The 122,126-nt window shown below is 37.1% G+C and overlaps 3 protein-coding genes and 2 long non-coding RNA genes across 22 annotated transcripts in view; 1 reads left to right on the forward strand and 4 right to left on the reverse strand.

The window, feature by feature from the left end:
- tcf3a (transcription factor 3a) overlaps positions 1-5,992 on the reverse strand; it is an 83,752-nt gene extending 77,760 nt beyond the window's left edge. For 5 of the 6 annotated variants that reach the window (XR_015477530.1, XM_087238780.1, NM_131094.2 and 2 more), the window contains 1 exon segment: positions 5,684-5,992. The gene's annotated coding sequence lies outside the window, so the exon portion shown is untranslated. 6 annotated transcript variants of the gene reach the window in all.
- A 21,880-nt stretch (positions 5,993-27,872) lies between these two features.
- Positions 27,873-34,912, reverse strand: LOC147846591 (uncharacterized). 2 transcript variants are annotated; one of them, XR_015479234.1, is made up of 3 exons: positions 32,129-34,912; positions 30,550-31,444; positions 27,873-30,116 (listed from the first exon to the last, which is right to left on the reverse strand). It is a non-coding gene; the product is annotated as an uncharacterized LOC147846591 (long non-coding RNA). The 2 variants fall into 2 exon arrangements; XR_015479235.1 differs by having other exon boundaries at positions 28,810-30,123; positions 30,941-31,444.
- A 10,530-nt stretch (positions 34,913-45,442) lies between these two features.
- map2k2b (mitogen-activated protein kinase kinase 2b) lies at positions 45,443-73,872 on the reverse strand. The gene is made up of 11 exons (NM_001128281.1): positions 73,412-73,872; positions 67,908-68,118; positions 65,278-65,424; positions 64,944-65,021; positions 62,049-62,100; positions 61,619-61,743; positions 57,489-57,702; positions 52,469-52,521; positions 49,079-49,140; positions 47,691-47,736; positions 45,443-46,417 (listed from the first exon to the last, which is right to left on the reverse strand). Exons 1-11 carry the CDS (start codon positions 73,498-73,500, stop codon positions 46,307-46,309), a joined length of 1,188 nt encoding a protein of 395 aa, NP_001121753.1. The 5' UTR covers positions 73,501-73,872; the 3' UTR covers positions 45,443-46,306.
- Positions 70,982-74,196, forward strand: LOC147837303 (uncharacterized). Its single transcript, XR_015479216.1, has 2 exons — positions 70,982-71,775; positions 72,816-74,196. It is a non-coding gene; the product is annotated as an uncharacterized LOC147837303 (long non-coding RNA).
- Positions 74,197-77,754: 3,558 nt separating this feature from the next.
- Positions 77,755-115,393, reverse strand: pias4b (protein inhibitor of activated STAT, 4b). 12 transcript variants are annotated; one of them, NM_001242942.2, is given in 11 exon segments: positions 77,755-78,131; positions 78,215-78,351; positions 78,923-79,083; positions 82,318-82,391; positions 82,617-82,722; positions 83,178-83,303; positions 94,943-95,033; positions 100,709-100,738; positions 105,957-106,041; positions 108,192-108,516; positions 115,298-115,393. In NM_001242942.2, coding segments are annotated over 10 exon segments (1,338 nt in total). In that variant the 5' UTR covers positions 108,514-108,516; positions 115,298-115,393; the 3' UTR covers positions 77,755-77,925.
- Positions 115,394-122,126: the final 6,733 nt, after the last annotated feature.

Genomic DNA, 122,126 nt, shown 5'->3' on the forward strand with positions numbered 1-122,126 from the left:
AATAATAGACCTACACATAATATTATTGTTGTTGTTTTACTATATGTTTGAGAAATAACAATAATATTAGACTAATCATATTAACCTTTATTTTACATCTAAAGAATCGTGGGAAAATCGTGATTTTTATTTATTTATTGCCTAAAAAATGATTCTCATTTTAGCCAGAATTGTGCAGATCTACTATCTAAGCAATATCACATACCATTGCAACATGCGAGTAAATCAGCACTGCTGTGATTCATGCCATAGTAAATCCAAGCAGTGATGATACACAACATTATAGCTGTGTTATGAGCATGATATTACATTTATACAACAGTTTGACAGCATCAGTGAGTAAATAAAAACAAACTACGTAGTGTCTCAAAAACCCTTTTGTGTGAGGAAGTCAAGAAACTACTTTCTTCTGGCACAAATTCGTGGATCTAACATATGGATTATAAAATCTAGCACATTTATTACTGGCCAAATAGCCATTGCTAATTTAAAAAGCCACTTAGTAATTAGAAGTTGACATTACATTGGTCAACAATATAAAGCATCTAACTAAAAAGAGTCAGAATAAACCAAGATTGTGTATAGCATAAATTTTATAAAAGTGTAAAACTTAACACTGGAGACAAATCTGTTTGATCTGGAGCAAATAATAGATGGGTGTAGCCAAGTATTGCTTAAGATATATCTAGAAATAATCATATTTCACATTTAGTTACTATACAGATTAACCCTATTAATCAAATCCAGCATTTCTACGATTCTGCCAATCACATTTTCAAGTTCAGGAGAGAAGCAAAGGCAGCCACACAAGTCTTTACCTTGTTTTACAAATGACGTTCAGCAACATGGACACCTTATTTATAAGGTATAATTCACCCAAAAATGTCATTTCTGTCTTCAGGTATTCGCCTCCGCAAAATCACACCTGGCATGAGCTGACCGTAAGCTGTTACCACAGAGAGTGCGGGCGCACGCCTATGAATAGAGTCTGCTTTAGAGAACAGAATCTGCATAGACTGTGAATAACAGGTAATAAAGTTGTGAATAGCATTCAGTTTGTGGCACAGAGCGATCGCCGCGCTGGAAGTATGAGATGCACTTAGCAATGAAAATGAAACCGAAAGCGCGCACATAATTTAAACAATCATAATGCATTTTAAAGTAATGATTACGACAAGCATGTAATGTTTTTCTTTTATAGCGCACACAGAGTGTTGTGCATGAGAATAAATGCTTAAAGGGCCATGAAACCCCCTCGTTTCAGCAGGGTGTTTTCACACCTCTTCTTTGGAAAAAGTCAGAAAAGTGGGGGTGTCCAGCTCTGTTTAGGGGGGAGTGTCGGAGAAACTAAAGTGGGAGGGTGTGGGAGTGTCTATTTGGGCACGCGCGAGTTTCAGTCAAAATACACAGGAGAAAGGGATGGTGTTTAACCTACATGGACATCTGTAGTCGAATTATTTGCCAAATTATTAAATGTCGGACTTTAACTGCAGTTCGGCTCTTTCATTCAGGGAATTCATTCATGCCCCTCGCGACAAATGAGATATTTGATTCGAGGATCTGCTCTAAGCGTGTATTTTTCATGCAATGTTTGATACCGCACGGCGAATGACGGAAAAAAAACTCCGCATTTCCCGGAAACTTAGATGCACACAGCAGGTAGCGTCCGAAAGCCGCGTGTGTTATTCCGGTCACAAAATGCGGTGCTAACATGTTTGCACTCAATGCAATAGTTAACTTATTTGATACGAACAAACTGAATATACAAAGAGCACTGGTCGCTCACTTACCAAATCTGTAGAGACAGGACAATCACCAGCAACTAGAGCCGCGTCTTTATGAAGAGAAGACTACATCCGGAATCCGGATTTCAGCGTTTGCAGATGAGAACAGCTCTCAGGTAAACAATAATCCCCCTTAGACACGTAAATTATTGTTGTCGAGCGTCGCGTACACTGTAATCCACACGTGATCCAGATACGCTCTCACAGAGAGAAAATGAAAACGAAACTTAATGGCAGCAAACTGTAAAAGCAACACTTCACGCTTGTTTTGCCAACACAACGTGGCGTCTCTGTGGTGTAAAGACGGTGACACTAATGAATATTAATGAAGTTGCACAATAGAGCGCGCTGATTGGTTTGAACCAAGCCTAACTCATGCATTAATGCATCACACTGTAAGACGTAATAAGGCACACTCTGGCACAGACGCCCAGTCTGCACGCTGGAATACAACGCTATTATGTCATGACCGTGACGCAGCTTCAAAAATTCGTTTCAAACAGGAAGTACGAATTTGCTTGAAATAACGCAAAAACAACCAATTTACACTTTTTTGTGAAATATAGGTGTCCTAATAGTGTTTTTAGCAGTGTGGGACACATATACCACTGTCAACAGCTCAAAAAATGTGTTTTGGTGTTTCGTGACCCTTTAACAGGGTCAGTATAACTACTCCAGCCTATATAATGTTAAATTTAATGCAAGAGGGAATCTGATAATGACAAATGTCCGATTGTACCAGAAGAAAAAAAAAAAGTCTAATATTGTTGTCAATGACAGATTGAAAGCACTTCTCGAGAATAATAATTTAACATCAGAAATATTAATAGTTGTATTCTGATGTCTTTACTGTGCATTAATAATAACCAGGACAAATGTAAAGTCTGTTCAAGGCCACCATTCAAAGTCTATTCAAAATTTAGCATTTTAACCAACAGTAGACCTATACATAATATTATTGTTGTTGTTTTACCATATGCGTGAGAAATAACAATAATAATAGCCTACTCATTTTAACCTTTATTTTACATCTATGGAATAGCGAGAAAATTGTGATTTTTATTTAAAGCCAAAAAAATTTTGATTCTCATTTTAGCCAGAATCGTGCAGCTTTAATGCAGATATGCAGCAGATTCCAGAATAAGTGTCTGTGAGAAGGTTGCTCTCGGTAGGGAAAGCACCGAACTTTAAGTCTTATCTTTGAAACAAGTACAACACATTTTCAAATAGACAATATCCTCATGAATAAGCTGCAAATTTGGAACATAAATACATTATAGGATAAAAACAGCCTCAAAAATGCAATGTGTTGTATTATTAATAGTGGAAGATCACACAGATTCCAGCCAATCACAATCGAGAACCAAAAGGAACTGGTGTGCGACTAAACAAACACTCAAATATACACATGCATAATAATAAAACATAGTTTAATTGCTACTACATATTTTTAATTCCTGATAAATGTTGACTAAAGTACAGTTGCAATCAGAATTATTAGCCCCCTTTTGAATTTTTATTTTGTTTTTAAATATTTCCCAAATGATGTTTAACAGAGTCAGGAAATGTTCACAGTATGTCTAATAATATTTTTCCTTCTAGAGAAACTCTTATTTCGGCTAGAATAAAAGCTGATAGTCTACAGAACAAACCATCATTATACAATAACTTGCCTAATTACCCTAGTCTGCCTAGTTAAACTGCATTAACCTAGTTAAGCCCTTAAATGTCACTTTAGGCTGTATAGAAGTGTCCTAAAATATATCTAGTAAAATATTATTTACTCTCATCATGGCAAAGATAAAATAAACTAGTTATTATAGATGAGTTATTAAAACTATCATGTTTAGAAATGTGTTGAAAAAAAAAATCTTCTCTCCGTTAAACAGAAATTGGGGAAAATAATAAAAGTAGGGGGGGGGTAATAATAGTGGGATTTAGCAATTCTGATTGCAACTGTATATCAGGACTGCAACCATATATATTAACACTTGGATATGGTGTGTGAATGACATCCTTTTTATTAGAAAACACCTTTATTTTGCATTAAAAATGCAAATGTCATGTCACCAAAACTTGCCAGCTAAAGCGACATGCCTCAATCTGACACTTTTCCTCTTAATTCATGAACGAACTCATTACACATCAGCACCACATCACAGTCACAAAGAAAGTGAGAAGCTTCATCCAAGAATACATTTGTCATCGTCACTTTGCTAATAACACCTCCACTGAATTCATAATCAGCGCCTCCATTGACAATCAACAGGTAGATGCCTGTGCAACATTAAATAGCATAATATACTGCGGTTTAAAGTCACAGGAGGACATTGAAGGGTGCATATTTTTAGGTCAGAGATGTAAAAGATAAAAGTCTGTAAAAAAAAAAAAAAAAAAAACTTAGTAATTGGTGTATCATTTGGAAATGTTATTTCAAATTTCACACAACTCTTCTGGATCTGACTATATGGTAACATTTCTCCAATGTAAAGGCTGAATATATCTTCAGTCTCACACGATCCTTCAGAAATCATTCATAATTTGATGACGTGATGACCAAGAACAAATGCTATGATTTTAACAGTTGTGCTGCATATATTAGTGTGAAGTATTAAAATATTTTAGTTTTATGCTAAATAAAAGTAGAAAAGATCAGCATGTTCCAAACATTTTAGTGACATTATAAATGTGTTTTTTTTTACCAATATAATTCTTAGAATCACAGTTTAAGGTTAAAAAAAAAACTTAGTGACTGTAAACTTGTCAAAAGTGATGCATCACATAGAAATACACCAACAATGATTATTGCATCACCATTTTTGAAAAATACAGTTAACATGAATATTAGTAAGAATGCTCTAATATTTCAAAACCAAGCAATATTACATAATTTGTAATTATAATAAATGTTTTGAGCATGCTGCATGTGTACATAGTTTAGTGACATCCATGTAACATAGCAGCCATGGGAATGTTGTTTTGGACACCCAGCATGACATTAGCATTGATTTGTTTACATATAACATCATGATATGCCTCAAGAAACTCAACTCAACACCTCATGGCCATCAATAACACCGTGGTTCTTCTAGTTCCAGTGTCACAACACGTGCATGCCTGCAGCGTTACACATCCAGCATCCCAAATATTCCACAATAAAGTCTGTGCATTGAGTGTGATCAGCAACAGGCCGAACCACATGAAGACTTCAGGCCACGTTCACCCTACATGGAGAACAAGACCCCCCTCACCCCCCACCCAAAGCCTCAACACAAAGAAACACACGCTCCTCGACAGACAAACTTTGAAAACTACACGAGAACAAGCAGAACTAACACTCAATAAGAGGGAACACATCGCATGTAGACACCAACTTGAGTATTCCAGACAGGAAAAGGTGGGAAAGCCATTCCCAAAAGAGTAACAAGTAAAGTTATTTCCACCAAAGAAAACTCAAATAAGGAGCCAGAACACAGGGCGGACTGCAAACACATGGAGATTCAGTAAACAATCAAAGTAGAACACTTCAGATTAACTTATATTTAAATCAGAATGTGAACTTTAATGCGTTATAACTACCAAAACCTCTAATAATCACACGAAAGAGGTTGTATATGCGGTATAAAGTTATAAACACACAATTATTGTGGTGAAAACAGGCTATAAAGCGGATTTTAAACTTGACACTGTTGCCAGTATTGAACAAAGAAGCCGTTTCCTCTGGACTAGAACCCACACACACACACACACACACACACACACATACTGAAGCTCATAGACAAAACACTTCACACACATTGGGTATGCATCAAAAGTTGGTTAATTACACCACAACCATTGAAGACAACAATAAAGCACGTTTCCACGTGTAAAACCGAATAAACGTGGTAAATACTCACTGTTTCTCGCGTCACGCGCGCGGCATCCAGCGGGAGAGAAACGCGCTTCAGCCTGAGAGGAAAAACAGAAAAGTTGGGGGACAAAATTTCCCCCCTCCGTGTCTCAGGTCCCGCTAAATCACGGTGCAAAATGCGTCCTATTTCCCGGCAGACGCGAACAGTCCGCGTAGACAAGTGTTACGATGTAATAGTGCTCAAATGTAACTCTGTTTAAAGTTCTATTCTAATTATTTTGGGCGCTACAAATGTAACATCTCATCTTCAGAGGAGACATTTTAGCACCGTCCACATTGTCAGCCCCAACAGTGTAATCCTCCGCGCGGAGGGGAGACGTTAGAGCGGTGTCCGATTTCAAACGCCCAGAAAACTAGTACTGCGTTAATCGCGCGATTACTTTGATATTTAATCCACAACCAACACAATTAAAACGCCAAAAATCAGCGACGACAGTATATGTAACTTTATCCTGATATTTCCCGATTGTGCTTTAAATCACGCAGTACTAGACTCGCGCGCGGAATGACACGACGCACTGTTGAAGAGCGATGGACTGAGAAAAAGTGCGAGATGGCACGATAGACCCACTGAGTGGACCAATAGCGATCGGGGAAAGTTTGATTGACGTATTCAGTGGCCAATCGAAGCTCGTGTTAACACGAAAGCCAAGCCTCTCTTCCATGCACACCCTAGCCAGGTTTTAAAAGAATGGCAACAGGAAGCCATGGAATACTGTTGTGTTTTGTTGTTTGGTAAATGCTAATGTTTACCGCTAACCGCTCAAACTAACTTGAAATGAATTCGACTCGAAACATAACATTGTTATTATTACAGTTAGACTAATTTAAAGTCAAACAGATTATATCACAAAAACAAAAGTGCGGTGTACGCAAGGTGTTTAGATGTGGTCTTTATAAAGAGCAGAATGGGGTCAAACATGTGGCAATAACTCAAAACAATGCCATTACTGAGTATAATTACCTGACATCACTGTTACTACCACAGTGCTTTGAGTTTGTATATGTTTAGATGAATTAATTCAATGAGGTATACTAAAACTACGAGCGTCAACTTTTTGTATTACTCTATTTTTATTTTTGCAACACTATAGTACTATATTTTCCCAGAGATGGGTTGCGGCTGGAAGGGAATCCACTGCGTAAAAACTTGCTGGATAAATTGGCGGTTCATTCTGCTGTGGCGACCCCGGATTAATAAAGGGACTAAGCCGACAAGAAAATGAATGAATGTATAGTACTATATATAGTAGAACTTATTATATATATATATATATATGTGTGTGTGTGTGTGTGAGTTCATATTTGCTTTGCAAAATACATTTTTGCATACTATGAATATGAATATATTTGTGTAAATAAATGCATGACTACTGTATAAAATATATTTCTTTATATGTATAAATATATATGAAGAGTTCAGATGCAAAAACCTCTAAGTGCTGTCTGAAATTTTCATAGAAAATTACTATTTTTCCCAGACTCCTGTTTATGTTGAGTTATTTCATTTTAAAGACCTTTAAAATAGCGTATTCTTTGCCATAAACTTGAAACGACTGTTTCTACATACAGGAGCCTGATAAAAATGCTAATTTTTAATGACAATTTCAAATGGCTTTTAGGGGTTTTTGCATCTGAACTCTTATTTACAGGAGCTCAACTGCGCATTTACTGATGGGTATGTGTCTTCAACTTTTGCACTTATACTTGCAACTTTTTTATATACATATACACATAAATATACACAGTACACATGTATATATTATGCAAATTCAAAATATTTTCTTGGATGCAATTTATCATTTGACATCGCTAATATATATAGTAATTCTTTTTACATTTTAAACATAGGCAATACAGTGGCGCAGTAGGTAGTGCTGTCGCCTCACAGCAAGAAGGTCGCTGGTTCGAGCCTCGGCTGGGTCAGTTGGCGTTTCTGTGTGGAGTTTGTATGTTCTCCCTGTGTTTGCGTGGGTTTTGTCCGGGTGCTCTGGTTTCTCCTACAGGCCAAAGCCATGTGATACAGGTGAATTGGGTAGGCTAAATTGGCCGTATGAGTGTGTGTGTGGATGTTTCCCAAAGATGGGTTGCAGCTGGAAGGGCATCCGATGCATAAAAACATGTTGGATAAGTTGGCGGTTGATTCAGCTGTGGTGACCCCGGATTAATAAAGAGACTAAGCCAAACAGAAAATAAATGAATGAATGAATTTTAAACACAACAGTCTTAAGTAATTTCCAATCACTAATTTATTTTCTATTCGCCGTGATGACAACAATATTTTAGTAGCAAAAAAAAACAAACTATCATATTATTGACCTTAAAAGTTATCTCAAAATAAAACAATAAGAACAGTTTTAATTAAGCCAGACAAAAATAAATAAGACTTTCTATAGTAAAAAATAATATGAGATACTCTGGAAAATCTGCCAATACTGCTATATTAAACAGCATTTTAGGAAAACAATTCAAATATATATTCTAGCAGTGAAAACCAATCTGATAACATGTGACACATTTGCGAAAGCAATAAGCTTGTTTCTTTTTCCACCTCGGCTCTGTTAAAACAGCGAGCTGGTGTAAAGGCAGCGTTAGCACTTCCTAAATCTATCTTAGATTTGCAGAGCAACACCTTGGATGATCTAAAAGTAAAAGAGCTATAATCAGAAGTGCAGCGGAGCAAATGGCTTCAGCTGGAGGTGTGAAAGGGACTTTGAGGGCCACTAAACTGGAGGAAGCTCCAACATTTGGTGTTGCGGTGGGAAAACAGAAGCCGTGTGGGCCCAGTGTGCCTCTAAGCCCTTTAACTGGTGTTTTTTGAGGTCACTGCGGTGCAGAAACCACACCAGGGGGAATTAATATGAACAAACAGCAACCTGATGATTCATTTGTGTAATATAGTGAAACACTGGCATTTTCTGATGAGAACGAGTCCAGGTAAACACTGACATTAAAGGCAACACATCATTGACCCTGTTTACTTGCTTTCATGCTGTTTTTTTTTAAATAATAAAACACACATGAGAATTTATCATTAACAACAACAAAAAATATCCCTACTTCCCTACTTTTTAAATTTTCGTTAAGGATTCACAACTACAATTACAGATGCAGAAAATCTGAAGAATTATAAAATGATTGATGAGCATAGGCACATACAAAACTGATCAAAGACAATGAATAAATAAATAAATGCACAAATATATAAATAAAAAACATCAACACGTCATCCAAACTTATATGCACAATAATATCAGGTTAAAAAAAAAAAAATGAATAAAAAAAATAATAATAATAACACAGTCATCCAAAAATAATATTAGGTGTAAAAAAAATAAACAAAAAATAAATAAAAAAACAACACCACAGTCATCCAAACGAATATGCATAATAATTTCAGGTATAAAAATAAATAAATAAATGAATAAATAAATAAATAAACAAAAACAACACAGTCATCTAACGATAATATCAGGTGTAAAAATAAATAAGTTAATAAATAAATAAATAAACAACAACACAGTCATCTAACGATAATATCAGGTGTAAAAATAAATAAATAAATAAATAAACAACAACACAGTCATCTAACGATAATATCAGGTGTAAAAATAAATAAATAAATAAATGAATAACTGAAAAGTTTTTAAAAACACCAACACAGTCTTCCAAATGAATATGCACAATAATATCAGGTGTAAAAATAATAAATAAATAAATAAACAACAACATAGTCATCCAACGATAATATGTGTAAAAAATAAATAAATAAATGAATAAATAAATAAAAATATCAACACAGTCATCCAATGATAATATCGGGTGTAAAATAATAAACAAAAAATAAATAAAATAAACAACAACACGGTCATCCAAATGAATATGCACAATAATATCAGGTGTAAAAAAAATAAATAAATGAATAAATAAATAAACAAAAACAACAACACAGTCATCCAATGATAATATCAGGTGTCAAAAATAAATAAATTAATAAATGAATAAATAAATAACAACACAGCCATCCAATGATAATATCAGGTGTAAAATAAATAAATAAATAATAAATAAAAAAATAATTACATATATATGTATATCGCCTCACAGCAAGAAGGTCACTGGTTCAAGCCTCGGCTCAGTTGGCGTTTCTGTGTGGAGTTTGCATGTTCTCCCTGCATTCGCGTGGGTTTCCTCCGATGCTCTGGTTTCCCACACAGTCCAAACACATGCGGTACAGGTGAATTGGGTAGGCTAAATTGTCCGTAGTGTATGAGTGTGTGTGTGAATGGATGTTTCCCAGAGATGAGTTCTCAATTTATACCGAGTGGAAATGAAAGTGACATTTCTGAATGAGCAATATATTCAGACTTTAAGAAGAATTCACTTTAATAAATAATCAAGAAGAAGGAATCCGAGGTTTCTAGAAGTCACCAGAAGTTCCTTGCATTGTGTGTTGGATTTTCTCCAGTTTAATCAAATGAAAAATGCCTTTAATCCACAAGGATGTAGGCGATTATACTTTATCACACAATTTAATATCTTTTTTCATGCTTGTATTGTTTTGTTTTTAAGAAATATACACTTGTGCAACATAATACTGGTTTTGTGCTATATTTAAAGTCCAATCAAATGGATAAAATCAAGTTTCTCCCCTACAGAATTCTTTTCTCGCTGAATATCTGGATTTGCTCAGAAATATGTCACGTTAAGGAAGCAGAAAGGGTTGTGAATGCTCCACATTGACAGCCTAATGCCAGATAATGGTGCAAATGGCTGAAGATTACATTACAGGAGAAAAGCAGCAAGATCAAGCCTCATTCTAAACATTAAGGTCAGATCTCTCTCTCTCTCTCTATTTAGTGCATTAAGAGTAAAGGAGACTCGTCCGGTCTGATGAGGAGCTTTAGCTGTATTTGTGGACCAGACAACAGCATCATGTCAGTAGAGCACTAATCCACTGAAAAACACACACACATACACACGTGTTAGACAGGTTAACCCTGCAGCAATAGAGAATTTAACCCCGCGTGAAGCTTTACAGAATTATTTATAGATTGTTGACCAGACAATACACAGTTTGATTCAGTGAAGCCAATGTAAATAAAAAAACAATGGTATGTTGGATGCATACAAATATACAGCCTCTTTAATTCATTTACTCATTGTCCTTTGGTTTAGTCTCTATTTCAGAAGTTGCCAGTGACCTTTTTATACCAGGTTGGACCCACTTTTGCCTTCAGAACTGCTTTAATCCTTCATGGCAGAAATTCAACAAGGCACTTGAAATATTCCTCAAAGATTTTGCTCCATATTGTCATGATAGCATCACGCAGTTGCTGCAGATTTGTCGGCTGCACATCCATGATGCCAATCTCCTGTTCCACCACATCCCAAAGCTGCTCTATTGGATTGAGCTCTGGTGACTGTGGAGGCCATTTGAGTACAGTGAACTCATCGTCATGTTCAAGAAACCAGTCTGAGATGATTGAGCTTTATGACATGGTGTGTTATCCTGCTGGAAGTAGCCATCAGAAGATAAGTACACTGTGTCCAAGGGATGGACATGGTCAGCAGCAATACTCAGGTAGGCTGTGGCATTGATACTCAATTGGTACTAATGGACCCAAAGAAAATCTCCCCCACACCATTACACCACCACCAGCCTGAACCGCTGATACAAGGCAGGATGATCCATGCTTTCATGTTGTTGACGCCAAATTCTGCCCTGAGCATCTGAATGTGTCAGAGAAATGGAGACTCATCAGATTCTCCAACCTTCTATTGTCCAGTTTTGGTGAGTCTGTGTGAATTGTAGCCTCAGTTTCCTGTTCTTAGCTGACAGGAGCGGCACCCGGTGTGGTCTTCTGCTGCTGTAGCCCATCCGCCTCAAGGTTGGACGTGTTGTGTGTTCAGAGATGCTCTTCTGCAGAGCTCGGTTGTAGCGAGTGCTTATTTGAGTTACTGTTGCCTTTTTATCAGCTGGAACCAGTCTGGCCATTCTCCTCTGACCTCTGGCATCAACAAGGCATTTGCGCCCACAGAACTGCCGCTCACTGGAGATTTCCTCTTTGTCGGAGCATTCTCTGTAAACCCTAGAGATGGTTGTGCAAGAAAATCCCAGTAGATCAGCAGTTTCTGAAATACTCAGAGCAGCCCGTCTGGCACCATGCCACGGTCAAAGTCTCTTAAATCCCCTTTCTTTTTTTCTGTCTTTTTTTCAGCGCTACCCACTGCTCCACCACTTCGCCCCTTTTCGAGAATATTTCAGTTAATTTTATGCACTTGGCAGTGTCCGATTACAGAGATATTTTTTGCTTCCCCTGAACTTTTTGGCCCCACCATTTGTGCAATCCATCTCTGACAGTTAGCTTGTGTTGCACTCACTGTTTGTTTGACATTCTTGCCGGATCTTGATAACATCCGCAAAACATTAGATTGGGTTGGATTGGGCCCATCTCAAAACCAGCCAGCTGTCGTCGATCGGGTTAAATGCTTAACATTTATTATTATTATTATTACTATTATCAGCATCACTATAATATTCACATCTCGCAAGAGATAAAAGCTGCCTACATGTAAAAACAATACAAATAAAAAAATAAAAACCCACGTTTAAAGAATGATCCGCCCTTCTGGCATTTGCCAGAATTGCAAGATTGCCAATCTGCCCTAAAGGCAGTGCTAAATGGACAGCAATAATATTTCAATAAAATAAAACAAAATGTGGACGTCTCCATCCTGGTTAAAAGTGTTCACCCCCCTGCTCTTAAAGGTGCAGTGGGTGATATTCCACAATGCTAACAGCTTAGCATAAATCTCTGATTCACAGTCCCTCCCCTGCCGTCTACAGCCACGCCTCCTAAAACACAAGCACAGCAAAAGAGCCTCTCTCATGTGTCAAAAGCCACTAGTGCTTGTCCGGCGGCGTGCAAGCCAAACTGACATGCTATTTCAGAGTGAATATTTAGAGTTGCATAGTAAACGATATAGGGCGAGACTAGGCGGAATATCGATATTTACTTGTGTTTAGTTGTTAAACTAATTAAAATCTACATCATAGATGCTGTAAAAGGACCTTATGGAACTGAAAATAGTCTTATCAATCTTTCACTAGAAGATTTTAGTGGCTGAACAACACTTCTGTGAAGATGTAACCCGTTTGTGACAACAACATCTAACGCTACATCAGCTCTGCGTGAAGCTAAAACAGTTTAAAGCAGAACATAACCTGTCTAAGAGAAATCCTTCAGACATGGTGTCATCCTTTCTCCAGCGTGCAAAGGTAACTCCAATATTGATTCAGGTTTTTAAAAAGTTTTGATTTAGCAGGTTTTTACCGATCGCGCGCGCTTGTGCTCTCTCTCGTGAACGCGCGGCGGTCGGCGGAGCTGCGTACAAACGGCTGTGTAGTTGTTCAAATCTGCATTTGCTGACAGACAGACTGGGCTACATATCGGAATTATGAGAGATGTCGATACATATAAACACATTTAGATCATTTACTGTAATCATTACTATTAGACTGTGAAGAGACTTTCAAAAAGCACAACAACACATGCTTCTGAAGACAATCACCTGCTGCACCTTTAACGTTTTGCATTTTCTTCTGGAGCATCAGTGATTTGTTAAAATAATACATTCATTTATTAATTTTCTTTTCGGCTTAGTCCCTTTATTAATCTGGGGTCGCCACAGCGGAATGAACCGCCAACTTATCCAGCACGATTTTATGCAGCAGATGCCCTGCAACCCATCACTGGGAAACATCCATTCGCACCCATACACTACAGACAATTTAAGGCTGATTTATACTTCTGTGTCAAACGCCGGCGTATGCTACGGCGCTGACGCATAGCCCTTCTCCGTGGCCGTCGCTGACGTGCACCTCTCAAAAAATGTAACTACACGTCGCAACGACGCATAGCGTAAGCTCTGTGATTGGTCGGCTTGGTAGCGCTAACGAGTCTGGGCGGGACCGAGATAGTTAAAGTTGCTGCACGTCCGCCGGTTCCTGCCTCAAAATGAGCGAGTTTGAGCCACTTGTACATCCAGGAAGTGTTCAGCAAAAGCAAAACAACAACGGAGAAACTCGACAAAGAGGAACATTTACACCTCACTGCCAACTAGCGTTTCGGAAGTGTTAATGCAGACCAACAGAGACAGCGCGCAGAAGTATAAATGCACAGCTACGCGCATTGCATGCACCTAGGTTACGCCGGTCACCTGACGCAGAAGTATAAACCAGGCTTAAGCCTACCCAATTCACCTGTACCACATGTGTTTGGACTGTGGGGGAAACCGGAGAAAACCCATGCAAACACAGGGAAAACATGCAAACACAGAAATGCCAACTGACCCAGCTGAGGCTCGAACTAGCGATCTTCTTGCTGTGAGGTGACAGCACTACCTACTGCGCCAACGCATCGCTTTTTAAATGATACAGAACTATAACACTGCTATTTTGCCCATGTGACAATTCCAGAGGTTTAAGAGTATTTTCCTAAATAAAATTTGGTGAATTCTTTCACATCGGACACACCGAGAGCAAAGATAAATGACGTGCTGTGCAAACATTCGTCCAGATTTAACATGCACAGTCTATCTGCAGGTCTGTGAAGTGTGTGTAGCGTCTGCAGCTCTTCACTCTCCTGAATGCAGGACAGCTGCGTCTGGCATCAAGAGCTCTGAGCTCCGCGTTTGGAGAGCGGCGCGCAGGATTAACTAACTCAAAGCATCCGCCAATACTAGCGAAACCATGGCAACCTGCACACACACACACACCAGGGTCAAAACACACAGTCTATCATAAATCTACAGACAGATGCACAGGACATCAATGCACTGATGAATGCACATATATGACTGTATTCCATAAGAAGAGCCTGCTATTGATGCATGACACAATTCAGTTACATTCAGTCTGCAGCCTCATGCATGAGGAGTACATGAACTGCAAAATATACTACAGTAATGTACACTGCTTATGAAGCATACTATAGGTGAAGTTTATCATGCTGTATGTATTATAGTATTTATTACAACTCTTATTTAATAACTGCTCCATCATACTGTTGTATTATCTGTAATAAATATTGTAGTATACTTTGGGTTTTACTGCAGTAAACTGTGATGTATTGTAGCCTAATATACCCTATACTTGCAGAAAACTACAGTATAGAGTCATTTGTTTATAATTGGCGCATTACCATAGCAACTAAAGAATCACCACAACAGATTAATTCAAGTACAATAGTTTTGTGTTACCATGGCAACTATAGAATCATTGCAACAGATTAATTCCAGCCTTTACTATAGTTTTTGTGTTACCATGGCAACTATACTGTACAATCACCACAACAGATTAATTCCAGCACTATACTGTAATTTTTGTGTTACTATAGCAACTATAGAATGATTGCAACAGATTAATTCCAGCCCTTTATTGCAGTTTTTGTGTTACCATAGCAACTATACTGTACAATCACGACAACATATTAATTTCAGCCCTTTACTGTAGATTTTGTGTTACCATAGCAACTATACAATACAATCACCACAACAGATTAATTCCAGCACTATACTGTACTTTTTGTGTTACCATGGCAACTATACGGTACAATCACCACAACAGATTAATTCCAGTACTTTACTGTAGTTTTTGTGTTACCATGGCAACTACACTGTACAATCACCACAACAGATTAATTCCAGCCCTATACTGTAGTTTTTGTGTTACCATGGCAACTATACAATACAATCACCACAACAGATTAATTCCAGCACTATACTGTACTTTTTGTGTTACCATGGCAACTATACGGTACAATCACCACAACAGATTAATTCCAGTACTTTACTGTAGTTTTTGTGTTACCATGGCAACTACACTGTACAATCACCACAACAGATTAATTCAGCACTATACTGTAATTTTTGTGTTACTATAGCAACTATAGAATGATTGCAACAGATTAATTCCAGCCCTTTACTGTAGTTTTTGTGTTACCATGGCAACTATACTGTACAATCACAACAGATTAATTCCAGCACTATAATGTAGTTTTTTTTGTTACTATAGCAACTATAGAATGATTGCAACAGATTAATTCCAGCCCTTTACTGTAGTTTTTGTGTTACCATGGCAAGTACACTGTTCAATCACCACCACAGATTAATTTCAGCCTTTTACTGTAATTTTGTGTTACCATGGCAACTATACTGTACAATCACCACAACAGATTAATTCCAGCACTATACTGTAATTTTTGTGTTACTATAGCAACTATAGAATGATTGCAACAGATTAATTCCAGCCCTTTACTGTAGTTTTTGTGTTACCATGGCAACTATACTGTACAATCACAACAGATTAATTCCAGCACTATAATGTAGTTTTTTTTGTTACTATAGCAACTATAGAATGATTGCAACAGATTAATTCCAGCCCTTTACTGTAGTTTTTGTGTTACCATGGCAACTATACTGTATAATCACAACAGATTAATTCCAGCCCTTTACTGTACTTTTTGTGTTACCATGGCAACTATACTGTACAATCACCACAACAGATTAATTCCAGCACTATACTGTACTTTGTGTTACCATGGCAACTACAAAATCACAACAGATTATTCTACTGAAAATTTTACTAAAATCACTTTACTATAGTATGGCTCAAAAACACTGCAGTATTTACTTTATGTTACTGTAGTATTAGTTCATGTGGGGGGAAATGATTTGTAAGGCATCTCTGTAGAAAACAGCATTTGTATGAGAATACATGAGATGCGCTAAACCATAGTCCCATAACCAAATCCCAGTACACGCTTGCAGCCAGTCAGCAGTAAAGATCAGGGGCCTTATGAATCAACCATGCGCATGCACAAAAACTTTGCGTACGCCAGATTTATTAGAGGACATTGTCAATGGTCGAATCTGAAGGGAACGCGTTTTTTAGGGATCACAGTGATTTTCTGGCCCACGATGATGGCTTATTAGCCGTTTCAGATTTCCAAGAGCTATCCGCCTGGAGCTCTGTGCTAAGTTGGGTCCAAATTTGGAAAGAGAGACAGCGAGGAGGCTCCAAGATGGCAGGGTGCGCGATTGGTGGCTTCTTGGTGAGTGATGTATATAAAGATATTATTCCAGCTAAGTTTATTTTAATGAGCATAATTATTTAATTGAAAATCAGGAGACTGTGGTTATGCATTAAAGATGTGGCTTTTAACCCCCCTCAACAACCCACAAACTGACCAAGAGCGCAGATACAATAATGCCCATTCTTGCACTCGGTCAGGTGTAGAGCGGGCGATTGGGCAGCTGAAATGCCGGCGGCGCTGCCTTGATAAGTGTGGAGGAGTGCTGCTATACCACCCTAACAAAGTGTTCTAGAGATCTGCGTGGGACTACATTTTGAATCTCGCTCCCGCCAGGTTTTAGCCCGAACCCGACCGCTCCCGCTTATATTCAGCATTTGTTGTCCTGCTGCCCGACCCGCCCAGTTGTCTACTGTTTTTTCTGCCCCGTTTTCAATCACTCGTTTTTTAAAATGCCTTATAAGCTTGTTTAATCCCACCCCTTTTCGCAGCCCCGCAACTCTACATCAGACGCAACTCTAATGTGACCACAGCTTCAGTTGTTTACTGAAGACTCACTCTGAACGAACTACTTGAATCAGTGAGTTGTTTACTAGAGATTCACTCTGAATGAACTACTTGAATCAGTGAGTTGTTTACTGAAGACTCACTCTGAATGAACTACTTGAATCAGTGAGCTGTTTACTGGAGATTCACTCTGAATGAATCCCATGAATCATTGAGTTGTTTACTAGAGATTCACTCTGAATGAACTACTTGAATCAGTGAGTTGTTTACTGAAGACTCACTCTGAATGAACTACTTGAATCAGTGAGCTGTTTACTGGAGATTCACTCTGAATGAATCCCATGAATCAGTGAGTTGTTTACTAGAGATTCACTCTGAATGAACTACTTGAATCAGTGAGTTGTTTACTGAAGACTCACTCTGAATGAACTACTTGAATCAGTGAGCTGTTTACTGGAGATTCACTCTGAATGAATCCCATGAATCAGTGAGTTGTTTACTAGAGATTCACTCGGAATGAATCACATTAATCAGTGAGTTGTTTACTGGATTGAGACTCACTCTAAAGAAATCACATGAATCAAGAAGTTGTTTATTGGAGACTTGTTCTAAACAAATCACACGAATCAGTGAGTTGTTTCCTAACAGATGATTCACTCTCAGTGAATCATTTGAATCAGTGACTTGTCAACTGAAGACTCACTCTCAGTGGATCAATTGAATCACCGAGTTGTTTGCAGGACACTCAGTCTTAACAAATAATTTGATTCAGTTAGTTCTTTACTGAAGACTCACTGAATGAATCAGTGAGTTGTTTACTGGAGACTCCCTTTAAACAAATAATCTGAATCAGTGAGTTGATCTGAATGAATAACATGAATCAGTGAATAGTTGAATGGAGATTCAATATGGATGAATCACATAAATCAGTCAGGTGCTGACTAGAGACTCACTCTGAATGAATCACATGAATCAGTGAGTTGTTAACTGGAGATTCACTTGAGTCATTGAGTTGTTTACTGGAGATTCACTCTGAATGAATCACACACATCAGTTTACTGGAGACGCCCTTTAAACAAATAATCTGAATCAGAGAGTTGTTAAATGGAGACTCAATCTGAACGAATAACATGAATCAGTGAATAGTTGAATGGAGATTCAATGTGAATGTGAGTTGTTTACTGGAGACTCACTCATAATGGATGATTTGAATCAGTGAGTTATTTACAGAAGACTCACTCTCAATATATCATTTGAATCATCGAGTTGTTTGCAGGACACTCACTCTTAACAAATAATTTGATTCAGTGAGTTGTTTACTGGAGACTCACTGTCAATGAATCACTTGAGTCAGTTAGTTCTTTACTGAAGACTCACTGAATGAATCAGTGAGTTGTTTACTGGAGACTCTCTTTAAACAAATAATCTGAATCAGTGAGTTGATCTGAACGAATAACATGAATCAGTGAGTTGTTAACTGGAGATTCACTTGAGTCATTGAGTTGTTTACTGGAGATTTACTCTGAATAAATCACACACATCAGTGAGTTGTTTACAGGAGACTCCCTTTAAACAAATAATCTGAATCAGTGAGTTGTTGAATGGAGACTCAATCAGAACGAATCACATGAATTAGTGAATAGTTGAATAGAGATTCAATCTGAATGAATCACACAAATCAGTGAGTTGTTTACTGGAGACTCACTCATAATGGATGATTTGAATCAGTGAGCTATTTACAGAAGACTCACTCTCAATATATCATTTGAATCATTGAGTTGTTTGCCGGAGACTCACTCTCAATGAATCATCTGAATCAGTGAATCATTGAATTGATTGGATAAGTAAGTTTAGATAAAATGCTCAGACACAGTATAGTGAGATACTTAAACTCTTTACTTCAGTACAGCAGTGAAATATAAGCAGCGCAGGTAAGTCGTGGAGTGGGTCAGGTGTGTGTAGATCAGACAGTGTGAGAGTGTTGTGGCATGATTCTGCACCTGTTTCTAGAGAATGTCGCGTCTCTGGGCTCGTGGTTTATGTTTCTCGAGAAAAACCGAGGGGAGGACAGCAGCGTTTACACACACATGCATAACACACACATGCACTGAGACCACCGTGCAAACAACTTCAAAGGGGCTTTTTCTTGCTCTAGTTCACACACACACACAAACTACTTCCTTTGACACTTGCAGATATTTCTCAAGACATGGCATGCAGACTCGTCCTGCGGCGGCTCGAGAGGGATTTTTCTGGTACAAATTAAATGACTTTTTTTTTTTTTTTTTGCATTTCCTGAAGAAATCGTCTGCTACTTCATGTAATGTAATGAAAGTGATTAATTTTTAAATGTTCAATTTAAGAAAAAAAGATTTTATTTAACATTTATTTTAAGAAAAAAAAAAATGCAGCAAAAATATTTCCCCTAAAATGCACAGAAAACTAAAATTACTGGAGTGTTTTTGACAGAAAGCTCGGTTTTAGTCTTTCAGCTTAAACAATGCTGCTTCGTAAGGCTGTGAAATTTACCAGGTTTTCCTTTGTGAAAACTATTTCTACACCTCCCTCTGAACGAATCGTCTGAATCAGTGAGTTGTTTACTGGAGACTCACACTGAATGAATCACTTGAATCAGTGAGTTGCTTATAGTGACTTACTCTGAATGAATCACTTGAATCAGTGAGTTGTTTACTAGTGATTCAATATGAACAAATCATTTTTATCAGTAAGTTGTTTATTGGGGACTCACTCTGAACAAAACACATGAATAAATGAGTTGTTTACTAAAGACTCCCTTTGAACAAATCATCTGAATCAGTGAGTTGTTTACTAAAGAATCACTCTAAACAAATCATCTGAATCAGTGAGTTGTTTACTGGAGACTCACACTGAATGAATCACTTGAATCAGTTAGTTGCTTACTGGTGATTCACTCTGAACAAATCATCTGAATCAGTGAGTTGTTTACTAGTGATTCAATATGAACAAATCATTTTTATCAGTAAGTTGCTTATTGGGGACTCACTCTGAACAAAACACATGAATAAATGAGTTGTTTACTAAAGACTCACTTTGAACAAATCATCTGAATCAGTGAGTTGTTTACTGGAGACTCGCTCTAAACAAATAATCTGAATCAGTGAGTTGTTTACTAAAGAATCACTCAAATCATCTGAATAAGTGAGTTGTTTACTAAAAAATCACTCTGAGCAAATCTTCTTAATCAGCGAGTTGTTTACTGGAGACTCACTTTGAATGAATCACTTGAATCAGTGAGTTGTTTACCGGAGACTCACTCTGAATGAATCACTTGAATCAATGAGTTGTTTACTAACGATTCACTCTGAACAAATCATCTGAATCAGTGAATTGTTTACTGGTGATTCACTCTGAATAACTGGAATCAGTGTGTTGTTTACGGGAGACTCACTCTGAACAAATCATCTGAATCAGTGAGTTATTTACTGCAGACTCACTATGAACAAATCATCTGAATCAGTGAGTTGTTTACTGGTGATTCACTCTGAACAAACCCTCTGTATTAGTTAGTTGTTTACTGGAAACTCCCTTTGAATGAATCACTTGAATCAATGAGTTGTTTAATAGAGAGTCATTCTAAAAAATATCTGAATTAGTGAGTTGTGTACTGCAGACTCACTATGAACAAATCATCTGAATCAGTGAGTTGTTTACTGGTGATTCACTGTTGAACAAATCATCTGAATCAGTGAGTTGTTTACTGGTGATTCAATATGAACAAATCATCTGAGTTGTTTATTGAGCATTCACTCTGGACAAAACACATGAATAAATGAGTTGTTTACTAAAGACTCACTTTGAACAAATCATCTGAATCAGTGAGTTGTTTACTGGAGACTCGCTCCAAACAAATGATCTGAATCAGTGAGTTGTTTACTAGAGATTAACTCTGAACAAATCATCTGAATCAGTGAGTTGTTAACTGCAGATTCACTGAACATATAATCTGCAGCATTTGTGAGCCGTCCTGTAAGCCGGGGTTCCCTTGATCTGCGTTTTTGGGGAGACCCGGTGTGTCTGAACACCCACGCACAGGTTACAGTGCATGCAACACACACTTCCTGAAACACACACACACACATGCAAATTAGCTTACTGCTGCTACTGTGCAAAACTGTGGTCACGACGGCGCTGATGAACAGAGGAAGTGTGTGTGTGAGAGCAGAGGTTTATCAGCTCCACTTAAGCACTGTGATGATGCTTTAAAGCTGAGCTATTCTGCCTCTTTATACAAGACACATAACAAATCTCTGCTGTCTCTCGAGTGTAGATATGAAGTTTGTGCTCAAAATAGCACACAGATAGTGTTCTCTAACTCTCTGAAACTGACCCTTTTAGGTTTTGATCCTAATTGTGGTGTTTTGGTGACTGTTGCTTTAAATGCAAATGAGATTGTGCTCTTTTTCAGAAGAGGGCGGAGCTACAAATGCTAATTTGTGATTTCTCAAATTCTCCTGTCAGCGGTTAAAACAAAAATTGGGGCTAAAATCATGCAGTCTGAACTGGGCATTAGGGAATAAGCTCATTTCACAACTCGCATGGAGTTAAAAAGCTGATCTCAGGGTCTGGTGGAGAACTATTAGCTTAGCTTAGCATAAACCATTGAATCGGATTAGACAATCTTGCTCAAAAATGACAAAAGATTCTGGATAATTTTCCTATTTAAAGTTTGAGTCTTTTTTGTTTGAGTAATGATAAGAAAATGATCAAAAATATTTTTTTCACAAAATTATCTTGATGCTAATGGTCTCATCCAATTCAATGCTTTTTGCTAAGCTAAATATGCTAAATCGGCTGAATGGATTCAAAACTTTCAATGGTTGTACACTGTAAATATGAGTTAATGGACAGTTTGTGTATTTTGTGATTCACAGGTGTTTATTTGTGGTTGTGAATTGCATTATGGGATGTTGACATCTGCTCTGTCGACTTCTGGGGTCTGTATTTCGTAGCTCGCATAAATGATCTAAGATGATTTGGCAGATCCTGGATCTGTTCATCTTGATAACTGATCTCTGGCTATTTTGGTTCTTCAAACAAGTTTGCGAATCAGATTAAAATGTCTGAATGAACTGATCTGAGATCGCTGCGTGTGTTGTGAAGGACAGATCTATCGATTCTCGAAATCATGATCAGCAATGCAGCGATTGGCTGACGGCACAGCAGCGTAATGACATCATCTGATTAATATTCAATTATCCATGTGAGCACAATTACATCAAATTAGCAGTAAACGGTTTGTTAAGTATGACACGCAATAATTTTCCACATTTGTTGTGAGCTGCAGGCTTTACTCCTTCATGTTTCAAGAGTATTCATCATGTATTTCAATGCATATCAGTGTATTTAGTTCTACATTTAGAGCAGATTTTCTTTATTATAGGAGCCATTTTTTAAATCGGTGTACAGAATAACTGTATGTTTACAAAAGCATTTTGATATTGGTAAAGGCGTCTGCAACTTTTATGAAGCATCAAATCACCGGCATATTAACTGTCAAAACATGTTCATGACTGCATAAATGTATTATTGCTTTTAAAAAGTCACATATTCTGCATTATCATACACAAATTGTACTAAAGCGATCTAAAAAGTTCATATCAATAAGTTTTCTCTTTGCACCACCAGGTGGCAGTCTTTGTACTTTCATTTCGAGAGTGCAGATTGCATAATTTTTATTAATATATAACTTTATTTATTTTATTAACAACTATAACTTTGTAGAGGTTTAAAAAAATACTATTTTCCCAAGTGTATATAACTACTACTACTTTAAGAAAATATCAGAATTCAGTACATACTTTCAGTATTATCTTTGCTTGAACTGAGCCGATCTAATCCTGTTTATATGAATTGAACCTGCTCCTGACCAGGTTTGAGCCAGCAGAACTGTTGCTATGACAACAACTCTCAGATCAGCTTTGAAGAACGAAATGACCCTGGATCATTTCAAGTTTAACAATGTGATTTTTGTTGACAATTTAGTAGCTTGCAATAATATCATGTATTAGAAACAATAAATAGAGAATTAAGTCTGTAAAACAGCAGAAAATGTGCTGCAGTTTATTACAAGGTGTTTATAGTGTAACATACAACGCCAACCCAGACAATACAGCACCGCAAACTATTACACAGGACAATAAATGTCACTTTTTCCAAATTTTTAAGGTTAAACATTGTTGGAGGAAGGATTAAACTAATATAATGCAATTAAAAGCAGAAAGAAATGGGGCAAAATAAAAACATGCATCACAGAATACAGAAAACTGCTCATTGAGCGGCGCCTTTCACAGCGTACAGCTTTACATGTTTATATTTCCTCCTAATATAGATATTCTGACATCACTGATGCTCATAAATCATGACTCAAACACGTTTTTACGGTCAGGACTGGGTTTCGCCACTGTTACTGGCACCTGCCACAAAACTGTGGGTGAAAACACTAATGAAACCACGAGGGCTTTGACACAAGCAGAGACCCTCGCAATGCATGCCAATCTGCAAACATTTCTCAGAAATCATGATGGAGTAAACTAATGGAAGGTTTATATGTTGTTCACGTGCATGTGGGTCAAAAAAGAGACGTCTCTTTATGGTGTCTGAATCAAATTAAGTGTTAAAAAGTAATTTAATTTAAATCGAATACATGTTAAATGTTTACTCAACATGTGTGTTGAATTTTAAAATTGATTTGCAATCATTTCAACATGGTTTTCAGAGCTTTAAAGGGATAGTTCATCCAAAAATGAAAAATTCTGTCCTCATTTATTCTCCCTTTACTTGTTTCAAACCTTTAGGAGTTCCTTTCTTCTGTTAAACACACAAGAAGATATTTTGAAGAAAGCTAAAAACCTGTAACCATTGACTTACATAGCATTTGCTTTTCCCGCTATGGAAGTCAATGTTTATATATTTTCAGCATTCTTCAAATTATCCTTTGCATTCTTTATTATCTTTTGTGTTCCAGAAGAAAGAAACCCATAAATGTTTAAAACGAGTTGAGCAAGAGTAAACGGTAAGAACATTTTCATTTTTTGATGAACTATCCCTTTAAGACCTGTAAGCCCCTCCCCCTTCTATTAGCCAACTCTCCTCTGATTGGTCAGCTGGCCAAGTCTGTTTTAATGTCTCTTTTCATCTTTGAAATGAAGCGCCTGTTTCAGTGTGTTTGAATGTCATGGCAGGCAGCGGTTATGCAAATGAGCGTTTTTGATTATGTTAATGTCCATCTGTAAAAATAAATATTATATTATACATTATAATTATATCATCATGTAATAATATAATGACTTGTTAAGCTAATTCAGACTCAACTCTTTCTTTTGAGAGGCGATATTTTTATTTATCATGCATTTTTTTAAGAAAGGTGGGCATGAAACAGAAGTTAACAGTGTGCTTTATTGCGCTATCATGACGTATGACCTGAAATGAGAAAAATAATGTAGGACAGTGCATGATTTTGTTACTTGGGAACCAATTGGATTGTTAAAAGATGGGCGCTGCTAACAAAATCATGGAAACTTGACAAATGGATTAATTCAGACCAGAAACCAGACACACACTGATAGCTCCGCCCTAAAGGACTGATAGCCCCACCCTAAAAAAGGGATAGCTTCGGCCCAAATGACTGATAGCCCAAGCCTAAAGAACTGATAACCCCACCCTCAAAGAGTGATAGCTCCACCCTAAAGGACTGATGGGTCCACCCTAAAGGACTGATAGCCCCAACCTAAAAGAGTGATAGCTCCACACTAAAGGACTGATAGCTCCACCCTAAAGGACTGATAGCCCCAACCTAAAAGAGTGATAGCTCCACCCTAAAGAACTGATAACCCCACCCACAAAGAGTGATAGCTCAACCCTAAAGGACTGATAGCCCCACTCTAAAGGACTGATAGCCCTGTCCTAAAGAAGTGATAGCTCCACCCTAAAGGAACAATAGCCCCAGCATAAAAGAGTGATAGCTCCATCCAAAACACGATAGATCCGCCCTGAAGGAGTGATAGCTTCACCCTAAAGGACTCATAGCTCTGGTCTAAAAGACTGATAGATCCACCCTAATGTACTGAAAGCTCCAGCCAAAAAAAAAAAAAACTATAGTCTCACCATAAAGGACTGATAACTCCACCCAAAAGAGTGATTGCTCCACCCTAAAGAACTGATAGCTCCACCCTTAAAGACTGATAGCTCCACCCTAAAGGAGTGATAGCACCACCCTAAAGGAGTGATAGCTCCACCCTAAAGGAGTAATAGCGCTGGACTAGCGGACTGATAGCTCCGCCCTAAAGGACTGATACCCCCACCCTAAAGAAATGATACCTCCACCCTAAAGAAGTGATAGTTTCACCATAAAGGACTGATAGCCCTGCCCTAAAGGAGTGATAGCCCTGCCCTAAAGGACTGATAGCTCCACCCTCAAGGACTGATAGATCCACCCTAAAGGAGTGATAGCCCCACCCTAAAGGAGTAATAGCGCTGGACTAGCGGACTGATAGCTCCGCCCTTAAGGACTGATACCCCCACCCTAAAGAAGTGATAGCTCCACCCTAAAGGACTGATAGCTCCCCCCTAAAGGACTGATAGCCCTGCCCTAAAGGACTGATAGCTCCACCCTCAAGGACTGAAAGCTCCACCCCAAAGGAGTGATAGCCCCACCCTAAAGGAGTAATAGCGCTGGTTTAGCGGACTGATAGCTCCGCCCTTAAGGACTGAAACCCCCACCCTAAAGAAATGATACCTCCACCCTCAAGGACTGATAGCCCTGCCCTAAAGGACTGATAGCTCCACCCTCAAGGACTGATACCCCCACCCCAAAAGAAATGATACCTCCACCCTAAAGAAGTGATAGTTTCACAATAAAGGACTGATAGCCCTGCCCTTAAGGACTGATAGCTCCACCCTCAAGGACTGATAGCTCCACCCTAAAGGAGTGGTAGCCCCACCCTAGAGGAGTGATAGCCCCACCCTAAACGACTGATAGCCCCACCCTAAAGAAGTGATAGCTCCACCCTAAAGGAGTAATAGCGCTGGACTAGCGGACTGATAGCTCCGCCCTAAAGAAATGATACCTCCCCCTTAGGAAGTGATAGCTCCACCCTAAAGGACTGATAGCCCTGCAATAAAGGACTAATAGCTCCACCCTCAAGGACTGATAAACCCACCCTAAAGAAATGATACCTCCACCCTAAAAAAAGTGATAGCTCCACCCTCAAGGACTGATAGCCCTGCCCTAAAGGACAGATAGCTCCACTCTCAAGGACTGATACCCCCACCCTAAAGAAATGATACCTCCACCCTAAAGAAATGATACCTCCACCCTAAAGAAGTGATAGCTCCACCCTCAAGGACTGATAGCTCCACCCTAAATGACTGATAGCCCTGCCCTAAAGAACTGATAGCTCCACCCTAAAGAAGTGATAGCTCCACCCTCAAGGACTGATAGCTCCACCCTAAAGGACTGATAGCCCTGCCCTAAAGAACTGATAGCTCCACCCTCAAGGACTGATAGCTCCACCCTAAAGGACTGATAGCCCTGCCCTAAAGAACTGATAGCTCCCCCCTAAAGGACTGATAGCCCCACCCTTAATGACTAATAGCCCCACCCTAAACGACTGATAGCCCCACCATGAAGGAGTGATAGCTTCACCCTAAAGGAGTAATAGCGCTGGACTAGCGGACTGATAGCTCCGCCCAAAAGGACTGATACCCCCAACCTAAAGAAATTATAGCTCCACCCTAAATTACTGATAGCCTTGCCCTAAAGGACTGATAGCTCCACCCTCAAGGACTGATAGCGCCACCCAAAAAAAACCGATAGCCCCACCATAAAGGAGTTATAGCCCCATGCTAAATAACTATTAGATCCGCCCTAAAGGAGTGATAGCTCCGCTCTGAAAAAAGATATGCTGCCACGTTAAAAACCACAACTAAAAGTCCTGCTCTTTTTCAAAATGTAAAATAAGCGATCATATAAAACTATAATCCATTAATATACTTAATTTAAACTAAAAGCAAGTAATTCCTGAAAATAGACAGGAAAAATCAGGACTTTCACAATCATTTGAACTGATTTAAAACTGATGATGGACAATTTTAGTGCCTCAGAAAAGATTGTGCAGACCTGAAAGAAACCCTGCTCTGCATGTAAACTCACACATTTCTTCCATTCATCCGGCACGCAGCAGAAGAATGCAGGAGCAGATGAGAAGTGTTCGTCAGGGGAGCTCTAAACAACATCTCCGGCTGCATATGTGAATCATGCCCTGCCAAAATGCTAATATGACATGCTCTGGCTTTTGCAACACATATGCTGCAGTTTTTAGGCTTTTGCCAAGACACCTAAAGCCGCTCGCTGAGGGTCAGATGGCAGAAGCCCCTGCAAAACAAACACACGACACACAAATAAGGCCTCCGGGGAACATCATTTATCATTATTTATTAAGTGATGCGTCTACGCGGCTTCATAAAAAATGAATGCAGAAGGTCTGAGCCAGATTCACCCTCCAACATTTGACACACAAACCTAGTTTTTGTATTTTGAATGAAGTTTTATAACATCGTGGTTTAATAGGAAAGTCCAACGCTCTGAATGTGACATCATCATATTTGCATGCTACCTCCTGATTGGCTTTTATTGTGGATTTGCATATGATGGAAGATGGTTTTCCTCATAAAAAGCACATTTATTTACAGGGTTTTAATCTTGTATTTTATTATGTTTTTGTTGTTTTTGCAATTTTATTGTCAATTTTCTGGCTTTTATTTTCAGAATTCTGCCAATTTCCCTCAGAATAATTTTTTCCTTTTTGCAATTTTGAGTTTTTTCCTTGGCAATCCTGTAACTAAACATCTTATAAATCTCTCCTGTCTTCAGAATTCAGCTTTTACATGTCAGAATTCAGACATTTTCCATTTGGAGTTTTATAATGTGGTCAATAGGAAAGTCCAGCGCTCTATATATTACGTGACATCATCATATTTGCATGCTGACTCCTGATTGGCTTTTATTGTGCATTTGCATATTGAATCTGATGGAAGATGGTTTTCCTCATAAAGTTCTCATTTAATTTTTGCAATTTTATTTTTCTGACTTTTGTTTTCAGAATTCCTTTATTACATCTCCGAATTTGGACAATTTCCCTCAGAATTTCACTTTTCCATCTTGCAATTTTGACTTTTCTACCTTGCAATCTCATTTTAAACCTTATAAACCTCTTTTGTCCTCAGAATTCAGTTTTTACATCTCAGAATTCTGACATTTTCCATTTTAGACTGGAGTTTTGTATCATTGTGGTTAATAGGACAGTCCAGCACTCTGCATTTGAAATCATTATATTTGCATGCTGACTCCTGATTGGCTTTAAGTTTGCATTTGCATGTAAATTCTCAAGGTTTTCCTCATAAAAACACATTTATTCGCACGTTTTTAATCTTGTATTTTTTATGTTTTTGCAATTTTATTTTATATTTTCTGACTTTTGTTTTCAGAATTCTGCCAATTTCCCTCAGAATTATTTTTTTCCTTTTTGCAATTTTGAGTTTTTTCCTTGGCAATCCTGTAACTAAACATCTTATAAATCTCTCCTGTCTTCAGAATTCAGCTTTTACATGTCAGAATTCAGACATTTTCCATTTGGAGTTTTATAATGTGGTCAATAGGAAAGTCCAGCGCTCTATATATTACGTGACATCATCATATTTGCATGCTGACTCCTGATTGGCTTTTATTGTGCATTTGCATATTGAATCTGATGGAAGATGGTTTTCCTCATAAAGTTCTCATTTAATTTTTGCAATTTTATTTTTCTGACTTTTGTTTTCAGAATTCCTTTATTACATCTCCGAATTTGGACAATTTCCCTCAGAATTTCACTTTTCCATCTTGCAATTTTGACTTTTCCACCTTGCAATCTCATTTTAAACCTTATAAACCTCTTTTGTCCTCAGAATTCAGTTTTTACATCTCAGAATTCTGACATTTTCCATTTTAGACTGGAGTTTTGTATCATTGTGGTTAATAGGACAGTCCAGCACTCTGCATTTGAAATCATTATATTTGCATGCTGACTCCTGATTGGCTTTAAGTTTGCATTTGCATGTAAATTCTCAAGGTTTTCCTCATAAAAACACATTTATTCGCACGTTTTTAATCTTGTATTTTTTATGTTTTTGCAATTTTATTTTATATTTTCTGGCTTTTGTTTTCAGAATTCTGCCAATTTCCCTCAGAATTATTTTTTTCCTTTTTGCAATTTTGAGTTTTTTCCTTTGGCAATCCTGTAACTAAAGATCTTATAAATCTCTCCTGTCCTCAGAATTCAGCTTTTACATGTCAGAATTTGAACATTTTCCATTTGGAGTTTTATAATGGGGTCAATAGGAAAGTCCAGCGCTCTATATATTATATGTGACATCATCATATTTGCATGCTGACTCCTGATTGGCTTTTATTGTGCATTTGCATATTGAATCTGATGGAAGATGGTTTTCCTCATGAAAAGCAGATTTACTTTCATGTTTTTAATTTTGTAATCTTTACGTTTTTTTTTGTTTTTCAATTTTATTTTTATTTTCTTGACTTTTTTTTAGAATTCAGACGATTTTCCTCAGAATTCAGTTTTTTTATATCTTGCAATTTTGACTTTTCTTCCTTGCAATCCCATTTTTACACCTTATAAATCTCTTTGGTCCTCAGAATTCAATTAGACTGGAGTTTTGTATTATTGTGGTTAATAAGACAGTCCAATCTTCTGCATTTGACATCATCATATTTGCATGCTGAGTCCTGATTGGCTTTAGGTTTGCATTTGCATATACATTCTCAAGGTTTTCCTCATAAAAAGCACATTTATTTGCATGTTTTGAATTTTAAATTCTTATGTTTTTATGTTTTTGCAATTTTATTTTGACTTTTGTTTTCAGAATTCTGCCAATTTCTCTCAGAATTATTATTTTTTAAATCTTGCAATTTTGACTTTTCCTTTTTGTAATCCTATTTTTACACCTTATACATCTGTTTTTACCTCAATACTTTATTACATCTCAGAATTCAGATAATTTCCCTCAGAATTTCATTTTAGACCTTATAAATTTCTTTTGTCCTCAACATTTCTTTATTAAATTTCCAAATTCTGACAGTTTCCATTTTAGTTAGGAGTTTTATAACATAAAAGTCCTATGTTCTATAAATGACATCATCATATTTGCATACTGACTCCTGATTGACTGTTATTGTGCATTTGCATATTGAATCTGATGGAAGATGGTTTTCCTCATAAAGAGCACATTCATTTTCATGTTTTTAATCTTGTATTCTTCATGTTTTTGTTGTTTTTGCAATTTTATTTTTATTTTTCTGACTTTTGCTTTCAGAATTCGGACAATTTATAATTATTTAGAATAATTTTTTTTTCATCTGGCAATTCTGACTTTTTTTCTCTTGCAATCCCATTTGTACACCCTATAAATCCCGTTTTGTCCTCAGAATTCAGTTTTTACATCTCAAAATTTGGACATTTTCCTTTTCAGACAGGAGCTTAATATCGTTGTAGTTAATAAAACAGTCCAACGCTCTGAATTTGACATCATATTTGCATGGTGACTCCTGATTGGCTTTCATTGTTCATTTGCATATTCATTTTGATGGTTTTTGTTTTATATGACTTTTGTTTTCAGATTTCTGCCAATTTCCCTCAGAATTATTTTTTTCCTTCTTGCAATTTTGACTTTTCCCCCTTGTAATCCCAATTTTACACCTTATAAATCTGTTTTTGTCCTCGAAATTCCTTTAATAGATCTCAGAATTCGGGAGAGATTGGAAGATGGTTTTTACTTCAAAGTTCTCATGTTGCTTTTTTTTCCTCACTTTTGTTTTCAGAATTCCTTTAATACATCTCAGAATTCAGACAATTTCCCTCATTCAATTTTGACATTTTATAATTTCATATTTTCTCCTCAGAATTTAGTTTTAGACTTTTTTGTTTCAGCATTTCTTTTTCTACATCTCAAAACTCTGTAATATTCCCCCTCAATAATTCAGTTTTGTCAGAATAGTGAGATATAAAGTCAGTGTCTTCAGTAGATTGATCATGTTTCTGTTGTTTACACTATTACGCCCCAAGTCTAGGGGAAACGAAAAGGGCATAATAAACGAAGAACAAACAAATGTGTTGGGGTGGTGGATTTCCCAAACTAAACAAAACTTAAAGCAAAATATTTCCCCTCGGTCGACAACCAAACTCACACACTCAATTGAGAGTATATATAAAGATATTTATTATAGAAAAATAGGGTTTGTATATACGAGCATTTCGTCAGGGTGACCACAGGCCAAAATAACAAACAAAAGAATCTATAAAATAAATCCACTAAATTACCTATTACTATTTAAAGAAACATACAAGAATCTTACCTGACTCCCTAATATAAACAAAGTCAAAAGTAGTCAAATAAATAGGCAGGTCACCCCTACACGCTCAAACTCTCAAATATTCAAGCATAGGATGGTCATCAATACAAAAGTGATAATTGTTGGTCGTCGGCCGAAGGGGTGAGGGAAACCCAGGAGCTCCACTCCAAACACAGCACGCAGCAGAAATGAGCTCTCCGATTCCTGCCGGAAGCTCCCTTTTATACAGGCCTCGTAGACCAGCAGCCAATCAGAGCAGGGAATCACGCCGGCGTGGGAGCCTATAAGACATCAGAAAAACAGCAAGGAGGCGGGACAAAAGAAAAAGGAGTACAATCCGCAATAATAAAAATAAATAAATAAACTTCAGTCGTAACAACACTCTTAAATCCTGCATTTCCGCCAGTAAAGTCCATCTAATTCAGATGCTTTGGTTTGTTCAGTGTATTCCATCATCATCCGCCTTTACTCAGACAACAAAATATATTCTTAAATCTCACAATTCACTTTTTACATCTCGCATCTGATTTCATTCTTATATTAAATCTTTTTTTTTTATTTGCAATTTTGACTTTTTTCAGAGTTCAATTTCCACATGCCAGTTTTATGCCTGTTCATTCTATTTGTCTCCTTGTAATTCTGACTCTTTTTCTCAGAATTCAATTACAATTCGATACAAGTTCATTTCACATCTCAAAATTCAGATTTGCCCCTCAAAATTCAGTTTTTACATCTCGTAACTCTGTTTTGTTTCCTCATCTTATCATTTTTGTCTCTCAGAATTCAGTTCTTTTTTTACAGTTGACATTTTTGGTCAGAATTTATTTTTCTCCATCCCATAATTCAGATTTTACCCCTCAGAATTCAATTACATTTCAATACAAGTTCATTTTCACATCTAAAAAATTCAGACTTCTCTCCCTCAGAATTTAGTTTTTACATTTCACAACTGACTTTTTACTCTTGTAATTCCATTTTTACAGCTTATAATTCTCTTTTCTTCCTCATAATTCAGTTTTTACATCTCAAAAATTCTGAATTGTTTCTTTAACTTATATAATTCTATATTTGTCTCCTCTTTATTTAGGTTTTACCTCATGTTTTTGCCAGAATTTTTTGTCTTGCAATTCTGACTCTTTTTTTTTCTCTTCTCAGAATTCAGACTTTTTCCTCTCAGAATTAATTTTTACATCTCTCAATTAACTATTTTCTCAATTATAATTCTCTTTTTTTTTTGCTTAAAATCTCAGGAATTTAGTTTTTCCTCCCAATTTCCCTTTTTTCTCGTTCTGTAATAGCATTTTTACATCTTATAATTCTCTTTTTACCCCACATCTCATTATTGGAATTATGATTTTTCTTGTCTGGTTTGTTTGGTTGTTTTTTGTGCCAGAATTTCTTTTTCTACATCTCAGAATTCTGTAATATTCCTCCTCAATAATTCAGTTTTGTCAGAGTAGTGAGATATAAAGTCAGTGTCTTCAGTAGATTGATCATGTTTCTGTTTTTCACACTCTTAAATCCTGCATTTCCGTCAGTAAAGTCCATCTAATTCTTTGGTTTGTTTATTTTTACAGCTTATAATTCTCTTTTCTTCCTCAGAATTCAGTTTTGACATCTCAGGAATTCTGATTTGTTTCCTCAGCTAATATAATTCTATATTTGTCTCCTATTTAGGTTTTACCTAATTATTTTTGCCAGAATTCCCTTTTTTGTCTAGCAATTCTGACTCTTTTTCTCAGAATTCAGACTTTTCCTCCTCCAAATTAATTTTTATATCTCTCTATTGACTTTTTTCTCTCTTTAAACTCTCTTTTTTGCTCAAATTCTCAATTTATTTCAATATTTACCTTTTTCTCTTTCTGTAAATCCATTTTAACATTTTATAATTCTCTTATAATCCTCCCCCCACCTTTATATTTAGTGAGATATATACTGAGACTTGATATAGTGAGATATAAAGTCAGTGTCTTCAGTAGATTGATCATGTTTCTGTTGTTTACACTCTTAAATCCTGCATCTCGGTCAGTAAAGTCCATCTAATTCAGATGCTTTGGTGTGTTCAGTGTATTCCAGCATCATCCGCCTTTACTCAGACAACAAAAAGCGACTTTATCATCGCGCTCTGAATTCACACTGTCTCCCAAAACATGTGTGTGTGTGTGTGTGTCTCCTCGTTCTCTTTTCATCAGCCCATCCCCCGCTCTTGCAGATTAGAATTCATTAGCAATCAAAGAGCCTCTGTGGAACTCCTGCTCTTAATTACCCACTCATTTGCATTTTTGCATATTAATGACTGCAGAGTTTGCCGTCTGACTGCGGCAGCGAGCGAGGGCTTAAAGTCACCCTGTGTGCTTTTTTTTATTTTGTATTCTCACACGACGACTGCAGGGCGAAACACACAGAATCGGTGGAAAGCAGATGCGACCCTGAACGCAGGTCAGCGTCCAATCACAGAGCGGGTCAGAAACAGTCACGCTTTCAGCCACAGACGCCAGAAAACGTGAGAAAAGAGAGTCATGACTCATGCACGACTCTGTGTTTGTCTCGATTTACACTGCTCAAGTCACAATTATGAGCCGGAATTAAAGACTACATGCGAAATGTTGGACAAATGAGGTATGCTGATTTATTCATACACAAGGATTGACATGAGATACAGTTGAACCCCCCAATTTCTGTTTAACAGAGAGACACTTTTCTAAACATGATAGTTTTAATAACTGATTTGTTTTATCTTTGCCAGGATGACGACACATAATATTGTATTAGTTAATTATTAAGATACTAGTGTTCAGCTTAAAGTGGAATTTAAAGGCTTCACTAGGTTCAAATGAGCGTAATTAAGTCATTGTATAACAGTGGTTTGTCTTGTAGACAATCCAAAACAAAGATTGCTGAAGGGGGCTAATAATATTGACCTTAAAATGGCTTTAAAACAATTAAGAACTGCTTTTATTCAAGCCGAAATAAACCAAGTAAGACTTTATCCAGAAGAACAAATATTATAGGAAATACTGTGAAACACTCCTGAATCTGTTCAACATCATTCGGGAAAAAACTCACAGGTCACTTGAACTGTTTGTCGATATTCTTAACCCTCCCAGTGCAATCCAGATCTGTGTCCAGATCTGATTTACATTCCAGGTCTGTTTACGCTAGTTATTTTTTCAGTGGTTACTTCAATCATTAATTTTTCTTCAGCTTAGTCCCTTATTTATCTGGGGTCGCCACAGCGGAATGAACCAACAACAATTCCAGAATATGTTTTACACAGCGGATCCCCTTCCAGCTGCAACCCAGTACTGGGAAACACCCAATGCACACTTATTCACACACACATTCATACACCGCAGCCAATTTAGTTCATCAAAAGAGCAGCCAGAGGAAACCCATGCCAACACAGAAACGCCAACTGACCTAGCTGGGACGCGAACCAGCGACCTTCTTGTTGTGAGGCCACAGTGCTAACCACTGAGCCACCGTGCAGGAATCATTTTATTAGCATTTTCTCATTATTATAACTGTGATTTTTAGAATTATTCAATGATTCATTTTCCTTCAGCTTAGTCCCTTTATTCATCAGGGATTGTCGCAGCGGAATGAACCGCCAACTATTCCAGCATACAGTTAAAGTCAGAACTATTCGCCCCCCTGTTTATTTCCCCCCAATTTCTGTTTAACTGGAGACGATTTTTCCAACACATTTCTAATCATAATAGTGTTAATAATTAATCTCTAATAACTGATTTATTTTCTCTTTGTCATGATGACAGTAAATAATATTAGACTAGATATTCTTCAAGACACTTCTATACAGCTTAAAGTGACATGTAAAGGCTTCACTAGGGTAATTAGGGTAAAGTTAGGGTAATTAGGCAAGTCATTGTATAACAGTGGTTTGTTCTGGAGACAATCCAAAACTAATATTGCTGAAGGGGCGAATAATATTGACTATAAAATGGGTTTAAAAGATCTGCTTTTATTCTAGCCGAAATAAAACAAACAAAAGACTTTCTCCAGAAGAACAAATATTAGAGGAAATACTGTGAACAATTCCTGAATCTGTTCAACATCATTTGGAAATATTTAAAAAAGAAGAAAAATAAAAAGGGGGGCGAATAATTCAGACTTTAACTGTATGTTTTACACAGAGGATGGCCTTCCAGCTGCAACCCAGTGCAGGGATACACCCATACACACTTATTCACACACACACACACACACACGCACGCACACACACACACACACACACGCACGCACGCACGCACGCACGCACGCACGCACGCACGCACGCACGCACGCACACACACACACACACACACACACACACACACACACACACACACACACACGCACACACACACACATGCGCGCACACACACACACACACACACACACACACACACACACACACACACACACACACACACACACACACACACACACACACACACACACACACACTACGGCCAATTTAATATTGTATCATCTTGTAGTTCTCATGTTTTTCCTCAGTTTTTTTTATTTGTTTTCGCAATTTTATCTTTTTCATTTGACATTTTCCTCCGGAATTCAATTTTGTTTTTTGCTTCACGATTCACTTTCTCTCTAGTCATTCTATTGTTAAAAAATCCTGTCTTTCCATTTCTGAATTCTGACAATTTCCTTCGGGATTTCTTTTTTTCATCTGAATCTGATGGAAGCTGTTTTTTCCCCCCATAAAAAGCTAAACTAAATTATTTGAGGTTTTTAACCTTCCAGTCTGGATGTTTTTCTTTTTTTGTCTCTCAGAATTCAGTTTTCAGATCTCAAAATTCTGATGTTTTGCTTTTCAGAATACCTGATAATCACTTGTTTATCAGGGGTCGCCACAGCGGAATGAACCTCCAACTATTCCAGCATACGTTTAACACAGCAGATGCCCTTCCAGCTGCAACCCAGTACTAGGAAACACCCATGGACACTCATTCACACACACACACACACACTACTGCCAATTTAGTTCATCAATTCCCCTATAGCGCATGTGTTTGGACTGTGGGTTAAACTGGACCACCGGAGGAAACCCACGCCAACACGGGGAGAACATGCAAACTCCACACAGAAATGACAACTGGCTCAGGGGAGACTCGAACCAGCGACCTTCTTGCTGTGAAGCCACAGTGCTAATCACTAAGCCAACATTTCTACTACAACTCCTCCTCCTACTACTAATAATACTACAATTAATGCTGCTACTAATACTACTAATACTTCTAATAATAATACTAATACTATCCTCCTACTTCTACCACAACTACTACTACTAATAACAATACTAATACTCCTTCTCCTCCTACTACTAATAATACTTATACTACTCTTCTTCCTCCTCCTCCTCCTACTACTACTAATAATACTTCTACTCCTCCCCTCCTACTAATACTACTTTTCACCTCCATTTTAGTAGCCATTTCTCATTAATTAGTGAATGTTATACTCATTTTGTTTCTTTAAAAAAAATGTATCTGAAATTTTAAAAGACAAAATTAAATAAATGTAACGATTTACATCGTTTATACTACACTATTTTCACATTCCAGGACTGTTTTGACATTTCCATATCGCATCTTATATTGCATTTTAGCAGCAATTCCTCATTATCATGACTGTGATTTTTAGAAAAAAATATTCATTCATTCATTTTCCTTCAGCTTAGTCCCTTATTTATCGGTGGTCACCCCAGTGGAATGAACCACCAACTATTCCAGCATATGTTTTACGCAGCGGATGCCCTTCTAGCCACAAGCCATTCCTGGGAAACATTCATACACACATACTATGGCTAATTTAGTTGATCAGTTCCCCTATAGCGCATGTGTTTGGACTGTGGGGGGAAACCGGAGCACCCGGAGGAAACCCACGCCAACACAGGGAGAACATGCAAACTCCACACAGAAATGTCTACTGGCTCAGGACTTGAACCAGCAACCGTCTTACCCTATTTTTAAAATTTTAAAGTATTAAAAAAAATAGTATGAGTGGTCACACTATACAATAACGCTTAATTAATTACAATAAATGAACGACTTTATAATATTTTTGCATTAATCTTTAGAAATAGAAATATTTAAACACTTTGTACATTTAAATTCAAACAAATTATTGCCAAAAAACAAAATGGTAAGCAAAATGTTTTATATATTTTTTACGTTTCTCTTGATTTTTTCAGTTTATTTAAGTTTAATTTAACGTGTTTCCCCAGCATATTAATTTGTGTGCAGTCTTTTTTGTACTGTGTCTGTGATCTGGAGTTATTTTGTTAGATAAGTTGATCCGTTTTGTTACAGACTAATCTAATGTATTATATTATATATTACTGTAAAGCTTTCTGTCGATATGAATGTAAAAGATTTGTGAAAGAGATCTGTGAGGGGTGAACTCATGATCTGCAATTTACATATATATGCGTCTGTACCGCCCCCTGATGGACAAAACGGATCCTGCATCTCTCTTTGTGTTTTGTTTTTTTTAAACATTATTAAGAGTGCAAAAACACAGCAAACACAAAACAGAACATACAGCATATGATAAAGACAGAACATTTACACAGCAAAAGAAATGGGGGAAAAAGATTGTGCATAAACAGTGCTGACAATCAGAATAATGTTGGTAATATTAAACCACATGGTGAAAATGCTGGCTTCCACACAACTCCTTCATGTTGTCCCAACACAAATCCATCAAGTTAACTTAATAGTTTTTACAACTTCAAGTGGATTGAACAAACAAATTAAACTGTCCCCAAAAAATTAAATCTCAAGAATTGTGTTGATTCGGCTCGTTTTATATTAGCAGTTTGAACAAACGGCAAAACATTTTTAAGAGTAGTTCTTAGCATTCCTACTCATAATACTACTACTACCACTACTCCTTCCCCTCCTCCTACTGCTAATAATAATACTCCTCATCCTCCTCCTAATATTACTACTACTAATAATACTAATATTACTGCTACTAATACTACTAATACTTTTAATAATAATAATAATACTAATACTACTACTATTAATACTTCTTCTACTACTACTACTACTACTACTACTGTTAATACTGTTACTAATACTACTAATACTTCTAATAATATAACTAATACTACTCCTCCTACTTCTACTACTAATAATACTTCTCCAACTATACTAATAATACTTACTACTCCTCCTATAACTAATAATACTTTTACTCCTCCTCCTCCTAATGATAATACTAATACTACTACTATTAATACTGCTACTACTACTATAACTACTTCTAATAATAATACTAATCCTCCTCCTCCTCCTAATAATAATACTACTACTAATAATCCTACTCCTCCTACACTGCAAAAAATGTGTTTCTTGCTTAATTTTTTGTCGTGTTTCTAGTCCAAATATCTACACATTCTTAAATGAAGAAGCATTTTCTAGACAAGCACAACATATTGTCTTGTTTTAAGAAATAATCTGCCAAAATGAAGTGAGATTTTCCTTAAATCAAGCAAAATAGGATTATTTTGCTTACCCCATTGGCAGATTATTTTGCTGGATTTAAAGAAAATCTCACTTCATTTTGGCAGATTATTTCTTAAAACGAGACAATATGTTGTGCTTGTCTAGAAAATGCTTCTTCATTTAAGAATGTGTAGATATTTGGACTAGAAACAAGACAAAAAATCTAAGTAAGAAAAGCATTTTTGCAGTGTACTACTACTCTTACTACTACTACTACTACTGTTAATACAGCTACTAATATTACTACTTCTACTAATATTAATACTCATCCTACTAATAATAATAGTAATACTACTCCTCCTACTAATAATAATACTACTACTACTACTCCTCTTACTACTACTAATAATACTACTTATCCTCCTCCTACTACTACTACTAATACTACTACTACTATTAATACTTCTACTACTACTACTACTACTGTTAATGCTGCTACTAATACTATGACTTCTAATATTAATACTACTCCTCCTACTAATAATATTAATACTACTCCTCCTACTAATAATAATATTAATACTACTCCTCCTACTCCTACTACTAATACTACTATTAATACTTCTACTACTACTGTTAATACTGCTACTAATACTACGACTTCTAATATTAATACTACTCCTCCTACTAATAATAATATTAATACTACTCCTCCTACAACTAATAATACTCCTCCTCCTCCTCCTACTAATACTACTATTAATACTTCTACTACTACTGTTAATACTGCTACTAATACTACGACTTCTAATATTAATACTACTCCTCCTACTAATAATAATATTAATACTACTCCTCCTACAACTAATAATACTCCTCCTCCTCCTACTACTAATACTACTATTAATACTTCTACTACTACTGTTAATACTGCTACTAATACTACTACTTCTAATATTAATACTACTCCTCCTCCTCCTACTACTAATGATACTACTATTAATACTTCTTCTAATACCACTTCTACTAATATTAATACTAATACTCCTCCTACTCCTACTAATACTCCTCCTCCTCCTCCTCCTAATACTACTACTATTAATACTTCTTTTAATACTACTACTGTTAATACTGCTACTAATACTACTACTTCTACTATTAATACTAATACTCCCCCTACTCCAACTAATACTACTACTCCTCCTTCTCCTACTACTAATAATACTACTATTAATACTTCTAATACTACTACTGTTAATACTGCTACTAATACTACTACTTCTACTAATATTAATACTAATACTCCTCCTTCTCCTACTACTAATAATACTACTACTATTAATACTTCTTTTAATACTACTACTGTTAATGCTGCTACTAATACTACTACTTCTACTAATATTAATACTAATACTCCTCCTACTACTACTAATACTACTACTCCTCTTTCTCCTACTACCAATAATACAACTAATATGTCTACTACTACTACTGTTAATACTGCTACTAATACTACTACTTCTACAAATAATAATACTCCTCCTACTACTAATAATAGTAATACTACTCCTCCTAATACTACCCCTCCTCCTACTACTACTGCTAATAATAATACGAATACTACTACTATTAATACTTCTACTACTACTGTTAATACTGCTACTAATACTACTTCTAATAATAATACTACTCATCCTACTACTAATACTACTTCTCCTCCTACCACCACTAATACTGCTATTAATACTAATACTACTCCTACTAATAAAATACTACCAATACTACTACTAATAATATTACTAATTCTGAGGTTGCTGATGATGAAAGTGATATGAATCTTTCACTCTTACCCTCAGAAGATCTGATGATGATCAGGAAAATATTCATCTCTTCCTATAAAAGATGTGAAAACAAATACTGTGTAGACATGCTCGTAACTTCTGAGATGAACAAATGAATAAAACTACTTACATGCAGGATACTGGACAGGCCTGCAGGGCATATTGCAGAATAATCCTTATTGCAGACGTGTGACAATTTCACATTTATCTTACCTAATGATTATTTATCTGAATTTGGACAATCAGATGCGGTCAAACTATTTTTAGCCCCGGCCCCCATGGCTGTATCCTTTCTAGCAACAATCAGTGAGAAGCATCTTGAGGGGGGAGGGGCATGTCAGACACTAGAGAGCATTTTATTGGTTAGAAAAAAAAAGTTTTAATGTTAAAAAAAAAAATAGACAAAATATGAATATAAATAATGATAATATAGAAATATTATGTTCTTAGCTGACAGGAGCGGCACCCGGTGTGCTCTTCTGCTGCTGTAGCCCATCCGCCTCAAGGTTGGACGTGTTGTGTGTTCAGAGATGCTCTTCTGCAGAGCTCGGTTGTAGCGAGTGCTTATTTGAGTTACTGTTGCCTTTCTATCAGCTGGAACCAGTCTGGCCATTCTCCTCTGACCTCTGGCATCAAATCACGATTAATCACATCCAAAATAAAAGTTTGTTTTGACGTGTGTGTACTGTGTATATTTATCATGCATTTATAAATAGACACATGCATGCATATATCTGAGAAAATGTTTATATTTAGATATAGAATATATATGTACTGTACACACATATGCATTGTCCAAACAAAATTTCATTTTGGATGTGATTAATCTCCTTAGCACTAGAAATAATGCTCAGAACCTGCCAGAACTATTTTCTATGATAAACTAAGTGCGTTTATCTGAAAATAATGTAAAAAAGACAGAAAAAGCAGCCAGCAGAAGCGGTTCACCCCTCTACAATCACTTTATTGAGTCATAAAGCAACATCTGTCTGCAGGCCACGCTTGTGAACATACAGAAATAATCCAAACAGTGACGGTGTTGATTTCCTGATAAGTAGAATAGCTCCGTTACACATTAAAGTGCACACACAAGTTTTCTTCTTAAGAATTCTTGCATTTTCCATTATGAAAATCTAAACTTTATGAAGTCAAGCTACATTTATTTGACAACCACAATGACCGAATCAAAATTAAGCAAATGTATGCTGAAAGCGAGTGCAAATTTACACTGCCTGACAAAAGTCTTGTGGTGGACCCCAGCTGTAAGAGCAACGCATAACTTGACTTCTAGTTGATCATCAGGAAAAGTGTCAGAAGGGGGATTTTTCCCATGAACCATCTGTTGATCTGCATCCCAATCATCACCAATACTGCAGAAGACCTACTGGAACCAGCATGGACCAAAAATTCTCATAAAAATCAGTCAAGTTTGGTGAAGAAGAAATCATGGTTTGGTGTTTCATTCAGTATGGAGAGATCTGCAGAGTGGATGATCAACATCAACAGTCTGAGGTATCAAGACATTTGTGCTGCCCATTACATTACAAACCACAGCAGAGGGACAGTTCTCCAGCAGGATAGCGCTCCTTCTCATACTTCAGCCAAGCAGAGAAGGTCAAGCTGTTTCAGGATTGGCCAGCCCAGTCACCAGACATAAACATTATTAAGCATGAAGAAAGAGGCATTGAAGATGAACACAGATACTCTTGATGAACTCTGGGAGTCCTGCTGAACGCTTTCTTCTTCATTCCAGATGACTTTATTAATTAGTGACGTGAGTCATGTCAGAGATGTATGGATGCAGTCCTCCAAGCTCATGATGGAGTCAGACACAATATTCACTCTGTCTCCACTGCAGCAGGACTTTATATTCTATACTGGACATTATTTCTGTTCAGTGATGAGACTTTAGTCTAAGCCAGGGGTGTCAAACTTACAGCCGGGTTTAATCCAGCCCACGAGATGATTCTGTAAAGTATAAAAATGAGCTGCGATATTTCAATAAAAAAAACTGCTGTTCCAATTCTGTCCACTCGATGGCGCAATTGCAAACTGCTAATTTCTTACAATCCAGAAGCGTAAATCAGCATCAGTTTGACAGCCGTCTCAGACTACATCTATGCCGTCAATCCACACTGAGGTGTTCTCACTGACTATATTTGGAAACGTTACTATTTCTTGTTTGGTCAGTTTAGTGGATAATTCTTACGAGTTAAGTCATATGAAAATGCACAATATAAAAAGAAGGCGCGGCACTCAACCACACTCCTAAACCCAACCGTCATTCGTGGATAAGCAAACAGTACTAAATTATACGAATTACATAGTATATGAATTCATATGATAATTCTATGCTGATGATACCCAGCTATACCTCTCTTTTCACCCTGATGATCCCTCGGTTACAGCTCGCATCCCAGCCTGCCTGTCGGACATTTCACACATGATGAGAGATCATCATCTTCAGCTCGCGAAAACGGAAATGCTTGAAGTTTCTGCCAACCCGACTCTACATCATAACTTTTCAATCCAGATGGATGGGGCAACCATTACTGCATCCAAAACTGTGAAAAGCCTTGGAGTAAGGATTGATGACCAACTAAACTTCTCTGACCACATTTCTAGAACTGCTTGATCGTGCAGATTCGCACTCTATAACATCAGAAAGGTCCGACCCTTCCTATCTGAACATGCAGCTCAACTCCTTGTTCAAGCTCTTGTTCTCTCCAGACTGGATTACTGCAACTCTCTACTAGCCGGGCTTCCAGCTAACTCTATCAAGCCTCTTCAGCTGCTTCAGAACGCAGCAGCACGAGTGGTCTTTAATGAACCTAAAAGAGCACATGTCACTCCGCTGCTCATCCGTTTGCACTGGCTGCCAGTTGCTGCTCGCATCAAATTCAGAGCTCTGATGTTTGCCTACAAAGTGACTTCTGGCTTTGCTCCTTCTTATCTGCTCTCACTTCTGCAGATGTATGTGTCCTCCAGAAACTTGCGTTCTGTGAATGAACGTCGCCTCGTGGTTCCATCCCAAAGAGGGAAGAAATCACTTTCCCGAACTCTCGCATTCAATCTGCCCAGTTGGTGGAATGAACTCCCTAACTGCATCAGAACGGCAGAGTCACTCGCTGTCTTCAAGAAACCACTAAAAACTCAACTATTTAGTCTCCACTTCCCTTCCTAATCTGCAATTGCCTCTCTGGCTCCACCGCTAACTGTATTACAGAAAAAAAAAACTCTTACATTACTAATGTTTTGCTTCTTACACTTTACACACCTGAAACTTGCCTACAGCACTTCTTCATTGTTGCTCTTATAGTTGTGTAAATTGCTTCCTTGTCCTCATTTGTAAGTCGCTCTGGATAAAAGCGTCTGCTAAATGACTAAATGTAAATGTAAATATGAATCAGCCACTAAATCAAAAAATTACAAACTGCCATGAGATCCTGTTGTCCTTAGGTTAATCACATTAAAACAAAGAAAACAATCTGAAGTTGTTGTTTTTAAGTTATTTACAGTTGAAGTCAGAATTATTAGCCCCCTGAGTTATTTGCGCCCGTTTAGTTTTTTCACCAATTTCAGTTTAATGATGGGAAGTTTGTTTCAGCACATTTCTAATCATAATAGTTTTAAAAACTTATTTCTAATAACAGATTTATTTTCTCTTTGCCATGATGACAGTAAATAATATTAGACTAGATATACTTTAAGACACTTCTTAAAGTGACATTTAAAGGATTAACTTGGTTAGTTAGGGTAACTAGGCAGGTTAGGATAATTAGGCAAGTTATTGTATAACGATGGATTGTTCTGTCGACTATCGAAAAAAAAAATAGCTAAAAGGGGCTAATAATATTGTCCCAAAAATTAAAAAAATAATAATAATAACTGCTTTTATTCTAGCCGAAATACAACAAATAAGACTTTCTCCAGAAGAAAAAATATTATCAGACATCCTGTGAAAATTTCCTTGCTCTGTTAAAAATCATTTGGGAAATATTTCAAAAAATAAAATAAAATCAAAAGGGGGCGAATAATTCTGACTTCAACTGTATACTATGATTTCACCGGTCCGGCTCACTTGGGTATAGATTTTCCTCCATGTGGCCCATGAGCTAAAATGAGTTTGACACTCCAGGTCTAAGCAGAGTCAGACCTTACTGTCCTACTGAAATCACTCAAAATCAAGGCATGATCATATTATATTGTGGACAAATAAGCTTTTGCCTTTCATATAAGACACTTCTGACACCAAATGATCAACTAGAAGTCAAGATATTATTTGCTGTTCCTAAAACCTGGACAGTCGACATGACTTTTGTCTCATAGTGTTTCTATTTAATGTGCTCTGAGAAAAAGAAACTCTGTCAATTATATTGATATTTTTGACACCACTGACAGATTTATTTCTCATTTAAAGCATAAAAATCACTTAATTTGTCTTCTTTTGTTAATCATCGTCACTCATTTTGCTTCTCACATAAATGCATCTTGACTTAATAAAGTTTAGATGTTTATACTGGAAACACCAAGTCAGAAATGCACTTTTTATTTCCAAATGAAGAACTGAAGTGTGTCTGGATGTGCACATGGGTGAATCTGATATATTTCTGCAGTTATTAATGCATAACTGAAGCTCATGAGAGAAAATGAAGGATAATTAGCTTCATAAAGCAAGTCCATTTTAGGAGCAGGGTGTGTTTGCATAACTACACTTTGATGAGCCCAATTCTTTTACACTTTATTGATTCATTTGTCTCGGTACATTTTTGCAGCGCTAGTTTTATGAATCACAGTACAAATATTACTGTAATTGTGGTACTAAAATAAGACTATAAAAATAACAATTATTAATTAAAGCAGTACAACAATGACTAATTGATTGTTTCTCCTCATTACAATGAGACAAATATCCTAAAGCATCATGATAGAAAACACACTCATGACATATGAGTGCATTTCATGATATTCACCCATGTGTGTGTGTGTGTGGAGTGGCAGAAGTGTAAAATAAGCAGCTCTGCATGTGCTCCATCAGATCAGCTGTAAACATTTGTGTTCTGCAGGGGAAACGTGACGCTCAGGTATGTGTGTGTGTGTGTTAGTCGTTCAGTTGGTCATATGTATGTGTGTGTGTCATTCAGCTGTTCATATGTATGTGTCATTCAAATGTTCATATATATATATATATATTTATATATATGTGTGTGTGTGTGTGTGTGTGTGTGTGTGTGTGTGTGTGTGTCATTCAGTTGTTTGTGTGGGTGTGCTGGGCTGATTGAGACCCATTGTTTTACACAACCATCCAGCAAAGTCCATCTCCTCCACTTCGGCGCGTTTGATAAATGTGTGATTCTGTAAATAAAAAACAGATCAGAAATGTGTAAGTCATGATGTCATTAATACACGCATAAATATGATGCTCTAATGCCCATAAACTGACATATTAACTAATAATTGGCGTCTTATAGCTTATAACACTGGGACTAATCTCTGGCTTATGATCTGGGACACAGGTGTGTACTGTCTTTAATTACAAATATATATAAATGAATATATAAAATGATGCATTAAGTTACATTAGGGTCCCAAAAAAGAATAGAATGAAATAGAATTTAACTGAGCTCATTTTAATGTATAACTCACGGTTGCTAAAAAAAACAGACCACACACATATACACATACACACAGTGCTCAGCATAAAGGAGTTCACGTCTCACAGGTCTCTCTATTAAATTAATATTTTCTCTAGGATGTTTACTGTAGTATTTTGTACATATACATTATAAAAAATTAGTACACCTAAATTTATATGTTAGGGAAACGTGTTGAATTATATTTTAATGAACAGGACAAATAAAACATATCAAATTTAGTTAAAGATTTGTAGTTTTCAATACCTTGCTTTAGTTTAAATGCATTTTTTTAAATTCTTAAGGATGTTAGGCGACCAAACTTTAAATGCATCAAAAATTATTTGCCATTTTTACAGAGAAATTATCATTTTTTAAAAGTGGGTGTGCTCATTTATACAGAGCACTGTATGTACACACACACACACACACACACACACACACACACACACACACACACACACACACACACACACACACACACACACACACACACACACACACACACACACACACACACACACACGTGTGTGCAATTAATGTAAATTAATAAACAAGATAACAATCAAAGTGATTTCCTCCCCTATGTTCACTCAATGAGAAGTTGCTGATATGAAATAAAAAACCTTTTTAGTTATAATCATTTATTCGTTTTCTTTTCGGCATAGTCTCATTATTAATTAGGGGTCGCCACAGAGGAATGAACCGACATATGTTTTACCCACACAAACAGTGAGAACATGCAAACTCCACACAGAAATAGCAACTGACCCAGCCGAGGCTCGAACCAGCCTTTTTAGTTATAATAATATAGTAAAATATTATGACTGTATTATTCAAAATGATTTGGGTTCAACAAAACCTTAAATTATAAGATTTTTACAGATTTTAGAAATACAGTGTGCGGGTTCTTTAAAATAATCCAATAACAATAATAAAAAAAAAAATCAAGTAATTGCCAACATAAAAATAGAAAATGTATGAAAACAACCTACCATCAGCATCTTCAGGTCCGCTCTGTCTGCAGGGTTTTTAATAAGACTAAAAAGAAAAAAATAAGAAAAGCAAAAATAAAATTTATTAAGTACACACAATTTCATTACATACAGTTGAAGTCAGAATTATTAGCCCCTAATTTTTTTTTTCCTTTTTAAATATTTCCCAAATGATGTTTAACAGAGCAATGACATTTTTACAGTGTGTCTGATAATATTTTTTCTTCTGGAGAAAGTCTTATTTGATTTATTTCGGCTAGAATAAAAGCAGCTTTTAATTTTTTAAACACCATTTTAAGGTCAATATTATTAGCCCCTTTAAGCTATATTTTTTTCCGACTGTCTACAGAACAAACTCTCGTAATACAGTAACTTGCCTAATTACCCTAACCTGCCTGTTAACCTAATTACCCTAGTGAGGCCTTTAAGGCTGTACTCACACTAGGTACAGTTGCCTCGAACTGGGCCAAAGCACGCTTGTCCCCCCTCCCGTCTCCCCCGACGGCCCGCACTCACACCACAATCGGGCCTGGGCACGCTTACGTCATTGCTGCTGCGCTGTTCAGTGAGAAGCGCTCTCACACTCAGCAGCACAGTGGAGATTTCTCTAGTTATATCGTTTCAGTTGTTTGATATGCAGTAACATGCAGTCAAATATTTCACCAAACAGTCCTTTGGGATGCGGTGACACGCAGTCAGATTTTAGATTTCGCCGAACAGATCCGCCACTTTTGGCGCTCATAAACAATCATAAAGCCCTCGTGCTGCAGGAGTTAGGAGGTCTGCTGAAGGTGCAGCTGTCGTGCAGTGAGGGGTTTGCGTCTTTAACAAACTACGTCAGTTTGCGTTCACTGAACAGTAAGAATGATTAATAAAGCCATATGAAACAGTCCCTTAAAGTCACGTCTCGCTTTCAGTTTTGGGCTTTGGAGTGTTTTGCACTCACACTACAAGCGTACCGCGCCAAAGCCCAAGTGAACCGCGGTCAGGCACACCTCTTCCAACCGGGCCAGGGCCGGCCAAGTGAACCGTGCTTGAGCCCAATTCAGCGCACTCACACTTCTCAAACGATCCAGGAAACGGGCCTGGGCATGGTACCGATGGCATAGTGTGAGTACGCCCTAAATGTCACTTTAAGCTGTATAGAAGTGTCTTGAAAAATATCTAGTCTAATATAATTTACTGTCATCATGGCAAAGAGAAAATAAATCAGCTATTAGAGATGAGTTATTAACACTGTTATGTGCAGAAATGTGCTGAAAAAATCTTCTCTTAAACAGAAATTGTATTAGCCCGCCTTGTTTATTTTTAATAAAAAATAAACAGGGGGGGGTAATTATTCTGACTTCAACTCTATATAAACACAGAACATACACTGTGTAACTCACCAGTTGGTCACAAAGTCCTGGAAATCAGGAGTGAAGACGCCGTGAGGCAGTTTAGGAGGAGGCTGATGGAGAAGAAGTGCATAATAAAAATCTTTATTTACACTCATACATCATAACAGAGTACATACAGGAATCAGAGAGGGAAAATCTATACCTTTTAAGACTCTTTCCATACATTTTAAAAACTTATTGCCATTTTGAAATTCAACTGTTAACATTGAAGACATTTTAACCAAGCAGCAACATCCCGCTTTCCCTCGTGAAGCTTAAACGGAAGTAACTGAAACTGCAATTCATGGAAATTGCGTTAGTCCTGGCTCCATAGTAGAGCAGATTTCTATTGAGCCCACTGTTAAATTGGCCAACTTTACAGCAGAAAAAAGTGTTTACAGCCTGGAACAAAGAACGATTTTGGTGCATATAGCTAATATTACCCTTTTTGACTACTGTGAGGGGGATGAACTTTTTATAACTCATCCGTTTTCTTTATATTAGGTTATATTAAGTCTGCATAATTAAGGGCGTGGCCACTTGAGTGACAGCTAGGTCTCGCTGATCGCTGTGACTTCACCTCAGCTGATTCCGGCTGATTAGCTGCTGAACTTATACATTGTTTTTGTTTTATGTGTCTTTACACTGTTAAGTGTCCTTTGGAATTATTTCCTACAATTATCAGATGAAGGCAAGGCAGTGGCGCAGTAGGTAGTGCTGTCGCCTCACAGTAAGAAGGTTGCTGGTTCGAACCTCGGCTCAGTTGGCGTTTCTGTGTGGAGTTTGCATGTTCTCCCTGCCTTCGCATGGGTTTCCTCCGGGTGCTTCGTTTTCCCCCACAGTCCAAACACATGCGGTACAGGTGAATTGGGCAGGCTAAATTGTCCGTAGTGTATGAGTGTGTGTGTGAATGTTTGTGTGGATGTTTCCCAGAGATGGGTTGCAGCTGGAAGGGCATCCGCTGTGTAAAAACTTGCTGGATAAGTTGGTAGTTCATTCCGCTGTGGCGACCCCGGATTAATAAAGGAACTAAGCCAACAAGAAAATGAATGAATTATCAGATGATATGGCATGCTGTGTGCTCTTAATTGTGCTCACAAACCATTCACGTGGCCTCCATTTCCCAGGTGAGTGCAATTCTAAAGATTTTACCGTATTTTTTACAGTCTATGATTTTAACGTATAGTATATTTACTAAATACTGATTTTAAGAAACTAATCCTAAACTAAAACATTAATCACATACTGAATACAAATGTTGATCCAGCAGGGGGCGCCAGTAACAGCAGGAACAACAGTTTTGCCTTTATTACAGCAGTAAACAAAGCAGCATTATGTCAAATATAGCAGGATTTTATCGATTTCATAAACTCCACACAGCATCTCGATATCTGCAGATTAAATTCAGAGCATACAAGTAACACTGTATGAACAGAATTTTATTTCAGAAGCTCCGTCTTTATTCGATCTATGATATTAACGTTTTCATGTACAAGAATTATTCAAATGAAGGTAACATGCTAGATCAATGCAGAAGATATTCCACAGTTCAATTGACAGGTTCATTGCTATTACACTCGTCAGTGCTCAAATTCCCAGTTCATACAAGTAGAGCGCAATGCTCAATTAGATTGAATTATACAATGATCGACAGCGCCAATGGCGTAGTTGTTAGTGTCGACATATGCACTCTGATGCTCACGGCGACCCTAGTTCAAGTCCTGCCTCAAGGTCCTATTCCAATCCTTCCCCTCTCACTGCTCCCCATGTTTTTCTGTCAACAATCTCTACTGTCCTATCAATTAAAGGTGACAAACCCCATGAATATAATTATTAAAAAAAATATACAGGGTATATGCAGGAATCCTAAAAGTAATTTCAATACCTTTTTAAGACTTTTTAAAGACCTTCTTCAGAATATTTTAAGACCTCATCGCCACTCTAAGTTCTAATCAGTAGTAAACCTTTAACTAATAGTTGTTAATAAACAGTTGTAGTTAAATAAATGAATGGAGCCCTCAGATAAGCTCGGAAGAAACAAAGCTTGAAAGATTAAATTACGCAGTTGTTTTCAGCGACAGGCTTCAGCCACTGTTTAAACTCGTCTTTCTCCAACCAGGAGTACGCAAACTTACATTTTCCCATTTTGCTGTCTGTTTTGCTCTATGGTTTCTCTACATGTAGAGAGCGTCACATCACCTTCTTGCGTTTGTCGCAAATTATGTGACATCACCCGTATGGAGGAGTTTGGCTGTATGCGCCCTGGCCCATCCAAACACGTGGATTAGATTAGATTAGATTCAACTTTATTGTCATTACACATGTACAAGTACAATGCAACGAAATGCAGTTTAGGTCTAACCAGCAGTGCAATAGCAGCAAGTGCAGGATACAGGAATAAGTAATAAAGTGCAGTTATAGAAAACTATGGTGATATTTACAGATGGATGTACTATCAACATTATTTACAGGTTGGATAAGCTATGAGCAGATTTACAATATATGAATATATGTGCAGGTTGCTATTAATAATCAGTAGTGTGCAGATAGATAAACATGATTACAAGTGTATGTGTTACAATATATTGAATATATTGTACATATATTGTACATATATTGTAATATATGGATCGAGTGTGCCGTTGTTAATATTAGGAGGACAATAAATATATTTATGTTTTATTGGAGTCAAACACTCTGAACAACACTTGAAGAAAATTTAAGACATCGAAAAAACATGATTAAGGCATTTTAATACCCTTTAAAGGACTTAATTTTCTCATAATTGATTTATCAATTTAATATATTTTAAGAGACTGCGGGCACCCTATTATATAACGATTTATCCCATGCAACAAAAACTTTTTCCTCTTTAACAGGTTATAAGAGATGCATAAGAAATCCTTTTATTGTTGTTCTGTAACTTTGTAATATCTCTACTGTATGAATGATTTCATTTTATTGTATTGGTGTGGGCATATGTGACTTTGTAATTTCATTTGTGTGTATTCATTATTCACTTTTACCTGTAGGTTAGCATTTGTTGTAATGCAAGTGTTTTGTTATTGTCTAGTTATACTTATTATTAATCATATTATTATTATTTAGGTTGTCTCATTCTGCACATTATGGCTTTTTTCCTGTTTGATTCCAGTGTTTTGTATTGTTCTGCAAAAAATAAAAAATAAATAAAGAATAAGAAAGAGATTATACTAAATTTAATACCTTGTAAAACAGCATTACACTCATCTAAACCCTGCGGACACCCTGTTCCTGGATATATTTATGCGTCTAAATTAATACTATTCTGAATCTGTTAGATTTGACACAAATGTCAAGTATCTTTATTCAAATTTATTTACTCTGAAACTTAAATATCAGTGAAAATAAGAGTCTCACCTCATTGACTATATAATCCAGCAGCTCAAATATAGCCATGACCGGCCCATGACCTGGAGGAGAAAAGCACATTCATTAAGTCACAATTAACGGTTTACCGATAATTAAAATACTACACTGAACAACATCATCTTTCTGCTTTGTTGGCACTGAAACAAACTAAATATAACAGCAGTCTGAGATTACATCTCGACATCAGCTGAAATGTAATACAATATTACACAATTACTATTCATTTCTTATGATTTACACTAAAAAGCTGCAATAATAATAATCATAATGTATCTTTTATTTAGCTTCAATCTATGTGGCAAAAACAATTGAGAATATTACAAATAGTATAAATGCCATTCAAATAAACAAAATATTTACATAAAAATGTTTACTTTAATACATTTTATAATTCTAAATGTATTTTTCTAGCAGAACTATAGTGAATTATTCTTTAAGTGAAGTGCACTTCCTTAAAGTCTTCTACAAATGTTAAAAGCACACATTATTCAATAGTATAGGCATGGGCTGGTATAAGATTCTGACAGTATGATAACCTTGGATAAAAATATCACAGTTTCACGGTATCGTGATTACTGCTCCAAAATAAGTTCTTTTTAGGGTGCTCTCTCACCTGTAGATCCATTGTTTTGTTTCGAAACAGGGATTAAAATTGTTACAATGTTGCTCTTTGTTCTTGGTGTGGATCGCTTTCACACGGCAGTTTCTTAACGGACCAAAATAGCTAAAACAAGTTCCGTGCAAGTAAATTCTCCTCACATTGGTCAGTTTCAGGGTTTAATTTGCAGAGTCCCGCTCAGCGGTCATGCGTCCTTATTTTTATTTATGACAATGAGCAATACTACGGAAGCGTAGAGCTGCGACCCAGGTAAAAAAAATCTGAGATTTATCACGTTTGTACAATATAATTTTCACGTTTTTACAATATAATATCACGTTCTTACAATATAATATCACGTTCTTACAATATAATATCACGTTTGTACAATATAATATCACGTTCTTACAATATAATATCACGTTTGTACAATATAATATCACGTTCTTACAATATAATATCATGTTTGTACAATATAATATCACGTTCTTACAATATACTTTTCACGTTATTACAATATAATATCATGTTTGTACAATATAATTATCATGTTATTACGTGAAAACTTTATTGCTTAGGCTACGTTTACCTGGTGCAATCAGAGCGTGAGAAAATGTCTCGTTTTACAGAATTAAGTTCTATTTTATGCTTGGATTGAGATATGGGGAAATTTTGAAGCTACTGATTGTGATTACTAGACCCAGTAATAAAACAGTTAGTGACGTTATGATCCATACTCCATCGCAAGAATCTTTGCATGTCTGCCATTGTGACATTTTCTGTTCCCAGATCGGAGAGAATCCGGGAAGGTGTCCCAAGCCTCTTTTCAACTTTTGCTATGAAATAACCAGCAATGATTTTGGAATCACTGTTTGTTGAAAAGGCATGAAGCCAAATCATAGCTCTCGAAAACCCATCAATGGCTCCATTTATACAGATTCCAAAGGGGTTCAGTTTATCGTAGGAGTCGACGTGGTATAGCGGCAATCAATGCCAATATAAATCGAGCGCAGCGGTGATGTTTGCGCGCAAGGAGAAGTGAACCGTGAGCAGATTACAGGGCTACACGCGAGAAAACTACAGCTCGCGAGCGCACGGGGGATCTTCACGCGCGCGCTCAACTGATCCAGCGCGAGAAAAAAAGTCCCCCGCGCGCACATCATCATCTGTGCGCACGTATGGCGGCAAATAACGTGTTAATTATATTGTACAAACGTGATATTATATTGTAAGAACGTGATATTATATTGTAAGAACGTGAAAAGTATATTGTACAAACGGGATAAAGCTCAGATTTTTTTTTTACCTGGGTGGCAGCTCTACGCTTCCGTACAATACGACAATATATAAGTGAAAAGCTTTAATTTTGAATGGTGACACCCACAGACATCGTCACCGAATACTAATCAGAGGTAAAACTTTCTCATACATAGTCTTGGCTAGAATTCTGTATTATATTCTTAACATTATAGAGAGAGAAATAACAGATAAACTAAGACTGCAGTTCGGTCAATTTTCTTAAATGATAAACAGCACTCGGTATCTGTAATATTTTCAGCATGCTTTCACATTTGAGTTCTTTCACACACTCGTTTCAATCGAGCTGAGACCACTTCATTCAGGCGATATCGCACTAATTGTTTTTGCGTGGGTCCGAACGCGATTGCTGGATTCACATAGAATATGACAAATGAACCGCACTAACTGGAGAAAGCCGCTAGGTTCTGAAACAAAAGTCTAGGTGAGAAAGCACCCTTAAATGTCTGAGTAAAAAAACAACAACTTTTCCCCCATTGAACACTATAGAATTTATTATAAAAACATTTAAAATGTTTTGGATCAATAGCTTTTGATGTGGAGGTTCCTTTTCTGCTGGATGTACTGTTGCCCTAAAAACGAAATTAAATAGTTGTGAAGAACATGCAAAAAATAAATAAATAAATAATAATAATAATAATTAGGAACGGTATAACAGAAAACTGGTGCTTTTAAAACCTTGACTTTCCCAAACCGCGGTATACCTTGACTTAACTACTGTGAAGTATGTGCAAATAAACACTACATACTTTGTAAGGTCTTGTAAGGTGTAACTTTCAGTTCAGTAAAGTCCTTAGAATTCTCTTTATGCATACTTTAAATTATGCCCCTTTGTAAAAAAAAAAAAAAAAGATATAGTTTAAATTACTGCACAGATAATGTTCTCTAACTCTCTGAAACTGACCCTTTTAGGCTTTGATCCTAATTGTTGTGTTTTGGTGACTAGGAATGCAACGATTAACCGATTTCACTATTAACCGTGGTTTAACTTATCACGGTTAATTAACCATAAAGACTTCTCAACACCGCGTTTCTGCACTCAACAAAACTACTACAACTAAACAAAGTTATGCCAACTGTGTGCTAGTTTAAAGTTCAGAGCTTGTGGGCAAGATTAATATGCACCCACACTGGATTAAAGGCTGATTTTAACTATGGCTGAGGCTATTAAAAAGGGCTGTTGTACGTGTAAGTTCATTATTTCCAATGGAAGTGCGCGACTTGCTCGTGCATGTGGCAGTGATGTGCACATGGTGCCCAAGCAACAGGGGACTCACTCTTTCCAGGTGCACCTAGTTCTAAGAACTGGACTGATCAATTTCATACTTCATGCTCCTCTATCCCAAAGAGAAAAAAACATACAAAATAAAAATACCAAACAAGTTCATAATATAGTTGATCACAAGTGCCTTTCAGACAGATTTAGCAGCCTTTGACTAGATTTGTTCTATTTAAAAGGGAAATACTTTGCTAATATGTAGCTTAGATTTACATTAGCCAAATGCTATTTTATTATTCTTATTGATTTTTTTATTTATTCTTATTTTTATTTATTTGTTCCTATTTTTATTTATTTATTTATCTATTTATTTATTCATTAATTTATTCATTAATGTTTAACTTATTTTTAAGTGCACAGAGAGAAATGGACTCTTGTTTGTTTTTTATTATTATTTTGTGCTGTTTTAATTGGTTACTGAGCAGCAATAAATAACACTTTAAAATATATAGTTTCATGTGATGTTCTAAACTAGTAGGGGTGTCAAAATGAATTGTTTCTTTGGTGCACCGCGATGCAGACGCGTACAATTCGGTAATAATCATATGCGGTTATTATGTACTGACGTCATTTATCTCCTATGCTGTCTGTCGCGAGGGAGGTGAGCGCGAGTATTTACAACACTCAGCCAACTCAGGGCCGGTCCATGGCATAGGCACCATGGGCAAATGCTAGGGGCGCTGTATATCCAGGAGGGCGCCAGAAAGGAGCGCGGTTCAGTTGGTTTTGTTTTCGATATTCTTGACACACATTCAGTTACAGACGGCAATAACTCAAAAACCTCTCACCCTAAAAAGATCTTAAGTGTGTTTCCTACAGAAAGACTAAGCTGGTTATGTTTCACAGCTGTCTTTCTTTTTTTTCGCTCCACACTACGAGCACTGCTCCGTTTAAGCCCTCGCAATATGTGTTTAGCTGAAAGGAGCTCTCAGTAAGGGACCGTCGGAAAAGTGCTTATTTTTTTCGTTTTTTTGCTCCGCTCTTCACGAGCTCTCCCTGTTGCGAGGGCTTAAGTGCGTGCGTGTGTGTGTATGTTTGTTTCTTTGGTGCTGTCTATGTTTGTGTTTGAATGAGAGACAGTGTGGTGCTGTGTCTCTGTGTGTTTATACAGACAGCTTGTTATAGCCTCTCCTCTAAAATATAACACTGTATATGGAAAGCATCGTCGATGCACCGTGATGCACCGAAATATCGAATTGAACCGAATCGAAGGCATGATAATCGTAACCGAACCGTGAGACCAGTATAGGTTAACACCTCTATAAACTAGTAGCTTTTTAAAATTAATTAATGAATAATAACCAGAAAACCGTGATTATTCCTCAGACTATAACCAAAATCAATAATCGTTGCATCCCTATTGGTGACTGTGACTTTAAATTCAAATAAAACTGTGCTCTTTTCAGAAGTGGGCGGAGCTACAAATGCCTGTGCATCAGCTTAGTGTCAGATGTAAAAGAGTGTTGTCAGTGCTGGTCAGGTGTGCATGTGTGTGCTTGATGCTTCTGTCAGTCTCCTGTCGCTGTTCATCTGAAACTCCACATCTATAATCCTCTTAGTCTATGCTGACATTATTCTTCAGCAGCTCAAACACTCTAATGGCTAATGTACAGACGGCTGCTTCTCACTCAGGGCTGCTGTTTATGTTAAAGAGGGAGAGTTGATGGGCACTAGTGGGCGGTGCTTTCCATCTCTGATGACATGTACAAAGGGAGAATGTCAATCAAAGTGTTTGTACATAATGGATTGCCTTAAAATAAACGTCCTCAAAGCCCTGAAATGATGTTCTGCCATCTATAAAGCATGCTTCTCACCGCTGATGGGTCTGCCAGGTGGTCTGGGTCGAGGAGACGTGCTGTGTGTTTCTGCCTCTCCAACATCCATCAGTGCCCTGCCGAAGATGCCCTCCAGCTCCTTGGCGTCAGGTGGAGGAATAGGGTATCGGCCGATGGCGAGCTCCACCAGAGAGAGACCCATACTCCACACGTCTGACTGAACTGAGTAATGTGTGCCCTGCAACCGCTCCGGCTGGACACACACACATGCAACTGTTTAGATACCTAAATATATACATACACAAACATATATACACATGCATATACAGTGAATAATTTTGGGCAAGACTGCATAAACAGTTAAAGTCAGAATTATTAGCCAGCCTGTTTATTTTTTTTTTCCCCTTTCCTGTTTACGAAGAGAAGATTTTTTTCAACACATTTCTATCATAATAGTTTTATTAACTCATCTCTAATAACTGATTTATTTTTTCTTTGTCATGATGTCAGTAAATAATATTAGACTAGACTAGACAAGACACTTCTATACAGCTTAAAGTGACATTTAAAGGCTTCACTAGGTTAATTAGGTTAACTAGGCAGGTTAGGATAATTAGGCAAGTTATTGTATAACGATGGTTTGTTCTGTAGACTATCGAAAATAAAATTAGCCTAAAGGGGCTAAAAATTGACCTTAAAATGGTGTTTAAAAATTTTTAAACTGCTTTTATTCTAGTCGAAATACAACAAATAAGACTTTCTCCAGAAGAAAACATATTATCAGACACACTGTGAACATTTCCTGAATCTGTTAAACATCATTTGGGAAATATTTAAAAAAAAGAGAAAAAAATTCAAAGGGGGGCTAATAATTCTGACATCAACTGCGTGTGTGTGTGTGTGTGTGTGTGTGTATATATATATATATATATATATATATATATATATATATATATATATATATATATTAGGGATGTAACGGTATTGTAAATACCGTCATACCGCAATATTAATTTTTTTCGATATTACCGTAGTCGCATGACTCGGTAAAACTATAGGTCTTCTGAGAAAATTTGCTCAGGCGAATAAAGCGAACGGGAGGTAGCTGAAACTACATTTCCCATCAGCCCATGCTTGACCATCATCCCTTGCGGTCTGTTGTCGCTACAGATCCAGTAATGCGGAAATGGAGTGTGCTGCTAGAAGCGGGGATGAAAAAGAGCTGAAAAACTCTAAAGCGGGTGTTGTCGCCGAGCGTACTGAATAGTGGTGTTGTCGCGCGCGTACTGAATAGCGGTGTTGTCAGCACACTGTTCAGATTGATGCAGACATGAGATCTCTATCTCACTCATGGTTTGTCTTCTCAAGTGGGGGAAAGACAATGCACAACGTTACCCACTGCTGTCAACCTGGGCCAAGTCATATCTCTCTTGTCCCAGAAACCTCAGTCCCAAATGAGAGGGGTTTATTTTCTGTTGCAGGGGACATTGTAAATGCCCAGAGATACCAGCTTTTACCAGATTATATTTATATGATAATTTTCCTTTAAACCCATCTCTATCTAAGTGAGTGAGTGATTAAATGTTGAATGTGATGAGTTTTCAACAATACTAAATTGAAACTTTATTTTTTTTACATGGTTTAATATTTTTTTGTTATTAAAATTGAAGTTCCTGTTTTAAAGCTTACAGATAGATGGCTAATTTGTATGTCATTGACACTTTTGGCACTTTTTTGGAGTATTTTCATAAGTTTTGTTTTTTCCTGTAAATCAGTGGTTCTCAAACTATGGTACGTGTACCACTAGTGGTACGCGGGCTTCCTTCCAGTGGTACACGGTGGAATGAAATATGTCATGTACATGCTACATATAATTCAAAATTTATAAAAAATTATGTATATAATATGCCATATATTATATATAGGCTATATTTCTGAGGCAATCTGCCAGGTTTTTTAACTGTGCAGAGTTGTAGCTGCTTTACTGGGCCTACTACACTACTGTATTTCAATACTGCTCATTTTGGTGGTACTTGGAGAGACTATTTTTTTCGAAGGTGGTACTTGATGAAAAAAGTTTGAGAACCACTGCTGTAAATGATTCAATAAATACCGTACCGTGACATTCATACCGAGGTATTACCGTACCGTGAAATTCTGATACTGTTACATCCCTAATATATATATATATATATATATATATATATATATATATATATATATATATATATATATATATATATATACATATATATATATATACATACATATATACAGGGCTTAACTTAACTTTTTTGACCACCAGCCACTGTGGCTAGTAGTTTTAAAACATTACTAGCCAATCGCCATTTTCACTAGCCACAATTTTATTGTTGGGAAAATATATTTTATACACATAAATATGACTTTAACATGCTAAAATTACTTGATTTAGAGTTTGTGTTATCTCTACATGCCTCCTCATTCATTTCACTTTTTTGTGCTTGCTCAATAATCATGAGCAGATGGGTCAGGGTTTCATATATTACAATTAGTTTTCATAATTTTCAGAGCCCAAAATTATGGATTTACCCAATTTATCTCTGACCACACCATACATAAACAGTTCATAGTTTCTTAGCCAAAAAATTTAAATGTGTGAAAACATGATAAATATAGCTGAATACTAAACTTTTTATTTAACAACACATATGCACAGTCATGTGTCCTGGCTAAAGGTCCCAGATCACCAGTTAACTACACATAAATGGGGAGTTATTCTCCTATTAAAGCAATGTTATAGTAAAAAAAAGATAATTAAACCATATTAATGCAAAAGAAAGCAGGTAAAAAAACATACGGTGTGATAATGAAAGGATGATCACACACACTTGGTTAATGATAGACCCATAAATGATCTTTTCAAAGAATGGTTAAACCGAAAGCAACTGGCGCTGCTTACAATAAGTCAACTCTGGAACTCTGGAAAGCAGCAGGACTGTGGGTGCATGTTTCTCCCTGTTTGTTCAGTCTATTTGAAAGAGAATCGATCGCATCAGTTGTGTTTCTAGACAGTTGCTTCACAAAAGGAAACGGGAGCGCGCACGCGTTATAAACAGTCGCGCGCATCACCTCAGCTGTTAGTGCGAGTGATTATCCTCTCATTCGATATTCACCTGCTTTGCTCGTGTGAAGCTGTGAACGCAATTTTTTTGTCAGTCGTGTTGCTTCTCGATCGCCTGTGCATGCATATTGGACCATCATTATTGTCGAGCACTGGTTTTAAGAATTATTATCTGTGGAAATTATTTTCAACCAGCCAAAGTTGCTAGTGGGAGTGTCTGTCTTACCCGCCACCGCAGAAATCTACCCACATTTAGCGGGTGTTAATGTAAAGCCCTGTGTATATATATATATATATATATGAAGAGTTGGTTGCAAAACACAATAAACACCATTTTTTGACATTTAGATTTTATTATTGGAAATCACTGTTCAGATGTACCTTAATCTATGTGTGAATTGCTGCCATTAATAACATTTAAGAATGTACATTTTAGGCCGAGTACAAAATGTATTTTTTCACAAAATGCGATATCCGCCAGACCAGTTTCTTTACAAAGTGCGATATAACAGTTACAGAACGTTCAGGATGCTGCGCGAGTTCAGCTTTCCCTGGGATAAGAGTTGCGCCGGTGAAGAGCTCCGAGTTTGCTCATTGAATTAGCGATAGAAGATGAAGCCTTCAACTTTACAAAAATTGTATAAAAACGCTACAAAAGTGGACCAGAATAAAGACGTCAGTGTCTGTCAGCAATACGCAAATGCAGCAGGGAACAAGTCTCTACTGGCTCAGTGGTTAGCAATTTCACCTCACAACAAGAAGGTTGCTGGTTCGAGTCCCGGCTGGGTCAGTTGGCATTTTTGTGTGGAGTTTGCATGTTCTCCCTGTGTTGGTGTAGGTTTCCTCCGGGTGCTCCTGTGTACTCCACAGTCTAAACAAATGCGCTATAGGGGAATTGATGAACTAAAATTGTCTGTAGTGTATGAGTTTGTGTGTGTGTGTGTGTGTATCCGCTGCATAAAACATATGCTGGAATAGTTGGTGGTTCATTCCGCTGTGGCGACCCCCTGATGAATAAAGGGACTAAGCTGAAGGAAAATGAATAAATGAGTTATGATGCACGTACCGACATGTATGAGCGTGTTCCTACAAAAGAGTTGGCCATGGAGTCGATCAGCTGCCCGCTCACACCGAAGTCACACAGCTTGATCTCCCCGCGACAGTTTACCAGAATATTTGAGGGTTTCACATCTGAGAACAACAGGACAGCAGTGTCTTTATTATTATTACTCATCCAGATTCATTTCACACTCTTTAAGAGATTCTACACTACTTTGGAGGAAACTGTAACACCTTTCACTATTCTCTGATGAATGGGAAGCTGCACTTAATTGAAATACAATCTTTTATAACATTTTAAGTGTCTTTACTGTCACTATTAAACAATTTAAAGCATCCTTGCTGATTTCTTTCTTTTGAATGGTGGTGCATTTTATTTGAAACCGATAAAATAAATCTAATTACAAACTTATGCACTGTAATATGCATTTATTTACCTCTGTGAATAATCTGGTGCTTTTCTCGAAGGTAAGCGAGACCTCTTAAAACCTGTGGGACAAAACCAAAAAGAATTGAAATAAATAAACATCCGCTTGTTGATCCAAACCGGTTCCAAACATTCAGACTGCTCACTTTCCCCATAACAAATACTTCTCATTTACATACATAATGCGGGGGAACAGCAGCAAAACTAATGTTAAGCATGTCCTTTACTCTCTCATAGAACACAATAATGCAACTTTGAGAGGAACTACTTGCATATCTCCTTTAAATAGAGCTTATTTGACTTATGAAGAAACATTAGAGATGCCACAATACTTTGCAGATCAACTCCAAATTATTGGTACTTTGTGATTATGATTTAACACCTGTATTATTATCATCATCATATTGCATTAGTATTGGTTCAGCAAACAGGATACATAAATATAAACAACATAAGCTGGATAATTCATTATTTAAATGGATGTTTTCTTCAACCATTTTCATGAGCTTCTGTTACCATCACTGTTTGTTGTACAGGGTCTATACGGGCATCAGAGAGTGGCATTCAATACCTTTTAAGACCTTTTTTTAAGACTCTTTCCATATATTTTAAGTCCCCGTTGCCTCTTTAGGTTTCATCCGGTAACATTGGCCCCATTTTAAATTCCAGTATAAGAAACTAATTCTAAACTAAAACATTATTCAAGTACGAAATAAAATTCAACACTCAACAGATCGTTCCATTGCAACAGCAGCGCCCAGAAACAGCCCTGTGTTTTGTAGTTAAAGCGATTGGCTGTCCATTGGATCTTATTGCTGTCGCGATGGCAAGCAGCTGCTTTGTTTAGTTATTTATTTAAAAAATGTGCATTACAGCTGAGATACAACCTGAAAGACGACAATACAACACTTACTATCACAACCATCAACACTTTTAATAGTTTATTTTACAGACTAAGGGCCCTATCATACACCCGGCGCAATGTGGCGCAAGGCGCGACGCAAGTGTTGTTTGCTAGTTTCAGCTTGGCGCAAGAGTTGTTTTGATGTTTTGCGCCACGCTGTTTAAATAGCAAATGCATTTGCGCTCATATGTGCACCCATAGGCGTTCTGGTCTAAAAAGGAAGGCGTATAGCTGGCGCGTTGCTATTTTGAGAAACTATAATTGATTTTTCAATAGATCAAAACAAAGCCTTCATTAGAGCAATTTGATCGCAGTCCTGCTGTGGACCGCTAGCTAAACTTTATACAGCTTAAATTACAAATAATTATTAAACACTATTTAAGCTGTTGTTACAGTAAAATAAAACCTAGTGTACTTATTGTATTCAAATGAATGACACTGCTTTGTTTAAAGTACATGCACATCTCTGTATAGCAATAGCGTTCATCTGCGTGTCTTGCTCCCCCTTTTGCTACCCTTTCTCTTGTTTGGTACCCTTTCAAAAGGTTGCCCAAAAAGTGGTACAGTATGACTTGCTAATTGGTACTTTTTGACAGTGGAAACAGCCTTAAAAGCATACCGAACCGTACTGTACCATAACATACCTTGTAGCACTTTTTAATGGCCTTACTTTGCTCTAAATTGATTTAACAACTTTTAATATATCTTAAAGGGCCATGAAACCCCCTTGTTTCAGCAGGGTGTTTTCACACCTCTACTTTGGAAAAAGTCAGAAAAGTGGGCGTGTCCAGCTCTGTTTAGGGGGGAGTGTCGGAGGAACTAAAGTGGGAGGGTGTGGGAGTGTCTATTTGGGCTCGCGCGAGTTTCAGTCAAAATACACCCAGGAGAAAGTGATGGTGTTTAACCTACATGGACATCTGTAGTCGAATTATTTGCCAAATTATTAAATGTTGGACTTTAACTGCAGTTTGGCTCTGTCATTCAGGGAATTCATTCATGCCCCTCGCGACAAACGAGATTTGTGATTCGAGGAACTGCTGTAAGCGTGTATTTTTCATGCAATGTTTGATACTGCACGGCGAATGAGAGAAAAAAACCTCCCGAAAAAAATTTCCCAGAAACTTAGATGCACACAGCAGGTAGCGTCAGAAAGCCGCGTGTGTTATTCCGGTCACTAAATGCGGTGAAAATCCTACACGAGGTTAAAGTTTGGTTGTAGTCCTAACATGTTACGGTGCAATATTTAACTTAGTTCGATACGAACAAACTGAATAAACAAAGAGCACTGGTCGCTCACTTACCAAATCTGTAGAGACAGGACAATCAGCAGCAACTAGAGCCGCGTCTTTATTAAGAGGAGACTACAAGCGAATCCGGATCTCAGCGTTTGCAGATGAGAACAGCTCTCAGGTAAACAATAATCCTCCTTAGACACGTAAGTTATTGTTGTCGAGCGTCGCGTACACTGTTAATCCACACGTGACTCCAGCTGAGCTCTCACAGAGAGAAAATTAAAACAAAACTTCACTGCAGCAAACTATAAAAGCAACACTTCACGCTTGTTTTGCCAACACAACGTGGCGTCTCTGCCGTCTAAACACTGTGACAGTAATGAATATTAATGAAGTTGCACAATAGAGCGCGCTGATTGGTTTGAACCAAGCCTTACTCATGCATTAATGCAGCACACTGTAAGACGTAATAAGACACACTCTGGCACAGACGCCCAGTCTGCACGCTGGAATACACGCTATTATGTCATGACCGTGACGCAGCTTCAAAAATTCGTTTCAAACCGGAAGTACGAATTTACTTAAAATAACGCAAAAACAACCAATTTACACTTTTTCGTGAAATATAGGTGTCCTAATAGTGTTTTTAGCAGTGTGGGACACATATACCACTGTCAACAGCTCAACACATGTGTTTTGGTGTTTCGTGACCCTTTAAGACTCTGCAGACTTTTATAGTTCTTTATATTATCGGAGTAAAGACACTCACAGCTATGCTGACTTTTCCCAAAATCTCCTCTGGGATTCTGCGAGCCTCTTTCAGGACCTGATCCAACGATCCGCCGTCCTGCCGACAGGAAACAGTGATAGATTAAAGTCAATAACCACAAACAAACCTTTTAGACCCACAGAATATAAAAAATGACTTAAATAGGCTTTTCATTCAATTTTCAGCTAATGCAGGGATTATTAGACGGATGAGTCAAAGAAAACCTATTTATTGATAAAAATATGTAGCACTTTATTTGAAGATGATGTTCATGAGAACTATTTTTCAATATTGTGCATCCCTATAACAAACTAACAATAAAAAAAGAACGTACCATGTTCTCCATACAGATACTAATCTCGCCATCGCTGTAAAATGCGCCGTAAAAACCCACGATGTATGGTGAATTACACTCATGCAAGACCTGCAGCTCTCTGATGATCTGATGCCTGATGGCCGGCTTGATCTCCAGGTGAATTAACTACAGCAAACAGCAGACAGGTAAGCAGACAGAGAGACATTTTCAGTTAAGTATATTAGCTGCCCTGGCTACTTCATGGCAAAAACTTATCAACATTTTCATAAACAACACGTGTATATAATAAAAAAGGTTTAGTACAAAAAAGAACATCAACCTTACATGATACAAAAAAAAAGATTCAAATTAGAAATTTTTATGACACGCAGGGCTCGAAGTTAACCTCTTTGCTTGGTAGCACCGGTGCTCCTAACTTTAAAAATGTAGGCGCATCAGCCAAAATTGAGTAGCACCCACCAATTATGAGCACCGTTACTAGAAGTTTTATACAAACACATTTATTGCATTTAAAATCAACACTAATCAAACTAACAAGCAAAAAAATATATATGCATGCGTGAGGAAAATATGTCTCAACGAAATCCCGTTATCACAAGAAAATAGATTTTTATAACAGAACTGAGTGACTAAAGCATACACGGAGCGCTCACCGGTCCTGCACACACTGCTGGACATGAATGAATCTGTTAATGGTATAACTGTGCTGTTCTCTGAAATTGCACTGATGCTTTTGACATATACTGTACCTTATTATATGCATACGTCATATTATTAGCAATACCGGTCTTCATGAGTAGTGATGTTAGTTTACTCAGTGTAAGTTCGTTTGTGATGGTGTATGTGGTGTTAAATTTGACATATAGCTGCCTCTTGCACTGCGGACAGCATCTGGCGATTATATGAAGGATTAAACTGAAGCTCTAGTGCTAGATGTGGCAAACAGTTACCTGCAAACTCCATCCCACAGACTTTTCATAGCGGACTTGAAGCCAGTGGAAGTCTTTTATCCACTCTTGGAATAGTGTAGATGGTGGATTAACATTCAGCACATGATCACTAGTAAGCTGTCATTATTTGTAACTTTAGATGTCATGCTTTCTAAAACAAAATCTGTCAGTGTTATCTTCATTCTCATCTTCAGCGCTTCACATTTTCGCGGTAGGAGCTCTCTCTGTCATCTGAAGCCAGAAGGCATTGACTGAGTGATTGACAGCTGATATTTCAGTGCTAGAGCAGTGGTGGGCCAATAAGAAGAGCGTGAAGGCGGGGCAAGCATTACGGACTTGGCTTTGTTTACTACAGCAAGTTGACATGACAACTGTTTTAAACTATTCCTGAGCGCTGCGTTTCAAGTGCAGACAAAGAGCTTAGAGACATATTCTGTGTGAATGCCTCCCGAATCCGCGCATGAGGTGAACATTTTGCAATAAAAACTGGTCGCACACATGCTCCCAAATATATTTTGAGGTCGCATAAATAAAATTTCAAAATGGTCGCAATTTCGAGCCCTGACACATTTTTGCATCAGATTCAGATTGCATCAGGACAGGGTTTATTCCTGCTTGACATTATACACAGCCCTACTGTGCTGTTGTGCAAATAACAAAGTAACGTTAAGCAGAATCAAAACAGCTACATTGTCAGAGCAAAAAATAAACACACTTAGAAAAGAAAAGGACCACATTGAATGTAAATATGATTTCCACATGGATTTTGCCTACCCAAATTTAAAAGCTTCCCAAATCCACATGCAGAGGTGTAAATGCAAAAATTTGGTATTTTAAAGAAACCCCTTTGGATTTTCATAAAACACTGTTGAAAGTGTTAAAAATATCTGTATCTGTTGTCTGTGTTATAATAAACACCTAAAAAAAGAGGCGCTTTTTGTATTTTTTTATAAACTCTAATTTGAAAGTGTACCGTTTAGGTTGTGTGTGGTCGAGCGTGCTGTAATTAATGTTGGTGGTTCCTGCACATGTCTGTAATCATAGGAAAAAAGAAAAATGTCTCCACCATAATCTGTGCAAAAGTTATTGTATTGCAACTGATGAGAGGTGCTGTACAAGCCACAGGGAGCGATCATTGTTTTCATATTTCACTATTCTTTTGTTTGATCAAACATAATTCACAGTGTTTGGACTACGTCAGACATATAAAAGGACTACTTATGCACATCACCTCAAAAACAGAGGAGAATAGCCCTGAAGCGCACAGCATAAGGTAAGAGATGACAGCTGTCTGTGCTATCTGGGGCTGCTTATTGATCATAAATGTATTGTGTTCACTTCTGCGCCATGGAAACATCGAGATTCATTCGGCAACTGATTGATATGTGAATATAATTCAGTAAAAAGAATGCTAGAACCATATGAGCACCGGCAAGAGCTTTCATTTGAGCTATAACTTGTACATGTGTCATATATGAACCATATGAAAATGAACCAATGTTCAATAGCCAGCTCGGGTATCCAAAATACTGTGTATTTAAGTGTAAATAACTTATAGTATAATAAAATATAGATTCTAGACTTTCAAACGAAACCACTTTTTGGTGCAATGCTAGCCCTTTAATATATATATATGTATAAATATATATAAATAATAGTGCATTTTTTTGGAACATATAAAAAGCACAGTCATCTCACCTTCCGGGCCATGACGAGACCTGAAGGTTTGTGGCACACTTTATTCACCACTCCTCCGTTTCCAGCTCCCAGTTCACAGATATGCTGGAAATCATCGTCCTTCAGCTCTCCCAGATTGGCTTTCTGCGTGAGGAAAGCTTCCAGACGCTTCTTCTGCTGCTCGTCCAAATCCAGCTCATCCAGCTTCTTCTGCAGGGCTTCAAGATTCGCTCTGGCGTTCGAGAGAAAAACACATTAAAATGACATGCAACATTTATTACAGAAAAGCTCATTGATTTAGAGATTAGGGCTGCACAATATATCGTTTCAGTATCGATAGTTGAGTTTATACGTTTCTATTATATTTGAGCAAAAGACAGAGTGGGGGAAATAAGTATTGAACACGTTAGCGTTTTTCTCAGAAAACACTTCTAAAGGTGCCATGAGCTAAGTTTCCATCCAAAAGATGCAAATTAAATGTATGCGCAAAACAGGAATATCGCATAAAAGACATGGGCTGCGTCCGAAACCGCCTACTACTCAGTAGGTACTGCATTTGAATTTAAACGTACAACTCGGCCGTTAGAAAAGTTCATTCTATACAGTATGAATGTGAAAAGTATGAATGGAATTCAGACGTACTACATCTGCCATTTTGTCATGGTCACGTGACCTACCTGCGTCAGTTGCGTCGCTTTACTTCCATTCATGAATTCGCTCGCGGGGCATCATGGGATAGCGCAGCGTGCATGGGATGCGCACTCCGGAATCTCGCCGGAAGAAGTAAGTCATCCGGGTACTTCTCGCATACTGATTTTCGAATTCTATGAATTCGGACACACTACTCGGCTCGCATACTGATTTTGGCATACTATATAGTATGGAAGTATGCGGTTTCGGACGCAGCCATGCAAATACAGCAGCGTTTCCATCCAGTGAGTCAAGGAGAACTTCCTGATTTACTGGCCAAATATCAACAGTAAAAATGGAATTTGCAGCAGTAGGAGAAGCTGCGTGAATCTTTTCCTTATTTAATAAATGACTTGCACCTCAGAAGTAGTGGTGGGCAAAGCGAGGCTTTGCGAAACACTGAAACAGTCGAAGCAAATGTGTCGAAGCTTCGAAACGTTTCGAAACCCCACTCTACAGTGACACCTAGTGGTCATTTCATTTGTATGGCACTGAAACAGTTTCAGTAAAGAACAGTTGAGCATATTGAAGTATGAAACCCCACTTTGTAGCCTTGTACCTACAAGTGGTTTAGTCGAGCAGTTGAAGTTCGTGACCACCATGCGGGGATAATGGGTTCGAATCCAGGTTAAAACAATTATTTTGAAATGCTTTACTATCAGTTGGTAATGCTTTGTTCTTGTATCGTTTTGTTTCAACATTGCTCTGACATTCGAATAAACACCTTGTAAATAAATTTGTATTGTTTTGGTCATAAAACAGGGTTGTTGCTAGATCTGATACAGTTGTGGCCAGAAGGTAACAATAATTATTTATATTATTAATTAAATTTCCCATTGTATTTTATTAACGTCTATCCAAAAAATAACCCATTACAGTATTGTAAAAAATAATAATTATTGTTTTACAGTGTTACAAAAATGATGCTAAATTGATGGCGTATCCTATCTAGACTACACCATAAAACAGAAACATGATCAAAATACATAAAATCATGATTTTGGAGTATTTGTGCTAGTCGGGATTCAAACCCAAAATTAATTTGAAACAGTATCAACGTGCACACGCACGGTCCGCTAGGCCATACGAAACAGAAATCAGGTGTTTCGAATCATGCTTCGGTGCAGTGTTTCGAAACACTTGCGCTTCGGGATCTCGACCCTGTGTCGAAGCGTCAGTTTCACGTCAGCCATCCCTACTCAGAAGACAATGCCAACACACAATGAACGTGTGGTGGTGTTTGAAGATAAGGACCACAGAGGCTCTTGACAGTTCTGGAGGTCATTAATAATATAATAACACTAATACTTAAATGGTTTCGGTGTTTTAGAATGACCAATACAACATTTCAGATGTTTTACAGTGTACTCAGCCTGCTGGTTTGTCCATTCACACACGCTTTCATAAATAAAATTACAAAAAAATACAACAATCACATGACTTTTTTAATGTGCATACTGGAATTTGTTTGGTAAAAGTGTTTCCATCATAGACTTATCCAATAAATAGTTTATCCTTCTTAGTTAAGCGCATGCATTTTTACATTTTTTTATCTTGGCGTTTCCGTCAACGTTTTTATGCGCATATCCAAAATGCACTTAAATATAGGTGGGTGGAAGCTTATCTAATGACTTGAAATTTTCACTTGATGTTGATAAAAACCCAAGAAATCAATATATGCAAAGAAAACAAATCTAATTAGTTTACAAATGAAGTTATGAGTAATAAAATAAATGACACAGGAAAAAAGTATTGAACACATGAAGGGAGGTGTAGTTGGGCAGTGAAAGCCCAGACAGCAGCTAAATCTTCTCGGTGTAAATGCATATCAGCTGCTCTATTACTAATTCTACATTAGCAGGAGGATGAAGAGGAAACCAGGGTGGACATTTTCAGCCAAGAGACTCAAATGCTTTCAGAGAAAGAAAATCAAGCTGTAGAATGGCCCAGCCAATCACCTGATCCGAATCCAGTAGAAACTGCAGAATAAAGCTCAGATTTTATAGACAGGACCCACAAAACCATCAAGATTTTGACACCTAAGCAATGCATGTGACTTCATATGAGAGCGTTTTTACACTGTCGCACCAAAAAAGCCTTCATATAAAGTATTAAATATGTTTCCCTAGTTTAGTGCTTTCTCCTTGTGTCACTCCATTGTTATTACACATTTCTTTTTTGTTTTTATGTTGGTATTGTTTTGGTTTTTACCAAAATCCGCTTTAATTTCATGTCAACAACTCGTTTAGAAATAATATTCCTACGAAAAAAAAACACAACAATGTGTTCAATACTTTTTTCCTAAGTTACTAAGTTAATATTAAGTTAATACTAAGTTTTCTCCGCTGTAATTCCAAATACATGAGATTTATGGATTTTAACCATAACAGAATCAAAGTTTATCACCAGTCAAATTTATTTTTTAACTAATTTGTATTTAAAAACCTAATTTCTGTTTCATTTTATGGATAAATTAACCCCTTAAATTGACTTTTTACTTTATTTTTTTTATCATTCGGACATAAAATAATTTCTTGACGCTGAAAACATTGAAATAATGAAAAGGACAGACCAGAGTCCTGAAGTAAACCTTATTAAATATCTCTAGAAAATAAAAGAAACACTACAACCGGTGAACTGTGAAAGAGAATGAAGAAAAGTGAGATAACCAGTAGTCAACATTAGAAGTGGATCATCACAATTCAGCAGTTTTTCAGTTTCATCAATTTACCATGGCAAGTTTTCATAAAACAATTGAACAACATCCATTATTATCGGAGGACAATTTTCAAAAAGAATTTTGATCCACTTCAAAAGTTTACTACTGTGTGAACCATTATGCAAACGAATCACTTGCTGTGTTCATCCAGTCAAATTCATTTCTAACTATTTTGTAATTAAAAACCTAATTTCCGTTTCATTTTTGGATAAAACTAACCCCTTAAATTGAATTTTTACTCTTTTTTTTTATCATTAGGACATACAATAATTTCTTGAAGCAGAAAACACTGAAATAATGAAATGGACAGACCAGAGTCCTGATGTAAACCTGATTAAATATCTCTGGAAAATTAAGAAACACTACAGCCGGTGAACTGTGAAAGAGAATGAAGAGTGAGATAACCAGTAGTCAACATTAGAAGTGGATCATCACAATTTAAATTAGTTTAATCATGGCAAGTTTTTTCTTAAACCAGGGGTCTCAAACTCAATTTACCTGGGGGCCGCAGGAGGCAAAGTCTGGGTGAGGTTGGGCCGCATAAGGGATTCCACAAAAAAAAGTCCTCAAATGTCATTATTAACAGTTTTAATTATTTCTTCTGAACATGAAGTGTCCTGAACATTAACAGAACATTGAGTGAAGATTATGAACAGTTCTTCTGAACATGGCATCTTTTGCCTACTTCTTGCTGCCAGAGACTTGACAGCGCTTCTTCTCACAAATCTGAACCACATTTGGCTTTAGAGCGGAAGCAGTTGAGACCCTCAGTATGGCTTGAAGATGATCATCATTAAGTCTAGACCTGTACTTTGACTTATTGAAGTCCTAGGGAAAAAAGTGGGGGAACTCACTCAAAACTTCCATTCCCTCACCTAAAAAAAGGCGTATATATGTATAAATAAAACACCCCCACCCCACTCCAGTCACATCAGTCTGTACCAGTCTGTATCTACCTATAATATCAACACAATCTCATGGCAATTCGTAACTTTTTCATTTAGTGGCTAATTCGTATGAATTCGTACGATCTAATTCGTACAATTTAGTACGATTTGCTTATCCCCCAATGACGGTTGGCGTTAGGGGTGGGGTCAGGTGCCACGCCTCCTTTTAAAAATCGTACCATTTCGTACGACTGAACTCGTACGAATTCGTACGAATTAGCCACTAAACTGGCAAACCGTAAAATACTTACGTTTTCTCGTGAGATCAGGTTGATAATATATATAAGATGCAGGGCAGGCACGTGCACACATAGGGCTCAAGTGCCCTTCCAAAATGATCAAAAGTGCCCCCGCGACGCGACACACCCTCGGTCCCGCCCTTCAGTATGCGCACGACAACACAGCTGATCAGAACGTGCATTGAGTGACAAGCGCGCTGTGTACGGATAGAATCAGCGCTCCCCGCTCCGCTGATTCTGTCAGAGTACAGCGGTCGGCGCGGGCCACAAAATATTGCACTGAGGGCCGCAAATGGCCCGCGGGCCGCGAGTTTGAGACCCCTGTCTTAAACAGTTGAACAACAGTCATTATTATCTGAGGACAATAATATACATGGATCACTTACTGTGTTCATCCAGTCAAATTCATTTGTAATTATTTTGTTATAAATAACTTAAGTTCCGTTTTGTTTATGGATAAACTAACCCCTTAAATTGACTTAACTTTTTTCATCATTCAGACATAAAATAGTTTCTTGAAGCTGAAAACATTGAAATAATGAAATGGACAGACCAGAGTCCTGAAGTAAACCTGATTAAATATCTCTAGAAAATTAAGAAACACTACAGCCGGTGAACTGTGAAAGAGAATGAAGAGTGAGATAACCAGTAGTCAACGTTTTATCAATTTATAATGGCACGTTTTCATAAAACAATTAAACAGCAGCCATTAGGACAATTTTGATACGCTTCAAACGTTGACTACTATATCTATCCTTTTAAATTGTTTATTAGGTTTAAGCATGATTCAAAGCCAGAATAATCCCAAATCAGTCTAAATATATGAATTATTTCCAAACAGAGCTGATCAAGCTATCACAATAAATATTGCAGAAAAACCAAATATCCCAGCATCATAATTCTCCAATATCGTAAAGATGCATAACTCACTCTGATGCAGCATCTATGGGCGTGGAGGTCGTCTGTGCTTCTCCGCTTCCAGTTATAACTATAGGATCTGGCCTCTTTTTGGGAGCCATGGCTGATGTTTTAATCTTAACAGATAAGCTCAGACTGAGCTGTACTCAACAGAGACTCTAGTTTACAGCCGGTCATCGAGCTGATCGAGAGTTTAGATCAGTCTGATTCATGAAAAAGTCCAAAACTCCATAATCTATTCACTTTCCAGATCTGCTCATTATTAGGACCAACGACATGTAAAAGACTAATATCAGAAATGTCTATTCTGAACAATCCAGATACTTTACATTAAAATAATTCACTTTTATATTGACTTTAATGTGACTATATTGATATAATAATCACATTTGAAAGGTTAATAGCAGAAATGTCTATTCTGATGGAGCCAGATACTTTATATTAACATTATTCCCTCTGATAATGACTTTAATGTGATTATATGGATATAAAAGAAACACTAAAAGCAGAAATGTCTAATCTTGATGTAGTCAGAAACAATTATAATTTTATATTGAGTTTGATGTGGTTATATGGATGTAATTTCACATATGAAACACTAATAGAAGAGATATCTATTGTGATTTATCCAGATACTTTATATTATCTCACTTCTATATGGACTTTAATGTGATTATATGGATATAAAATCAAATATGAAACACTAACAGCAGAAATGTCTATTGTGATTGATCCAGATACTTTATCATAATGTAGTTCACTTTTATTTGGACTTTAATGTGATTATATGGATATAATATCACATATGAAACACTAATAGCAGACTATTTTGTTTGAGTCAGATACTTTATATTACTATTATAACTCTCTGATATTGGCTTTGTGATTTTATGGATATAAAGTCACATAAAAAGAGCTGAAAAGTCTATTGTAATCGATCCATATAGTTTATATCAATATAATTCACTAATATATTGACTTTAATGTGATTACATGGATATAACTTATCTGTAAAATCACCTGTAAACAACCTGAGCTGCTGTCACAACGCGCAAAACACCACTTGTGTACTTTTACAGCGATCAAAAACCATATTAACTTTATAAAACGAGCATAAATGATGTTTAAGTATTAAACGCAGAGATTATTTCAGATTTCTCCGGCGCACGAGAGGATGCTGTTAGCTTGTTAGCATCCGTCTATGTGTGTGCGCGGAGTTGTAACGGCTCTGTCAGCGCTCACGGTCTCTATCGGGTAACGAGCTCCCGGAGTAAGTGTCGAATACAGCGGGTCCCGGTGAACGGAAAGTCCCGGTAGAGAAGCCGGAGGTTGATGAGGGTGCGGTGAATTTCGGCCCAGCTACTCTCCGCAGGTTACCGGAAACATCAGAGCGCAGATCTCGCGCCAACTATCGCGAGATGGGAGCGATGCACTTGCAACAAGCGTAACTTGGGTTATTAATTAACTTCTTATTTCACAATTATTACTTAATTCTACTTAAATATTTTTGTTTATTTATATAAAAATGTTTTGTCATTTTTGTTCACGGTTACGGCACTCTCTAAAGTCTACTTAAGCAATTTATTTATTATAAATGTGTTGTGTTTGTGATACATGTGTGGAGTTTGCTAGTTCTCCCTGTGTTGGCGTGGGTTTCCTCCGGGTGCTCCGGTTTCCCCCAAAGTCCAAACACATGCGCTATAGGGGAATTGATGAACTAAACTGGTTGTAATGTTTGATTGTGTGTAAATGAGTGTGTGGGTATTTCCCAGTACTGGGTTGCTGCTGGAAGGGCATCCGCTGCATGAAATATTTGCTGGAAAAGTTGGCGGTTCATTCTGCTGTGGCGACCCCTGATAGATAAAGGGACTAAGCCGAAGGAAAATTATTGATTGATTAAAACTTTGGTGTTACTTAATATGTTTAATATTTTCCTTGTAAATTAGTTTTGGGTTAACATCATCTGTTTAATGCTATTCAGTTGTTATTTTTCGTTTTATTTTATTTCTAAGATACACAGTCAATTCTTTTTGTTAGTTTCTTTGGAAAGTATTAAACGGAGATTACTTAATTGGTTTAAATGTTAATCTACACTCACCGGGCACTTTATTAGGTACACCTGTCCAACTGCTCGATAACGCACATCAGCAAATCACATGGCAGCAACTCAATCCATTTAGGCTTGTAGGCTTGGTCAAGACGATCTGCTGCAGTTCAAAGCGAGCATCAGAATGGGGAATAAAGGAGATTTAAGTGACTTTAACCGTGGCATGGTTGTTGCTGCCAGATGGGCTGCTCTGAGTATTTCAGAAACTGCTGATCTACTGGGATTTCACGCACAACCATCTCTTGGGTTTACAGAGAATGCTCCGACAAAGAGGAAATCTCCAGTGAGCGGCAGTTCTGTGGGCGCAAATGCCTTGTTGATGATGTCAGAGGAGAATGGCCAGACTGGTTCCAGCTGATAGAAAGGCAACAGTAACTCAAATAAGCACTCGCTACAACCGAGCTCTGCAGAAGAGCATCTCTGAACACACAACACGTCCAACCTTGAGGCGGATGGGCTACAGCAGCAGAAGAGCACACCGGGTGCCGCTCCTGTCAGCTAAGAACAGGAAACTGAGGCTACAATTCACACAGGCTCACCAAAACTGAACAATAGAAGATTGGAGAAACGTTGCTGCTCTGATGAGTCTCCATTTCTGCTGACACATTCAGATGCTCGGGGCAGAATTTGGTGTCAACACCATGAAAGCATGGATCCATCCTGCCTATTTGGCCACAACTGGCCAAAATTAGGCATGTTTTAACGCACAAGCACTTTGAAACAGTAATCCCTGCTTTTATAACCTCCCGCTTGGACTACTGTAATGCTTTTTATTTTGGGGTGAGTCAGTTTTCGATCTCTCGACTGCAACTGGTTCAGAATGCAGCTGCACGTCTTTTAACTGGCACACGCAAATATGAGCACATCACCCCGATTTTATCTTCTCTGGCTGCCCGTGCACTTCTGGATCCATTTTAAGTAACTTTTATTTGTTTTTAAGTGTCTGAATGGTGCTTCACCCCTTTACGTCTCTGAGCTTCTCTGTCCCTACACACCTTCTCGTTCGCTCAGGTCAGCCGACCAGCTCCTCCTGGGTGTGCCCAGGTCCAGTCGAAAGCTCAGAGGGGATCGGGCTTTTGCTGTGGCTGCACCAAAACTGTGGAATGAGCTGCCGTTGTACATTAGACAAGCCTCTTCCATTACTGTTTTTAAATCTCTTCTTAAAACCCACTTGTTCAATTTGGCTTTTAGCACAGCGTGAGATGTTGACATTTTATGTTTATTTATTTGCATTTTTAAGTTTGTTTTACTCTTTGTTGTCAGTACTTTGGTCAACTGTGTTGTTTTAAAATGCTTTATAAATAAATTGAATTGAAAAATTTATCAGCGGTTCAGGCTGGTGGTGGTGGTGTAATGGTGTGGGGGAGATTTTCTTTGGGTTCATTAGTACCAATTGAGCATCAACGCCACAGCCTACCTGAGTATTGCTGCTGACCATGTCCATCCCTTTATGAGCACAGTGTCTCCATCTTCTGATGGCTACTTCCAGCAGGATAACGCAGCATGTCATAAAGCTCAATCATCTCAGACTGGTTTCTTGAACATGACGATGAGTTCACTGTACTCAAATGGCCTCCACAGTCACCAGAGCTCAATCCAATAGAGCAGCTTTTGGGATGTGGTGGAACGGGAGATTGGCATCATGGATGTGCAGCCGACAAATCTGCAGCAACTGAGGAATCTCTGAGGAATATTTCCAGTAGCTTACTGAATCTAAGCCACAAGGAAATTAAGACAGTTCTGAAGGTAAAAGCGGTCCAATCTGCTACTAATAAGGTGTACCTAATAAAGTGGCCGGTGAGTGTATTTAGTTAAATGGGCTTAAAATGTTTATTTTAATTGTTATTTTACACACCTTCCAGCTTAAATGCAAATGTGTGCATTTCTAATAATGTGGGAATCCATTAATTCATTTTCTTGTCGGCTTAGTCCCTTTATTAATCCGGGATCGCCACAGCAGAATGAACCACCAACATCTTTGGGAAACCCATACACACTCATGCACTACGGACAATTTAGCCTACCCAATTCACCTGTACCACATGTGTTTGGACTAGGGGAAACTGGAGCACCTAATGGAAACCCAGGGAGAACATGCAAACTCCACACAGAAACGCCAACTGACCCAGCTGAGGCTCGAACCAGCGACCTTCTTGCTGTAAGGTGACAGCACTAACTTCTGCGTCGCCTAAAAATGTGGGAATATTTGATGCATTTTAATCTTTATCTCATACACTCGAGTCAGATCTATCCATCTAATGATGACACTTTATTGCAACCACAATTAAGATTTACAACAAAGTAAAACACACCTGAGAACAAAGACTACAAAAAAAAAAATGAACAAAACTAACCAAAAATGGACATGTAAAAGAAAAATGAATAGAAAAACAACATTAAAAAGTAAACAAATCCCAGTTCAGTTACCATTTCTGTGTTTTTCTGTGTGCACCTGAGTTTTTCGACCTTTGTGTCGAGCGCTTTTGACTATGCCAGATTTCCTGAAGTGCACACTTTTGTCCTCGATGTGTGTGGAAACGGTCTCTTCCTTCTGGAAATCTTCATCATCCGAGGAACTCTGAGTCAGATCCACCACAGCGTCTCTCACTGGTTTACTATTCACATCTATTATCAAAATTAAAAACACGATCAGAGCCTAACAGAGGCTAAACCACTTCACAGTGCAGAGATGAACCTTGAGGTCTTACTGTGTTTGACAGGATGACGAGCAGAGCCTTTGTTTTGATCGCTTTTATCATGCTTTACGGCTTTCCACGTGCTGTCAGACAGATATTCAATCTCCTCCACATCCTCGCCAGAACTCTCCAGAACGTCACGCAGCAAACTACAGAAAACAGCACAGCTTACAGAAAAAATAGTGTATGTGCGCACACAGCGGGGAATATAAGTTTAAGTATTTCACCATTTTACTCAGAAAGCATCCATATATGCAAAGAAAATGAATCTAATTAGCTTATAAATCAAGTTTTGTGAAATAAAATGAAATGATGCAAAGCCGCCTCTCATATGGAGAATGAAGGCTTCAACAGTGTCAGAATCTTGATGTTTCTGTGGGTCTCGTCTATCAAATCTGAGCTTTATTCTGTATTCTCTATTGGATTCGGATCAGGTGATTGGTTGGGCCATTCTACAGCTTGATTGTCTTTCTCTGAAAGCATCTGAGAGTCTCCTTGGCTGTGTTTTGGATCATTGTCTTGCTGAAATGTCCACCCTGGTTTCATCTTCATCCTCCTGCTGATGTATTGTCAACACTTCCCATTCACTTTGAATGGGTGGCGTCAAGCGTTGCCGAACTGCACTGTGGATCCATCAACGCCGATACAGCGAGTGTGTGTATGTGAGGGAGAAAGTGTGTCTGTATGTGTGTGTCTGTGTGCGTGAGACTGAGTGTTGACCTGTCGATGCGCAGCTCATCAAACGGGGCGTATCTGTGGCAGACGGGGCAGCTCCACCTGGGCTTCTTCTCGTTCATGTGGAGATAGAAAGAAGCGTCGAAACACTGCAGGTGAGCGCAGCCTCTGGAACGACACGGCACTGACATCCGCAGCTTCACTAGCTGGAACACACACACACACACACACACGCACAAACACACACACACACACAAAGAAGATGAGAGACACGCACGCACACACTCACACACACACACACACACACACACACACACACACACACACACACACACACACACACACACACACACTTGCACACTTACACACTTACACACTTACACACACACACACTTACACACACACACTCTCACTCACACAAACACACGCACACAAACACACGCACACAAACGCACGCACACACGCACTTACTCACTCACTCACTCACTCACACACACACACAAACACACAAACACACACACTCACTCTCTCACTTACTCACTCACGCACACACACTCGCTCGCTTACTCACTCACACACGCACACAAACACACAGACACACACTCACGCACGCACGTACGCACTCACACACACACACACACTCACTCACTCACTCACGCACTCACGCACTCACTCACTCACGCACTCACTCACGCACTCACTCACGCACTCACTCACGCACTCACTCACGCACTCACTCACTCACGCACGCACGCACTCACGCACGCACTCACGCACGCACTCACTCACGCACGCACGCACTCACGCACGCACTCACTCACGCACTCACTCACGCACTCACGCACGCACTCACGCACTCACGCACGCACTCACTCACGCACTCACTCACTCACGCACTCACTCACGCACGCACGCACTCACGCACGCACGCACGCACTCACGCACTCACTCACTCACGCACTCACTCACGCACTCACTCACGCACTCACTCACGCACTCACGCACTCACTCACTCACGCACTCACTCACGCACTCACTCACGCACTCACGCACGCACTCACGCACGCACTCACGCACGCACGCACTAACGCACGCACGCACTCACGCACGCACTAACGCACGCACTCACTCACGCACTCACTCACGCACTCACTCACGCACTCACTCACGCACGCACTCACGCACTCACTCACGCACGCACTCACTCACTCACGCACTCACTCACGCACTCACTCACGCACTCACTCACGCACTCACGCACGCACGCACTCACGCACGCACTCACGCACGCACTCACGCACGCACTCACTCACTCACTCACGCACGCACTCACTCACTCACGCACTCACTCACGCACTCACTCACGCACGCACTCACGCACGCACTCACGCACGCACTCACTCACTCACGCACGCACTCACGCACGCACGCACTCACGCACGCACTCACGCACGCACTCACGCACGCACTCACGCACGCACTCACGCACGCACTCACGCACGCACTCACGCACGCACTCACGCACGCACTCACGCACGCACTCACTCACGCACGCACTCACGCACGCACTCACGCACGCACTCACGCACGCACTCACTCACGCACTCACTCACTCACGCACTCACTCACTCACGCACTCACGCACGCACTCACGCACGCACTCACGCACGCACTCACGCACGCACTCACGCACGCACTCACGCACGCACTCACTCACGCACTCACTCACGCACTCACTCACGCACTCACTCACGCACGCACTCACGCACTCACTCACGCACGCACTCACTCACGCACGCACTCACGCACGCACTCACTCACGCACTCACGCACTCACTCACGCACTCACTCACTCACGCACGCACTCACTCACGCACGCACTCACGCACGCACTCACTCACTCACGCACTCACTCACGCACTCACTCACGCACTCACGCACTCACTCACGCACTCACTCACTCACGCACGCACTCACGCACGCACTCACTCACTCACTCACTCACGCACGCACTCACGCACTCACTCACGCACGCACTCACTCACGCACGCACTCACGCACGCACTCACTCACTCACGCACTCACTCACGCACGCACTCACGCACTCACTCACTCACTCACTCACGCACTCACTCACGCACTCACTCACTCACGCACTCACGCACGCACTCACTCACTCACGCACTCACTCACGCACTCACTCACGCACTCACTCACTCACTCACTCACGCACTCACTCACGCACTCACTCACTCACGCACGCACTCACGCACGCACTCACTCACTCACTCACTCACGCACGCACTCACGCACTCACTCACGCACGCACTCACTCACGCACGCACTCACGCACGCACTCACTCACTCACGCACTCACTCACGCACGCACTCACGCACTCACTCACTCACTCACTCACGCACTCACTCACGCACTCACTCACTCACGCACTCACTCACGCACTCACTCACTCACTCACGCACGCACTCACGCACGCACTCACTCACGCACTCACTCACGCACTCACTCACGCATTCACTCACTCACGCACGCACACACACACACACACACACACACACACACACACACACACACACACTCACTCACTCTTTCACACACGCACACAAACACACACACTCACACAAACAAAGAGATGCTGGTAGTTTGTATTATTCCCTTTCTACCCCTTCGTACAAGATGTAAAATGTGCTCTAGAGTGTGTGTGTGTGTGTGAAGTTTGCGCTGATAATAACACACAGATAATGTTCTCTTGCTCTCTGAAACTGACCCTTTTTAGGCTTTCATCTTAATTGTGGCATTTTGTGACTGTCACTTTAAATTCAAATGAGATTGTGCTCTTTTTCAGAAAAGGGCGGAGCTACAAAGGCCTGTGCGTCAGCACAGCGACAAATGTAAAAAAGTGTTGTCAGTGCTAGTTAGGTGTGCATGAGTGCTTCAGATTGTGTGTGTGCTTCATGCTTCTGTCAGTCTGTGTCGCTCCTGTCGCTGTTCTTCATCTAAAACTCCACATCTATAATCCTCTTAGTCTATGCTGACATTATTCTTCAGCAGCTCAAACACTCTAATGGCTGATGGACAGACGGCTGCTTCTCACTCAGAGCTGCTGTTTATGCTAATGAGGGAGAGATGAGCACTAGTGGGCGGGGCTTTCCCTCTGATGACACGTACAAAAAGAGAATGACAGTCAAAGTGTTTCATTCATCAAGTCTGATTATAACGAATACAATAAAATACAGCTCAACTGGATATATTCGCACACACACAACTGTTTAAACCCCTTATTAAAGTGATTTTTGCATAATAGGTCCCCTTTAAAATGACTTGGTGTTCCTTCGTACTTAAAGAAACCATAAAAACTAAATTAAGTTTAAAATATGCCGTGTATTTATTATATTCTGTGCTTGACAATATTCCTACTCACTGGACAAATGAGAGACACTTGTAGTCCTGTAGTGGCAACCTCAGTTTCAGGGTCAGAGCGCAGTTTCTCTGAAACTACCAAAAGATAAACAATTAATAAACAAACTGTTTAATATACTAGCATAGCATATCATTTATATCATAACTAAAACTGACAACTACATATAAAATAACAATAAACATTTAGAGAGTTCAAGAAGCTGATGCACTATTAAACATGTCATAACAGTCTTGGGAAAAGGCTCCATACGGGCCCAGTGTGGATGGATGCAATATACTGAAATGAAAGTAAAGTGACACCTCTGAGTCTGCAGACGTCCTCCTGCTCGACAGAGGAGCTGCGGAGCTGATCCAACAACTGCTGACACGACACCAACCGCACCAGATACACTGCCACTGAGTAACTCTACACACACATAAAAAAAATGTACAAAAACACACATACAGTGTAACGGAGTAACTACACACACACAAACACACACACGTTTTTGTGAAAAGTGGGGACATTACATAGGTTCCTATACATTTTATGCTGTTCAAACCGTATACACCCCACCCCACCCCTAAACCCAACCATCACAGGAGACTGTGTGCAGCTTTACTCTCTGATTAAACTCATCCTGTAGGATTTATAAGCATTTTGAGAAATGAGGACGTCACCCATGTCCCCATATTTCACCTCCTGTTTGTAATACCTGTGTCATACCCATGTCATTATACAGATTTATGTCCTGATATGTCACAAAAACACGTACACACACACACACACTCACACACAATAACGTGGCCCATTAACACAGATGACCCAAACGCTCTCCCATCTCCCATTGGTCGAGGATATCTGTGCGAGGTCAGACGCACCTTGCCGAAGTTCCCCCACAGCACTGTGAAGCGGTTTGTGAACGACAGGTAAAGGTCAGAGGTGATGTCGATCGGCCGACACGGACGAGACGGCTCAAGCCCCAGTTTATTGGAGGAATATGTACACTGGAATCAATACATCAAACAATTGAGCTTAATTAATAAACAATGCAGAAACAACTGACAGTCCTTTTGAATGACAACTAATACGACCAGATAACAACTAAAAACAAACAACAGCTCATCATTAGCTCTCCAATGCCTCTGGACAGGTAAACGATATAGGGTATATGCTGAAGCATGCTAATGAGACTTTTCATTTACCAGTAACCGGGGTTAAGCGCTTCCGGCAAACTGTATGGCATTGCAAAAACCTGTGCGTTTAAAGGTCTGTTTTCTTTAAAAATCAGCGATCTCCACTGGCTGAGTGATATCCAATATATTCATACTCATTTAAAAAAAACATTTATTTTCTTACATCCAATACCAGCAACTGATACAGATGTTACTACTTCAATGTGTTCCTTGTGCCGCCATTCATGCCGCGGCGACAGCGGTACTTGATGCGCCAGCAGCATTTGACCGCTGGGTGGCACTTTAACCACAGATATTCAGCTTTGCCTTTTCACAATGCTAAACAGACTGTTCTGTAGGCGTAACTTACTGTATGTGATGTGATGTGTTCAATTAAAATATAATTTTAATTTAGTTTTTCTGGTAATAGACATGCTCTTACACTATACTATGCTGTAGAAAAGATACATGGTGAGAAGTCAAAAAGCAAATATAAGAATTAAGTTATTAGCCTTCAGTGCCCGATTAAATTGCGTTGGGGTGAAAATAATGTTTTGATTTCTTTGACTATCATGGCAATGTTATAATCTCAAATCTTAAACGTGCGCATATGAAAAACAGCAAAATAATATAGATTATCATGCCGGTAGAGCACATCACCTCACAGTTGTGAACTTGCGATCACCTCAACTTACATTTATTTTTTTTTTACCTGGTTTATTGTAAACTTATTAAGTGCAAAGAGGATTCGTTTTGGAAAATAGAATTGAAGAAATGAAAGACAACTAAAATGAAAGCACAAACATTCAGTACAAATAATTAGTCTTAAATAAATAAATAAATAAATAAATAAATAAATAAAGCAGTCTTTTAGTACAAATATAGAGAGATGTAGTGTTTGCTATTTTGATAGAACTAAGACTAGACATGTTCATTTATATTTTTAATTTACGTTTTTATTTACATTTTCGTTGTTGATTATATTTACGATCTCATTTTATGTTTCAATTATAGTACATAATAATAAACGAATAACGAAAATAAATGAATAATGAAAATAGGACATAAATTAAGTCTGGCAGGTTTATTTTTAATAATTTAGTTTCAGTTCCGTTTTTTGTTTCAAAACGTCAATGTTCTGCTTTAAAGTATAACTGTGGTTTTGTTTTGTTTTTTTACTTAATGGCTCAGTATGTTTTGTATTTTAATTTCATATTCAGTAACCTTGCATATGCGTGTGAAATATAATGCCGCATAACCGCGGAAAAAGAAGAAAAGGCTGTCAGTTAAAGCTAATTAATCAAAATTGGCTATATTAAAATACAGCATTTATGTTAATACAGGCAGAGTGTGAACAAACTAAGGCTAAGATATGTGCTTGCCTTTTAATGCATTTAAAAATATTTGCGTCCTTCTTATAGGCTACAGGCAACTGGTGTATAATAATGTTTTTTTTTTTTTTTTTTTTGTATGGTAAAGGACAATGCACATTATGTTATTGATGTAAACTTAGGCTAAAACTTACCATTGATAAACGTGACCTACCTCAAGCAGATCACTTAAAGTGTAATAAAAATAATGTTGCCGCAGGACATAAATGAAGTCCCGCAAGTTTATTTTTAATAATTTAGTTTCAGTACTATTAATTTTTTTCTCAAAACGTCAATAGCACCTTCAATAATCTAAACATTAAAGATGGACCGCAAGATGTGTTGAGTGGCTATGTGGTGAAGAACAATGGCAAAGCTAAGTGTGATTATTGTAATAAACTAATAAGTTATAAAGCAGAGTCCCGACCAACAGGACTAAGCATATGCGGTTGGCTCATTCTTCACGAATATAGAATTAAAATTATGGCGCGTTAGGTTCATTGTGCATCCCGCAGGTGCCACCAACAAGGGTTGTGCATTTGAGTTTAACTTTTTGAGCGTTATAAGCAGCTCGTTGTTAGTTTTTATTTAAATATATCGAGCCGAAACTAAGCAGCGCATTCTCTCCGCCTCCTCGTTTATAACCAGCTGGACACGCCACTGAAGCAGGAGAGACACTTCGTCGTTCATAATCTTAGCTGATGTGTCGGAGTCGAAAGAATATATCAAAGAGGAATGTTCTTTTGACAGTCCCGATATGTTCAATCTTTTTTTCCCTGTCATTTCTCTTCAGCAAATTATATTTTTAAAGCTGCTTAATTCTTTTAAAACCGAAAGCAGAGCCCGTCAATTGGTGTTTTTTCATAAGATACTCCTTTATTAATGTTTTATTTTATGAGTGTCTTTAATGTGCTTTTTAATAGTTTTATTTTATTCAAAGCAGCACCTAAAAGCGAATTTATCCTTAAAACGTGGCATGAGAGCGATGCATGTCATGTGTCGCATATTGCCTTTTTTTCTGATCTTTTTGCATAAAGGTTTTAATCAAAAGACAGGTAATTTAATTACTTTCGATGTGCTAAAATATTTGTTAAATAAATGTTATTTCAAAAAAAGCATATGCAATGTGCTCTGACAGGTAAAATCCGATTCTTTCTCTCTTTTAAGTTCAAAGCAAATTTGAATGCCAAAGGATTTTAGATATGCATATACAAGACTATGTAGTATATTAACATCAACAAATTAATAAAATAAGTAGCAAATGAGAAATAAATGACAGACAAGTTGATAAAAACAGACATTATCTCTAATTATCAAAATTGCAAGATTAAAACAGCTGAATATAGGCCTAAATAAACTAGAAAACAACTACTGCGCGCTGATATTTATTCTTCTTTTTTTCCGAATAACGAACAATTTCAACCGCGGGGAGATACCGACAGCTTGATTTGCAGTATTTTCTAACATGTTAGAAGCGGGCAGCGGACATCAGCCAGCCGTAGAGACGGGCCGGCACAAAAAAAACATGGCTGCCGGTGGAGAAGCGGCTGTGCCCTCAGCAGCTGATTGAGACGGAGCTGCATATCCTGAGTGCACTAAATACTCCGAGATCCGGGAGAAATTCTACCCGATAATCCAACACATACAAAACAACTTTGAGTCCCTGTCGAACAGAACCCATCTTACTGGGGGAGTGTGTGTGCTGCTGTGTGTTCACCCAACAATACCCGCTCCTGTCTTCAACACACAAATACTGGAACTCTTTATGTGGACTTACTTTTGATAATAGGCTACTATTAATACCTTTATCCTGTTTAATGTTATCAAAAATCTATTTTTATTTTTATTATTATATATATATTTTTATTCTATTTTTATTTTTATTAATCATTTTTTTATTATATGTTATTTTCATATTTGTTTGCACTACTGCCCTTTTTGCACTGTCTTGTTTGTGAGACGCGCACTGCTTTGGCAAAACGAATGTACAGTTACTTGTCATGCCAATAAAGCACCTCAAATGTGAAAATAGCCTAGGCAACAAATAAATAGTAGTCTAATAATAACAAAAAATGCCCTTTTCATTTTCATACAATAGGCCCATGTGTGGGTTTTGACAATATGTGTTTAATTAAGCTATAAAGATCAGATGAAATGCATAGTGAAATATGAAATAAATGTCTCTTTCTATTTATTATTTTAAAAATCAACTCATTTTTGCCCAGAGAAAGAGGCGCGCGGCACTAGCGGACATGGGGTGCTTTTCCAAAAAAAGACGTACAGTAACTTGCAGCTGAACTATGCACAGTTTGGGGAAAAAAAGGTTATAGTGATGCATGTCCCCTAAAACCCCTAGTTTCTCTGTCGCAGATCCATCATTTGAATCAGGTTAGTTATAAGTAAAACGCACATAATGATAAAGCACATCATCATCACGAGGGCAATTAAATAGACAACCTAAACATATTTTTAATTGTTTATTTATGTAATGTGAGTTTTTATAACTTTGTTCTTTAAATTATTTATAACTTAGGCTATTCTATCGAGATGACACCATAAAAGGCCTTCAATGCACTGAAATAGGTAATAGGGATACAATGAAAAGCCGATTTCACTATTGACCCTGTTTTTATTCATTGACGGCTTCCCAACACCGCATTTCTGTTGCGCGAAAAAAAGCTGCTGCAAATAAGCAAATTTATGACAAAACAATTTTAATAGTTTCATAGTAGTAGCTGGTGTGCTTCATCTGCATGATTCTGATTTGACATTCTTCCGCTAAACTTGCACTGTGTTGATGTGTAAATGGGCTATGATCTTTGCTATTGAGGCTACATCAAGGTGTAAATGAGCTATAGTTCTCTTTGCAACTTTCAATTTCGAGGTGGGGGAAGTGGGAAGAGGCAATTCAAATGTACCATCTCTAAAAAAAAAAGGCCACTTACATTACATTTGTGTTTATTATTACCTTATTTTTATTTTATTATTAATAATTTATTCATTCATTCTTCATTCATTTTCTTTTCGGTTTAGTCCCTTTATTAGTCTGTGATCGCCACAGCGGAATGAACCGTCAACTTATCCAGCATATGTTTTACGCAGTGGATGGCAGGAGGGCCAGCTGGGGCTTGGGGACGGAGTGAAAGGAAAGGCGGAATTTGCCCCGAGTCTGGGAAAGATTGCTTGCCGTAATTACACTAGTTTTCCTATCGCACACATGCGCCAAACAAATAAACAAATAAATAAAAAAGGAAAAGAAAACATCTAGACTTATAGGCTGAGGTCTTTTTGCTTATAATCGCCCTTATGTTTCCGTTTTAAATGTAAGGCTGTTGCATAGAATAATACAATTTTAATTTATAAGTGTTGCTGCGTCCCCCTTGATGTTTCAATAACGCATAATAATCTACACACCATATTAAAGACACAGCAGACATAAAGGTTGTGTGTGAGAGACCGAGCAAAAGAGCGCTCTCTTCACAGCTCTGTTGATGCTGCTAGCGGCTTCTTTCTTTTTGTTATTTATTTTGCAGATAATACACCATATGAATACAACAGAAAGACATAAAACTTTACAAATTACCTTTTGTAGACTCAAAACAAGTGTCATATCTTGATAAGCCTAAGCCACATTGAAATATAATTTAAAGAATTACATTTTTGGATATAATAAAATCGCATTAAATAAACAAACCAATATAAAACAAGCAAAAGCAAGCTATAACAGTTTAGGTAGGCCTATACATAAAAAAACCGTTAAAGCCAAATCAAACTTTTATTTTCAAGATATTTTCTTTTAAAAGATTTTAGATATTTTCTAAAAACAATCACCAGAGAAGGTTTAGAATATTATTTATAAAGTATTTGGATATGATGATAATAATCAAATCGTGCAAACAGAGCATTTTTGGGAACACGTTTCAGGTCTCTCCAGTGCATTTGGGCTGAATGTTTGACTGTGTCTAAATGAGGATGTTATAAAATACATTTTCTACCGAGTTATTAACGGATGCACGATGCCAACAGTCGGGGGACGTTCTAGGGGCTGGGTTTGCGTTACGCGCTGCGAGCTATAGGCAGACAGTGGATATGCGACATGACTTCGGTCTCACGATGCCCATTAACACCTGAAAGACAAGCTTTTGGTTATGAGATGGGGGAAGGGGTATGTCTCTCCCTCAAGTGTTTTCCATAAACATGGTTACACAAAATCCAAAACTCCCGAGGACGGATGGCGTAACCGTAGCAAAACCTATGCGTTTTTAAAACCAAACCGCATATGGGGCCTTATGAAAATGAATGTTTCTATGCACAACAACTTCTGGACTGAACTACTTGTTATTTAAAATATCTCTATTACGCTCTAGCATTCGCCAAAACGAATTTGTACATAAAAACACCGAACATAGCCTAGCTGAATAGGGTGTTGCCTGCTGAGCCATGACAGCAGCAGACAATTCCGCACGACCATAAAGCCTTCACCCGACAGTTATTTTCTAATTTTCACAACGCGAGCCACAACAATAGACATGCCATGCCCATCATCCTTACAGACAACTTCGCTTTAAACTGTATTAAGGTCCCATTTACACTGCACATCAGTTTTATATAAAACGTTAATGATACATATAACAGGCTACATTTTGATGGTGAAATAACCTTTTAAACGATGGCTTTTTATTTCAGTATTCAAACATTAAATAACGAATGCATCAAGTGAAATAACGAATATGCAAAAACACATGTATATAAATATAAAGGACTATTATAATTAGCAAAATGCTGCTCTATTTATCTTTGTATTTTTATAATTTTATTATTGTTGTTTTTAATATTTTGAATTAATTAAAGCTATAGACAAATACTGCTTGACATTTTAGAAAATGTTTTGCGTATACCCAGTACCGAGAACAAACAAACAAAAGCACATGGCTTGTTAATCAATTTAATCAAGCTCTAGCCACGAATAAAATAATAGAATATTTTATTATTTTAATATTTTAGACGACGGGTTAGTAATTATATTATAAATGGTTATGTTCAGATCAATGAAATAATAACTTTAATAATTCTGCTTTGCATTTTTCTATGCATTACTAACATCACTAAACCAAACATTTGTTTTATAAGTTAACCAAATATTTGCAGAGATTCAGCAGTTTTTTTTCTGACGCGTTTGCCAGTCATGCCAGTCAGTGAAAAAAAAAGTAACTGTGGCCCCGTTTGCAGGTATTCAGATTCGATTTTATTAATCTGATTCAACTTTTATTATTTACAGGACATAAAAATGCAATTAAAAGTTTCAAATCAATGTGCATTGTCCTTTACCATACAAAAAAAAAAAAAAAACATTGTTGTACACCATAGCCTGTAGCCTATAAAATGGCCGCAAATCTTTTTAAATGCATTAAAAAGCAAGCGCATATTAGCCGTACCTTGAGTTTGTTCACACTCTGCCTGTATTAACATGCATGCTGTAATTTAATATAGCTTATTTTGATGAATTAGCTCTAACTGACAGCTTTTTCTTCTTTTTCAGCGGTTATGCTCGCATTATATTTCACACGCATATGCAAGGTGACTGAAATTGAAATTCAAATACAAAACATACTGAGCCATTAAGCAAAAAAAAACAAAACAAAACAACAGTTATAGCTACTTTAAAGGAGAACATTGCCGTTTTGAAAAAAAAAAACTGAACTGAAACTAAATTATTAAAAAAATAAACCTGCTAGACTTAATTTATGTCCTGCGCAAAAATATTTTTATTATAATCTGCTTAAAATAGGTCAATTTATTTATTTATTTTTACTTTTGATGAAGCTGCATTCAACTTAAGCTCAATGTCGGCAATGTCTTTAAATAAATAATATATCTAGGCCTATTTTCATTATTCATTAATTTTCATTATTCGTTTATTATTATCTACAATTGTTGAGACATAAAATGAGATAGTAAACTATAATCAACAACGAAAATGTAAGTAAAAACAGAAATAAAAACATAAATGAAAATGTCTTGTCTTAGTCCTGTCAAAATAGCAAACACTGAACATCTCTCTATATTTAGGTTAAAAGACTGCTTTATTTATTTATTTATTTATTTATTTATTTAAGACTACTTATTTGTACTGAACGTTTATGCTTTCATTTTAGTTGCAAAAAGATCAGAAATTGATCTCGCACGCGCAGGGAAAAAAGGCAATTATGCCACACATGACTTGCATCGCTCTCATGCCAAGTTTTGAGGATAAATTCGCATTTAGATGCTGCTTGAAATGAAATAAAACTATCAAAAAGCACATTAAAGACTTTAATAAAAAAATTAAAACATTAATAAAGGAGTAGGCTATCTTATGGAAAAACACCACGGGCTCTGCTTTCGGTTTTAAAAGAATCAAGCAGCTTTAAAAAATATCTAATTTGCTGAAGAGAAATGACACGAAAAAAAATAATAAAAAGATTAAACATATCGGGACTGTTAAAAGAAAATTCCTTTTTGATATATTCTTTCGACTCCGATACATCAGCTAAGATTATGAATGACGGAGTGTCTCTCCTGCTTCAGCAGCGTGTCCCGCTGGTTAAACGATGAGGCGGAGAGAATGCGCTGCTTAGTGAACCTAACGCGCCATTATTTTAATTCTATATTCGTGAAGAATGAGCCAAGCGCATATGCTTAGTCCTGTTGGTCGGGACTCTGCTTTATAACTTAGTTTCTTCACATGTTGCCACTCGGCACATCTTGCGCTCCATCTTTAAACAAATGTTTACATTATTGAGGTGCTCTCCGGCGGCGAAGTTTCTGGCAGAGTAGCGAGTGAAAAAATGTGCTTGCAGAAATTGGAATCAAAATTTAAATTATATAACAAGCATCGTATTCTTTCTTATCCTCGCCCAGTTTTAATACAAGTTGTGTTTTTTATATTTGTGGCTGTGAAGTTTATTAAGAATATATATATATATAGCCTTTTTTTATACTTTAAGTGATCTGCTTGAGGTAGGTCACGTTTATCAATGGTAAGTTTTAGCCTAAGTTTACATCATTAACATAATGTGTTGCCTGTAGCCTAAAGGCCGCAAATGCATTAAAAGGCAAGCGCATATCTTAGCCTTGAGTTTGTTCACACTCTGCCTGTATTAACATAAATGCTGTATTTTAATATAGCTTATTTTGATGAATTAGCTCTAACCTTTGACAGCTTTTTCTTCTTTTTCCGCGGTTATGCGGCATTATATTTCACACACATTTGCAAGGTGACTGAATATGAAGTTAAAATACAAAACATACTGAGCCATAAGTAAAAAAAACAAAACAACAGTTATAGCTACTTTAAAGGAGAACATTGACGTTTTGAAAAAAAAAAAAAAAAAAACTGAACAGAACTGAAACTAAATTATTAAAAATAAACCTGCAAGACTTAATTTATGTCCTGCGGCAAAAATATTTTTATTACACTTTTAGTGATCTGCTTAAGGTAGGTCAATTTATTTTTCTCAGTGTTTCACGTACTGTACGGCAATGTCTTTAAATAAATAATTTATTTAGGCCTATTTTCATTATTCATTTATTTTCATTATTCGTTTATGTACAATTGTTGAGACATAAATGAGATAGTAAAATATAATCAACAACGAAAATGGAAATAAAAACAGAAATAAAACATAAATGAAAATGTCTTGTCTTAGTCCTATCAAAATAGCAAACACTGAACATCTTTCTATATTTAGGCTGCTTTATTTATTTATTTATTTATTTATTTATTTATTTATTTATTTATTTATTTATTTATTTATTTATTAATTAATTTATTTATTTATTTAAGACTACTTATTTGTACTAAATGTTTGTGCTTTCATTTTAGTTGTCTTTTACTTCTTCAATTCTATTTTCCAAAACGAATCTTCTTTGCACTTAAAAAGTTTACAATAAAGTGTGTTAACAAATTTTAAATGATTAATGAAGGAATTATAATGCTTTGACTTATTGTTTAATATCATTTACAAGCACAGTAGCTGTATGGGCTATTTCTGTCCGTTCGCATCCCGTCCCTTTGCGCCCCCTGGCGGCTCATTCACAAACTGCGGTCATACACTAAAAACAGAGCGGCACCTATTTCAAACGGCGGCGGTACCAGCCGCGGCGTTAATAGCCACTTTGAACTCTCACCTACTGTATATTGGTGCGTCCCTAATTCAGACACAATCTTTTCCTGGCCAGGTGCGACAGCAGGCTTCATGTTAACTAAGGGTGTCACGATCCTCCAAATCCTCGATTCGATTACATTTTCGATTCTAAAGACACGATTCGATATTCGATTATGAATAATTAATTAATTAATGACCGATTAATTATTTGTAGCCTACCGTTTAAACTACCTGACCTGCATGGTCTTTGTTTTACCCATAAACAAATCATACAGTAAATGAATAAAGGCAAGATACACCCATAATTACCACCTGTCAATCACTTTTTCTGCGGGACTCGTGAATAGGCAGTGATCTGTGTCGTTATAATGGCGTCGGTAAAAAAGACGCACAACCAACAGGAACCAGCCAACAGTATCTGAGGTGTTCGCTAAAATGACTAAGTACAAGTGAGTGAAAGATTGAAGCAGTCCTCTGACTGCCTGGACCTGCTGTTTTGAGCGCAAGGCTGTGAGTGCGTCTGTGTGGTCACGTGATGTGCATTTTCAGAGGTAGAGAGGAAGGAGGGCTGCTCAGAAATGCTACACGCCACTGTGGATGTCAAATCGTTGTCGTTCTAAAATGCCATTTAAAAACAAAGACAGTGTAAACAGGGCCTGAGTGTGCACTTTTCGCGAGCGGATTTGCAACGGGGGCGGGCGGAGGATCGCGATGCCGGTGTTGTCTATCGGACGAACCGTACGTAATACGTACATAGCAGAGCTTGCAAAACTGTGTTTTTTTTTTGTTGACAACACGAACATTGTCAACATAACTCACTGGAAATTAGGGGTGTCAAAATTAATTGTTTCTTCGGTGCACCGCGATGCAGACGTGGACAATAAGGTATCGGTTCAGTAATAATCATAACCGGTTATTATGTACTGACGTCATTTATCTCCTGTGCTGTCTGTCGCGAGGGAGGTGAGCGCGAGTATTTACAACACTCAGCCAACTCAGGGCCGGTCCATGGCATAGGCACCATAGGCAAATGCTAAGGGTGCTGTATATCCAGGAGGGCGCCAGAAAGGAACGCGGTTCAGTTGGTTTTGTTTTCAAAATTCCTGACACACATTCAGTTATGGACGGCAGTAACTCAAAAACCTCTTACCCTAAAAAGATCTAAAGTGTGTTTCCTACAAAAAGACAAATCTGGTTATGTTTCACAGCTGTCTTTTTATTTTTTATTTTTTCGCTCGATATTACGAGCACTGCTCCGTTTAAGCCCTCGCAATATTTGTTTAGCCGGAAAAGCTCGCACTAAGAGGAGCTCTCAGCAAGGGACCGTCGGAAAAGTGCTTCTTTATTTTTAGTTTTTTTCGTTTTTGTGCTCCGCTCAGCGCGAGCTCTCCCTGTTGCGAGGGCTTAAGTGTGTGCGTGTGTGTGTGTGTGTGTGTGTTTGTTTGTTTCTTTGGTGCTGTCTATGTTTGTGTTTGAATGAGAGATAGTGTGGTACTGTGTGTCTGTGTGTTTATACAGACAGCTTGTTATAGCCTCTCCTCTAAAATATAACACTGTATATGGAAAGCATCGTCAATGCACCGAGATATCGAATCGAACCGAAGGCATGATAATCGTAACCGAACCGTGAGACCAGTATAGGTTCACACCTCTACTGGAAATCCAAAATGCTTACACACCGGCGACTTCATTGAAAGAGGAGAGGGTTTAAGTTCTGTCGACGGGTCTCCTGCTTCTGCAGTTTAACAAGCACTTCAACAAGCCTGTTATTTTCCCGCTTGGCAAGCCAAGCTGACGTGACATGGGGGCGTGGCAGCATCGACGATTCTATTTTTTGATTCGATAATCGAAATGCAGCATAAATTTCAATCGATTTCGATTTGACACCCTAATGTTAACATGATTATTTAGTCATTAATCATTACTCAAGTATAGATTAACTATGGTAACTCACCTGTACTGGACAGTTATTGTGATTGACTGAAACGCAGATGTTTGGTGGATACTGATCCTCCTCAACACCGATGCTCTCGCTGTAGCAAATCCTACAAACACATATAAACATTTTATGAAGACATTTAACATTAAATACATGCAAACACTGCTTTTCTTTCTTTCATTTGTGTGTACAGTTGAAGTCAGAATTATTAGCACCCCCATTTATTTTTTCCCCCAATTTCTGTTTAACAGATTTTTTCAACACATTTTTAGTCATGATAGTGTTAATAACTCATCTCTAATAACTGATTTATTTTCTCTTTGCCATGATGACAGGACGTAATATTAGACTAGACATTGTTCAAGACACTTCTATACAGCTTAAAGTGACATTTAAAGGCTTAACTAGGTTAATTAGGTTAACTAGGCAGGTTAGGGTTATTAGGCAAGTTATTGTATAGCAGTGGTTTGTTCTGTAGACTATCAAAAAAAAAAATAGCTTAAAGGGGCTAATAATGTTGACCTTAAAATGGTGTTAAAAAAATTAAAAACTGCTTTTATTCTAGCTGAAATAAAAAAATTAAGACTTTCTCCAGAAGAAAAAATATTATCAGACACACTGTGAACATTTCCTAAATCTGTATTTCCTTCAACTGTGTACTAGAGGGAAACTAAATACAAATGCATGCACGCTGCAAATAAAAGCTTCAGTTTCTAGTCCAAATATCTAAACATTCTTAAATCAAGAAACAAGCAAAAATATCGTGTTGTTTTTAGAAATAATGAGTCAGAATGAAGTGAGTTTTACCTTAAAACAAGCAAATCTAGATTGTTTGTTTTATCTGATTGGCAGATTATTGTGCTCGTTTAAACTCACTTCATTTTGACTCAATATTTTTGAAAACAAGACATTTTTTTTCTTGTCCAGAAACTGCTTCTTGATATAAAGAGCCCCTATTATACATTAAAAAGGTGATGTTTTGGGTCTCCTACAACAGGCTGATCTGCATGTTTCGCGCGAATCGTTCGAGTTCAAAATTTGAACTTATGCGGACATTCGCGCTGCGTTAACCAATCAGGAGCTTGCTCTTGTGGGGCCGTGATTGTGGCGTATGCCTGTTGTTAGTGTCCCGGGGGAAATCCCCCAGCCGACACCGACAACCGTGCATCAAACTGGGCTCGGCTCAGTCAGAACAACAGCTGAAAGACTTCATCATCCAGGTTAAGTTGCTGGAGGAGTTTATAATAATAATAATAATTCCTTGCATTTATATAGCGCTTTTCTGGGCACGCAAAGCACTTTACACAATGGGGGGAATCTCCTCATCCACCACCAGTGTGTAGCGTCCACCAGGATGACGTGACGGCAGCCGTTTTGTGCCAGACCGCACACCACACACCAGCTGATTGGTGGAGAGGAGACAGAGATGAAGCCAATAATGGTATGGGGAGGCTATGATGGACAGAGGCCAATGGGCAGATTTGGCCAGGATGCCGGGGTAAACCCCTACTCTTTTCGAAGGACATCCTGGGATTTTTAACGACCACAGAGAGTCGGGACCTCGGTTTAACGTCTCATCCGAAAGACGGCGCTCACTGAGCAGTATAGAGTCCCCGTCACTATACTGGGGCATTAGGACCCACACAGACCGCAGGTTGGGCGCCCCCTGCTGGCCTCACTTACACCACTTCCGGCAGCAACCTAGCTTTCCCATGTGGTCTCCCATCCAGGTGCTGACCGGGCTCAGGTTTATGAGCTCACAGAGCTGGATGCACCTCTGAAAGGATCTAGCTGACTCAGACATGGCCCTAAACGTATCGATGCTGTTTTCAGCCTTCATAAAACACATAAACACTGTTATTTTGTTCATAAAATCAATGTTAGCCATTTAGCAACGAAGCTAGAGTCACCGGGCAGACAGAAGCCCTGCCCATCACGCGAATCCGCGTCTGTTGTAAAGTGAATTTGACATGCGAATGAAGCGAGCAAACTCAAATGTTCATGCGGCTATTTACACGGAAATTAGGGGTGGGCGATAAGTCTTAAAATTAATATCATGGTATTTTTCATCTTTTAAACGGTGATGGTATAATATCACAGTATAATAAGCGCTTTTTTTTTGCTTTTTGGTACATTTTGGGAGGAGTAGCCTGTCCTGTCCCTTTAGTATGTGAATAAAGTTAGTATTTTTGTAATATAATAAGTAAATGGTAGGTATCTTCATCAAAAAGCGACATGGCAGAGTATTATGCGTTCTCAACATATTTATTTAGCAAAAAACCTAAAGAACATCAAAAAGAATTTAGGAGCACCAGAAAAAAAGTAGGAGCATCCACCAAAAACAAATGAGCTCCATTGCAAATTGTATTTTAAGGGATTTATTGTATTTTAAAGCAAAATCAATTAGGACTAACAAAAACCAGAAACAACTACCTAACTAATGCTGAGATGACATTGATATTTATGTGCAATAATTCCAAAATGTATGTCTAATAATTATAGAATATTAATGATGATGAAAATGAAAATAATAGTAACAATCAGTTACATTTCTCATCATCATGCTGCCTAGAGAATGTGCTTGAATGCGAGTTATCGGCTATAAAAAGTCTGTTACTTTATGAAAAATAAATGTATGGTTTGCATCAAACAAAAATGAAGCATTGCAGTAAGAAATACTTATTTTGCACTATTGTTTTTATATGCATGACAATTTATTAAATATTTCTGCTACAAAACAAATGAAAGACTATAATAAATCATTCAATTCATGCTGAAAGCTGCAAAGCAGTCATCAGTAACTAAATAGCAAAATAATATACATATCAAGAAAGATAAAGAAAGTAAGAAGAGTCTCACTTCTGCCACTCTTTAAAGGTTTTGTTTTCGGTTTGTGTCATTGTAAATGCTCGCTCTCGTTATGAGCTGATCTTCATTTTTCTGTGTTTGAGGAAAGCAGGCGAGTCAGCCGGATCAGTATATGAGCAGGGTTCTTGCGTTGACCACTGGTGCAATACCGCTTTTTTTAATGAGCCGCAGTTTCAGTGTAAAGCCTCCTTTCCACTGCACACGACAAAAACGACAAGCGACAGACCGGAAGTCATTCATTTCCAATGGAGAGCAGTCCGGGAGCTGCGTTGAGTTGATTTGAGCTGCGGATCCGTTGAAATATTTGAACTCCTGCGACTAGACCATATGCGACCTGCCGACCGGATGTGATGTATTCCAGTGATGTCCAAGCAGATCCGTGCGCGCGAGATGAGAAATATGAGTTTATTTGGTTATTTTTTGAATTATAAAAAGTCTAAATTAAAGAAAAACTTTTCTGTTCATAAATGCAAGAAAAAAAGTAATAAAATATATATTTTTAATGTTGTCTCCACATTTCCTTCAATATTTTAGCAGTCTATGAGTTTCTAGTATTCAATCATCCATTAAACCATGTAAACGCACAGAGAATAAAGGCTCTGGCTTTTGCAGTCCTTTATTTCGGACACCGTTGAGAATCACCTTCTCCCCGTGGTGCACGACAACACTGAAAATACCGTGCGGCTGCCACAAGGGGGCGTATTCCGACAGTCGTGTCCAAATGTCGTGTGCAGTGGAAAGGCGGCTTAAACTTAGTAAAGGCGAGCTTCTTTAGCGATGATGTGTACAGTATTAGATTTTGCATGTAGCGGACATTTGCGCTGAGCACGCAGAGAATGCAACGCATTGAAATTCAGGCACCTTCTCCGAAAACTCGAGTTCTCCGAGACTCGATTGGTCTAAGCTGGCGGATCAATATTCACCACATGTCATGATCGATCTCATCTGCGCCTTTATTAGTATTATTATAACTAGGTGGGGTTTGCAAACCTGTAAACTTTTCACTCTTCAGCCGCTTGCATTCCCGGCGGTCACAAAAGCTCCCTGTCATCTGACAGCGGAAAGCCTTGAGTGATCGAAAGCTAATAACCAATATAGTGACAGAGAAGAGCGATTCAGCACGTTTTTAGACAAAATCAAAACAGGTCGTGCTACAACCATTATATGCAGTCGCACACATGCTCCCAAATATATTATGAGGTCGCATAGCTTAAATTTCAGACGCATATAATTAATTTATTACGGTATTGACAGTATTAGAAGATCCATGTGGTGGCGCATTGTCACACCGGTAATGACTATGACACGGGTGTACTGCCCATACCATTTATCTGTGCGTTCCGCGTCTGGTGTGAACACAGCATTACGCCTGTTTCACACCGCAAGCGTGAGCAGCGCGTATGTCGAGCAGTAGCAGCATGCAGGCGTTTGCCTTTCACACCAGCTGCGTCTGCAGCACGCAGCTCTTCGGCAGCTGCTGCAGAGATCAACATATCTCGGTCTATTCTATCTAGTTACCCATGTCTCTCTATATACAAATACACTTTTTAAACTTTTCATCTGCAGCAACGCCCGCGGCAACTGCGGTTTCTTTAACCTGCAAATCTTTATTTTACAAATTTTATAGATCAAATAGTGCTGTATGATTCTCAAGCTCTATAGGAGTGTCTACAGTCAGAGGACAATCGCCTGTGATATCATGTCATTTGTTTTTTGATTGTCAGGTTGCTGTAGACCTAGTTATAATAATATTTATACAATATAGTTATAATGATATTTATACATGATCAAACTAGTGTTACTTTCTCCGCTTCAGTGATGTCCAGTGGCAGAATAACAGCTCGTTAATTCATGCTCGTGCAGATGATGAGACGGACAAAAGTAATTAATGCATGCCCTTCTTTTACTTATTTTCGTGTTGTCAGCTTCACAGTGCAAACAGCTCCCGTTAGGAATAACTCGAGTGAACATAAAACAAAGCCGATTAAAATTTTCTTGCTATGCTTGAGCTGCACAGAACACCGAGTTAACATCATCCAGCATGTGTGTCGAACTACACTACTCACAATACACTTCGCTATGGACTACAAATCCCGTAAATATTCTATTTACCCTCTCCTGAAACACTAGCATGCAACTTAAGCAAAACTGATACTACAATTGTTTTACATTTGGTTTTGTAGTTCGGGCCTAAATAAATGTTTGTTGCCGTTTTTAATCATTTAAGTTCATTTGATTGACTATATATAAACCATTTGACATTATTAACACATTTATTTGGTAAAATTGCTACTTTTTACTGTCATTCAATGTGTTTTGGTCATTATCAATGCACTGTCACTTTAATTGAGCGTGAGCAGCGCGGCAAAAATAGACCCTGCGCCGAAACTATCGCTGCACTGCTGCTTCAGCGACGCTCACGCTGACGCGCTGCTGCTGCGTGCGGTATGAAAGCTCTAAACCAGGGGTGTCAAACTCAATTCCTGGAGGGCCGAAGCCCTGCACAGTTTAGTTCCAACCCTGCTCCAACACACTTACCTGCAGGTTTCAAACAAGCCTGAAGGACTCAATTAGTTTGATCAGGTGTGTTTAATTAGGGTTGGAACTAAACGGTGCAGAGCTGCGGCCCTCCAGGAACTGAGTTTGACACCTGTGCTCTAAACTGTTAACATGGACGCCGAAAAAACGCGCTGCTGATGCTTGCGGTGTGAAACAGCCATTACACTGACTCTATATGGAAGGTCATTTTCAAAAACCCATAATTGGGGCTCTTTAAGAATTTTTTTTTAGAAACAAGACACAAACTCTAAGTAAGAAAAGCATTTTCCAGTGCACATGCGTTTGTATTTAACTTCCCATCAGTATACACAGACGAATGAGAAAACAATTGGTTTATCTGTAGTGAAATTTCACCTGAGCACCACCTGAACGGACTGAGGCGACCTGATGGAGAGAGGAAAAGAAGATCATTAATGAACTTAATTTATTTAGTGAATCACTATGAGTCAAGTGTGTCACGGTGGTGCAGTGGGTAGCACAATCGCCTCACAGCAAAAAGGTCGCTGGTTCGAGCCTCTGCTGGTTCAGTCGGCATTTCTGTGTGGAGTTTGCATGTTCTCCCCAAGTTGGCATGGGTTTCCTCCAGGTGCTCCGGTATCCCCCAAAAGTCCAAACAGGTGAATTGAATAAGCTAAATTGTCTGTAGTGTATGAGTGTGTATGGATGCTTCCCAGTGATGGGTTGGAGCTGGAAGGGCATCCGCTGTGTAAAACATATGCTGGATAAGTTGGTGGTTCATTCCACAGTGAATTTTTTGCTATTTGTGCGCAGAAATTGTTAAAATTAAAAATTAAAAGCGGTTTTGTTCAAATTAAAAATTGTTTAAAAATTAAAAGCGGATTTGTGCCGAGTTATTTTAGGAGTATCATAACTTGAACCTTAATATTTATTTATTCATTCATTTTCTTGTCGGCTTAGTCCCTTTATTAATCTGGGATCGCCACAGCGGAATGAACCGCCAACTTATCCAGCACGTTTTTATGCAGCGGATGCCCTTCCAGCCGCAACCCATCTATGGGAAACATCCATACACACTCATACACAGCAGACAATTTAGCTAACCCAATTCACCTGTACCGCATGTGTTTGTACTGTGGGGGAAATCGGAGCACCCGGGAGAAACCTGCCCGAATGGATGGAGAACATGCAAACTCCACAAAGAAACACCAACTGACCCAGCCAAGGCTTGAACCAACGACCTTCTCTAAAACCTTAATATATGAACGAAAAAGTAATACCTTTTTAACTTTTATTTAATGTTTACAATGCAAATCCAATTAGATTCACTTTATTTGGTAAAAAAAAATGTAAATAAAGCAAGTCTCATATAATCTCAACTAAATGACAAAGTATTACTTTACACACTGTATTGTAAATAAATCATACGAACATTTTCATATTAGTCAATAAGGCCCCGTTTACACTGCCAGTTAAATGTGACCCAATTCTGATTGTTTGCTCATATGTGACACAGATCGGATCTGTTCAATGACCGTGTAAACACGAAACAAACGCATGCATTCAGATATTCAGAGATGGGTTTCAGGCCTCCTTCATATGTGGAAATAAATCAGATATATATCGGATATGTGACAATGAGACTGTCATATAAGCAGGCAGATCAGATTTATTGAGGCGTTTCGTTCTGTACATCATTAAACTTGCGACAATGTGCTGCTTCTCTGCGGTTTAATGACGTAGAAGGAAGAGCGTGTGTGGAGATGCCGACGCGGTAAACACCAGAGGAAACACAGAGGAGGAAAGTGGTCAGTCGCCACAATTTGCTCCCACCAGACCTGAGATCTCCCTCGTACCCACACATTCCTCTGAATGGTGGAGGGCATCATTAAAGCATAAACCATAAGCGCAAATCCAATTCCTGTTAACCATATCTGGCCCGAGTCTGTGTGTAGAGTCCAGGCCGCTTCTGGCAAGGACTCGGCTTGTTAAACTGATGACAACAGATTAAATTCTTATCTTATAGTCATTTGTTAGCTCCACATTTAAAGATAATTTGAGAAAATATCCATGGTACGACAGCAACAAAATAATAAGAATATTTTGTGTGGATGGTCGCAATGTTTAGAAGCAAACAAAACAATATTATTTATAAATGGATTATACAGATCATCATGACACAGATGCTAGAACCCGCCTCTATGCATGCGCGACATCCAAAATTGTATGGCAAGTGTAAACGCATGAATTGGATATGGGTCACAATTAAAACAACGTGTGTTAAAAAGGCCATTATAATCTTGAATGTGTTGACTCTGCTGATCGCAATTCTCTCTCCCTTTTACCGAGACTGAGTGAAAGGCAAGCGGCCAATCAGCATTTGCTGAGAGACACGCCGCCAGCCAAACGGCTTCGCCGAGCTACGTGCAGCAAAACAACCCGCCCACTGCGCTCGGCAGATGTAAAGTGAGCTTAACTGATCACAAACAAAGCTTTCTGTGCCGTTGCATAAGACAAACTCCTGTTTATGTGATAAGTCGTGTGCGTATATGACAAAAGACCACACACATATACACTTAATCAATAACCTTGGCATACTGAGTTGTGGGGACAACAAACGGGTTACTCCCATACCCAAACCATCTTCTACGTCTCTTACCGGACACCCTGTGGTGGGTTTCAAATTAACTGGCAACATAACTAAATGAGACTGTGCTACTGAAGTGCACTCATTTTTACAACGTGTAAACAGACAGGCAAACAAATGAGATATAGGCAACAAATCGGAATTGGGCATCAAGACCTGACAGTGTAAACAGGGCCTAATATTACTGAAATTAATTTAAAAACTGAATAAATAAAAATGTACACACAGTTACACAAGTTAATAAACAGAACCAATGATGGGCTAAAAATCTGCAAAATTCTGCGAGTGCACATTCCGCCTAAATCAGTGGTGGGCAAACTTTTTAGACCCGAGGGCCACATCAAGTCTTGCAAACTAATTGAAGGGCCACATGTCAAATCCTTCAAAAAAAGTGGCAGTATGCATGAAACATGTAATATCGGACAGAAATATGTCACATTAACACAAAACTGATTTTTTAAAATATTATTTGGTCAAGTGTACGGGCCCTTTCATACACCCAACGCAAGGCATGGCGCAATAGTCTTTTGGTAGTTTCAGCTCGGCGCAAGAGTGGTTTTGAGGCGTTGCGCTACGCTGTTTAAATAGCAAATGCATTAGCGCTCATTTGTGCGCTCATAGGCGTTCTGGTCTAAAAAGGAAGGCGTTCTGAGGCGGACCGCTGGCGCGTTGCTATTTTGAGAACTATAATAGATTTTTCATTAGACCAAAACAAACCCGGTCTAAACTCCAGCGCAGAGTTGCGCCTCGCTTACACACTGCTTAATACACACAAGAGAGCAATAGGCAAATATCTTTACATATGAAAACATTTAAATATTAAGGATATATATAGGAAATAATAAGAATAGATATAGAATATAAATATAAAGGATTAAAATATTACAAAACATTATTTTCTAGCCTACATAAATATGAAAAATCACTGCTTTTATGTCTTCTTCATCTCGGGAGGCTTTTTCAGTTCATTCATAACAATTTGCTTTTGTATAATGTTATTATTATTAGCAGTATTATTTATTATATCCATATTTATATTTGTTTTATTAAAAACAAGCTTAGATTTGCCCACCTGTCAGGTTTTAGACCATATGTAGACCAGCATGTGTTTTAGGATATAACTCAGTATTTTGAGCACACTTCATTATTATTGTTCATTTATTCGTTTGCTGGAGATTAGAACTGAATTTAGAAATAGTTTTGAAATGAATATTTGCGCTTAACAAACAAAAGTATTTATTTATAGGCTAATTGATGTCTGTGTGTAAAGGTTTCCCTATCCAAGAGCGAATGTGAAAGTAGATCCATTATCTCTCATTCTCACGCAGTAGATGCTGTTTAACAGTTTTCTGTTAATAAACTGTGAACTGTTTGCTTGTGAAATGCTCATTTTTTCCACTTAGACTTACTTTGCGTCCTGTAAATAGCGAATGCGCTTATGGTGCGACGCAGCTGCTCTTAAAGGGAATGGGAGATGAGACCCTAATTGGTTTATTCTTAAAACACACCAATAACTCATTAAGAAAATAAACTCAACCCTTTTAGACCATGAGCCACAGCGCAAGGCAGATTTCCCGTCCTTAAATTAGCAAAAACGCATCCTGACACGCCCTGAAAGAGTTTGCGCCCTGCGTTTTGCGCTCTATGCATGGACCATCAAAATACAGCCCTACAAGTCAAATTAATTGCACTGCTATTTATATTTACTTATCAATCATTATAAAACAATAAAATAATCCCTTATAAAATATAATAATAATAATAATACTAAAAATGTAATAATTTTTACAGTGGAGAATAGAAAAGATATTGTCTGATAGAAAAAATCTCATTAATATATTAAAAATAATTCGTAAAGTTTACCATTCAGTCAAATTTACTTAAATTATTAATCTAATGTGCACTGCTTTTAGAATATACAGATCAATCATCATAAAACTTGATAAAACCACAAATCTTTGCTAAAATAACTTTTAAAAGGTGGATGTATGCATGCAAAATATATTCAATGACAAAACTAACCCATTTAACCAGCAATTATTATATCATTTGAGTCAAATGTGCAACAATCTCATTTGAGCTTGTATTAATATGCTCAAATCAATCATAAAACTATGAGATGAAACGGAAGAAGAATCTAAGTCTTTGTTATTCCAGGTCATGTTATTATGAGTGTGTTAATGAGAACAATGAGTTCTGGGAGATTATCACTCGTTTGTGGGCATCGGGAGACTCGCAAAGTTCCCGCCCTACTCGTAACTCTCTCTTCATATAGCCTTATGCCTATTACATATCCATAAAACACTGTGATATAACCATGCTCGGATCGAATCGCTTTCTCACTACAATTGATCTGCTCCAGTTTGTTTCAATCGAGCCGAGACCACCTCATTCAAGCCATCTCTGAGCGATTGATTTGGCGCAGATCCTAGCGCGATTGCTGGTTTCACATATGCCGAACGAACTGGGCAAACGAGACAGGTTCCCAAACAAAAGTAAACAACAAACTTAAAGTGCGTTCGGTGTGATCGGCCCCTTAGGTTGTAGTCTTTAAAAACAGCAATACTTTCTTGGCATATCAGACAAACCACTTTCTGTCCGATACTGGTGAAGAAGTATTTTGCGGTCCACTCTTCTTAAACACACGACATTGTCAATTTATTTATTTTTTTTTGCCCGACTCATTTTCAGTCATTAACGATCAAGTGAATTTTAATATCCGAGAGTGTGTTCTGATTCTAATGGTTGCTCTAATCTTACCGCCTGCAATACTGCCATCACATGGCGTTCATTTGTATTGCATCAGTAATTTACAAATTCTGAACCAAACCGTTACTCATAAGCAGCATTTTAAAAACTCCCACACGGGCTGGATGAAAGTGTTCAGCCGCCCTCATATGGCCTGCGGGTCGTAGTTTGCCCACCTCTGCTCTAAATCATAGCACACATGCAAACACACATGCACACACACACGCACAAATGACGACAGAAACTCACCGGCTGTTCTGGATCAGCGCCTGTTGACTTTCACTGAGATGAAACAGAAAGTCTGAGTTTTGCATGGCTCCTCCATATGTGGGCACTGAATGACAAATTACAAGCAGTTGAAGTCAAGATTATTTGTCCTCCTGCGAGTTTCTGTTTTTCTTTTCCAAATGTTTCCCAAATGATGTTTAACACAGTATAGTAACAAGCCTCCGAGGAACACAGAGATCATATGACAGACTTAAACGTTACACAGAAAAGCGAAACAAGTTTTTACATTATTAGTAATCACAAATTTGATCACTAAATCATCACATTATACTGATTTCTGAAGGATCACATACAGACCAATTCAGCTTTACATCCAGTTATGAATTACATTTTGGTTACACTTGTAAACAAAAACGTAGAAACAGTTATTCTTATTTTAATACATTTCTAACTTAATTTTAAATCATTTTTTATTTTTCCAATTACATTGAAATGCTGGTTTATTGTATTTCAGATAAATGTAGCCTAAATATATATTGTTTTATGATTTTATTTCCCTCTTTTATGAGCAGTAGATTGGAGCATAAAGTGTTTTCTCCAGCAGCATCACTAGAGGGCCATAATTCTCCATCAATGTAAACACTGCAGCTCTGGACAGGAAAACACACACATCTCAGCAAACACCAGCAGAAGTAGAAAACACACCACACAGACATCTGTGAATACTGAGTTTTTATATCTGTGTATTTTATTTTCATTGTCATTTTTCATTTATTTATTTTTTTTTACTTTTTTTTTTTTACTAAACATACATATATATATATATATATATATATATATATATATATATATATATATATATATATATATATATATATATATACACAATATACATACATACAGTGTATATATATATATATATATATATATATATATATATATATATATATATATATATATATATATATATATATATAAAATCACTGTGTTTAAAAATTATTAAAATATGTATGTATGTATATTGTATATATATATATATATATATATATATATATATATATACAATATACATACATACATACATACATACATACAGTGTGTGTGTGTGTGTGTATATATATATATATATATATATATATATATATATATATATATATATATATATATATATATATATATATATAAAATCACTGTATTTAAAAATTATTAATTATTATTAATTTTTTAAATATTTCTTAAATTTTATTTTGTATTTTATTTATTATAATAACATTTTTATTTATTTATTTTCATTTAATTAATATTATTATTATTTAATTTATTTAAAAAATCATTTTTATTATTTTATTTTTTATTACATTTAGTATTTTATTTATTATAATTTTATTTTTTAAATCATTAAATTTTTTATTACTTTATTTTGTTTATTTTATTTTTATTACATTTCTTTTATTTTGTATTTTATTTAATATTATTTATTTAATCTTTAATTTTTTTCTATTATATTTTTTATTACATTTTTTATTTATTTTGTATTTTATTTATTATTATTATTATTTACTTTTTTTAAATAATTTTTTTTATTTTATTTTGTATTTTATTATTACTTTTTATTTCTAAAAATTCATTGTGTTTAAAAAATTTTTGTGTTTATTATTTTTAACAATTTTCATCTTAATTTGTATTTTATTTAATATTATTTTATTTTAAAATTTCATTTTATTCGTTTAAAAAAATTCATTTTTTATTATTCTATTTTATTTCATATTATTACATTTTCATTTTATTTAGTATTTTATTTATTATGTTTTTATTTTATATTTTATCATATTATTTATTCATTCATTTTAGATTCAATAAATTCAACGCAACTATTATTATCAATACAGGAATTGGTAGAAAAGAAGAGGGGGAAAATCATTATTATAAATTATACAAAAAAATTCTTTATTTCTCCCATATACATTTATAAATAAATATACAGGGATACATAGAGGCTATTTAATTCTCTGTACTGTTTAGATATTTAACTGCATCATGTGACACTGAAAACAATAGCCATGTAATAGAGACTTTAACTTTTTCCACTTACATTGTGTGCCTTGATCTTGATTTTGATCTTTAAGAATCCCTCATCCAAAAAGTGCAACACATCTATTGCCCCAGAAGCACTTTTGGTTTGATTCTGGATTTATAAAGCTATTTATGTTGTGTTTATCTTTATAAATGAGCTCTACTTCCACATATGCATCTTACCCAGAGGTGTGGGGGGAATAATGGTCTCCAGCGTCTGGTAGAAGGGCAGTTTGATCATCTGTGGTCCTGCAGATTTGGGTGAGGGGGTTCCTCCAGGCGAGAGACTCTCCGGCATGGAGATGATTTCTATCCCTGACCTCCTGCTTTTAGAGATCTGTCTGAGATCATGCAGCTCCCTGATGGCGGACAGAAGCTCAGGACTGCAGTCATTATGCAGGAGATCCGTCACTCTCTTCTGCAGATCCTTCTTCAGGCCGCTTTTGCTCTTGCCCATTTTAGAGAGCAGAAGACGGAGCTCTGTCACCCGCAGCGTCTCCAGCATCACCTGTAAGACACATGCGTTACTGATTAATGCAATGAAACTCATAATAGTGTACACTAGGCCTGCACGATATTGGAAAAATCTGATATCGCAATATTTATCCCAGAAAAATAAAATACCACTATATAAACACATTTCCCAGAGATGGGTTGCGGCTGGAAGGGCATCGGCTGCATAAAAACTTGCTGGACAAGTTGGCGGTTCATTCCGCTGTGGCGACCGCGGATTAATAAAGGGACTAAGCCGACAAGAAAATGAATGAATGAATATATAAACACAGTTTCAGAAGGTTTTCTGAGTACAACAGTATTCAGGTAGAGAAATAAAATAATAACAATGCAAAAAAAAAACTGTTCTTACTTTGTTTTGTCTTGTTTCTAGTCCAAAAATAAGCTTTGATCAAATAAAATATTGTTTAGTTTTTCCATCATCATAAGAAATAATGCAAATTAAGAGTTTTTTTTGTGTGCTTGTTTTAGGAAAATTATCTTTGAGATGTAGATATTTGGACTAGAAACAAGACAAAAATTCTAAGTTAGAAACGTTTTTTTTTTTTGCATAAATAATGTAACTTCCATATAAATTCTGTGATTAAATACTATTCTGTGGCTCTGAAAGAGGTATTGCACAAAAGTAGGATAAGGGATAAAGCTGGGATTTTGAAGCTATCATGGCGGAATTTAGACTTCACTCAGTTGCATAAAAAGCAGGTTAAATTAAGATGAACTAAGTTTCTATAGAGATTTATACTTTGCAGCTTGCCTGAGCTCCAGAGCAGGCTAAGATTAATAATCCTACTGATCTACTGTAGATGTTAGTTTCGCTTTCGATGTTACTAGAAATGAATGTGGTTTACAGTCACTCCACGCTCTTGCCTATTTATATTTATTTCCCAACTGTTAGAATTAAAAATATGTTAAATTTTATTAGCAATCTAAATAAAATATATACGTTTATACACATCAATTTCAGATTTAAATATAAAGGGGAGATCTAGATAAGAGAGTTAAACAAATAGATGAATGATTAGAGAAGACATGCATATGCAGTGCTCAGCCCTTTTTAAAAATGAATATTTTTGATGTTGTATATAGATCATTTTTGGTGAAATCAGAGAAAACTGTTTTATTTAAGAGTTTTATTGATTAAAATAAGACTGTTCACCTAACATCTCTAGTTATAGAAAAATAAAACCTTTAAATTCAAACGAGAAATTGCTAAAATAAAAATTACAAACTAGAAAATGTCAACAATTTCATATTTTTATGTTATTAATAAATTATATATTTAATATGTTATCTATCTATCTATCTATCTATCTATCTATCTATCTATCTATCTATCTATCTATCTATCTATCTATCTATCTATCTATCTATCTATCTATCCATCCATCTATCTATACACACACTATCTATCTATCTATCTATCCATCTATCTATACACACACTATCTATCTATCTATCTATCTATCTATCCATCTATCTATACACACACTATCTATCTATCTATCTATCTATCTATCTATCTATCTATCTATCTATCTATCTATCTATCTATCTATCTATCTATCTATACACATATACACACACACACACACACATACATACATATATATATATATATATATATATATATATATATATATATATATATATATATATATATATATATATATATATATATATATATTAGAGCTGCACAATTAATCGTTAAAAGATGGCGATCTCGATTCGACCCCCTAGACGATCTTAATCCAGCATTTCTACGATTCTGTCAATCATATTTTCAAGTTCAGGAGAGAAGAAAAGGCGGCTGCACGAGTCTTTTCATTGTTTTACACACGTTGCTCAGTGACTTTAGCCCCTTTCACACATACAGACCTTATGTGTGAACAGGTCCTTTTTGAAAATACCGGTAAATTCGTTCTGGCTATTTTCCGGAAAGAGAAGTTGTAACATTACCGGCAATTTGCCGGAATGCTGCGCTGTGTGAATGCAGAAGGAAGATTCCCGTAATAAGCGCATGCACGTCTAGAACCTGCTGACGTGAGACGTCTGCTTTAGCCAATCACAACAGTCAGACGCATTTACGTCCGCGCGGTTTGTGAGAATAAAAGCCTTTGAATATTTTTCCAGACACATTTAGCTGCTAGAAGTTAGTCTGATCACGTTTATATGTTCTTCTTAATGCCAACTGTGTAAATAATCATCGATGAGATGCTTATGATAAGCCGTTGTTTGTTTACCTTCAAGCTTTGCGTGCGCCTATGAGCGCCTGCACACGCACATTATGAACATCTCGACATGCGAAAGTGATCCTGCGAAAGTTGTTCACAATATTGATCATCCACAGAGTTTGTAATTTAGTCAAATGTTTACAAACACAAGCTCAGCCGTTTAAAGCTCATTTGTGGTGAATGATGTCAGAATTTACCGGTATTTTGGAATGGATGTGTGAATGCTCTTTTCCGGAAAATTTCCGTAACATCCTCGCCTGTGTGAACAGCGCTTTTTTTCAATATACCGGTAAAGTCGTTCCGGAAATTTTCCGGATATTTACCGGTATCACTGTGTGAAAGGGACTATTGACACTGAAATGATGTTGTTGAATGAGTCACATACTGTATTTATAAGGTATAATTCACCTAAAAATGCCATTTTTGTCTTCATATAATGATGTTTTCGCGGCCGGGAAATCACACGTGACGTGAGCTGCTGACCATGAGCAGAAAAGGCACGCACTCTACTAAATGATAGACGCACACGCGTGTATTTTAGTGAACAGAACCTGCATATGTTGCGAGTAACGGGTAATACAGTTGTAAATAATATTCAGTTTGTGGCACAGAGTGATCGTTAGGGAGCCGCGCACCAAGTATGAACAGCACTTAGCAGTCAGAATGAAACCGAAAGTGTGCACTTCATTTAAATGATCATATCACATTTTTGAGTTATGATTACGACAAGCATTTGATATATTTTTTCTTTCATAGCGAACACACAGTTGTGCATGAAAATAAATGTTTACAATGTCAGTATAACTACTCTAGCCTATATATTGTTGAATATAATCTGATAATGGCAAATGTCTAATTTTACCAGTGAATAAAATTGTCTAATATGACAGATTGCAAGCATATATCTCAAACATAATAATTCAACATCAGATTTATTATAAGTAGAATTATTTATAGAGACCAGTAGACCTACACATAATATTATTATCGATGTTGTGCCATATGTTTGTTTTTACCATACCTTTATTTTACATCTACAGAATCGTGAGAGAATCGTGATCTTTATTTTAAGCAAAAAAAAAAAAAAAAAAAAAAAAAATCGCGATTCTCATTTTAGCCAGAATCGTGCAGCTCTAACATATATATATATATATATATATATATATATATATATATATATATATATATATATATATATATATATATATACATATACACATACATACACACATACACACACACACATACAGGGCTTTACATTAACACCCGCGGGTTGATTTCAGCTCTGGCGGGTAAGACAGACACATCCACTAGCCACTTTGGCTGGTTGGAAATCTGCCACAAAAAGCATGGTTCGACAATAAGCATGGCCCAATATTCGTGCAAATGTGATTTTGGAATCGAAAAGCAACACGACTGACAAAAATAACTGTTCGCGCGAGCAAAACACATACCTGTCAAAATTGGGATGTGAAAATAAGGGATATGCCCTCCATAACAAGGTACAATTTAAAACAGCACCTTTGGATGTCTTTCCTGCTGAAGATACTGTTGTCCTAAAAAAACCTAACTCATACCGTAGGAACAGTGTTACAGAAAACTTTGTCGGTTTCAAAACCTTGACTATTCCAAACCGCGGTAACTATACCTTGAAAGCGGTTATCGTCCCATGCCTAGTTTGGACGGTGGGGGCAACCGGAGCACCCAGAGGAAACACGGGGAGAACATGCAAACTCCACACAGAATGCCAACTGACCCAGCAGAGGCTCGAACCAACGACCTTCTTACTGTGAGGCAATCGCACTGCACCACCGTGACACACTAATTCACACATTTTGAGTCTCAAAAGTAAAATATTAAACAACACACGCAAAAAAATCATATTCCATAAACAAATGTACATTTATACATTTAACACCACTTAAATTTAACCAAGAAACCATCAAAAGAGACCCACAAAATAACTCTATGTATATAAAAAGTAATGTCTTTTTAGACTTAATGTTTGCCTCGAAACGCGATATTTTGTGACAACATTTTAATGATAATCTTTATATCACGACGTTAAAATAGCTATTAAAAACGTACAATATAACGTTAGCCTACACACACGCGATAGTCCGATAACAAACCAACATGTCCGCCCGCCTGCATGAGGAGGCAAACATATCTGTTTAAAAATAGAGGCAAAAATAAAACAAACTTACGGCAGCTTCCAGAACATCTGTAGACATAATCTCGACAAAAATATGTAAATGTGTGAATATAAATAAAACGATTAGAGTGAAATACACGCTAAAAAAATAAAGGCCTAGTGACAAGCCTTCGACGACCACAGAGATCATACGTCATCAATCAGAGAGTCACGTGACCGACTGTCACCTGAGCGTAGGTACAAATAAACGGGAATGCCCAAGTTAAGAGAGCATGGTTATTACCTGAAAAATTCAGCATATCCAACAAAATAAGAGAGATACATTTTAAGATCTTGTATAATGTTTTTCGTACAAATTCCCAAATTGCTAATTATTTTGATATATCAAATTTGTGTACTTTCTGCAATATACATGAAGAGACTTTAATTCATTTATTCTATAGTTGCACTCACATTAAACATCTTTGGAATGACATTATTTTTTATTTATCATCCTTATTTAAACATGGTTTAAATTTGTCTATAAAGGATATATTTCTGTATTTCTCGGATGATGATCATGCTCTCGATCTTATTGTAAATTGTTTTGTGTTACACTGTACATTTTTTTTATACACAAAAAGAAGTTTCTAAAAACAATACCTATTTTTAATACTTTCCTTGTTGAAATTTTGTTCAATATTAAATCTCTTAAGCTTATTAATAATAAGAAGAATAATAAGTTTCTTAAAGCTTATGACAATCTTTTTTCTTAATGATTGAGACTGTATTTTTTTTCTCTCTCTCTCTTCTTTCTTATTTTTGCTATTGTAATAATTAATATTAAGTTAATATTTAATTTAAAGCATTAAATAAGTCAAAAGTGACAGTAAATTTACAAATACTGTTAACAAAGTTATATTTATTGCCTATATTATATATATATTTAGGCATCTTTAGATAGATAGATAGATAGATAGATAGATAGATAGATAGATAGATAGATAGATATATAGATAGATAGATAGATAGATAGATAGATAGATAGATAGATAGATAGATAGATAGATAGATAGATAGATAGATAGATACTGTATATACACACACAACATTTTTCCACAAAAATATGAAGTAGCACAACTGTTTTTTTCTACTCCTCATTATTATTATAAATGTTATCAAATCATTCTATTATAGAGATTTTTTCAATCACGTGACACTAATATCGCTGAAAATTCAGCTTTACATCCTAGTTATAAATAATATTTTATTATACACCTACATAGAAACAGTTATTTTCATTTTAATATGTTTTTAATTACATTGATTTAAATTTTAAATCACGTTTTTTACTTTTTCAATTACTGTAATAAATGCAGCAGTGTTGCTGGTTTATTATATTTCAGATAAATACAGCATATATATAATTTGTTATGATTTTATTTCCCTCTTTTATGAGCAGTAGATTGGAGCACAAAGTGTTTTCTCCAGCAGCGTCACTAGAGGGCCGTAATTCTCCATCAATGTAAACACTGCAGCTCTGGACTGGAAAACACACACATCCCACAAAGACTTCTGAGGACTGGGTTTTTGTATTATTTATTTTCTTTTTTTTTTTATTTAATTAAATTTTTTATTTTGTGTTTTATTATTTTTATGTATATATTATGGGTCCCGGCCGCGGAACTCGTAGGCAGATTAAAGTGCCTGAATTATCAGGAGAAACAAAATCACAAGAAAACTTCAGTGTCTTTCCTCAGGAGCAGCTTAGTAGCACCTGTTTATTAACAGTCATTGTATAGCAAACATATCCTCACAAATCATGTTTCATTTTATCAAACACACAGTTTTGTTCTCTTTTTTTTTACAACAATGAAGTATTCAAATACTTATACACTCTGTACTCTCATTAACACATATAAATATTATACCTTCTGTATATTTATTAGTATCACACAGATTACACTTTAAATCCTTTGTCAATCATCTATTTCATTTTTCTTTCTTTGTAAATACCTCTGCATGTAACCATTTACCATAAGACTACTAAACTCACTGAACAATCATGCGTCAGTTATTTGTATCATTTAAATTGTAACAGTTACACTTGACACCAATTACCAATGTTACTCTCTACTCTCTTAAACTTTATACATTAACAAATATACAACTAATATATACAAATAATAAGTCACTTTCTGTTCAATTATCACATACTGAGTATAATACAGATATCATTTACTGGGAGTCAGTCATAAACTCAGCCCAACTGCCATTTTACTGGTAAGTTACTTTCATCTGAATCACTCCTCTCAATTAACAACTGTAAGTAAGCTATTCACTTTAAAAAACACATAGGAAATGACATATTATAATAAACATATTGACTTTTTTTTTTTTATGAAACATACCTGAATTATCAGGAGAAACAAAATCACAAGAAAACTTCAGTGTCTTTCCTCAGGAGCAGCTTAGTAGCATCTGAAGTAAACACAACAAGTATCGCCATGGTAACCCACAGCGCATGCTTTCTCAACTGTTGATGTTATTTTGTTTCAAACCCAGTCATTAGTAGTGATAATAAATGACTTTTTCAGTATATACATAAATAAATAGATACATTAATGACAAAACAAACATTACTACTGTGGATACACAATGGTGTATCACATATATAAATAATAAAATGATATATATATATATGTGTGTGTGTGTGTGTGTGTGTGTGTGTGTGTATTATAATTTGGTGGTGTGCCTTTAGGAACAGGGTTGGAAACACTACTGTAACTGCATTGGAAGCAGCTCTCAGACACATTGATAGACATTTTCCTACTTTAAACTCCGCCCACCTCCCTCACTGAAAATTAATTGTTCATTAACTCATTTTATTTATGATAATTATTTAAATTGTATTAAATTAATTGAATTGTATAAAAATATATATTTAATAATTTTATTTGTGCCTTAATTTTTCTTGTCTCCAAAATTAAATAACAATAAAGGACAAAAGAACAATACAGAGTAAGTTAGAAGATTTTTTTGTTTCTACCAAAAAAATTATTAAAATGATGTTAAACAAGTTTAAAATAAATTAAGCAAGAAAAAAGACAAACAGTGCAATCTGCAGGATGTAGCACAGTGCTCATTCAGCAAAAAGTATAAATATCATTTAATTGTCGCCCATTGTTCGTTTGTTTGTTTCAAGCTGATTTTTGTTTGTTTGTTTGTTTACAGCAGATGATTGTTTGTTTCCAGCAGATGATTGTTTGTTTGTTTACAGCAGATGATTGTTTGTTTGTTTACAGCAGATGCTTGTTTGTTTGTTTATTTCCAGCAGATTTTTGTTTCCAGCAGATGTTTGCTTGTTTTCAGTAGGATGTTTGTTTGTTTGTTTGTTTACAGCATATGTTTGTTTGTTTCTAGCATATGTTTGTTTATTTCCAGCAGACATTTGTTTGTTTCAATCAGATGTTTGTTTACACCAAATGTTTATGTGTTTTTTTCCAGCAGATGTTTATTTGTTTCCAGCAGATGATTGTTTGTTTACAGCAGATGTTTGTTTGTTTTTTACCAGCAGATGTTTGTTTGTTTGTTTGTTACCAGCAGATGTTTATTTGTTTGTTTTTAACAGATGTTTTTTTTATTTGTTGCCAGAAGTTTGTTTTTTGTTTGCAGCAGATATTTGTTTGTTTACAGCAAATGTTGTTTGTTTGTTACCAGCAAATGTTTGTTTGTTTGTTACCAGCAGGTGTTTGTTTGTTTGTTTGTTTGTTTGTTTGTTTGTTTTTTAACAGATGTTTTTTTTCATTTGTTGCCAGAAGTTTGCTTGGTAGTTTCAGCAGATATTTGTTTTTTTTACAGCAAATATTTGTTTGTTTGTGTCCAGCAGACGTTTGTTTGTTTGTTATTACCAGCAAATGTTTGCTTGTTTGTTTCCAGCAAATGTGTGTTTGTTTGTTACCAGCAGATGTTTGTTTGTTTGTTTTCAGAAGTTTGGTTGTTTGTTTCCAGCAAATGTTTGTTTGTTACTAGCAGATATTTGTTTGTTTCCAACAGACATTTGTTTGTTTCCAGCAGATGTTTGTTTATTTTCTACATCAGATGATTGTTTGTTTGTTTGTTTGTTTGTTTGTTTGTTTTCCTCAGATGTTTGTTTGTTTACAGCAGATGTTTGTTTGTTTGTTTGTTTGTTTGTTTGTTTGTTTTTTTAACAGATGTTTTTTTTCATTTGTTGCCAGAAGTTTGCTTGGTAGTTTCAGCAGATATTTGTTTTTTTTACAGCAAATATTTGTTTGTTTGTGTCCAGCAGATGTTTGTTTGTTTGTTATTACCAGCAAATGTTTGCTTGTTTGTTTCCAGCAAATGTGTGTTTGTTTGTTACCAGCAGATGTTTGTTTGTTTGTTTTCAGAAGTTTGGTTGTTTGTTTCCAGCAAATGTTTGTTTGTTACTAGCAGATATTTGTTTGTTTCCAACAGACATTTGTTTGTTTCCAGCAGATGTTTGTTTATTTTCTACATCAGATGATTGTTTGTTTGTTTGTTTGTTTGTTTTCCTCAGATGTTTGTTTGTTTACAGCAGATGTTTGCTAGTTTGTTTAAATGTTTATTTCCTGCAGATGTTTGTTTGTTTATGGCAGATATTTGTTTTCATTGGATGTTTGTTTGTTTCCAGGAGATGTTTGTTAGTTTGTTACTAGCAGATGTTTGTTTGTTTGTTTTCAGAAGTTTGGTTGTTTGTTTCCAGCAAATGTTTGTTTGTTACTAGCAGATATTTGTTTGTTTCCAACAGACATTTGTTTGTTTCAAGCAGATGTTTGTTTATTTTCTACATCAGATGATTGTTTGTTTGTTTGTTTGTTTTCCTCAGATGTTTGTTTGTTTACAGCAGATGTTTGCTTGTTTGTTTAAATGTTTATTTCCCGCAGATGTTTGTTTGTTTATGGCAGATATTTGTTTTCATTGGATGTTTGTTTGTTTCCAGGAGATGTTTGTTTGTTTGTTACTAGCAGATGTTTGTTTCCATCATGAATCAAACTGCAGATGCTTGTTTGTTTACAGGAGAAGTTTGTTACTATCAGATGCTTGTTTATTTATTTGTATCCAGCAGATGGAGTTGAAGGCCTTTCAGGAATCTATGGGTCGTCACCATGACTCCCGCAGTCTCCGGGGCGCCGTCTCCAAGGCGACGAATCTGTCCAGTGCAGTGGCCGGAGCTGCTTGACCCCTAAGGTGACCTTTGACCTGGGGGTCAGTCCGGGGGGTCGTGGGGTCAGCAGTGGCCGCAGGGCTGGACGACACTCTCACTGATTGGCCGTCCTTTTAACCGCCGCTGCTTCATCAGGATGATTAGAATATTGAGCGGCTCGCTGGGCATTAAATCAGCACACGTGAGGAGATTTAACATCTGACACTGGAAAAACACTCCTGTGTGTGTGTGTGTGTGTGTGTGTATGTTCATGCACTGAAAAACACACTTTAAACTCACAGTTTGCATGTACAGTTATTAGCCCCTTTTACATTTGTATATATTTATTTTCTGATGTACTAAATTTAAAAATATATACTATATAGAACTGTCGCACGGTTTACCAGTACTATAGTGGTATCGCGATTCTATGACTCCAAAATACTGGTGGCGTCACTGCAGTTTGTAAACGGTAGTGTCGTCATTAATGGTCTATCTACAATAGATAATGTTGCATATGAGAAAGTCACTAAATGCTCAGACATTGGTGCAACAATATCTGAATAGTCTAACGTTGCACGTTTTCTGATGTTTTCTGACGTCTTACAGTAAACTGCACACCTAAATCAATATATTTGAGTAGCTACAACAACCGCAGCATTCTCTTTAAAAGAACGACTCACAAAATGAAATTTTATTATTACCTGATAAGACCAACACAATCTCACAGCAATTCGTAACCTTTTGATTTAGCGGCTAATTCGTATGAATTCGTACGATCTAATTCATACAATTTAGCATGATTTGCTCATCACCCAATGACAGTTGGGGTTAGGGGTGGGGTTGGGTGCCACGCCCCCAGTTTTTAAATTGTACATTTTCGAACGACTGAACTCGTACGAATTCATACGAATTAGCCACTAAACCGACAAAACGTAAAATACTTGTTTCCTCGTGAGATCAGGCTGGATAAGACTGGAAAAAAAAACAGTAGATGAAAAACCCAAAATAGCAACAGGAAACACTGAAACAAATTTTGACCACCTCATATGGCCTGATTTTGTTGGAAAAATGCCCTTTTTACAACAAATTTCATTTGGTATAATTGATTTATTCATTTTCCCTTAAGCTTAGTGCCTTTAGTTGGCGGTTCATTCCGCTGTGGCGACCTCAGATTGATATTTCAGCAATTTATGCAGCAGATGTCCCTCCAACACCCATTCACACCCATTCACACACACACACACACACGCACACACACACACACACACACACACACACACACACACACACCACGGACAATTTAGCTTACCCAATTCCCATAGCGCATGTGTTTGGACGTTTGCATGTTCTCCCTGTGTATCCGTGAGTTTACTCCGGTTTCCCCCCACAGTCCAAACACATGCGGTACAGGTGAATTGAGTAAGCTAAATTGTCCGTAGTGTATATGTGTGAATGAGTGTGTGTGGATGTTTCCCAAAGATGGGTTGCAGCTGGAAGGACATCCCCTGCATAAAACATATGCTGGATAAGTTGGCGGTTCATTCTGCTGTGGCGACCCCAGAATAATAAAGCGACTAAGCCGAAAAGAAAATGAATGAATGAATGAATTTTCTTTATAATTTGAGTTATGAATTGCAATATCGCATTATATACGATATATAATTCGGTATTGTGATACTTCAATTGGTATAGAATCATAAGGTGAATTAATGGTATCGCGACAACCCTACTATATATATATACATAAAAAATCAAAACAGAACAGACAAAAATGAATAAAATCAAATAAATTAAACTATATTTAAAAATAATGACTCTGATAAGACTGATAGATATTTATATATTTTTTCGTTTATTTTTATGCCAAGTACAAATTACATTTTAGAAAACCTCTGTATAAACATACATATATATATATATATATATATATATATATATATATATATATATATATATATATATATATATATATATATATATATATATATATGTATATATATATATATATGAACCCACTTCAACAAAGCCTAAGTACACCGCCTAAAGAATGACAGTATAAACGAAAAGAAATAATAAAAGGAATATTAATAGAAAAAAATGCTAAACTTTATAAAGCAAAAGAAGAAAAATAAATAAATAAATAAAAAAACTAATAATAATAATATAAATAAGAGTGACAACAATAATGGGTGATACAATCAGGGATAATGCTATTTTAAAATGGTAGGTTGCACTGATAGATACTTTATAATATTCATTCATTCATTTCCTATTTCAGTTTGTCCCTTTATTAATCTGGGGTCGCCACAGCGGAATGAACTGCCAACTTATCCAGCATATGTTTTTACGCAGCAGATGCCCTTTCAACTGTACTGGAAAACCCTCATACACTACAGCCAATTTAGCTTACCCAATTCCCCAAAACTGCATTTCTTTGGCATGGGGGCAGGGGCGGACTGGCCATCTGGCAATTCTGGCAAATGCCAGAGGGGCCGGACCAATTTTTAAATGTGGGCCGGTCAGTTTTTTATTTTTTTTATTTGTTTTTGTTTTTAAGTGCAGACAGCTTTTATCTCTTGCTAGATGTGATATTATGATGATGATGATAAAAATAATAATAATAATAAATGTTAAGCATTTTGCCCAATCGGCAACAGCCGCCTGGTTTAAAGGTGGGCCGACCCAATCCAAGGTTACCCGGACATAATCAAAATCGGGCAAGAATGTCATATTATTTCACCATCTTTACACCAAAATAAATAGTTGTTGTGCGTGTCCGTGGGTGGGGTTGTGTCAGTGTGGTAATGTGGGCTGGTGTGGCAACAGTGCCAGGGCTAAATTTTGGTCTCAGTCCACCCCTGCATGGGGGGGAAACTGGAGCACCCGGAGGAGACCCACGCCAACTCGGGGAGAACATGCAAACTCCACACAGAAATGCCAACTGACCCAGCCAAGGCTCAAACCAGCGACCTTTTTGCTGTGAGGCAATATATATATATTTGTATTTAGGACATGTAAGAAGGACATATCATCAGTTTACAGAAGAGATCTGCTTTATTATAGTTTCTACATTACTGTCAAGACTCTTAGTATTATGGGATGGTGTAAGTTTAATAACTTGATGTTTCTCATTACAGCCTCTGATGTAAAACCAGGAAACATGACCATCAATAAACACTGTAGAGTCGTCAGCGCCGCTAATACTGAGTTTAATCTGAGTTTAATCTTCCCCACGATGCTGTTCATGTGTGTGTGTGTGTGTGTGTGAGTGAGAGAGATCTGGAATCTCCTCTCTTTGCCCTTGTGTTCGGCAGGACTCTAACACACACATCCTGCTGCTGCTTTTAAATTAATATATTGATATTGACAAGCCATCTGCTGCAGGGCATAAATTATTGGAGGAAGAAGGCTTTGATCACGTGCCTTTGAGCATCCGTGATGATGACATGAAGCGCGCACACACACACGCACACACACACACACACACCCACACACACTCACATATGTGAAAAAGGTGAAATTTTAAAGAAGATTTCTTCAACACATTTCTAATCATAAATTTTTTAATAACTCATTTCTAATAACTAATTTATTTTCTCTTTGCCATGATGACAGTCAATAATATTAGACTAGATATTCTTCAAGATACAAGTACAGACTAATAGTGACCAATAGACTAATACAGATCAAAGTGACATGAAGATATATATATATATATATATATATATATATATATATATATATATATATATATATATTATATATATATATATATATATATATATATATATATATATATATATATATATATATATATATATATATATATATATATATACAGTTGAAGTCAGAATTATTAGCCCCCTTCAAATTTTTTTCTTCTTTTTTAAATACTTCCCAAATGGTGTTTAGCAGAGCAAGGAAATGTTCATAGTATGTCTAATAATATTTTTTCTTCTGGAAAAAGTTGTATTCGTTTTATTTCAGCTAGAATAAAAGCAGTTTTAAATTTTTTAAACACCATTTTAGGGACAAAATTATTAGCCCCTTTA

Source organism: Danio rerio, chromosome 2 (assembly GCF_052040795.2).
Source record: "Danio rerio strain M-AB ecotype USA chromosome 2, GRCz13ab, whole genome shotgun sequence".
Classification (NCBI taxonomy): Eukaryota; Metazoa; Chordata; class Actinopteri; order Cypriniformes; family Danionidae; genus Danio; species Danio rerio.

Coding starts and splice junctions, on each gene's coding strand:
- map2k2b (NM_001128281.1), bottom strand. CDS start 73,500: ATGGCTCCCAAAAAGAGGCCAGATCCTATAGTTATAACTGGAAGCGGA. Junction 61,744..62,048: donor GCACCAGATTATTCACAGAG/GTAAATAAATGC, acceptor TGTTGTTCTCAG/ATGTGAAACCCTCAAATATT. Junction 52,522..57,488: donor ACCTGGCAGACCCATCAGCG/GTGAGAAGCATG, acceptor TTTCTCCTCCAG/GTCATGGGCCGGTCATGGCT.
- pias4b (XM_087238943.1), bottom strand. CDS start 113,097: ATGATCTCTGTGGTCGTCGAAGGCTTGTCACTAGGCCTTTATTTTTTT. Junction 95,034..105,956: donor GCGCTGATCCAGAACAGCCG/GTGAGTTTCTGT, acceptor ATGTGTTTGTAG/GATTTGCTACAGCGAGAGCA. Junction 78,352..78,922: donor GATGAGCTGCGCATCGACAG/GTCAACACTCAG, acceptor TGTTTTCTGTAG/TTTGCTGCGTGACGTTCTGG.